At 40.8% G+C, this 144,179-nt stretch overlaps 7 protein-coding genes across 7 annotated transcripts; 3 read left to right on the forward strand and 4 right to left on the reverse strand.

The window, feature by feature from the left end:
* Positions 1-13,888: 13,888 nt before the first annotated feature.
* Positions 13,889-20,662, reverse strand: plag1 (pleiomorphic adenoma gene 1; the record flags this gene model as incomplete). The annotated part of the gene is made up of 2 exons (XM_080543336.1): positions 20,539-20,662; positions 13,889-15,113 (listed from the first exon to the last, which is right to left on the reverse strand). Exon 2 carries the CDS (start codon positions 15,107-15,109, stop codon positions 13,889-13,891), a length of 1,221 nt encoding a protein of 406 aa, XP_080399462.1. The 5' UTR covers positions 15,110-15,113; positions 20,539-20,662.
* An 8,150-nt stretch (positions 20,663-28,812) lies between these two features.
* chchd7 (coiled-coil-helix-coiled-coil-helix domain containing 7) lies at positions 28,813-40,195 on the forward strand. Its single transcript, XM_080543338.1, has 4 exons — positions 28,813-29,069; positions 36,680-36,745; positions 36,898-36,996; positions 39,291-40,195. Exons 2-4 carry the CDS (start codon positions 36,686-36,688, stop codon positions 39,393-39,395), a joined length of 264 nt encoding a protein of 87 aa, XP_080399464.1. The 5' UTR covers positions 28,813-29,069; positions 36,680-36,685; the 3' UTR covers positions 39,396-40,195.
* Positions 40,196-52,586: 12,391 nt separating this feature from the next.
* Positions 52,587-64,344, reverse strand: sdr16c5b (short chain dehydrogenase/reductase family 16C, member 5b). The gene is made up of 7 exons (XM_080543337.1): positions 64,184-64,344; positions 62,710-63,051; positions 61,923-62,054; positions 60,680-60,779; positions 60,238-60,382; positions 56,395-56,520; positions 52,587-53,707 (listed from the first exon to the last, which is right to left on the reverse strand). The coding sequence occupies exons 2-7, from the start codon at positions 63,031-63,033 to the stop codon at positions 53,614-53,616; spliced, it is 921 nt and encodes a 306-aa protein (XP_080399463.1). The 5' UTR covers positions 63,034-63,051; positions 64,184-64,344; the 3' UTR covers positions 52,587-53,613.
* A 10,229-nt stretch (positions 64,345-74,573) lies between these two features.
* On the forward strand, positions 74,574-75,668 carry LOC308168904 (protein FAM110B-like; the record flags this gene model as incomplete). Its single annotated transcript, XM_080543546.1, has 1 exon — positions 74,574-75,668. One exon carries the CDS (start codon positions 74,574-74,576, stop codon positions 75,666-75,668), a length of 1,095 nt encoding a protein of 364 aa, XP_080399672.1.
* Positions 75,669-78,127: 2,459 nt separating this feature from the next.
* Positions 78,128-102,678, forward strand: nsmaf (neutral sphingomyelinase (N-SMase) activation associated factor). The gene is made up of 31 exons (XM_080543335.1): positions 78,128-78,168; positions 79,670-79,759; positions 81,154-81,232; positions 81,371-81,435; positions 81,866-81,902; positions 82,145-82,195; positions 82,426-82,497; positions 83,280-83,327; positions 83,874-83,926; positions 85,724-85,853; positions 87,034-87,105; positions 87,892-88,000; positions 88,357-88,533; positions 89,373-89,452; positions 89,920-90,010; positions 90,145-90,208; positions 90,827-90,878; positions 91,101-91,221; positions 91,844-91,975; positions 92,892-92,934; positions 93,896-94,062; positions 94,700-94,811; positions 95,296-95,354; positions 95,724-95,791; positions 96,801-96,868; positions 98,320-98,443; positions 99,006-99,089; positions 100,075-100,225; positions 100,785-100,887; positions 101,302-101,411; positions 101,861-102,678. Exons 1-31 carry the CDS (start codon positions 78,131-78,133, stop codon positions 101,953-101,955), a joined length of 2,745 nt encoding a protein of 914 aa, XP_080399461.1. The 5' UTR covers positions 78,128-78,130; the 3' UTR covers positions 101,956-102,678.
* Positions 102,679-105,482: 2,804 nt separating this feature from the next.
* sdcbp (syndecan binding protein (syntenin)) lies at positions 105,483-109,033 on the reverse strand (the record flags this gene model as incomplete). Its single annotated transcript, XM_080543340.1, has 6 exons — positions 108,932-109,033; positions 108,347-108,508; positions 107,526-107,701; positions 106,012-106,183; positions 105,694-105,785; positions 105,483-105,537 (listed from the first exon to the last, which is right to left on the reverse strand). The coding sequence occupies exons 1-6, from the start codon at positions 109,001-109,003 to the stop codon at positions 105,483-105,485; spliced, it is 729 nt and encodes a 242-aa protein (XP_080399466.1). The 5' UTR covers positions 109,004-109,033.
* Positions 109,034-130,466: 21,433 nt separating this feature from the next.
* Positions 130,467-141,845, reverse strand: zc2hc1a (zinc finger, C2HC-type containing 1A; the record flags this gene model as incomplete). The annotated part of the gene is made up of 9 exons (XM_080543547.1): positions 130,467-130,602; positions 130,732-130,854; positions 131,747-131,852; positions 132,686-132,788; positions 133,083-133,228; positions 133,925-134,102; positions 138,347-138,463; positions 140,651-140,724; positions 141,830-141,845. 9 exons carry the CDS (start codon positions 141,843-141,845, stop codon positions 130,467-130,469), a joined length of 999 nt encoding a protein of 332 aa, XP_080399673.1.
* Positions 141,846-144,179: the final 2,334 nt, after the last annotated feature.

The following is a 144,179-nucleotide window of genomic DNA, read 5'->3' on the forward strand; positions in this document are numbered from 1 at the left end:
CCAGACCCAGGAGCAGAGACCGGCGGGAACCACCACGTCACCCCAGCACCAACCCCAGGTTCCAACTCAGCGACCCCAAACCCCCTGTTCCGGGCCCCCCCCCCCCAACTCCAGGCCCCCAGCTACAGGCCCAGTCCCCTACCCGCCAACCCCCAACCCCCAGCCCGGAACAAGCTGAGAAGAGCCAGGGAGCTTTTTCCCTGGATAAGCTGTGTACAGGTTTTTCGCCTCTGCTTGCCTGCCATGCGCCGAGCTCTCTGGGCCTCTCCTCAGGGGCCTCCGGTCGGCCTGCGTGCTCGATCTGCTCCGCCGCTGGGGCGCCTGGTCCGGCTAGCCTCGTGAAGGGCTACAGGAGTCTGAGCCTGGTGGGCTGGGCCGGACGCGCCGGTGGTGGGGCGGGTCGGGTGAGTCGGGTGTGTGGGGTCCCTCGGGGGAGGGAGGTGGGGGAGCCACGGCTTTGCACTGGTGGGCAAACTGGATAGTAGTCGCTCTACAACTAGAGGGCTGCAGGGGAATTTTTTTCCCGGATGCACAGCGAACAGGTTTTTTACCCCTGCCTCCTACTGACACTGGAACCTGGACACTGAACACTGAACACTGAACATTACACTACACTGGACAATACACTGAACACTGAGCACTTTAGTTAGTTTAATGTTGGTTGTTGTTGAATGTAATGTCTTAAATGTCTGATTGTTTGATTAATTGATTGTATACACGGTGTTGCGTTTTTATAAAAACCAATAAAAAACACCTTAATGCCAGGTTCATGGCGAAGGATGCTATTGAGTGTGCTTGGGCATACATTCATATTGTGGTATATGGGTCCTAATAAAATCCCTAATCTGGAGGTATCTATAAAAGTTTGCTGACGGTAGACCATATATCTGTTGTAATTGCCTAGAAAGACCCTAGATTTCCCTCGACATACAAGTCCTTTATTGTGACAATATCCTTGCCTGTCCAACTAGAAAAGACTGGGTCAACTAAGGCAGGAAGAAAGGCGTGATTGTGGCATATTGGGTTGACTATGTAGACCTTAGGCAGGTTGAGGAAAGATTGAATTTGTTTCCATATTTTTAAAGACTTAAGTATAATTGGATTGTTGATATTGGTTGGTGTCTTTGTTTTAACACTGGATTATTAAGTAGTGCTGGGAGGAAAGTGCGCCCACATGTGGCCAGTTCAGTCTGAAGCCATGAAGGTCTGACCTCATGGTTGTGGTCAGTCTGAAGCCATGACGGTCTGTCCTCATGGTTGTGGTCAGTCTGAAGGCATGAAGGTCTGACCTCATGGTTGTGGTCAGTCTGAAGGCATGACGGTCTGTCCTCATGGTTGTGGTCAGTCTGAAGGCATGAAGGTCTGACCTCATGGTTGTGGTCAGTCTGAAGCCATGAAGGTCTGTCCTCATGGTTGTGGTCAGTCTGAAGCCATGAAGGTCTGTCCTCATGGTTGTGGTCAGTCTGAAGCCATGACGGTCTGTCCTCATGGTTGTGGTCAGTCTGAAGGCATGAAGGTCTGTCCTCATGGTTGTGGTCAGTCTGAAGGCATGACGGTCTGTCCTCATGGTTGTGGTCAGTCTGAAGCCATGAAGGTCTGACCTCATGGTTGTGGTCAGTCTGAAGGCATGAAGGTCTGTCCTCATGGTTGTGGTCAGTCTGAAGCCATGAAGGTCTGTCCCCATGGTTGTGGTCAGTCTGAAGCCATGAAGGTCTGTCCTCATGGTTGTGGTCAGTCTGAAGCCATCAAGATTCAAGATTCAGATTCAAGATTGCTTTATTGTCTGTCACAGAGTGACAGAAATTCTCCTTTGACAGGCTTTGTGCAGTTCATGAATACGGTGTCCACATTAAAAACACACATAGGTCACATACATACAATAAAAACAGACAGATATAACAGTGTTTATAAAATGTAGTGCCTATTTAAAAAGTCTAGTCATTTAAAAATAATAGTAAGAAAAACAGTATTATGATTTAAACATCTAAAATGCTAAAATGTTGTGGTTTAAAAGAAAAACAGTGTGCTTCCTATTTTAAAATGTTAAGGGCGGTGGTTGCAGTGGGAATGAATGATTTTTTATATGTGTTTTTCCGGGCCAGTGGAGTTCTATAACGGCGGCCTGATGGAAGTGGCTGAAATGATTGGTGGAGGGGGTGAGAGGGGTCCTGTGTGATTTGTGTGGCTTTCCTGATTAGTGACCGGTTGTAGATTTCAGACAGGGGGGTTTGAGGTGAGCCGATGATTTTACTTGCCTGATTGACTATACGGGAGAGTTTGGTTTTGTGTTTGACAGTGAGGGAGTTGTACCAGGATGTGTTATTGAAGGTGAGAATGGATTCAATGAGTGATTTGTAAACCAGGGTTAAAATGTCCTTGCTGACGTTAAAAGCCCTGAGCTTCCTCAGCAGGTGGAGGCGCTGCTGGGCCTTTTTGTAGATTGAGTCAGTATGCTGGGAGAAGGACAGAGAGATGTCAATCTCTGTCCCCAGGTACTTGAAGGACTGTACCTGTTCAACCAGCTGGCCGTTGATGCTGAGGGGTTGGAAGAGGTGGTGACACCATGAAGGTCTGTCCTCATGGTTGTGGTCAGTCGGCAGACAAAGGTTAGTGCAAATTGGCTGCCCAGTAGTACAATTTAAATTCTGCTAGGCGAAAGCCCCCTTCCTCTTTATACTTGCATAGATGTTTTTGGGATATTCTGGCCGTTTTGTTATTCCATATAAAAGATGATATGATAGAGTTCAACTTCTTCAAATAGGAAAGGGGAATAAACATAGGGGTGCATTGAAAAACACACACAAATCTAGGGAGGGCGACCATCTTTATGGCGTTGACGCATCCAACCATAGAAATGGGCAAGGTATTCCAAAAGGCAATATTCTGTTTCAGCTGTTGCATCTTACATTCCCAGTTAGTTTTCACAAGTTTCCCAGGCTCCCGGGTAGCAATAATGCCTAATGTTTTGATTTGGTCTCCTGCAATCTTGAAGGGTGTGGTGCGTAAAAAATGTTGGTCACTAAGGTCACTCTTCTCCCAGTTTATCTTCTAACCTGAAAAGCTACCAAAGGTACCGATTAAGCGTAATAGTGGTGGGATAGATGTTTTGGGGCGCGACAGAAATAATGTTATATCGTCCGCGAATAAAGATAAATTGTGAACTGTATTGTGAATTTGGATTGGGGCAATATCTTGACTCGCTCTAATTTGTCTAGCTAGAACCTAAATAGCTAGATTAAAGAGATATGGAGAACAGGGACGGCCATGTCGAACACCTCTCTGAAGATAGAAGGACTGTGAAATCTCACCGTTAGTGATTATTGAAGCTTGGGGGTGGGCATAAATGATTCCAATCCAGTCAGTAAACTCCCTACCAAAGCCAAAGTGTTTTTAAAGTAGACAATAATATACTTCCATTCAATGTAATCGAAAGCCTTTTTGGCACCCAAGACTATTACCACAGACTCTTCTTAATGTTCATAATACATAATGTTGAAGCGGTGGCGTAGATTAAAGTATATTTGTTGGCCAGGGACGAAACCAGTTTGATCTGGGTGAATTAAATCAGCTATGTATTTGCATTTGTTTGCCAGCACCTTACTCAGCGTTTTCATTTCCATTTGGATGATCGAAACGGGGCGGTAAGATGACATTTCCAATGGGTCCCTGTCTTTTTTCTAAATCAGAGCAATGTTTGCCTGATATAAAGGATGGGGTAGCTCTGAGGTTTCTTTGGAATGATTAAGCATGCGTAAAAGCAGAGGGGCAAGACTTGGTAAGTATGTTTTATAAAATTCAATGATAAAACCATCGGGGCCAGGGGCTTTGTTATTTGGATATTGAGATATAGCTGTTTTAATCTAGTCTAATGTTATATCCACATCCATTGCCTTTGCTCTAAGGTAGGGAGCCGGCAGTTGTGTAAGAATTGGTTCATGACCGGTGGATCTGTGTTTTTGCTCTTGGACTTGTATAACTCCTCATAGAATTGTGCAAAAACATTTGTTTATTTCTACCAGATCTGTTAAATATTTGCCTTTGCTGTCCCTTATTTTATGAATGGCACGAGTGGCCTGAGTGTGTCTTGCAAGTAATCTGTGCGGCTTGTCTCCCAATTCAAAATATTTCTGTTGAGTTTTAGCAAGTAGTAAGTGATCTGAAAGAATAGCATTGTATTCATATTTTAATTTGGTAATTGATTCAAGAGTAGCATCATCAGGTTTGTTCTTGAATAGATTCTCTTGGGTTGAAAGGTCATGTTCTATTTCATTCAGTCTACCATTCTCCCTTTTCCTTTTTTAGAGACATGATATGACCTCTGATGACAGCCTTTAGAGATTCCCATAAAGTGGAATCGTTAACATCTCCTGTGTCATTTTCAATGACAAAGTGGGAGATCTGTTCTTGCAGGTAGTTGGTGAACAGCTTATCAGACAAAAGTGTAGGATCAAAACGCCACTGGTGACCACCTGTTCTAAACTCCCGAATTGTTTGTTCCATGGACAGTATCGAGTGATCAGATATTACAATGGGGTGATATGCTACAGTTTCGACGGTTGTCATCAATTTAGAATCTAGCAAGAAATAATCAATGTGCAAATAAGACTTATGGACTGGAGAGAAACAAAGAGTAGTCTCTGTCAGTAGGATGTGTAAGTCTCCATATATCTACCAAATATAGGTTGTCCATTAGTGTATTCAGACGGGCGGTGGAGTTAGATTGCTGGAGAGATTTCGAAGACTGTTTATCCAAAAGAGGGTCTAGTATACAGTTAAAATCCCCCCCAATTACAAAGTTTGTATCTGAGATATTTGAGATTGTATTAAATCCCTTCTGAAAGAAAAGAGGGTCATCAAAGTTGGGGGCATATACAGTGCTGTGAAAAAGTATTTGCCCCCTTCCCAATTTCGTCAGTTTTTGCATGTTTGTCACACTTAAATGTTTCAGATCATCAATCCAATTTTAATATTACACAAAGATAACCTGAGTAAATAGAAAATGCCGTTTTTAAATTATGATTTCATGTATTAAGGGAAATTATAAAATGCTATCCAACCCTACCTGGCCCTATGTGAAAAAGTAATTGCCCCCCCTTACAAGCAACCAATTAAACACATTTCTTTGAAAGCTGAGTTCAATTTCATAAGCCACACCCAGGCCTGATTACTGCCAGATCTGTTCAATTTAGAAATCATTCACATGAAATCACATTCATGCTTACATAGCGAACTGCAGTAATGTTAAAGGTCCCTTATTATGAAAAACTCACTTTTTTAAGAAACACAGCATCATTGGAATTCAAGATTATTCCCTTCAACTGAATATATACTGTATATATTTACTATCAATAGTTTCTATTTTCAATGCAAAACAGAATCTTCAGAATCTTCAGAATCTGTACCCTCAAAACAATTCCCACTTTGTGTCTGCAAATTATACCTATACCCCAGCCCGCAAGCTTGACATCGGCACTTCAAATCTGAGCTCCATTCCCATTTATACTCACAGTCACACTCACACTTCTAAAGAATTTAATATAATCACAGAGCTTTGCATGAATCCTTCTTTTATGTTTATTGAGCTTTCATTACACTGTGTAATAACACTGGAGTTGAAGACTGCAGCTCTTCTCTCTCCTAGCAGCAAGGTAGTATGAAAACAAAATCAGGTTACTCTGCCAGACAATAAATAATCTGTCTCTTTGGATGATGTCAATGTTAGAAAATTGATCAAAAGCTGCAGCGTTAATTTCTATCTTACACAACTTATACACAAATATATATGAATTATTTGCCTATATTTGTACAAATACAACAGTAGTTTGTAAAATAGATTTAAGTAAAATATACATGATTAGCAACATGAGTCCATCATCACAGGATGGCATTGTTGAAATGCAATGTACAACAAAACCAACATGGCTGGAATGCTGTTTGCCTCTGAAAGAACCAGGTGGATTTACTGAGGGATTTGTTCAGAGATATGTTCGCCTCTTGTGGAGTTATTATCCTTCATCATCATCATCATCATCATCATCATCATCACCATCATCTCAGTCTTATTTTGCAGTGAGATGACATGTGAACACTTCTTCAAGCCCTCCCTGGGAGGTCACCAGGATGTCAAAGGTTCTCCCATACCGCTACACATGAGTGAAGGAGAGAAGCATGTGACATTACAGGCAAAAAAAGACCACAAAAGTCACAGTACAAAAAATATATGTATATGATACAACCAGGCACACACATGCCAACGTTCAGCTCAATTTGATATTTTTGTAAAAACAAAAAAATAAAGAACTAGAAAAAGAGGTCTGTAGCACCTTAAGGAGCTTTAGAAGTATCTGTTAGCAGCTTGATCCAATACCAAAATATTGCAATATTGCAGTGTTCCTTACATACACATTCAACATGGTTCACTGGTACCACTGAAGCTTATAATGAATGACATGAATTGCTAAAGGTCTGTGTCCCCCACTGAGGAACCCCTCTGACATACTGTATCTCAGTTGATCAGGGAGAATTTTAACGGCTCTTGTATCTTCCATCTGGAGTACACTGCACTTCAACTGCTGAATCGTTATCAGAATTAAATATTGAGGACCAAAGGTATGTAAAGATATCAAAGTATCCCAAAGCACTTGAGTTACCATATAGGTATATATAACTACTACTGTAGTTACTGGTATTCAGCACATTTGTTTAATCATGCTGTTTAACAGAAATGATGGTTCAGCAACATTCAAAGCATCACTAAGTGCTATATATTTAACTGTCCTATAGACTTCCATTTCCATTTCTTAAATTAGGGGCTGAAAAGTCATGCAGATTGACATATTTGATATGCATTCTAAGAGATCGGAGGTTTACAGCATTATATGAAAATATCTGACAGATACGCCCCTCAATGCGAGACACAGAACATTTGTGCAAGTAAAGCAAAAATGACACTTTGAAAGTAAAACACTGTAAAAACTGTACCTGTAAAAATAAAACATTTAATATTGTATTTACACATTAACTTTCTCTACAGAGCTAAATATGACATCTACACTTTTTGTAATAAAGGTATTTTAAAAGAAAAAAAGAAACAAAGGCATTCAAATTTCCAAAAGTGCTATGATTAAAAAAATAAAAATAAAATAAAATGCCCTATATAGAGGCTTACCAAACATTACATTTAAAACCACGTCTTCAACATACCTACACTGATTAAGCACTTCTATAATGCTTTTAAACATTTCACAGACATTCAACTTCCCCTTTCAATGACATCAGCCGGCCCTTAATAAAGTGATACGTTTGTTTCTTGTTATGTTACGTTTGAAGGAATAGGGGAATTCAAAGTGGTTTTCATGCCTTAAATTAATGGAACATTGTAGTTCCATTATAGAACATTTCTGCTGGACATGTTGAATAAGAATGAATGAAAGGAAACACTTAATACTAATTGTAGAGTTATACAAGGTTGTTGATGTACACACTAAACAACACCAGCAAGCTTAAAAAATGTGTGTCTTTTTCTGGAGTAAAAAGATCCTAGATTAAACTGTTGAGTGTGATTTGTCCTACGCCTGCTCTTGGTGGTTATGATTGCACATATTGTTTGCTTGTAATCAGCACGACTGAATGAGGTTGAAGGTTGTTTGTAAGGTCCTAATCTTTAGACCTTCTCCCTTTTGAGTGAGGGAAAGACACTTGAACATAGCATACTCAGACTTGGTCTCAAAGTGTGCAAATGACTGTATTAGATATTCAGTTAAAGACAAGTGTCTACTGTCAACTTAAAGGGGAACAACAGAAAAAGGGCATTTGTTATTGTTCTAAAACTCTCTCACTTAGTGGAAGACTATCTGTCAACGATTGCGCCTGTCAGATTGCAACTTCAGTGACAGCCGAGCAAGCCCAAAAACATCAACTTAACAGCAGTCTGCAGCATTATATCAGACTTTGTAGAATGCAGCAAATCGCAGGTCAAAATAGATTAAATTCTATCACGGTGAGTGTATTTGAGAGATTACTGCGTATGAAATATTCTGAAACAGTGACAGAATCTTAAGTGGCTATATCGCTATTGATTCAGCTACCCAAATATATCATTTATTTTGACATTATCCTACATTTGACATTTATTTTCCATTATCCTACTGTACTGTAGTTTTTACACAAAGTGCATCACGATGAGGACTTCCTTCTAGGAAGTAAATCTAAGCTTGGATATCATATTTTGGGACCATGTCAATGGTGGGCGAGAAATACACAAAGGGACATCTTGCAACTTATCTGCCTCCTGTGGCCACAAGGCAAACTGTTTAGAATCTCCATCTCCATCTCCATTAGGCTAACCTACTTTTTTTGTCATGTACTGTATCTTTATATCATTAACAATAGAAAAAAAACCCATGTAATTTAATTGTATGGCCTTGAGAGGGTTCTATGATGGCTATTGATTAAGGACATGTTGTGCTATATACTGTACATGTTTATTTGCAATATACACCTTTAAATGTGTTGTCTCTTGCTCAGCTCTCACTGAAGGGTAGATGGATGATCTTTGACAAACCTCTACTATTCCCAGGGACACCAAATCACTCACTGAGTTTTGAATTTAATTTAACCTGCTCTGGATTTATCACATATTTATCACATATCTGCATTTGGTCATAGAGAGAGGCACAGAGAGAGGATGAACATCTTCACAAATCTGTAAGAACTGCAAGAGTAGAAGTGTTAGCAAATCATTATTTCGGCTTGCTTTTTACTTGCCAGATTAACCAAAAACTATTCTTCAAGAACCCTACACATCATCATTGAAAAAAACATAAATAAAGGTAGACACAGATGCAGATTAAGATTAGTCCTGGACTACATAACATTTCCAATAGAACATATCCACTGAAGATGCATTTTAGTCTAAGGTTGGGCATAATCTGTCTACAGGAAACCAGCACTAAAGGTCCTGGACACAGATTAAGCCTGGAGATTGTCATTTGAAAATGCTTTTTAGTCCAGGAAATAGGCTTGATCTAGGACCTAAGATTCTAGGTGCTGGAAACCAGCCCTATGTTTACAAATGATATTATTTTGACAGTGACCTAAGATGTTGGATTTTAGTATATGGGGTTTCACATTATGGCAGCAATGAATTTTGACCTCCTACTGTGCAGGTTAGGATATGATTTCAGAGTTTTACCAGATGACAATTCACCACCACGTCTTATACGTTGGTGACAATTCACCCACCACGTCTTTGTCTTTTTGCAGTACTAGAGAGAAACGTTTCCACAACACACTAGCTGAAGGATCCTAAATGAAAAACCCTGTTTCTGATTGAAGCCATGAATCAACTATAATGGCAGAAATATAGGCATGTCCATTCATCCATGTTTCACCATTACTGGGATTTTCCTTATCACACGTACTATACCGAATTAATCTTACAAAAGTGATAATGATTTTTAAGATATTAAAAACCAAGTTCCTCAGAACTACAGCCACTAACCTGCCATGGTGTCATATGTTATGTCATGTTATGGTATGCAACATTATTTATTTTAAATACCTCAGCCTGGATTTAATCGATTGCAGATAGCATAGCACTGTGTGCCGGACAGAGGAAATTGACTGTTGATCTCAAAACCGACAGTCCGTTGGCATATATACATGAATACTTCCCGGGCAGGTTCGTCTTCAGAACTAAACAAGTTACACAATGGGACTGTTGACTTCAAAATCAGGTGTCAACTCCCTCCATTCAGGACATCAAACACACATTTTAAAGTGCAGTGTGTAGAGCCAGTGTGTGCAATTGATTGAATCCCTGCCCTCAAGCTGAAATGGCTGCTGTATTGAGGTTGGGATTATTTTAGGCACTGACAAAAGCACATAGATACATCTACATATTGAAACAGCATTTGCAGACAAGCATTTCCTACATTGAACAGCAGATTATCATAATGTTTGGCATTGTCACTTTCTATCGGTACATTTATTATGTGACTGTGACTCCTCTTTATCATTATTATGGCATCACAAGAGTTATGTGAATCTTATCTGGCACCAATATCACATTGACATTTTTTGCCTCTTGATGTAATGATTGGAACAGGTCTTCATCTGACATGGCTTTTGTAGCATGCTTTTCAACAATAAACTGACCTTTTGAACTTTGAACCATACTTCAAGAGATATTCTCTGTAATATTAATACTTTTTCCTAATATATTAACTCAAGGAAGGACCTGGGGTGTAAGAGAATGAACATTGTGTCAACACAATACAAAATTAGCTTTAAGAAAGAAGATTAATTAAATATGCATTCACCATTTAGAAATTAAAACCCTTTTTATACATAATCCCCCTATTTCAGGGCACCAAAAGTTGATTCTAGGCTTTTGGATTTGTCTTTCGAGTCTGCTATTGGTGTCTGTCAATATGAGGACTACAGAGGGGTCAAAGAAAGTCAAGGAAGCCATTATGAGGCTGAATTATCTTAACATAATATATAATAATATATTGACATAGCCAAAACCTTAGACGTACCTAAATTAACAGTTTGTAACATCATTGAAAAAGAAAGAAAGCAAACAGGCTAAATGGGAGAAAAAAGGATCTACACAAAATGTACAGCACACAACCTCATCTGTGAAACATGATGATGGGGAAGCCATGGTTTGGGCATGCATAGTTGCCACAAGAACTGGCTAACTTGTCTTAATTGATGTTACTGCTGACAGCAGCATATTCTGAAGTGTCCAGACATATGTTATTGCTTGAGTACAAGCAAATGCCTCTCAATTCATTGCACTTCATTTTAGGCAAAACTACCTAAAAAACAACAACTGAAGATGACTGCAGTACAGGTCTGGCAGAGCATCCCCAGAGAATATACCTAGCATCTGGTGGTGTCAATGGGTAGGAGTACTAAACATGAGTACTTTTCTTGGACATTATATGATTTTCTTCTAAACATTTTGGAGCCCTGAAATACAGTAGTTGTACTTTATAAATGGTGAACCCAATCTGAAAATCCCCCCTATTGATATTAGAGAATATCTACTTTGACCCAAAAGTAATTGTTTTATTTCAAATACAAACTGTTTTAGAGCTAAAAGAAGAGAAAATGCTTCCTCTTTCCAATACTTATGGAGGGCTCAGTAAGTATTTTGCAATACACTTTTAGTTCATTAAAAAAGTAGTTAACTGAAAGTCTATTGAAGTAATAGAGGATCTTTTCTTAAGTTTAAATATATTGAAGTTTGTAGGTTTATTCAAATTGTATTGACTTTAGACTGAAAACATGCTCTTAACACGCAATTGGTACATGTTAAACATTTCCGGACGGGATCACTATGGCTGGAATTCAATCAAACCTGCTTATCTGCATGTACTACAAAACACTGTAATTTTTCTTTTTAGAACAGCACATTTTAAGTTTAGGGATGACAAAATCAATCCTTGGATAAAGCCGTTTTTTTTCTTGTCTTGACATGACCAATCCACCTACAGTACAAATCACCTAGATAAGTTGTAACAAATGTCCGACAGTCTCTCACTAGCCCTTCAGTGAAGTGATTGTTCTCTCTCTCATGTGTGCACTGGTTCCCTCTCTGTTGGCAGATACACATGTAATACTATTTGATTTGACATGTATCACTTTATCCTTGCCTTTGAACATGATTGGATTATTTGTTCATGGGAATTGGAGTCCCTCAAACTGCAGTAAATCACACCTTGTGTCTGCTAACAATCCAGATAGTTAGTAAGATAGAAGTAAATCTATTAGATATTATTTAGCATTGGGTGCGTACTATGTTGTACAGAATCTACCAGTTGACATTTCTAACTGGATCTTCCACTACCATCGCTACGAATGCAAACTGAAAGATGCTGTCCATAAGTAACTAACGCTAAATAACTACGATAGATTTAAAAACTATCTGGGAGAACTGTACGTCAGTCACAAATGTTTAAAAAAGAGTGAACTATCCCATGAAAGGACTAGATAGGTGGAAGCAATGTGTTGCTCTGCTCTCCTTAGTCCCCTGATAGGCTATACTGGGTTTACGCAATTTGTGACAGGGTCTGGTGAAAAAGTCCCCAAGCACGGCAAGGTCATTATTCCGTTTTTTACAGATTATGAAAGTGCAGATTGTAAGCTTTCAAATGATCAAACGATGATTGCATACAAAACAGACGCATTTGCTACCATCATATTGGTAGCTACCTAGCAGCTAAGAAAGAACATAGCTATGAACATATAACTGCATGTTTAGCACATCACAAAATGCTGATAGAACAAGCCATGTATCACTAACCCAGTAGCCATGAAGCAGGACGGCAGCCTATACAGTGAATCCAATTCACAAATTATTTGTAGTCATCCTAAAACTGTTCACACTTAAACTTTAGTAATATGAAGAAAAAAGAAAACGGAAAACACATTTAAAAAAATAAAAAATAAAAGCTTTTTTGGTCATTTGTGAGACTTGAGAATTGCCGACATGCAGACCTTTCCACCAGACCGTGTCACATTTAGCTCTGTCCTATTCTGTCCATTTCTGTTAATATTTATATGATAATCATATGCTTTATTTGTAAAGCACACGTCTTACAGGCTGACCGTAACTCAAAGTGCAGTACATTAGATTAAGAACAAATCATTATGTTAAGGAGTGAGTGTAGGAAGGGCCAGAGGAGAAAATGAAACCGAAGGGAAGAGGTTTTACCGGTGCCTTAAAAAATATTATTTTGTCACTTCATATGAACCATGGAGAGGAACAAAGTCTATCTCTGTCTCATAGGGGATCAAGGCAACAGCCATGTTTAAAACCATCAGTGACAACTTGACAATAATCTTCCTACCTCCTCAGTTGATATTTGGTTGACTTTGGTTTTGATGAGCAACAGGAATTGATACAGGACAGGCAAGTGGAGGCAGACATCAGAGGACGAGCTCATTGTAATGACATCATTCCTCATTCTATTCCATGCAGTACAATGCGCCCGTCCTTCGTTTTCTACTTCCACCAGCCTCCCCTGAATTGACACTAACTTCACATGGGGCTCTCCTGTACCTTGTGTCTGAAGATGTATGATTGCATTGCTTTTAGTCCTTTACTTAAAAAAACAAAACAAAAAAAACACAACAAAGAAATATAAAACAGTTAGCTGTGATGACATTCAACATCACACAGTTCAAAGTGCTATATGAAATCGACCTACGAAATTCAATCTTTTCCAAGGCACGGGGGTTTAAGAATATAGGTTTAAAAAGACACCACTGCAACCTCATTTCTATTAAGAATAATCTAGGCCTACATAAAACTCTCTAAATCCCAAATGATGTTTGCTTGTGTTGCGTGTGCTTAAAAGGTGTGTGTCAGCAGCATTGTAGTGGTGGAGTTGCACAGTAACCAAATTAAATCTTCAAGACAATGGCAAACATTATCCATGGCTTGAGCAATGTGGTTGAACCAAACCACTTCTATATGTGGAAGTGTACAACCAGTATGTCCTGATGTCAGTGTGGATAAACACATACATCCACTTTGCGTCAGTATCTGTATGTGCTTACAATTTGTTGAACAGAAGTGCTATTATGTTTTTTGTTTTGTTTTGTACAGACACATAAAACAATTTGTTACTGGCATAATTCTTTGCAGAATAGCCTGTGTTTATCAACCTGTATGTGTGTGAGTCAGTATGCACATGTATCTCTGTTTCTGTGTGTGAGTGTGTGTGTGTGTGTGTGTGTGTGTGTGTGTGTATGTGTGAGAGAAAGAGAGAAAGAGAGAATGAGAGAATGAGAGGGAGAGAGTAAGAGAGAGAGAGAGAGAGTAAGAGAGAGAGAGAGAGAGAGAGTAAGAGAGAGATGTATGTGTGTGAGGTCACTGAAAGGCCTGGTGGAAGCGGGGCAGCGTGGTGGCTGTGTTCAGGTTAGAGGTGAACGAGGAAGAGAGACCATGGAGGGGGCTGACACCCCCCCCACTCCCCGCCACATCAGCAGCATCCAGGGGCTGGGGGGGCAACTGGACGAGAGGCAGCACCTCCTCTGGCGGGTAGGGGACTCCTAGACTCCCGCCGGCCGAAGCCTGGCTGTATGGAGGGTTGTTCAAGGGCAGGAAGTTAAAGAGCTGCGAGAAGTCCAGCAAAGACGAGGAGGAGGCGAGTGACTCACCCGCGGCTGCTGCAGCTGCCACTGCCGAGATTTTGGATAGAGAAGCCTCCTCGTGAGCCTCGTCCAACGAGCCCACTTGGGGGTCTAACTCCAGCTTGGAGGCGGAGAGCGGAGTGTCCTCTGCGGAGGAGGATGGCATGCCGCTCTGCAGTTCCATCAGGTACGTCTCCAGTTCTCCCTTTAAATGCTGTTCCCTCTCAGGCATGGAGACGGCGTATGAGGTAAGGTTGGAGCCCAGCTGGTACTTTAAGGAGAAGGGATGCAAGGGGTTGGGGAGGGGTTCTGTGTCCAGGGAGGGCAGGGTGTGGTGCTGGGACAGGGTGGGGACAGGGCCACCGTACAGGTTAAGCTGGAGTTGCCTGGGGGGCAGCATAGGCGGCAGCTCACCCTTGATTCCGCTGGCAAGGTCGCAGGCAAAGGGCTCCAGCAAGTCAGCCGGTTCCATCTTCACCCTCAGCAGCTCCCGGGCGTGGCTCTTCTTCACATGACGTGTCAGGTGGTCCTTCCTGCCGAAGCGCTGGGCACAGTACTGGCACAGGAAGTCCTTGCGGCCCGTGTGCACCACCATGTGGCGCCGCACGTCTTTGCGGGTGTAGAAGCGCCGTTCACAGTGTTCGCACCGATGCTTCTTCTCTTTGGTCCCACCAGAGGACTTGCCTGCGTGCGTCTTCAGGTGTTCCAGAAGCACCCCCGTGCTGGCGAACAGCTGCAGGCACACCTGGCAGGTGAGGTCTCCACTGTTAGCCGCATGAAGGGCCAGGTGGCGCTTGAAGCCCAGCTTGGTGTTGTAACTCTTGCCACACTCCTGGCAGGCGAACGCCTCCTTGTTGGGGTCATGAGTGTGGAGGTGGTTCTTTAAGTGATCCTTACGATGGAACATTTTCTCACAGTATGTACACTTGTGGGTTTTCTCTGGCGAGTGTGTCGCCATATGCCTTTGAACACAGATACATTCTATAAGCATTAGAATTTTCAGCAATTACTCTCTTAAGTATCTAGGCATTGACGACACTCACATACAGTAGGTCAGAGTTCAAGAGATTCATGCTTGAGTGACAGTATTGCAGAGATAACACGACAGTAAACTGGCCTTCTCCACACATTTTATTTTAGGTGTTTCACTTCGGCAATACAACCACAAGCGGGCTTTGTTGAGCAATTCTAATGGACAGGCTTGTTGTGAAACAGTAGCTCATAGCTGTGTCTTCACTTGCCCAATTTGTGAGCTGATATTAATTGTATATTTTAATTTAATTTGTTTTATTGTAATTCCTTTTTTATTTTATTTTATTTAACCCTACTAAATTCGGGAAAACAGTTAATGCTCTGAAGCCTGGAAAGTCTTCCCCCTTCCTACCTAAGCAAGCTTTGTCAGACACTGGCCTCATTACCTATAAAAATGAGATAAGTGATGTCTTTAATCAGCATCTTATCTCGGCAGGCTTTTTATTTGAGAGATGTTTGAGATTTTTTTAATGTTTTGTAATTGTACTGATATTGTGGACAGGGTGCACCTGCAAAAGGCCTCAGTCTCAGTCTGTTTCCCCTCTATAAATAAAGGTTAAAGATTAAATAATGGCGCTTTTCCATTGACCAGACAGGTACGGCTCGGTACGGCACGCATTTGTATCCTACCCGTACCGTACTTTCAGAAACGCTTCTCCATTATACACAACAGATCTGGAGCGAGCCGGGACAGTAGGAGGAGTTAAGTGTCATAAGAGCACTTCGCTTTAATAAGTGGTGCTATACAGCTCAACGGGGGGAAATGCGATAAGAATTATGTCAAAATGCAGCACCATCATGCACAGATCAGCCTTAAAACATGTAACGTTAGATATATAACCAGGGGTGCACATAACTGGTGCGCCAGTGCGCATGCGTCGCCAAAATGCATGCTGCGCGGCAGATCAGCCGCATGAAGGCGCTCTTGCGCACCAACAGCTGGAACCGCTGGGAGAGGAATTTACTTCCTCAAAATCCAACTGCTGACTGCTGCATCACTGCAAGCCCCACTAAGTAACTATTTGCAGTCCCCTCAGCCGAAGGCCCGACGAGTAATCCATCACAACAGTCGACCGACGACGACCACGGCGACTCCCCTCACGAAAACATTCGGAAAGTATCGTAACTCGTACTTTCATTCCGCGTATCGCGTATCGCACGGTTATCACGCCGCCACGTGAAAATTCAGTCCCGAGCGACTCGTCGCTAAAAGGAAAAACAACACCAAGGGACACGTTTCTTTTCTCTGAAGCTTTCAAACGTTCAGACGTTTGTTTTACAGCTTCATTATCGCACCTCAACCCCTGACCCAGGGAATATGGTTGGGAATTCTATTAGAAAAAAAAAGACTTCAAAATAATGAGCTATTTAAAGTGATAGCCTACTACCACATCCTCTACCATGGTTGAAATTGAGGACAGTGATGACAGCAGTCAAGAGAGCAGTGATGATGATGATTAAGCTTGTAGCATAAATAAATGCTTAGGCTGTAACTTTTTGTTGAAAAGTTGATTTCAGTGTTTACAGAACAGAGCAGTGCTTAAAGAGATGTCCGTTTATTTCAGTGTGTTTAAAGAACAGACATTCAGTTAGTGCTTAAAGAGATGTCAGTTGATTTCATTGTGTTTAAAGGAGTCTGACAGACTTTCATGCTTAAAGAGCAGTCATTTGATTTTGCATTTGTTTCTTTTGTTTTGCACACAATCATTTGTTCGTTCATCTTTATTTATGAATAAATGTCGTTTTGCTAATATAAGTTATCCATGTATCCCTTTTTCATCCATCCTGTGGGACGGGTCGTGACTCGCGAGCTCGGGGAGCACCAAGCAGCATCCCTAGGTGCTCGTCTGAGCACTGGCCCCAAAACGTTATGTGCACCCCTGTATATAACGTTAGACAGGGAGCGATGTATTTCTACGGAAAGGCTGTGCTTGACGCTTCCATTGGACTGACGCCGGGGCTCATAACAATCTCCACGTTTGTTATATATACAAGTGCTCCGGTGTCTTGCTGGACCTGGTAGTCAAATATTTTTAGTTATACAGCGTATGGATGTTACGTGCCTGTTACTTGCCGCTTTCAGTTCTTTAGATCTAGTAGTTCTAGTAAATCGCGCAACCAGGGAATCGCCGACGTGTGTGAAAGGGTGCAACACGGAAATCTACCATAATAGCGATTTTTTTGTTATGCTTGTTGTAAATAAAAGTTATATGATGCATTGAAATGACATTAAACTAAGATAATAAGATGGTTGTCATAATTGTTCAAATCTTTATTAATAAGTAATTACAGAAAAAGTAAATGACATTTCAAAATGGCGGTTAGCGGTGAACTCTCTAAACATGGGATGATGATGTTGACGATTTCCATTGACCAATTAACGGTCTGCAGCGTCACACGTCACACACAGCCTGGCCCGAAGGTACCGAAATTACCTAGTCAGGAAGGGTAGCTAAAACGGCCCGGCCCGGACAGCTCGGTACGGCTCGGTTGGCAGTGGAGAAAGCAAAACAAACCGGGCTCACGCGGTACGGCACGGTACAGTACGGTAGTGGAAAAGCGCCATAATACCCTCTAGACCCCACAGCGAGGGAGAGTATAGCAGATCAGCCGTCTGCTGTGATGAGTAAAAAATATTTGTAATGTTGACATGCTATTATTCATATTATTCTGTAGGCTACAGCCTAATATTTCTGTGAATCTGTAAACAAATTATAGGGTTTTCACGTTTTTACAGCCCAGTATCCTACGAGTCATTTGGCGGTGCCTGTCTGTGTTTTTACTGTTCCTTTTCAACCCCGTCCGTTATATCATGTGTCATAGTTGGCTATAAATTAGTAACTTTCATATACCCTCCATAACAGTGGATATGGAGGGTGGATAGTGGATAGTGTACATAGCCTTTATTTATGTAAACCAGCTCCTTCCCTTCTTGTTTTTTTTTTTTTAAAGTTTTTTTCTTTTTTCTTTCCTAACACCAGGGGAGCCACCCCTCCTAAATTTCGTTGTTTGGTACCTGTACTGTAGCAATGACAATAAAGTCCATTCATTCATTCATTCATTCATTCATTCATTCATAAGTATTGGAAAGAGGAAGCATTTTGTCTTCTTTTAGCTATATACTCCAACAGTTTGGATTTGAAATCAAACAAATACTATGAGGTTAAAACATAGATTCTCAGCTTTAATTCAATGTTTTATTTTTTCTTGATTGGCTTCACCCTTTATAAATTACAACCCTTTTTATACATACGTCCTCCTATTTCAGAAAAGCCGTAGTATTGAAAAAGGCTTGTCTGGGGTTTCTGGTACATCAAGTGTGTTCTGTTATCATTTCTATCATCATTTATGCAGGCAAAAGAGAGTTGTCAATCTTTACTATTGATTTTAGGCTTCGCGTTTTCCTTTGCAGTCTGCTATTGGTTTCTGTCAACATGACAAACAAAGACGTGTCAATGAAAGTCAATGAAGTCTTTGTTAAGCTGAAAAAACAATCAGAAACATATCCAAAACCTTAGGCTTGCCAAAATCAACATATTGGAACATCATTAAAAAAAAAAAAACCTGTGAGCTCTGCAATCTGAAATGGGATGGTAGGCCAAGAAAGAAGTCTACAGTAGATCATCGAAGAATGCCTACCATGATTAAGAAAACCCCCAAAACAACTGTCCCACAGATCAGGAACACTCTCCAGGAGGTAGGCGTGAATGTGTCACTAGTTATCCTATGGTCAGATTATAGCTGGCCTAAAAGTACCTAAAAGCCTGCAGTGGTCTGGAAAAAGGTCACCTGAGTGATTACCAGAGTGATTGCAAGTGAAAAGTGATTGCAAGTGAAAAATCACCAGAGTGATTGTACGGTAAGTGGAAAGTTTGGAGAAAAAAGGATTTGCCCAAGATGTACAGCATACCACCTCATCTGTGAAACATGGTAGAATGGGGTGTTATGGTTTGGGCATGTCTGGCTGTCACTAGAACTTTTCTTAATTTAATGATGTTACTGTTGACGACAGCAGCAGAATGTATTCTGAAGTGTACAGAAACGTCTTGTCTGCTTGAGTACAAGCAAATGCCTCCAAATCCATTGGATGGTGCTTCATCAGACAGTTAGACAACGATCCAAAACATACTGCCATACTGTAGCAACTAGGGAGTTTTTCCAGGGTCAAAAAGTGGAAGATTCTTGACTGGCCAAGTTAAATCTTCAGATTTAAATCCAATTGAACATGCATTTAATTTCCTGATAAGATTTTAGGCAAAAAGACCTCAAAACCAACAACAGCTGAAGGTGGCAGCAGTACAGCTGGGTGCATCACCAGAGAACATACCCAGCGTCTGGTGGGGTCAATGGGTCGCAGGCTTCAGTACTAAACGTGACTGCTTTATTTGGACATCATATGCATTTTTTCCAATACTTTTGCCCTGAAATAAGGGGAGTAAGCTTAAACAATTACCTACTTTGTAAATGGTGAAACCAATCAAAAAAAACATAAAAAAAAAACATTGAATCAAAGCTGAGAATCTCTACTTTGACGCCATAGTAATTGTTTGATTTCAAATCCAGGACAAAATGTTTCCTCTTTCCAAACCCTTACTGTTAGCTGGTTTAGGCATCTAGTGATGGTGCATCTCTCTGCTGTTGACAGACGACGGGTCAAAAAATGTATAGAAAATTAAGTTCAACTGTCAATAGTGGATTTGTCAGTTATCACAGACTGGTACACTTTTATTTAATATCACTTACATATTAAACCATGTTACCAATTATGATAGAAAGATGTTTGATTGAGCAATTGACTGGACAAGAGAAGGGCATTGGCTCACTGCTTAAAATGTGGATGTTCGCACCCTATTATGAGAATTTTTTTATATTAACCACTGTGGGCTACTTTTCTATACAGTCTCAATCCCATTGAAACCCCAACTCCTTACTCCTGTCTCACATATACATTGACTCTAACTTTATTCTGTAACCATTAGGCTATGTTGCATTATCAAAGCCGACTCATGCTTATTCAAGTCAGATTGAGTTAAAAGTACAACGTTTTCCCTGCTTCTCAATGTGAGAGAATGTGTGATTTTGCCAATCTATCGGATAAGCTGATATGGCAAACCATTCTCTTTTCAAACATCATTTACAGCTCGTTTGGAAGCACTTCACATGTCTTCATAACTTCAGGTAGACCACAATTGCGATGGCAATACAGTATGAACCTTTTAAACACTGGCCTACTGTACTCTGTGTTCTTAAAACTAGCATTCAAAGATTACTAAAGATAACAACTACATTTTACAATAATTGGTATAACGAGAAGGAATATACTGCAGCCGGCTAGATATGGCTTCTTGTCTGTACCGTAGCAGCTTGTATTTGGAGACGAAGGCCTTGGTGCAGTCCTGATGGGAACACCGGTATGGTCTCTCTCCCGTGTGTGAGTATGAATGAACCTTGAGTTTCTCCACGCTGTTGAAGGCCTTCTCGCACAGCTGGCAGGGGAAGTTCTTCCTGGGTTTGCCCTCTGCTCTCTTGCGCCTCCCTTTTGCTGCAGCGAGCCTGGCTTTATCTGGAACGTGGTCTAGGAGCCCCTGGGTTCCCGTGGCCATGGCACCCTAGGGCAGACCAGCTGGTTGGACAGGGGCGCGGTGCCCAACTAGTGTTGACGCTAGTGCTCTATCCAGTTTTATGTGCTCAACACCGCCAGGACTGAGGGGCCTGTGGAGAGAAAGAGAGAAAGAGAGAGAGAGAGAGAGAGAGAGAGAGAGAGAGAGAGAGAGAGAGAGAGAGAGAGAGAGAGAGAGAGAGAGAGAGAGAGAGAGAGAGAGAGAGAGAGAGAGAGAGAGAGAGGGAGAGACAGATGATTGTTTACATGCAAAAGGGTAAGAGGACCTTTACTGCTTGATATAAACAGAATTTTATTAATCATTATATTTTTACATAGTTTTTGGAGGACCCATGACTACCCCAATGTCATCCACTGTTAGTGAGCATCTAATTGTCTTGAAGATGACTTCATCCACTTAGGCAGCAAAATTCAAAAATACAGTTGACTCCTTAATTGCAACTGTTACAACACAACAGGTCACAGTTTGCTGGAGCAAATGGTGCTGAGCAGAGCAAACAACTCAGGATACTCTACTACAGCATGACTTTTTATTGTACCTTGTCTTTAACAATGTTTCTGAGAAAACGCTAATTATTCCACTCAACCAGTTTTAGTAAACAGTCTGAAAAATGCATTCAAAACTCCCATTGGATTATTTCTCATTGTGTCTATTTGAAATATTACGGTAAAGATGGCTGACTTTGATCCCATTTTATCCATTTGCAAATGCAAATTGGAGCCAAACAACTACAATAGGAACAGTTTTTCAGGCCCAAATAAATAACACGGTTCTAATTCCTTCATATGAATGTAAGCTCTGGTTTAGCGTATGCGGTCATCACAAGCTCATACCAGTTGAATTTATCAGAAGTAGACTGTGGTCAGAATGTTCAATTATAAAAACTGTGTTCAAATGGTTTGCCTCTGTCTCTTGTCAGCTTTAGTACGTACATACTCACTTAAAATCACTGACTGCAGTTTACTGTTTTTTTTGGCAGACAGTTTGGAAAAAAACACAATCTAAATGTAAAATGGATATGCCCTATATTACAATCAATTGGACTTCCCAAATATAGTATGGTCACTATTACAGAACATTTATTTTGACCAGTGATTTTCAGCATGTTGGTCCTAGCCCTGCAGTTGAGAGGAGAGCATGTAACCTTGGTGCATTGAAGGGAGAATTGGATGGGTGCGATCACCTTCCATACAGAGAGTTTTAGGGAACAGTAACAAATTCATTTTTGGTTGTCGTTGTTTCCCTTTAAGCTGTAATGGCAGCAAGGTGAAAATCAATTGCAAATTGAACAATTATTGATTTTGAAAGTTTATTTGATTTTAAATGTTCACAAGAAGACGGAATTGAAATATGGTCTAGACAAAACTAAACAAAATAAATTTCTACATAATAAGTTCCTAAACCTTTCACAGATGAGGTAATTATCTATGCTTTGCAACAACTTCAAGGGCCCAATTAATGAGAATAAGATCTGCAGTATTTACAGGTGCTCCCAGGTAAACTCAAGCATAATATGCTTCAACAGTGCTTTGTACAAAGACTTCTAGCCCAAGACTACAGATAACAACAGAAGAGACGACCAGACAAAGAGACAGCAAATGTGTTTTAATGGTAACAAGTAGGATACACTTTACATTACCAACTAATATATACAACATGGTTTTGTGTAGATCATTTTCCTGCACTTTTCTATTTCAGCTATAGCCCATTATTAGAGGCTTGGTGAAATTGGTCTAACATATTGATTGCTTCAAATGTCACATGCAATACATATTTATTATTTTTGTCCTTTATTTCTAATCCTGCATGGGTAATGACTAACCCTCCTTCAAATCAACTAGTCCTGACTCAAGCCCAGAAAAGCAGAGGTAATCGCAACCGAAGGAAGTGCAACAAAGTACTTATTAAATCTGTCGATGTTAAAACACCTATTCAATCCAGCAAAGGCATAGCTAGTACTCAGGGAAGGCCTGATCTCAACACAGTGACCAACAACTACTACAGTGGTAGATGGAGAGCCTTTCTGTGGAACCAAAGATGGAAAAATAAATTATGTGCATAAGAAGAAGCATGAAAGGAAATGCATGCATGCATATAGTTTTGCCATACATTATGTACACTGCACTGCTAAGGTTTACGACAGAAAGTCACACATTAATAATGACCTAATATTCATGATGTCTGTGAATAAAGTGAAAACATACAGTGGGGAAAATAAGTATTCAACACATCAACAATTGTTTTATTCAACATATTTCCATTGCAGCTCTTCACATGAAATTTAGACCAGACATTAGTATTAACTCAATAAAACTACACAGCTAAAGAAATGCTTACATTCCAATCCATAAAAAGCTATGTGCAATAAAGGGGAATGACACAGAAAGTATTGAACGCTAACTGAAATGTATTTAATACTAGGTGGAAAAGCCTTTGTTTCCAATGACAGCTTCAAGACGCTTCCTGTATGAAAAAACTAATTTCTCACAGTGATCATGTGGGATTTTGGCCCAATCTTCAACACAGACATCTTGAAGATTCCGCTGGGCCGCTGGTGATTCTTGGTCTTCAGTTCCTTCCACAAATGTTCTATTCAATTTAAGTCTGGCGATTGACTAGGTCACTCCAACACCTTTATTTTCTTCGTCTTGAAGCAATTGAGTCTCCTTTGCAGTATGTTTATGATCATTGTCCTACTGGAAGATCCACCCACCGCATCTCTTCCTCATCATCCTGGTGGATGGCAACAGATTCTTCTCAAGAATTTCCCAGTACATGGCTCCATTCCTCTTCCCTTTGATAATTTGGATTCCACCAGTACCATGTGAAGAGAAACAGCCCCATAGCATGATGCTTCCACCTCCAAATTTCACTGTAGGTATGGTAATTTTAGGATTATGGCGTGTCATATTGTTGCTGAAAAGTTCAATTTTTTGTCTCGTTTGACCAGACTACATTCTCCCAGTAATCTACAGATTGTTCTGTAGCAAACTTCAAACGAGCGAATGGAGAATGCGGCGGTGGAGTGCATTGCCTATTGTTTTCTTTGTGACAACTGCTTCCAGGTCTTTCTGGAGCTCTGCTCGAGTGGACTCTTGGGCTAGTCTTCTGACTTTCTGACTGCACGGTCAGAAATCTTGCGAGGAGCTCCTGTGTGTGGCTGGTTGATGGTCGAGTGATGTGCCCTCTCGCTTGCAGATAATGGCCGTTTACCATTTACCATTAATGCCCCAATGATGCTTATAGGAACATTTAGGAGTGGAGAAATCCGTTGGTAACCAGTCCCATTACTATGCTGCTCAGCAATCGTGTTGCAAAGGTCTTGGGAGAGCTCTTTGCCTCTACCCATCATGAGATGTTTCTTGCATGAAAGCTTTGTGACAAATAATTTGTTTGCTTGCATTCAGAGGTGGGAAACCCTTTTTTTTGTAAATTAAGTAATTTTTTCTGAGTGGGGCAGTCCCACTCATATTTTTATTTGACAGATGCAGTGAAGATCTAGACATGAAGGATGGGCGAGAGAGAGAGGAGGGATGACATGCAGGACATGTCCCCAGCTGGATTCGAACCGGGGACCCTGCGGCCACATGGTCGACGCTTAACCCGCTACGCCACCCAAGCGCCCCGGGAAACCCTTTTTCAAAGAGTGGAAGTACTTACCCACCAACATGCACTAACCCAGCTGATTCTAATTAGCACAGGTAAGAGAACTCATTTGTGACATAAGCTGGTTTAGTGCTTTTTCTTACTGTGTTCAATACTTTTTCCCTGTGTCATTCCACTTTATTGCACATAGCATTTTTTCTTTTATTATTGGAATGTTACCATTTCTTTAGCTGTGTAGTTTTATTGAGTTATTGGTCTAAATGTCATGTGAATAGTGGCAATGGAACTATCTTGAATTTAAAAATGTGTTGATATGTTGATCACTTATTCCCCCCACTGTACTATCCTTTACATACATACAGTATACCACTAAATGGGACAACACATAGGTTATGTTACAGAAGGCCTACATAAAAGGAATTTCAATTGTTGAGTGTGTTGTAATATGTGTGTGGTAAAATACTTTTAAGATCAATGCGGGAATATCTTGTTCGTTGTCTTAACATGAACACATGTGTTCATTCAGCTAAGTTTGACCTCAGAGCCCTCTTTTCTAGTAATGATTAAATAAGGAGAAAACATTGTTGGGAGTTCTAAAAAAAAAAATATATATATATCAAAGCTGAAAAGTGTTGTGTTTATTAACCAAAAGCAATATATAAATAGTTGAGACATAATTTGTCACAAGATGCATAAAAACTGGAGGTTTGTAGCCCATAACATACAAAAAGATAATCATGAAACTATCCAGTCAGTGATTGATTGGGTCATTTGTTTTATAAACTAATATTGAAGTAGGTTAACTCCATCAAACAGTCACTGTATCTGAAGATACAAACATTCTGTTTCATAAACTGATATATATTGAAGTAGGTGAACTCCATCAAATAGTAATTGTGTCTGAAGATACAAACATTCTGTGATTAAATAGATCTACTCTCCGTCATCTCCTCTGAGGCTTTCCTGCTTCTACAATGCTTCCACCATGCTTCCACCATGCTTCTAACATGCTTCTAACATGCTTCCACCAAGCTTCTACCATGCTTCTACCATGCTTCCACCATGCTTCCACCATGCTTCTACCATGCTTCTACCATGCTTCTAACATGCTTCTAACATGCTTCTAACATGCTTCCAACATGCTTCCACCATGCTTCCACCATGCTTCTACCATGCTTCTACCATGCTTCTACCATGCTTCTACCATGCTTCTAACATGCTTCCAACATGCTTCCACCATGCTTCTACCATGCTTCTACCAAGCTTCTACCATGCTTCTACCATGCTTCTACCATGCTTCTAACATGCTTCTAACATGCTTCTAACATGCTTCTAACATGCTTCCAACATGCTTCCACCATGCTTCTACCATGCTTCCACCAAGCTTCTACCATGCTTCTTACAAAGAAAACATTACTTTCTAAATGCGACATTAAGACATGCACCTCTTGTTTTCACAATCCTACCACTGTCTGTACAGATTTACAGGCATATTTAGCCTTACAATATTAAATGATGCTGTAGAAGTGAGGATGAAGTCAAATCTTAGAACCAAATAATTGTAAAACTAATGTTATTGCCAGTACTCTCTTGATATTTGCAGAGATGCAGAAAACAAACGTAATGTCTCTCAAAGTCATACAATATCAGAAGAAGTTAGAACAGAAATGTTTCCAATGTCAAAGGACAAGATCATCAACAAAATAGGTCAACATGTTGTTGAAATTAATTTGGTTAACATTTTACATTGTTGTAATTTGTTGACATTTAGTGGGCACTACTAACACCATTTGAATATCACAATTGATTTCAAACAACATTAATTATAATGGTCAAACTAATCAAATAAATATATTGCTTATTACACACAAACCCCATCAACAGACAACACCAGGGGCATCTGCCTTGAAAGAGGCATGTTACAACTCAATCTGTTATAATCACCAAGTAGAATCAAATACAAATCTTGTTTACAGTTGGAGAGAAATAAGATTTTGGAGAGTGCATAGATAAAAAGTCAACATAAAAAGCAACAAGACAATAATATAAGCTTGTGTACTCAAATATACTTTTGATAGTTAATTTTCCACATTCATTGTCCAAACTATGTTTTATAAAGGTTGCAGGAAAACAAGTGTTTAAATTCAGTAGATATATTTTATGTTGGTTACAATTATACATAAAGAGTGACAGAGAGAAGATGTGAGGTTTTATCATTTGGTGCAAAGTTTTCTAAAGACAATGTATTATGTATTATTATCTTTAGTCAAGAGCCAGTAGGCCTAACCTAGGGAAGAATATATTCTATGTCAACAGTAGTAATTTCTCCATATAAATATAGCCTAATCAGGTTATTTATAACAATGGAATAAGTAAAAGTAGCCTGCAATCAAGAATTTGATTGGACCAAAAGTAGGCTCAAAGTATAGGTATGAAATGATTTGCAAACATTTCAGTATATAGTTACATGCCAGAATGTAGGCTATTATATCATGCACAATTAGCATTCAATTAAAGGTTTCAGATGCAAAGGAAGCATGATATGCTTCATATTATGGACACACGAGTAGTATCTGAGAAGCTACATGTCCTGAACCGAGGCACCGGACAGCCTGTCTCTTTAAGATGCAAAACTTCTCGTTCCCATGTGAAACCAACTTGGGAGCAAAGGCATCCACTTCAACTCAACCACGATGCAATCATCCTGCCATTCAACACATAACCTACTGGCCTGTAAATAGGTAATCACCAAGGTTTTGCTATGTTGCCAAAAATGACTAAAACGTCAAATGTTGCAAAAGGCTTGTCATGCATGCAGGCTTCGATGGGGACACCATGCATGATGAACTACAGCTAACAATACCATGGGAATGACTTCTTACACTCAACAGGTCGCCTACAGTAAGGCATAGTCCAACGCTGCTAACCATTATGTGTCATCTAATTATCATAACAAACATCCACAATATTACCCTTTTAATATTCATATATCGAAGTCAACGTGATGTTGTTAAGATAACACACACACACACACACACACACACACACACACACACACAAGGACAGCACGTACCACCATACATGTTAATTAGCATAATAACCCTGCACTAAACATATTGTGCATCATGTGTTCAGGTCTATCAAATGTTTAGCATCGCCTAATTACTTTGCCCGTAGTTCTCCCTCCATTTTGGTTGTTTATGGTATTGACAAGCAACTTCTTCACTTCGATATAGCCTATAGTTGTCTATCAAAAGTAACTCAAAGTTGCATATCATCTCAGATTTTGTGAGAGAGACATGTTCACTGCCTGTAATCAGTATGAACACATGACATGATATATGGTTAATAAAAATCACAATGAATGCACATATGCAATTTCGTGTTTAATGCACTTTCGGAAATGCAAAACACGGTTCAAACGATAATACGATGTTTACAGTGGTTTCTGGTGTACATGTGAGGAAAATTGTAAACTGAATCACCACAGAATGCATTTTAAACATTTTTTTATTTATTATTTCTAAGTGCGCGTGTGTTCCCGTCGGATGTCCTCGCAGCACTGTTGTTATTATATTCAGGAAAAACTTAAACTAACCAAAATGATAGAAGTTTTCACAACTTTTCTCAACTCTACTGTTTCCCATGCTTGTTGACAATTCGTAACATGCAACATGACATGATAAACACAAATGACACTATTTATTTAAATTTTCTTAATATTTATGTCTTCCTTTGGTTTCCTCTGAGGTCCCAAACTGGGTGCTGATTAACACAAACTTTCCCTAGCTCACCCCTCTCTCATAATTTGAATAACCCCGATATTTTAATTCAACAACTCATTTACAATTTATTACATTTACGCCAAACTCACCCCAGGTGACTTAACATCCTTTCCACGTAGTTTTTCTTGACTTTCAACTATTTTCTGAATTTTTAATAATTTTTTTCTCATATTTTTTGCTAGACGCGGCGGGCCTGAAAATTGTTTGCTTTACCCTCTTTCCAGCAGCCATTGTGTATGCGCTGCGATGCAACCAAACATACCTCTAAGCCACGCCCACTCAGCGTCCCGCCCTCTTCTTGTTTTTGATTTGTGTAATGTCCTGTCACTTTAATTTTTCAATGTCATTGGATAGTCCCTTTTAATAATGCTAAATGTTTGCACTCGCTAGTGATACTGTCAATCGCATTGACTTCGATTTAGTTTTATTTATAACAATAATGTGTGCGAAGGATGTCATTACAGTCCTGTCCGATAGGCTTATAGAAGTGTCAGTTCACTGAACAGGCAGCAGGCGTCGTCTCTCCTCATGTCCCGTTGGTCAGCTTTCCTGTCAATCATCCGTAGACGTGTGGCTGATCTTCGTGTGCGATGTTGTTAAATGACGTTCATCTGACATGAGGGAGTCATAGCCATTTGCAACATTCAAGGTAGCTAGATCTTTTAGTGATTAACTCCAAGGATTCAGAAGTAAGTGTGCCTCCCGATGAACTGCAGTCATGAGAAGGGCGTTTTGACTCTAAGCATGACCTTTTCAAACACTCGGATGCTGTTTTGTGAAGAGTAAAACAGCCTGTGCGCGTTAAAATATAGTTACCAAACGATTCAAAACAAGCAAAGTGTTCAGCGTGTATCAGAGTGGAGAAACTGTCAAGGTAAGCCCCCTGCACTGCACGCTCGCGCCGTTAGCTAATCCATTCAATGAATGAATGAAGGTCATTAACATGTCATTGATTAATTCAACAATTAGCTACTTATACTCAACAACTATAACCAAAGCATTTGTGGGAAATTGTATATGCAAGTTAATTTTACGTTTTTATGTTCGAGCTGTTAAAAGTGTAATGTTGGTCCTAGCTATTTCCTCCTGTATGACCCTTGGCTTTAGGCTACAGCTGTTGAATAACAGCTCAAAAGATCTTTGTTAACATTAGATTAGATTCAACTTGATTGTCATCGCAGAGTACAAGTACAATACAACGAAAATGCAGTTTAGCATCCATCCATGATATGAGGGCATGATAAATAGAACAAGAATAGGTAACTATGTAATATACAGTATGTGCAGAATGATGTACTACTGTAAACATCAGTATAAACGTATATACAGACACTTTAGAGGTATATGAGCTATGTACAGTGAGGTAGTTTATGTACAGTATCTTATGTGCAGACGTATAAAAGAAGCTAGGCTATATCAGGAGAATGTACAATATACAGTAAGTTAGTAGGTAGGTAGTAATGTAAACATCAGTAGTGCAAAGGTTATAGAGTGATCACATTAACCAGGGATGAGCAGGGATGAGCAGCCATTGTCAAAGCCAAAGTATTGTCATTGTCATCATAATATTGGCATTTTCATTGTCATATCCATATTATCCCAAGCTGGGGGGGGGGGGGGGTAGTGAGAGTAGGTCAAGTGTGTGTGTGTGTGTGTGGGGGGGGGGATTGTTCAGCGGGGTGTGGAGGGGGGGATTGTTTCTCAGAGTGATACTTCTGTGGAGCCTGCTGGTATGGGACCGGAGGATCCTGTACTTCCTGAGTCTCTTTTAAGGTAGGGGGTCAAATTGGTGGTCGGGGTGGGAGGTGACCTTGCACATACTCTGCAAGTCGCTTATTTTACACAGGGCCTCAGTATGGATAACAAATGAACAAGTTCTGCTTATTATGGAATGCACAGAGTACTCAGTTCCTTGTAATTTCACTAAAATTGGCAAGGCTGTGTGAGGATGGAACAGTAAGAGACAGTAATGACACCAAAGGTGGTCCATCTTACCAGGAGCCAAATCAATATGCCCAAATACTTCTTCAAAATTCCTGATGGCTAGACAAATTAAAACACTTTTAGAATGTGCAACCCTATTGCCTTAAATGAATGAATGAATGAATGAATGAATGAATGAATGAATGAATGGTCTTTATTGTCATTGCTACAGTACAGGTACCAAACAACGACATTTAGGAGGGGTGGCTCCCCTGGTGTTAGGAAAGAAAAAAAGAAAAAACACTTTAAAAAAAAAACACAAGAAGGGAAGGAGCTGGTTTACATAAATAAAGGCTATGTACACTATACTATACTGTACAGATAGACGACTAGGGTTGTCATCATGCACATAGTGTTATTGCACATTTATTTAAAGTGTCGCAGTTTGCAGGAGAAACAACTTTTGTTTAGGCCTATACTTTTCTATTTACAAGCGTTATTTTTGGGTTCACATTTTTTTTAAACATACCCTTCCCCTATTTTAGGGCTCCAAAAATATTGGGGGAAAATAATATAATCCAGTCCAATAATATAATCCAGTCCCTAACCCTAACCCTAGTCCAAATAAACTACACATGTTTAGTATTTGGTTGACAATCCATTGCATGCACAATGCAACAATCCTTTGCAACTGCCTGAAGTCTGCGACCCATTGACGCCACCAGATGCTTGGTCTGGTGATGCTTTGCCATGCCTGTACTGCAGCCGTCTTCAGTTGTTTGTTTTGAGGTCTTTTTGCCTAAAATGTTAAAATTAGGAAATGAAATGCATGGTCAAATGGATTTAAATCTGAAGATAAAAGATTGACTTTATGCTCTATGGCCCTGAAAAACTCCCTAGTTGCTATGTTAGTGTGTTTGGGGTCATTGTCTTACTATACAATGAAGTGCCATCCAATGAATTTTATTTTGGCATTTCGTGAGTTTAGAATGATAAGGTTCTATCTCCGTTTAGAATGATAAGGTTCTATCTCCGTTTAGAATGATAAGGTTCTATCTCCGTTTAGAATGATAAGGTTCTATCTCCGTTTATGATAGTTCAGAGATATCGAGCGTCAAAGTTTTTATATTCCATTAAGTTTTGTGAGATGGAACCTTTGTATTTTATGAATTACTAACTAAAAAATGTCAACATTTTAAAGATAACACCACACAGGCATTAATAAACACCTAATGGATCAGATTATGTAAAAAACTCAATTTTGACAAAAATGGAGATAGAACCTTATAATTCTAACGTCACGATTTGCTTGTACTCAAACAGACAAGATATTCCTGTACACATTATGTTGCTGCTACAATTAAGACAAGTTAGCTAGTTCTTGTGGCAGCTATACATGCCCAAACCACAACACCCCCTTCTACCATGTTTCACTGATGAGGTGGTATGCTGTACATGAATGAATGAATGAATGGTCTTTATTGTCATTGCTATAGTACAGGTACCAAACAACGAAATTTGGGAGGGGGGGCTCCCCTGGTGCTACATCTTGAGCAGATCCTTCTTTCTACAAAACTTGCAATCACATGATAGCTAATATTTGTCTTATCTGTCCAGACCTCTGCAGGCCTTTTAGGTGCTTTTTTAGCAAACTATAACCTACCTGCCAATCCTTTTGATAACTAGTGATTTGCCTTGTAAAGCCTCTGTATTTCAGCTGGTGACGTATTATGCGGATGGTCATCTGACACATTCATGCTTACCTCCTGGAGTTTTTGATCTGTGGGACAGTTGTTTTGGGTTTTTACTTAATCATGGTGAGGATTTTTCAATCATCCATCAATCATCTTTTTTGGCCTACCAGCCTGTTTGCGATTGTTGAGCTCACCAGCACGTTCTTTCTTTTGTAGAAAACTGTTGATTTTGGTCTACAGTTTTGGCTATGTTACAGATTTTCTTTCATATTTCAGCCTCATAATGGGTTCCTTGACTTTGATTGACATCTCTTTGGTTATGTTGACAGACACCAACAGAAAACTTCAAAGACAAATGCAAAGCCTAGAATCTATACTAGACATTGACAGCTCAGTGCACAGATTACATGACAGAACACACCAGACTAATCAAAAATTACCTGTCACAATGACAATGATTCTACCCAAAATTGGCCTTTTTCATTTTTGTGGGATTCATATAATATTCAATAGAATTAAAACCCCAAATCTGATTTGGGCCAAAGTCCTACCCTGAGATTGATCAAGACATAAGGAATCCAAAACAATCCTCAGTCACCCATGAACTCTCCAATCCCCTCCTTTAGAAGATTGTATCAGTCAGTATGGAATATCACTTCTCTTGGTCTGACAAGTAGTATGAAGCTGCTGCTTGTAGTTTTTTCTCTTCATACTGTGACCAGAAATACACACAATCTGGTACTCTGGAGGTTGCGCTGTCCAAAGGGTTTGAAGTTGTGTGTCTAATGTCCCATTATACAGTGTAATTGTACCAGATTATGTCCACTAGGTGGTGCTGTCCTATTAGATGAATAACGTTTTAAAATGTTTTCATGTTCTCAGTGTTAATTCACAACTTGAGATGATTATGATTTATACATACACACATACATACAGTGAAAAGTTAGGACATTTTATTTATGTCACTCTTCAAAACACCATCTGAAAAAAAGAATAAGAAAGCAAACAATGTAGGTAGGGATAGGAATTGATACCGATTCGATTCTTTATCGATTCATCTGTGGGGAAAAAAGGAGGCCTACACAGATTTCACTCTGACTTCAATTTGGCTATGTGACATAACATTCTAGTAGTTGGTTGGATTATTCAGCCCATCTACATTCCATCCTGTGACTGATATTATTTAGCGATGTTGTGTGTATTGTTTGTGACATTGTTTGTTGTGTAATCAGATACAAACACAACAGGTTCGGAACATAAAAAATAAACCAGTGTGGGCCCGTAGATGCCACCGACTAGTCAAGGTGAACTGAACTTGTCTCTGTTTAAATGGAGCAGAGATATTAAACCCCTTTAGTATTCGTTTGAACAAGAAAAGAAAAGGAAACTATCCTGCCTGATTTTATTTTTTTACATATTGTTCTGCATGGATATGTGTATTAAGAGACAGAGAAGAAGATGGACATTTTTACTGCTATTTTTTATGATATCAAAAAAATCCCTCCACGCCTGCGCCCCCCAGTACCTCACTGACCTTCCCTGTCAACACACCCCTTCCCGGAACCTGCGGTCCCTAGGCATGGGCCTACTCTCCACCCCTCGCACCAACCTATGGACCTTCGGGGGCAGAGCTTTCAGTGTGGCACCTCCCACCCTCTGTAACTCTCTCCCCACAGTGATCCGCAATGCCCCTACCCAGGACACTTTCAAATCAGGACTCAAAATCCACCTGTTCTTCAAGGCCTTTGGCCCCTAGTCTAGTTGTCACTCTCGTTGTCTTTGTTTCTTTGCTTTGTTTTTCCGTTCTGTCTGTCTGACTGTCTGTCTATGAATTCTGTTAAGCTTCCTTGGGTTTGAGAAAGGCGCTATATAAATCTAAGCTATTATTATTATTATTATTATGACACTATTGCAGGCCTTGAACTTTATCTGGATGGGTTTGATGCTTCATACCGACTAGATAGAGACTGTGCAACTAGTGGGAAAAAAATACATGGAGGCGGAGTTGGTGCATATATCAACAAAGCTTGAGTTGGACAGCTGTCAGAGAGACTCATTGCTCTGCAGATGTGGAGTTACTGTCATTCAGACCTAAATATCTACCGTGTAAGTTTGGACAGCTCATTTTGACAGCTCATTTTGCCCCGTGTCTATGTTCTAAAACTGTTGTATCTAAAACTGTCAAGCAAACGGATGATGCTGTTGCCACACTGGATGACACTGTAGAGGCAGTAACTGACTATATATTTAGGTGAGGAAGACAGTGTTCCACCAAAGAAGGTGAAGGTGTTCTCAAATAACAAGCCCTGGATAGCAAAGGAGCTCAAAACAACACTAAATAGGAAGAGAGACCCTTCCAATATGGAGAGAGCAGTCATAACAAATCCAGGTCAAGCTGAATAGACAAATGAAGGATGTAAAAACAGCATACAAAGAGAAAGTTGAAAACCTGTTTCAAGGGATGTCAGATGAAAGATACTTAGAAGGAATAAAGACCCTCTCAGCTATAGCAACCACGCAGAATGACTCTGGAGTCTAAGGAACATTGTAGTCTGTTTGTTGATACTTTTAACATCTTTTAAAACAGATTTGATCAACATGATTTTAAAGCAGAAAAGAATTAAATAACATAAGAAGTGTAGGCATTAACTGTGGAGAGCAGTAGTATTGTGCTACAGGTGGAGGATGTTGATGGCTTGCTAAAAGTGGTGAAACTGAATAAAGGCGAAGGCGTTGGTCCAGACAACAAGAGCAATCATGAACTGCAATCCTGTCACAATCAACTGTCTCAAGTCTTCTGTGATTTTATTATCACTCACTCAAGGAGCACACAGTTCCAGCTCTATGGAAGTCATCTATCATCTCCTCTGTGCCAAAGAAGACCAACTCAGCAGGTGTCAATGACGTGTTTTGAGCACCTGGTGCTTCCCCAGATCCAGCAGAGTGTGCAGAGCATAGCTGACCCACTACAGTTCGCCTACCAACAGAACAGAGGAGTCGATGATGCTCTACTGTCGATGCTTCACCTTGCCCAGTCACATCGAGAAACACCAAAATCATACACCAGACTGGTGTTTGTAGATTTATCGCAGTGTGTTCAACACACATCCAACTGCATGTGATGGCCCGGAAACTGCTGATCATGGACCTCAACCCTCAAATCATCCATTATGGGCCCTTCCTGACAGACAGGCCTCAGTAGGTTCGATACAAAGGCAATGTAGTACCACCAAGACCATCTCTCCACTGGCGCACTACAAGGCTTGGTGGTCTCGGCTTTGTTGTTCACACCACAGATGACTGTCGGGGAGCAACTGTCCCCCGTTACAGTCATCAAGTAATGTGTTTGTGGACACCTCCAATGCTGAGGACAAGCTCCAGTTTGTTAAGCATTTCCAACAATGGTGTAATGCACATTTCCTGGACCTGAATGTGGAGAAGGCGAAGGAAGTGGCGCCAAGAAAGATTCGAGAAGTATAAATATCTGGGTACCATCATAGACAATAAACTGGCCTTTGGAGCCAATTGTCAACGTGTGTGTGCAAGTGTCAGTCAAGGTTGTTCCTCCACAAGGGAGGAACGAAGGAAATTGGATGTTAACCAGTAGGTACTGCAAGCGTTTTACACCTGCTTCGTCGCATACATACTGACCTTCTGTCTAACAGCTTGGTTTGGCTGTCTAACAACATCAATAAAGTTGGAGAGGGTGACACTACAGGGGATCAGGATCATTGGAAAACCACGAAGGACCCGAAACATCAGTATGAGTAGTGGACAATGGCTCTTCTCTCAACTCCTTTGACCCACCTGTTTGAAGCCTTGCCATCAGGACGTGGACTGAGGTCCCTTCCTTTTAAAATTATTTTTAAAATGTAAACGATACCACGGCAACCAAAAAAACAAGCAAAGAAAAATAATTTCCTATTAAATAGGAATAAATTCTTATTTTCATCCTTAGCTATCAGACCTATTCGTTGACCTGTCGTGACTTGAACTCCTTTGAGGTTGGGATGCTTATCGGATAGATGCTTGGCTAAATGTAACGTCTTTCCTTCCTTTGACTGCATGGCCTTCTAACATATTTTACAAATATGCTTTGTGATTTCGTCCGACTCACCGTCAACATTCGCTCTAAAAGCAAAGCAATGACAGATCTCACTTCTGGCATCCTTTTTATCAACAAGCTGGGGACGGCCAGCATCAACATTTGCGGCTTCCATCCTTCTCTTTCCTCCTTTTCAATGCTGCATGTGCAATTGTTTAGCGTTGTCTTTCCACACACGCCCACTATGCATGCAGAGCGCACTGCCCCCCACCCCTGTGAGCATATAGACAAATTACTCTTATAAGACAATATTACACACAACTGAAAGTAAATACTGGGTCAGGCATTTATGATCAAAACAAAATTGTCTTAGAAAAGAACCTTTTTAAAAGCAAGGTATCATGATACTTTTTGACTTGAAACATGTCTGTCATTTCATTGCTGGCAACTACTAAAACCGATGATCCCTTCCTGGAAAAAGAAAGTATTTCTATTTCTTATTGGGTGCGCAGTGATGATTTAAAAAAAAATGCACAGAGTAGATTGTATTGGCAGCAAAGTTGTCGCTTCTAGGTTGTAACAGATCATCTAATGTAGCTACCAAGCTAGGCAGTGGAGTAATTTCAGCTAAACATTTTGAATCTAAGTTTCCCTGTAACCCCGCCCCTGCATGACTCATTGAGTAGTCCTTAATGTTTTTCCCTTTACATTTTTTGTTTCCTATTAATTTTCTTTTGGGAGAGACTAAGAACTGTAGTTCAAGAAATGTACTGTATATTTTGTATCAACTTAACTCAAAGGTATGTTATGGATTCTTTTCAGAAACAGATGCAAATGGATAAAACAAAACTCAAACTCCGGAATCAAGATATTAATCCATGCATTGAAGTAAGCTTTTTATTTATTTATTTTATTTATTATTATAGGCCAAATTATGAGATGTGATAAGATACTGTCTTTACTCGCTTTATTTAATGTCTACGATTTTTCCAAATTAATTGTCATTGATATAATACTGATTTGTCATTGCTCTTTTCCAGGAAAGTGATGGCTCTCAGAAATGTTTGGATGCCAATAACTATAACAAGAACATGTGTTCTGCATATTTTCTGAGATACAAAAACTGCAGAAAGTACTGGGTGAGTATTTGTGTAACTGAGTTGTCTGCCTAAGGTGGGATTAAAATAAAACGACATAAGCCGTGTCCGAAAGAGCATGCTGCTATTATTTAGTAGTATTTAGAGCCTATGCTCAGTAAAATGTATGCAGTGCAGTTAAGTGGGGGAAATAAGTATTCAACCCATCAACAGTTTTTTAATTCAATATATTTCCGTTGCAGGTATTCACATGAAATTTAGACCAGACATCGGTATTAACTCAATAAAAGTACTCAGATTAAAACTGTAACATTCCAATCCATAAAAAAGCTATGTGCAATAAAGTGGAATGACACAGGAAAAAAGTATTGAAAAAGAAAACACACAAAACCAGCTTATGCCACTAATGAGTTCTCCTACATGTGTTAATTAGAATCAGCTGGGTTAATGCATGTTGGTGGGTAAGTACTTCCGCTCTTTGAAAAAGGGTTTTCCACCTCTGAATGCAAGTAAACAAAGCATTTGTCACAATGTTTTCCTGAAAGAAACATCTAATGATGGGTAGAGGCAAAGAGTTCTCCTAAGACCTTCGCAACAAGATTGTTGAGCAGCACAGTAATCCACTGGTTACCGATGGGTTTCTCAACTCCTAAATGTTCCTATAAGCACCATTGGGGGCATTATCCCAAAGTGGAAGGAACATCACTCGACCATCGACTGGCCACTCACCGGAGCTCCTCGCAAGATTTCTGATCGGTTAGTCAGAAGAGTAGCCCAAGAGCCAAGGTCCACTCGAGCAGAGCTCCTTTGGAGAAGCCCCCCCCCCCAAAAAAATCTAAACTCCGTCAGGTGTGCTGGTATGTCGTCTGCTAGTCCACCTCCATCAGGTGTGCACATGTCCTCTGTTGGTCCAACCCTTTCGGTTTTCACAGACTCTCCACACCACCTCCACTCTCTCCCAGCTCTCTTACTAAGGATTGAAGCAAACACACAACGTAAATGCCTTCAGTAATTGAATAATTAGCGTCAGCCGACACCCAATTATCTCACCACTCACACTCCACCACAGTCCTGTAGCTCTCTCTACAGGCCAAACATGGCATACTCCCCACACAACTCTTCAGGGATATCACAACTTCTGTGATGCTTCTGTGAACATTCTGTACATTTCAACTTCAATTAAATCTGCTTAACAGAACTGCTGTTATCTGGAGCGGGAAGGATGGTAAGCAGGTAAACTTAATTGGAAAAGAAGAGAACGCACACCGCAGAAAACTTGGGCGAGGTGCTGGCAACGGAACAAAATACTATTAAAAGGAGTAGAAGCACACTCTAGTTCCAGATGCAAAAAAGTGTAGATTTAATATGACAACGGTTTCGGCCTTTGTCAAGTCTTAGGCCTTGTCCACACCAATACGTTTTTTTGATAAACGTGGATTTTTATATTCGTTTTGGGGGGTTCGTCCACACGCAAACAAGTTTTTGCCCCCTGAAAACGAACATTTTTAAAAACTCCGGCCAGCGTGAAGATTTTTAAAAACGCCGTATATTCGCAGTATATTTTTGACGTGTGGACGAGTTTTTTTGTATTCGTCACGTCATCATGCTCGTAGATTTCTATGATCATGCGCACTGCAGCTGTTTGCTGTTCCCTCCAACGTCATATTCTGGCACCAGTAACTACTTTGTTTACAACAGGCAACGGTGGTCGAGGCTACACAAGCGAGGAAAATGGATGTGTACAAAGTGCTTCTAGTTCTTTCACTGTTAACTGGACTTTTAACCTGTTTACAGATAAATGCACAGTTAATGATCGAGAACATTGAGAGACAGAGGCGTCTGATTGGCCAGCGGGGCTATGGGGTTAAAATGATATCGCCGACTACTGGTGTGGAATGCTCAATGACAGCGTTTACATTGCGTTCATGTGTATGCATTGGGTCAGTGTTTAGAATGATTAGGCAAAAATTGTGAAAAGATATCCGCACGGTTTAATAAAAACAAAAAAAACAACAGCTCCATTACTTTGATGCTGTATCAGTGATCCTCCCTTGTGCTTATCAGTGTTTATCGTGTTATAAACAAGCAGTATTTACTCAATTCAGCTGTGATTAAGCGGCATGAGTTGACATCAGATCAGCTACAGTATGGAACAGATGCATCTTGCTGTTGAACTTTAGGTTAACTTAGTTAGTGTTGGAAGTTTTTTCTGAAACACGTCTCCTCTACCTCAAGATATTGTCACCTTTTCTCCCACCACTCATCACATCACTGCTAGGTAGTGGACCTGTTGAGTTAACACTGGTGACGGTTCTTCTTCTTTGTTCTTCTTTCAGCATAACGTCATGGTGCAGAGGAGACAGGACGGCCTGAAGCCTGACATGCCCACCGCTGAGGAGCGTCGGGAGATCCTCGCTGCCATTGGGGGCAAGCCGTACTGAGGCATTAGCAGCACCATACAGAAATGTAATAGGGAGCGGTCATGCATGGACAATGTTCTTGGGCAGACTCTTATTTACAATGATTTTGAGAGACATGTTCCTTATTACTATTCAACTGACCGTGCCCCAAAGAGGTGCCTCTGGGCCTGGCCTTGAAGCAGTAAGTGACAAGACACACTATGGCCTGTACTGACAGTGATGTACTGGATGAAAATGTACATTTCCACTGTCTGAGGTGCAAGAACCACAGCAAGATGGCCTTTGGGGAATCAAGTGTGTTCGTACTCAAGTAAAGGAAATTGGTAACACATTTTTTTTTGCATTGTTTATGATTGTACTTACTCAGTATGTACTATCAATGTGTGTAATGTGTGTGGTAACAAGGGATAATGTCTGGTGACTCCCTGGTACTAAATGGTGCATAGTGGGGTATGGCAATACATCTCATTGGGTAATTACAGTTATACAGAGAATATACAGTATGTGACACATTCTAATGCTTTGGTCATCGGCAACCAATCAAAAATGTTCTGACTTTTCTTTTGAAACACAGAACTATGTTTCAACGTTGTTGAGAATCACAACACAAACTTGCTAGTCAAGCCAAAATACTGCAGCACAATGGATTAGGTGAGTAATCCCTACTGGTACCTAGTTAATTAACTATAACACTACTTTACATTGTTAGCAGGCTCACAAAACAAGCTGTGTTAGTTGACTAGCAATGTGTCATTGTTTTTCAACAACGCAGAAATGTATTCACATAAAAAAAAAAAAATCAGATCATGACATCGGATCCGGATATGAGGACCAAAGCATTAGAACGTGTCACATATGATTGAGTGCTATAGGGAATGCTGAGTATTTCGGCAAACTGTTAAATAATATTTTATTTGAACCCTAATGAATATAAAAACAATTAAATAATGTTAAATTGGAGTAATGTTCTGAGTGTTTCCAGTGAACAGAGTACAGTCTATAAGGTAGTAACTATACAATAAAACACATTTGAAAACATGAAACTATCTGCCTTTTGTGCTCTACTAAACAATCTGGGATTTGAGCTGTAATTAATTTGTGTTTTCCATAAAGTCTAATGCAAAAAACACCGTAATGCACCGTGTTTTGTTTACAGTGCACACATATGTCCATGTCGGCATGGGTTCGAATCCTGGCATGGGTTTCCTGTCTGTCTTCACTATATCTGCCCAACAAAATTAAAAATATGAGTGAGACTGCCCCACTCAGAAAACCAGAAAGAGGTACATTGGACATAATCAGAGTACAGTATTTACATGACTCATAGTTTAATATTGCCTTATTGGGAGTAAGGTATGTATGCATGTAAACATAGACACTGAGGCCAATGGATGTCACAGTAATTTCAAACAACAGGGACAAGAAAAACAGCCACTTGAGAGAAACTCATTGCATTGTTTTGATTTTGAACAGTGGCACCTGGAGGAAAAAGAGATTTGTGGTTCTGAGTGGTACCATCACGTTTGGTCAGAACGTTTAACCCTGATATGACAGTATAAGTAGCTATGTGGGCCACTTGAAAGCAATACTGAATTGGAACAGATGGCATGCTTTTTCATCCTTGTCGGTCAATAGGTTAAATTCTAGTATAACTAGAAAAAGTTCCAGAAGAAACTATGTGGGCTTGCAAAGTTTTATTTTGTAGTGGAAAAGGTTTAAAGATGTGTGATAGCTAGATTTGCTGGGTAGTTGAAAGTGAGATCTTATTATGGTAGCGATTAAGTTGTAGATGGTTTGGTTAGTTGGATGGATAGAATGTTAGATAGATAGATGACTGGATGGATGAATGGATAGATGAGAGGGGAGGTAATGTGGCTTGTAGTGTGTTAGTAGACACACACACACACATCGTCATATTTGGACAAGTAACTTGAGCTCTCGGACAAGTAAAAGAGGTTCACTTGTCTGAAGGAGCTTAATGTCAAGCCCTGCACTGGTTACTAGAAATAGAACAGGAATTTGACTTTGAAAGACTTAAATGTTTTCTCTCTTTTTTTAAATCCCCCCAAAGGAGCAAGCCTGTGGCTGCCACGGCAACAACAAACTCATTTGAGGAAGTGATCTTCTTCGCCATTTCCAGTGTTGCCAATCTTTACCTTCTACTAGAAGAATGTCCACAATGCGTTAGAATGATAAGGTTCTGTCTCCATTTTTGTCAAAATTGAGTTTTCTACATAATCTGACCCATTAGGTGTTTATTAATGCCTGTGTGGTGTTATTTTTAAAATGTTGACATTTGTCAGCTAGTAATTCATAAAATACAAAGGTTCCATCTCACAAAACATAATGGAATGTAAAAACTTTGATGCTCAATATCTCTGAACTGCCCTAAACGGAGATAGAACCTAATAATTCTAAGCTCACGAATGGTCAGGAATAACTCCTAAAAGAATCCCTCATCAGTGTGTGTGTGTCAGCTTCCTGTGGTTGGTGGCAGCATCGGTGCCAGTGAGACATACTAACTTAATCATTTCATAGCCAGACTGGTGACACGGTCAAGTAACAACTGCTGTAGAGAGGTAAACAATGTAAACAAGTTTATTGGCCTGACCGTAGACCCCCCTAAAAAAGCAAGCCAGGAAAAAAAACTTCCCTGAGCACAGCGGCAAGAGAAAAACTCCCTGGTAGGAAGAAACCTTGAGAGGAACCAGGCTTAGTGGGGGGCGTGCCCATCCTCCTCGGACTGGTCGAGTGAAACTGTACTTTTAGTCCGGGAGCCATGGGGATGAACCTTGTTTTTGTCGGGTAAAGTTTTTCTCTCTGCTGTTTCTTGTTGCTTGGGGGTTCCTCTTCAAAACACAGGAGGGTGCCCTGTGATATCCCTTGAGCACTGTCAGCCATTAACCCCTTCATGCCCGACATGCCAAAATCCCTGATCAAGGTTCATCAAAAAAGCAGGCTTTGGCTCCCAGACTATTTTCCAGTTGGCCAAATGTCTTTTTGACTCCTCTGGAGGTAGACTGGAGGTCTTCATTAAGGCCTCTGGATTGGTTGGGTTGGTTGGTTGGGGGGGGCGGGGTTCTTTGATGAGGGGCGGGGTTACTGTGATGGCAGAGAACACTTATATTAGTGTGTACAGCAATTTGGAATAGCTAGTATCCAACACTTTAGGGATAGAGATCACTTTGGATCCCCGACATCTATAAGCTATTTGCACGACTATGTGAGTATGTATGCTATCGTCTCTGTACCTCTCTTTCATAGAAGAGACTATGTGAGTATGTATGCTATCGTCTCTGTACCTCTCTTTCATAGAAGAGTACATAGCCAGTCTGCTCTCTCTTCTGACAGACAGACGCGCCGGTTGTCTCCACGACCTTCATGTCGCTATAGGAGAGCCAGCGGTCCGTCAGGTCCCCAGGGTCACCGTCAGTGTAGACCCCATCACTGACGTAGTGTCCTATAGAATCCCCAGAACACACAGTCAGGATGAGACACACACACATTCATGTACTCAGAGCTCACACAGAGGTGGTCATGACAACAATACGCTCCACATGTCCACACACACGTCACAAACTGCAGAATGGAAACACACCAGAGACACTCGTCATGTTGGGAGGCAGACGTCAGTGTTGTGACTGCTAGCAGAAGGGAGTCAGCGTGGTCGCTAATTAAAGGTAAATACTAATAAATGACTAAAGACAGCTTACCTGCAAGCTTTCAAAAACCTAGAGCCAAATGGGTTTGCTAGCAATCGTAACTGTGAAGTCTGTCTCCAAAAATGAGGAGAATCTCCAGTTATGTTTAGACTTTGTGTGTGTGTTCATCTCACCTGAGGTCGCAGAAGTGCCTAAGTGGCTCAACATTGAGACCATTGAGTACCTAGACTCAGGCTGGGGACAAGATCAATCCAAGCAGTTACACACACACAAACACAGAAACGCAAACACAATTCACAAAAAAAAGTTGACAACTATAGCTTGCTGACTGTCTCTCATCCATCCATCCATTTTTAAATAAAACAACATTTGCTTTCTCTCTCTTTTGCACTCCTTCTCACCATCTGGCTGCTGCCCTCTCTCCCTGCCTCTTTCTCCACTGTGCTCAGAGTGACTGAAGCAAGAAAGGACAGGACACACACACATATATGGACCCTGTTCTATATCAAGTCTCCAGCTCCGACTGTATACTCTATAACCTGGTTTCACAGTTCTGTCCATATCTATTGTCTCTTGGTTCATTCTATCCTAAACTATAATAATAATAATAATAATAACTTTATTTGTATAGCACTTTACATCAAAGTGCTTTACAATAGGTAAGCAGCAATTTAAAACAATTTAAAACAACTATTTCAATTTAAAACACACAATTTCGAAGCACAAATACAATAGGTAAAAACAACAATTTTAAACAATTTAAAAACAACTATTAAAAAAAAAAAAAAAAAAAACGCAGCACAAATATAATAGGTAAAAACAACCAATCTTTAACAATTTAAAAACAACTATTTCAATTTAAAAACACACATAATTACAACAGCACAAATACACAGCCTATGACATGTAGACAACAGAAAACAGGTGGGTCTTTAACTTATTTTTGAACACTTTCACTGATTCTGCCTGTCTGATATCCAGTGGAAGACGGTTCCAGAGAGTTGGTGCACGGAAGGAGAACGCACGCTCACCGATTGTCTAATGGTGTATAGGAGGTGGTGAGAGGAAGACAATGTACCTTTGGCAAGTGGGGGTGTCTGTGGCCCCCGGGCCTGGGTGGCAGGAGGGAGGGCCTGTGGTCCCTGGGTGGGGGGGAGGCCTGCAGTGTCTCCATGGGGGCCGGAGGTCACTATCAGCTCCCTGGAGAGACAGACACGGTCCTCCACCTTGGCCATGGTGAACTGTGGAGTCAGCCTGAACCTTTTCAGGTGGAGGACAAGCGTCCTGCAAACAGCATCAGGGATTATTAACCACTCTATAGTTAGAGCATTTGTTTGGAAAAAAATGGTATCTTAATACATTTGGCAATTTGGCTGCCACTTTTATCCAAAGCGACTGACAGTACAGTGAGTGAATACGATTGTAGTACACATGATGTGTTCCCTGTGGGAAGCACCAGGCTCCACCAGAGCCACACAGGAGGTGAGTCTCATGTAACTGTAAGTGCAGTGCAGACTTATCCAAAGGCCCACAGGCAGCATAGGGGTCACTCACCGAGGCGAGGTCAAGAATGACCACTTCAGGCCAGCCTCGTTACCCCCGCAGTCCTCACACCTGCACTCCAAGTCTGTCTCCTACAGGAGAAGGGAAGTGGAGAATAACACACTTGCCACATCTCATATGTATGACGTTAGAAAATATGAAGACTTGATTATTCAGCTATGGCACTGACCATCTGGTAGAGCTTCAAGCTGTCCTGCACTGAGCCTCCAGGTACCAGATCCAAGGAGAGCTGGGAGAAGTATTCCTGTTTAGAGGACTTCTTACCACAGCTGTGAAAAATAGGAGAAACACACACACACACACACACGCATGCATCATAAAGTCACAAATATACGATTTAGACAGTGTACAGCTGGAAATGCAGTTCTGTGTTTGTTGTGTATGAATATTGCTATTCCTGTGTGTGTGTGTGTGTGTGTGTGTGTGTGTGTGTGTGTGTGTGTGTGTGTGTGTGTGCTTGTGCGTATGTGTGTCACCTGCGGCAGGTTCTGGTGCTTTCCATCTGGAATCTCAGGTGAGTTTCCACGGGGCAGGAATAGGTCTCGCCCCCAGCCAATGCCAGTGCCTGCAGTCCTGGGGCCAGAGCTGAGACCTGCGACACACACGAGCTGACGAACTCGTGGGCGTCCTAGAAACACAGAGAAACACAAACACATACTGTAGCATTAGCAAACAAGACAGAAAGTTCACCAACAATTGGACAACTGTAGAGGATAGGTATATGGTAGCCCTCTGTAGAGGATAGGTATATGGTGCTCTCTCACCTGCTGACCACTCCCCAGGAACTCAGGTGCGTCGTAGGACACTGAACGCTTCAGTGCCTTGAGCAGGGTCATCTTGCGGCTCTTGTTGTTACAATCTCTGGCCACTCGGAGGTCCACTAAGAACCTGCAAAACCAAGTTTTTAGGTAGTAGGAATTATTAATTATTAATTAGCATGTATTGTTTACTGACCAAATTGAGTTACAGCTATTGTTTATGTGGGTGTGGGTGTGTGTGTGTGTGTGTGTGTGTGTGTGTGTGTGTGTGTGTGTGTGTGTACCTGAGGATGTTGGGGGCGGGGTCCAGACGCCACACTCTGTGCTGTCTGCAGATGTCCTGAAAGAAGCTGGTCAGGCTGAACAGACACTGCAGGGTGGCGTTCATGTAGCAAGTCTGCGACAGGTTTGGTAACCTAGGAAACAACGTGTGAGGAGGGAGACAAAGCTCATGAGTTGAGAAAACACATATACTTTGTCTGACCACATACTTTCACTCTGGTGTGTATTATTTAGTTATTATTTTGTATTACATAGTTGATAATAATAATGATAATAATAATACATTAGACTTATATAGCGCTTTTCTAGACACTCAAAGACGCTTTACAAACTGAAAAGATCGAGTAGTAATAATAAAAGAAACCAAAAAGAAATAAAATAAAGTATAGGTGCCTAATTAAGGTAGTGCTGGGGACACATGGGGAGGGGAGGGGAGGGGGAGAGGGTTAACTGGTGATGGCGAGCTTGAATAGGTGGGTTTTGAGGGCCTGTTTAAATGTTGGGAGGGTGTTGGCCTGTCTGATGTGGTTGGGGAGGGCGTTCCAGAGGGACGGGGCTGCGGCTGAAAAGGCCCCATCACCCCAGGTCCAGAGCTTGGTCCTCGTGGTCTTGAGGGTGATTTGGTCGTCAGACCTGAGGCAACAGGAGGGGGTGTGGAGGGGGACGAGGTCGGCAAGGTAAGAGGGGGCCAGATTGTTGATGGCTTTGTAAGGGGTGAGTAGGATTTTGAATTGGATCCTGTATTTGACTGGGAGCCAGTGTAGGTTTTGGAGGACAGGGGTGATGTGGTCATGGCGGCGAGTGGAGGTGAGCAGGCGGGCAGCAGAGTTCTGGACGTATTGGAATTTGTTTAGGATGTTATTAGGCAAACCGTAGAGGATGCTGTGTTCTCCACAGTGTCCGACACACTACTTACCCTAAGCCGACGAGCTGATTGTAGGTGAGACTCCGGGAAGGGGCAAGGGGTCTGTGTCCCTCCTCTGTCTTGCCTCCTGGCACCTTGATGCTGGCCCAGTCCAGCTGAGGCACACTGGTCACCAGCTGGTGCCCAGGGCCCATTGTGGTCCTAAGTTAGGATAGGAGTTTAAAAAAGGATTCACTTAGTGGTGAATTAGGGGAAGAGGAGGACGTGTACTGACAGTTTAAGCATTGTACCTTTTAATCACTCCTGGCACCTTGACGCTGGCCCAGTCCAGCTGAGGCACACTGGTCACCAGCCGGTGCCCAGGGCCCATTGTGGTCCTAAGTTAGGATGGGAGTTTAAAAAAGGATTCACTTAGTGGTGAATTAGGGGAAGAGGAGGACGTGTACTGACAGTTTTAAGCATTGTACCTTTTAATCATCATGGTATGTTATATGTTTAAATAATAGTTCAAGTTAAAAATTAAGTTAAAAGATAACCCTAAGTCCTCAGAAGATGGGGCGTGAAAAAAATCAACAGAAACAAACAACAGTGAAACAAAACAGCTCCACACTCACGTGTCCAGGGAACAGGAGGCCCAGACGTCCCTGGAGAGAGAAGAACCTGGAGGGGAACCAAGAGGAGAGAGACTGGACCACAGATACACCCCATGTATACAACACATGATGACATTGCCTTGTTGTATAGAGAATACTACTACACAGCCTGGCTGGCATTTAAGCAATATGCAACAACACTAATAGTCTATATATACAAGGAGTGTGAGAGAATGCCAAAACAAAAGACAGGAAGAGAGAAAAGGAAGGGAGATGTGCATACCTCTCATGTGGTGGACCTTGGTGAGGGCCACAGCCTCAACCATCGGGGCAGGGGTGGCCTCTCCTACCAGAGCAACGGTAAGCACTTCCTGCTGCTCAGGGGTCCCCTCTTCCACCACAGCAGTGGTGAGCTTCTCAGGGGTGACCTCTTCCACCACAGCAGTGGTGAGCTTCTCAGGGGTGACCTCTTCCACCACAGCAGTGGTGAGCTTCTCAGGGGTGACCTCTTCCACCAGAGCTGTGGTGAGCTTCTCAGGGGTGACCTCTTCCACCAGAGCTGTGGTGAGCTTCTCAGGGGTGACCTCTTCCACCACAGCAGTGGTGAGCTTCTCAGGGGTGACCTCTTCCACCACAGCAGTGGTGAGCTCCTCAGGGGTGACCTCTTCCACCACAGCAGTGGTGAGCTTCTCAGGGGTGACCTCTTCCACCACAGCAGTGGTGAGCTTCTCAGGGGTGACCTCTTCCACCACAGCAGTGGTGAGCTTCTCAGGGGTGACCTCTTCCACCACAGCAGTGGTGAGCTTCTCAGGGGTGACCTCTTCCACCACAGCAGTGGTGAGCTTCTCAGGGGTGACCTCTTCCACCACAGCAGTGGTGAGCTTCTCAGGGGTGACCTCTTCCACCACAGCAGTGGTGAGCTTCTCAGGGGTGACCTCTTCCACCACAGCAGTGGTGAGCTTCTCAGGGGTGACCTCTTCCACCACAGCAGTGGTGAGCTTCTCAGGGGTGACCTCTTCCACCACAGCAGTGGTGAGCTGCTCAGGGGTCCCCTCTTTCACTGTGGTGAGTGTGCTAGGGGGAAATAGTGAGATCATTTAATTCCAGCAAACAAGTGTGTGACAGTGGAGAGTGTACTGCAGTACTGCAACGTTATACATTATCACACAAGCTTCAAATAGTTCCATATAGCTTCCTGGTTAAACTTCATGATTTACACAATATTGGACTAACAACTGGTTGCTCCATTGTCCTCCTGGAGGGTTGGATAGTGGTAAAAACAGACTACAGAGAAAATGGCCAACCACACTACAGACAAAATGGCCGTCCAGACTACAGACAAAATGGCCGACCAGACTACAGACAAAATGGCCGACCAGACTACTGACAAAATGCCCCCCATCCTTCCAGCATCTCCCCTCCTCAGTCCTCCTGGAGGGTTGGATAGTGGTAAAAACAACCTGCTCCATTGGTAAAATGGAAAAGGAACTATTTGGCATTGGCCAATAGAAAATGGACTCCTTCATTGGCGCCCCTCTTCCTTATAGAACCCCCAATGTACTGTGTTTCCTTACATTTCTTTCCCTCTCTTTATATTGGAGTCTTGAGACCATATACAGTATAGTCATATATTATAGCCAGATATAGCCAGATATAAGCCAATACAACATTACAATCAGCTTGGATAGCATTAGAGTTAGCATGATAACTGGGGCTGTTTTACTGGTCTGAACAATAAACATACTCTACTTGACATGGTACTCCATACTAAATGAAAGGCTGTGTATGTGTGCTCTGTGTGCTCTATGCTCATTGCTGAATCATTGCTGACAAAGTATTTCTTACCTCTTTGGTTCCACAGCTACATCCACAGCGTTTAGTGAGTGAACTCGCCGGCTCTGTTTTTCAGGAACAAATTTAGATGGTTGAACAATGTAAAGTAAGATAATTACAGTGATAATTTAGGACCTCTTGATAGAGGCTGTAGCCTGTTCCCATATTGTACAGATGCTTCACTACTCTTCCTATTTTGGCCCCATGCACAAACAAATGGATCACTTTGACTGGAAAAGGAAAGTTAAAGACTTGCTTTAACAGAATAACTTATTTGGAGGACATTACCTCGCAATAAGACTGAGGCTAGTTGAGTACAATTATATTGTTTACTCCCTTTCAGTGAAACATAACCATACATTTTAGAATAGGTTTATATAATAATAATAATAATAATAATAATAATAATAATAATAATAATAACTTTATTTGTATAGGGTTTTTTCCTGCAAACGTTGCAGCTCAAAGTGCTTTAATCATTAGGCCTATATAATCTTAATTTAATTATTTTGTCATTTAAATGCAATATAAATTAATATCCATACAATATGCTCTATAACATTACCTTCCGGCGGAAACATCTGGGGAAACATCTACTCCAATTACAACAAGGCATCTTTCCTTAGCTAGCTGACAGCATAACCTGACAGCACGACACTTTGTGTAGTTATGAACTAGATACTGAGACATACCGGGACATATTACATAGAATGCCCAATGACATAGAATGCCCCATTATGACAGATATTAAAGGCCTAGTACAGCTGGAACCATGGAAACCTTCAGCTGTATGAAAAGAATGTGCCCCATATGACATCACTGATAGCCTGTCACACATCGGTTTGGGCATTTGGATTGTGTGGTAAAATAAACAAGTATGTTTCAGTCCAGGCAGAGTTAAACCGATGGTTTTCATCGTCAATTGTACGTGTCAGGGTGCAGAAAGTGGAAGACATGTTTGGAGTTGATATCGGACTTCTAGCTAGCCTACCACTAATATAACGTTGCTAGACACACTTTAACAAACAATGCCCTGATTGGGTTGACTGTTGCTAGGGTTAGGGTCGTCCAAATCAGTTAAGAAATAAGGAAGTTATGCCAATATTAGTTCAGTAAAAAGAGCATGGTTTTGTCCCCTGTTTTCAATGTAAATGGCCTAAAAACTGTGATCTTAGGTCAGACACCACCCCAGAATACGATTTTTTTTTCTTTACTCCTATCATAATGAAACTTAACATAGTGAAAGCAAACATTTATAGAACATGTTTTTGTATTACAAGTTTTAATTACCATTAAATATGCAAATGAGGTAAATACTCCTTAAGTATGCGCTAATGTGCCTTGGAGAATGTCGGCGATTGGCAATGGCGACTTCTCTGAATACATCAACAAAACCCTATCACCATTTCGACAAATAAAACTGCATTTTATTAACAATCAATGCCAGAAATATAATCATTGTATTTTAAACTTGCTTAACGTAGTCTTAATTTTAAAGAATAGAGCATTAAAAGATCGCTTATGTGACATGAATGACCGGTGAGAATGACTAAATGAGTTTCCTAGTCAAGACAGTCTGACTTCAGACTACTGTGTTGTTCAACCAACAACCTGAGCAGGACGTCGTACTGCTTTGCCATGTTTAGTGACAGTAGCCTAGGTCCCTCGGGAATCAAAAATACTTTCGCATATCCCTAAAATGCATTTATTAGTATTGTTGATGTTCCTCCGGCGATCTGTTGTGTTCCTCTGACCCCATGATGAAGCGCTGCGTGGGGGCGGCTCCAGTCCAGAGGAGAGGGGAGGATCCACAGGAGAGCGGCTACAATGGAACATTATTTGGCACAAACGATTGGATGGAGAAAGAAAACAAATAAAGAAAGAAAGAAAGAAAGAAAAAAAAATCCGAAAAAAATGAAAAAATAGAAAGAAAAATAGCACTTGCTGGAGAAATTAATAAAGAAAAAATATTTCCCTACATTGCTCAAACGAGATATGATAAGTAATTAGAAAGATCAAAACAATGAAGAGGTTAATCATTATGGGTTATAGTGAGTGGCCGGCCCAAGACATAAATGGACTAAGCGGTCGCTTAGGGCCACAACCACTTGAGGGGGCCACACTTTTTTTTATTTTAATGTTTTTTTGGAGGACTGATGTTGGATGGTGGTGAAAGGATGGACAGCTATAGTTTCTACAGTAGCCTGTTGTTTTGTTGTTAATATAGTTAACCATTTTGTAGTGTTCACTTTATTTATTCTGAATATTTTGCACTCATATTGATTATTCATTGATATTTATTTGACTAAATATTTTAGTTTTTCATTGGTTATTATTCATTTGTCATTGTCTTTAGTTATATACCTTGTTATGTGCAAGTTTGTTACTTTTATAGTTGAGAATGTTGACTTTTATTGTTATTTAACTTCTCTCTCTAACTTCTTTAATGGCTATAAGTGGCTATAGAAAGTCAACACACCCCTTCACTTTTTCCACATTTTGTTGTGTTATAGACTCAATTTAAAATATATAAAATGTTTTTTTAAAAAGGGCATCAATCCACACACAATACCCCATAATGCTGTGACACAATATACTGAAATCACCCGTCAATCCACATAAAAAATCTTGCTTAGGGCTACAAAAGTCCTAGGGCCGGCCCTGAGTGAAGCAGTAGTGACTGGTGAGAGGAAGAAAGGATGTTAAAAGGTTAAAAGGTAGTTGAAAGGTTAGATAGATATAAGGTTGGAAAGATTAGATAGATGTTAGAAGGTCATAGATAGATAGATAGATAGATAGATAGATAGATAGATAGATAGATAGATAGATAGATAGATAGATAGATAGATAGATAGATAGATAGGGTGAGCCCGGGGTAGTTCAGTGGAGTGGGTACAGGGTTGATTCGTTGTTGGTTGAGTGGGTGAGAGTGCTAGAGTTGGTTGGTTAAGTGGTTGAGAGTGGTTTCAGTGGAGTAGAACTGGTAGCAAAGAGAGTGCATCGTTGTGTAATGATTATAAGAATGTGTTCTGCAGATCTCCTGTTGTTTGAAAAGTCCATGGCAGTTGCAGTAACAAAGGGGATCACAGAATGTTGGACTAAATCAACATTCCACCATGTTAACTGGATGAGAGGTTTTGGAGTTACAAAAAGCTTAATAGTTAAAACAGTTTTAAACTTAGAGGTCAAAAGGTTTACTAGGTATCAAAACCAAAATTCATAGCAGGAATTAGACTTCTGCACGTTTTACAGTTGGATTGATGTGACTAGCTTAAAAGTTGTAGGAGGAGTAGCAGGTGGAAGAATTTGTATAATAATAATAATAATAATAATAATAATAATGATAATAATAATAATAATAATAATAATAATAATAATAAGTTTAGTAGTTGGACTTGCTGAAGCAAGTAATATTCAGATGTGCTGACCTATAGTTGATGATTACTTTTTTAACTTATTAGTCCCAATTTCCTACCCAATTACAATTTGTTATGAATATTACAAATTCAAATAATAATACATGTTATGGTGTAGTTTATTTTTTCACCAGCAGATGACACAGTTGCATCTGTGTTCCTTTTTCCAAAGCCATCCACACATTAAGCACGTGGCTCTCAACCCAGTCCTCCCCCAGCCATTCCACATTCTATGTATTCTGTTCCACTACCATCTCACTTAATCTAACTAACCCAGGCAGAGGTTAGGAACCAACTCCTTCAATTAAATAATCCCTAGCACACAGCATGTGGGTGCCACATCGTACCTAACCCCACCGCACACAGATTGAAGTGCTGCTATTCATGAGTGAGATAAACAAGACATTTTGTTTATCTGGAACTATGGCTTTATTATACAATTGGACTGACTAAATGCTCAGTGGAATGAAAACGGTGCTACTCATTTTAGGGGCTGGTTCTCATTTTAATTTTACAGAAGCAAGTGTCATAAGAAGCCCTTCATTAAAATCGACATATTTATTTATATACCCTAGAAGTAATACAATGACTATGTGCTTTGTTGCTATGCTATGTTTGTGCCTGTGATTGCCTGTCGATGATACACTGAGTATGTCGATTACTATCAACAGATTAAGACAGAAGAAGATACAGTACAGATACAAAAGATAAATCATTTACATATCATTTCACTCTGTGGTGCCGCAGACTCACTGTTGTCAGGGACACTCTTAAGCCCTGAAAATCTGCCGACAAGCTAGAGTTTCATCAATAGAACATACATGTATTCATAAAGATACAAATGATTCAGTGATATCATAAAGTATTCATAATGTTACCAATGAGTCAGTCATATCGTTATTGTATTCATAAAGTTACAAATGATTCAGTCATATCATTAATCCTTCACAGTTTATAAGTGCACCTGGATCTACAGGAATTGTGTGAGGCAATCATGTCGTCATGGACCAGAATCTCAAAGGAATGTTTCCAACATATTGTGGAATCAATGGTATACAGTGCAGTACAGTAAGTAATGGGACAGTGAAGTGCATTGTTCTTCCTTTAGCTTTGTACTCCAAAACTTTGAATTTGAAATCAAACAATTGTATATGATTGAATTATTCAGCATAGCTTCTTCTAAAATTGTAGTTGAGTCCCACAAGGTAGTAAACGGCAGTGCTTCATGCAATATCTGAATCGAGGGAGTCAGCACTTATTTGATGCTTCAGTCTGCCTTCCCGTGGCCTTTGAATGCGTCCATGAAATTGAATGCCCCCAGGTAGTCTCCCAAGAGTAGGCCCAGCTTAGTGGGTAAAATGCTGTGAGGAGAACAAACATGATACAAACAGGGAGTTAATCATTGAGCCTCACGGCAGCTGTAAATAAATAACCAAATATTTTTCCTTCAATATAGAAAACAAATCAATATGGTGTGGCACCATACATTCCAACTTGCCCCTTATTTCAAACCACACAAACAATTTGTATACCTTGCCGGTACCTCCCATATTATGAGACAGATTTAGGATAAGCACACTCACAGGAAAGCGTAAAATCTGACGCTGATTTTCTGTTTTAATTGTTACATCCCTGTTCCAGTGGTTCCTTATCAATGAGTAGCCTAACTTTGAGACCAGCTCAATGGAAAATAGTTAGTCGTTGATAAGGCATTTCCTTTATCCCTTCTCTCAAGTTTGATATGTTCAAGGTTAAATGTTTAATGTTGGTATGCACATACTGTCAGCCTCATATCTTGTGTATTTACACTTTGCTCATAATTCCTGAAGTAAGCCATGAATGCTTATTAATAATAAGACACTGCCCTGTGGCTTGAGGTGGTCCAGTGGTCTAGAACTGTAGCCTACAGTGCACACACACATACAGTATGCCCATGTTGGTATGGGTTCAAATGTGGCACATCCCCGGGTGTGCCCTCTCCTCCTGTCTTTATCCCCTTTCACACATACGTAGTTCCCTGTAAATTACATGGAATCCCAACCCGGGATCACCAGTTATTTTCGCCGTTCACACATGAGCTAAATGTTGCGCCTTTTCACACATGGCAATGGCATTCCCGGGTTTGCACAAGCTACTTGAATCATGCATTCGACTGGATGCAGAACTGGAACGTAGTAGACATGAATTCGAACGAGACAGGCGCATGAGACTGCCATCTACCACATCTGCCATATATCACACCTCCACTATGATTGGAAATGAAGTAGTATCCAGTTGTGGAATTATATTAAGTAGTAGCGATATTCAGGGTCTGGGGCAGTTCTAATAAGATTATGTCTGATTGGTTCTCAGCTCTTGATTTAAACAGATTTACTATTTAATTCTACAAAGACATGGGACTTCATTCTGAAATCATGGGAACATTATTATTATTGCACTCGGATGGATGTAAAGACCCCTTTTGAGTAACTTGTTGAATAATGTTATTAATTATTTCGGAGTACCACAACAAATGGTGTGATTATTCAGACTTTGAGGCAAGAACATCTGAAAATTGTGGAAGGGGTTTTCAAAGCCCTATTTATATCATTGCTATGTTTGTCTATATGTGCATGTAAATGTTGTGTTGTAAACCTGCCTAACCCCCTGTACTTCATGCTGAAGCCTCTCAACTCTTCGTTACCCTGCCGCCTCACCCAGGCAGCTGTCAGGTCAAGTGTCCTCTATCGTGGTTCTGCATTAGTCACTCAAAGCTTTGGAGACGTCTCTAGTGTTTAGATGAGTGCCTAAACAAACAACATGTTCCACTCCACTTATAATCTCTTGCTCTCACTCCACTTATAATCTCTGTTCTGTAGATACGCTCTAATGGCTCCAGTGTTTATAGCCCTCACCATTTGACACAAAGAAGCTAATCTGCATTAGTTCCAGACCATTCTGCGGACTATGTTCATGCAGTACCTTTTTTTCTACTGCTAACCCTGTGCACAGGTGTCTCATTCAGAGAGTGAGTCTACCTACCACAGGTTTTGCTGTACCTAAGAGCTGATCTGCCCATGGGGAATTTGAAAGGGTATTTTCTATGCTGCTGTATCAATACTGTAATGCTGGTGCAATTGCTTTGAGCCCCTAGATCTTGATCTAGTATTTCAAGAACACATTGCACATCCTCAGGAAACCAGCCACCAACATCACCCGACAAGCCCTAAAGTCCACTGTTCACCTGCCACGTTTCCTGATATCAAGATTTTATTAATGAATAACTGATAACAGGTATGATGCTCCCTTGGAAAATAACTTGTGACACCTTGTTGCCCTCTATTTGGACAATAGTCTACAGGAAGTAGGAGGCACCTGAAGAGAATAACCAATCAATGAGTTTAGGCCCTGTGACAAACCAGACCTTGTATGAAAATGTATTTAACTCTATGTATAAACTCTGGTTTGTTTAACACTTTTTTGTTTACTACATAGGGTAATTTCAAATGTGTTCTTTCATAGTTTTGATGTCTTCAGTATTAATCTACAATGTAGAAAATAATAATCTAAATAAAGAAAAAACATTGAATGAGAAGGTGTGTCCAAATGTTTGACTGGTACTATATATATACAGTATATATACTGTATATATATATATATATATATATATATATATATATATATAAATGTTTTGTGAATCTGCTGTACCGAAAATGTCCCAAACCGATTTTTTTGTGTACCGTTACACCCCTACTAGCAACCCGTGCTCCTACCCTGCCAATCTGCACTCTGCACTTGTTAGAAATGATTCTACTGATTAAGTATGAGTGAGTTGGATTGGTGATCAGAAGGATCATCACCACTGCCCTGGAGTAAGGCACTTTAGCCCTAAATTACTCCAGGGAGACTGTCCCTGTAAATCTCTAATTATAAGTCGCATTGGATAAAAGTGCCGGCTAAATGTAATACAGTTTAATTCCATTACGTTTCATATCTATTCTCCTATTCGTGCAAATCGGTGCAGACTTTTGCTTTAGTGACTGTTGCTACCTTTCTCAAGTTTACTTACTTCTTCATGGCTAGGACGAGGTACAGACTCCGAGGCATATACAGATACACCTGGTCAGTGACGATGGCACGAATGATCTTCTTGGCCACATAGTCAGGTTCCAGGATGGGCATGAGACGGGGCCATCTGTAGGGAACCAACCAGGACAAACCACAAACAGAAAGAGTGGGTGAAATCCAATTAGTTAATTATTAACATATTCAATAGGCTGCTTGAATGCTTATGTGTGGATCTTGTGGAAACAGTCGTGCTTGTGAGTAGGAACAGAACTTTTACCATTATCTTACTATTTAAGCGATGTGGGAATCATTATCAATCATATCTGTTGGAGTCAGATATAATAATGCCAACTTGTGTTAGTTGGTCATGTGACTTAAGTTGTTTATTCTTTTCAAATTCATAGTATTTAGTATTTGTGCACATATTGGTTTCACGATTCAGAAATTACACCTTTTATGCATAGCCCCCCTGTTTCAGGGTACCAAAAATGATGGGACAGATTTATCAAATGTCCAAATGACATGCAATTGCTGAGGTCACCAGTGCTTTTTATTTGATGTTCCAAACTTGATTTAGGCAAGCCTATGGGTTTGGCTATGTTTCTGTTTTGTTCAGATCTTTCAGCCTAATAAAGGCTTCCTTGACTTTCATTGAGGCGTTGGTCTTCATTTTTAAAATGTTTTAGCAATCAATCAATCAAACTTTATTTATATAGCGCCATTTCATTTCGTGCAAACATGCAATACAAGGTGCTTAACAGTGATATGAAAAGATGACGTATATATGAGTACAATTAAATACAGCCTTGTACTGTGGGAACTTGGGAACCATCTAAGGTGCAGATCTTTTGAATCCATGGCCTCCGACTTGTGAGCTTTAAGGGCTCTGCACACAGCGTGCGATTTCTGTTGCGCATCAACGTTCCATTTTGAAGTTTGAATGGAAGTCTATGAGAACATCGCATTTACCCACACACGGCCCCGATTTTAATCGCACGGCGAACATTCGATTCCATTCATTTTGAATGGGACAAAGCACACGGCGTGCGAGTTTTGTCGCACTGCTTTGTCCCATTCAAAATGAATGGAATCGAATGTTCGCCGTGCGATGAAAATCGGGGCCGTGTGTGGGTAAATGCGATGTTCTCATAGACTTCCATTCAAACTTCAAAATGGAACGTTGATGCGCAACAGAAATCGCACGCTGTGTGCAGAGCCCTTTAGAGAGAGGGGGGTGGCTCCTAGCAACCTACTTAATGCAAGCCATTCAAACTGTTTGGATACAGATGTGGAATTTAAAACTAACACAGTAAAACAGCTTTTCACAAAAAATTGCACAAAAATTGCAACACCACCCCCTCTTCCTAACAGATCTAAAGATATTGTAGCCAACAAAGGTTATATTATAATTTAGTACAGATTTGTTTAGTCATGTCTCTGTTCAAATAAAAACATCTGGGTTTGCCTCACAGATCCAAATGTTAATGAAGTCAATTGTGCCGCGTTCTGGTGGGGTTGCGAACACGCAAACGGCAAAGCCTTCAAATCTCTTGTCAAAGTATTTCTGATCAAAAAGTCTTTTTTTTGTTTTGCTAACATGCAAGTTGAAGCTTTGAAGTACCCATTCGTTATTTTTAACAGTTTTACGCAGTTTTTTTTGCTTTGTCCGACGCGCTTGGGGGGTGGGCTGAAATAACATGTATGCTTTCATTTGGGTGTGATTGGCTGTTGAGCTCGCTCAAGGAGGAGGGATACAAAGGGCGCGTGTTTCAATGTTTTGTTGAAACTGTTCTGTGAGTGAGAATGTATGAGTGTGTACATCGATGAACACTGCTTAGCTCAATGAATTGTTCCAGAAACCATGCCCCTTACACTTAAATGCAACAGTGTGAGCCCATGCTGTGATTTGAGATCAGATGGAGTCTCTAAGGCTGGTAACTTCCCACTTGTTTCTATGCTGACTTTGATTGGAATCATTACAAGGTTGTTTAAAGCCACACCATTTGGTCTGTATCTCGAATAAGGGATCAGATTATGGGTAACTGCAGTACAATGATGATGGATTACGCGGCCATAGCACACTCCATAGGCAAACAAAGCCTCGAATCAATACTAGACATTCCCAGCAATCTTATGCTGCACAAATTATGTGACGGAACACACCTGATTTACCAGAAACATTTGTCAAGCCAATTTTCCAATTATATTGTACTTTTGGGTACTATGCATAGAAAGATATTTCAGTTTTATAACTTTAAGTTACATTTCTGAATGGTGAAACCAATAGGCCTATATTCACAAACATCAAAGAAATGCTGATAATCTCTACTTTAACCTCACAGTAAATTGTTTTATTTGAAATCCAAATCCGCTTTTTGGGCTAAAATATAAATTTACACCAGATTGCCCCTTTAATGAGAAAGATAAGCACTGAATAAAGACAGCAAATTAAATGTCTATCATGAGATGCTAACGTGATCAAAGCATCTCTCTAAAATCCTATTAACATGACTAGATCCTATTAACATTGGCAAAAAGTCTTTAGAGGGGTTGTTGTTGATTACGTTTTAGAGAACCATATCATCACTAGCTTTAGAGTGGTTGTAGTTTATTATGTTAGCTGTACTGCACAGAATGGTTTTGAAACAAAATCATGCATTTTTTGTTGGTCAGCAAACCGTTGTTGTTGTTGTTTCTGTAAAGCTACTTTCACATTATACAACATTAATATATTGATTGGATATATCATTATGAACTTCTCTTTGTATAATGTGAACGGCTACCCGACCGTAATAAATTGTGTAGTGTGTAGGCAGCTTAAGAGAAATGTTGCTAGCTAGCAAAAATACTTATAGCCACATTATATTATATAGCTGGGATCACTGTGTCGCTCCGTTTTATCACAACATTCTAAAACTGGGCAGCTTTGTCATCTTGGCTGTTGGATCTGAGCCAGGCTTACAGGCTATTACATTGCCTGACTTTGCCTAGCTTGCCCCTGGTTTGTCATTGTGAAAGGACTGAAAGGTGATGATCTGGACATGCTTAATCATAGCTTGATATTTTTTGTACTTTGATGTTTACATTTGTTTATTACGTTGTTATCAAGCCTAAGACTGTGAAGTGTGACAATAATGATGTCCTTTTAAAAAACGTTAAGTAAATATAGAATACTATGTGCCTTAAGAAGACAACCTCCTCTCTGTGGTGTAGACATGTTTCCTGTTATGCTGTCTGGGCATAAGTGAGACAAACAGGAAGTGAAACCTGGAGGGGGACAAGTGGCTGATGTGACCATGACCATGTGACCACCTATTCACCTAGATGAACATCTGACTATTATATATAGAGATATTTGAGGAATTGTAATGCATGGAATGGAGCCTGTGTTCGATACCATTCCTCATTCCATTCCATGCATTACAATGAGGCCATTTCTACCTCAACCAGCCTCAATGCAGTCAACCTGCATATTATTAATGTGGAGTGGTGTAGTTTTGTCTGGCTGGAACTCACTAGAGTTGACCTTTAACCTGCCTACCACTAGAGTTGACCTTTAACAAACCTACCACTAGAGTTGACCTTTAACCTGCCTACCACTAGAGTTGACCTTTAACCTGCCTACCACTAGAGTTGACCTTTAACAAAACTACCACTAGAGTTGGTCTTTAACAGCATGCTTAGTTGTGCTTCTACTGAAGCAGGAGCATATCCCAGTATGTGAGAACATGCACTCACTCAATGGGTTCATCATCTCTTCGATAATGATTTGCATAACACACCCTTCATCCACTGAAAATAAATGACCGTTTAGCAGCTTATTGTAGCAGAGCAGGAAACCCACTTGGTGCTGGCCCCGTCAAACATCCCTGTGTTGATGAAGAACGGACACACAATGGTGGTCTTCACTCCATCTCTTCCAGTTGCCAGCATCTCCAATGCCACAGACTCAGCAAAGCCCACAGCTGCAAACTTACTGGCACAGTAATCTGAGCACAGAGAGAGAGTGAAGGAATACAAATGCAGTGATCTGAGTACTCACATATTCACAACAATGAATACAGTCATTTGTGCAGACATTTACAACTGATATCCACATGGTCTAATTTTGAAAAGGTTGTGCACGGTATTGCCTGAAACTCATGGCTGTCATACAATTACATGCTTTGTCAGAAAGGCATGATGCAATTGATGGAATCCTGGCCATAGTAAACCAGAACACACGAATGTCAAGTAGGATTGGAATTTCATTTCACAGTGGAGGGATAGTAGTTGATAGTAGTAACCTGCCAAGCCGTTGACTCCAATCAGTCCTGCAGAACTGGCGATGCTCACCAGGTGACCATGGTTACTGGCGATCATTGCCGGGAGAAATGCCTTGTATGTCTGAGGAAAATCAGATCATGGCTGAATATAGTAACAAAACAATTGCTGGTAATAGAGTATAGCTATTATACCTATATATAGAGTACAGCTAAACATAGTTAATCAGTAAGTATAATTATAGGAAAGGATTATATGTGATTTTGTTTTAAAGAGATACTAAAATCAGCTCTCATGAGCCAAAAACGGGACCCCTAATACAATGGGGGAGGGTTTTTTCCAAGAGATTACCTGATTGGACAGAGAGGGGCACAACTCCCCACTACCATGAGCAAAAGCTTATTTTGCTGGCCTTAAACTATGCCTAACCATAACCTGTGTCATCTAATAAGATCAGAAATGTATTAACATTATATCATGAACCATACAACCGACACTTAAGCCTACATTTTATGTAAACATTTAGTGATAACAATCCTGTAGCACCTCTTTAAGTAATAAAAATAGAGAAATGTTCCACTTAAAAACTCGCACTAATTTAACTAAAGTACTCACTTAAAAAGTGAGAAATATTATTATGTTATTTCTATAACAAGCATAAACTTTGATTATTCTAACTGAGAATACTTGATAGTTAAAATAATGTATCTATCCTCACCGTATGAGCACATGCACATGCAGCAGTGGAAATGGACGAGTTGTTGTTATTCTCAGTTTGAATAATATATGTTTAAGATTGTAATAGTGGAAATAACAAAGTGTTTTCATATCAACAGTGTATAGCCCACAAAGACATGAGATGGCTGTAGAATTTCTTGTGGTGATGTTTTCAAGTGGTAATCATACTGAGAGCAGTGTAAATGATAGCCACTAAGCCCAGCCAAGAATGCTCAAGGATGAAAATATGACAGAATAAAGTGGCTGGATGAGCTTAAAAAGCTACATGTTAGTGGACAATTAAACAGCTTCAGTACTTGAAGGGTTATGTGCAATATATATATATATATATATATATATATATATAAATATATATATACCAAATGATGCCATGTCCAGGTGGAAACTGCTGCCAATGTCACTCAATGTTTGCTGCTGTCCTGTTGTTTACTTTGCCTGCTGTATGTTGTATGTATCGTCTCTGTTGCACTTGAAGCATGAAAGTACCATGCCCAAGACAAGTTTCCCCTCGGGGACACTCTTACTCACCCAGAAGTGGGCCATGGAGTTGACCTCCACAGACTTCTCGATCAGGCTGTCCGGAGCATCCATGAACTTCCTCCCTGTCACAATCCCTGCATTGTTTATGAGGATGGTTACATCCCCCACTTCCCTTTTCACCTGTTAAGAGAACAAACAACCTTCTTCAAACACTAACAGTACTGTACTGCCTGGGACCGTCATTTTTCAGATGGAACCAAACATTAAAGTTACAGCAAAAAGGTATTTATATATTTTTTAAAAAGGGTGCCATTGTTGGTATGTCATCTTTTATGCTTTTTCAATTCTCGGGTGATTCTCATGAATTTAGAAAGTGACTTCAATGTCTGCTACAGGAAACGTGTTAAAATGGGAAATGTATACTTAACTTTTCTTTTGACTCTGTACTCCAACAATGTTTTACATTCTCATCTTTAAAAGAGCACACGTGTTTGTGTATTTAATTCAATTGGGCCCTTTCCTATCTCCATGTTTTGTGACACCCTCCATTACATAATTGTATTCTGTTATAAATTAGGATAACCAAAAGATAAAGTCCTCTAAGTTGAGGTATAGAGCTCAGTGACGTAAATATGGAAAGTTACTCTAAACCACATTTGCATGGTTCCCGGAAGGAACCTTATCTTTTACAGGAAGTCAAATGATCACTGTTAATATCACTGTATTAATCTTCAGAAATGCAGGGTGTTATTCAAACTGTAGTGTGAAAGACACATAAAACATGCCTACAGAAGTGTGCTGTGGGACAGTATTGGGACACTGGTGGTAGGCATACCTTGTCAGCGACTCTGTACACCTCAGTCTTGCTGCTGCAGTCACATATGTATGAGTAGACCCTGGAAGAGCCCCTTTCTTTCACCATGCGCTCGGTCTCCTGGTTTCCATCCTGACTGATGTCCCAAAGCACCAACGTGACCCCCCCCATGGAGGCCAACTCGAGGGCCATTAGCCGGCCAATACCGCTCCCCGCCCCTGTGATCAGGACGGTTTCTCCTGTGATGCTCTTCTTCCGTGAAGGGATGAACAGCTTTACTAACGCCTCCAGGTTATAGTACACAGACAGGACCAGCACTTGCAGCGTCTCCAGGACGAAGTTCATCTTGAAGATTCAGTGGACCTAAACAGAGTTGTGGTTTTAAGTCAAGTCAAGTCAAGTCAAGTCAACTTTATTTGTATAGCACTTTACGTACAGCAATGCTGAGCCAAAGTGCTTCACAGTAAAAATAGATAAAATGCAGGAAACAAGCAAGCACAATGCACACAACACAATGCAACACAAAACATGGCAAAATCAAAAGAGAAGACAAAAAGGACCAAAACAATAAGACAATAAGAGCCAGGGACCTACAACAAAAACCACAAAATAATAAAAGCCAGGGACCAATAGCTAGGTGGCTAGGGATAACAGGTGTGTTTTAAGGAGAGATTTAACAATCTCCAGGGTCTGAGCGGCCCGTACGTGGAGGGGGATGTTTTTAAGTTGATTGAGGGAATAATGACACTTTCTCTATAGGCAACTTGAAGCTGTAAAAGCTCACACAAAGAAACCACTTAGCATGTCCACGCCTTAATTCAAATCTATATTATATTACTGATCGATTGTTTGCTCTTATGACTTAAAAGCACTTTCATTGATTTCTGCATGCAGGCCGACCAACGATAGGCTACGTAAAGTCAAGTTGGAGCCAATGAGTCTGTGGTTGAGTCTGTTTTGCTCATGGACCGATGGATTTTAAGCTGTAGCCTGCAACCCATATGAAAAAGGTTTATACACATCTTGTAATAATCTTATAATAGTACTACTACTAGTTGTAGTTAGAGCTATGAAGAGATCATTTTCAGTAGCTGTTTGCGGTATGTTGGCGTACTTTGAGGTTAACGTTTGGGTAAAATAATGCTCAGTAGCCTCGTCTACAGACTAGATTGGTTAGGACTGACAGGTCAGCTGTATGTTACATGCAAACATATTAGGCCTACATTATAAGATAATACACTGGACAATCAGAACTATTGCATGCTAAATGAAATAGGCCCATGTATCAGTAAATATTTTCCATATGGGGTTTACAAAGTTTCATATGACAACAAACATAAACAATAGCAGTTACTGCTTTAGGTCAGTCAGAAAGCTTCATAAGATTAATTCATCATTAGAATTTCAAAAAGAATATAGCCGTCATGATTTTACAAGAGTAGGCTAATCTATTTTAAGCCTGCGCAACATCCACATTTAAAAACGCTCAACTTACCACTTTTTGTTTTCGTAGCCTACAGTCAAAGTTTGAGAAATTGATATTGACCATTAAACGATATTGAGCATTAAACTACAGGCTAATATCGATTACAGTCTTGCACGGGGCTGTAAACGAAGACCCGACCTTTGAGTTACTACGGACAAAGAGCATCCGTGTTTATCTCTAAGCAAAGTTCATTCCTCTATTCCATGAGCTTAACGGTCCACTACGATGCAGAGGGTGCGGTCTGCCCTTAACCATTTAAAACCCGGCATGTCGGTCAAATCGACATGTAGCCTATGTTTTATCCTATTTATGTGTGTTTTAATAGATGGGTAAAACATTCTTCCATATAATCTCAATTATAAACTCTTGGCTCCATCAATACTATTACTAACTTTGATTTAACAGGCACAGCACTTGACGTGTGAGACCCAACCACTCCTTATGCACTATAGGCTATATACATTGAATGGGAAATGCTGTTTTATTTTCTTAAACTGAAAAATTGACTCCTCATAATGTGATGCATTGAAGGATGTGTTCACCTTTTCTGTTGTCAAATGTGATGCACTCCCTGTTCAATCAGTAGCATTACTGTACAAAGTAGAATTGTTGCTTTTCTCTTTCAACATGAGAACTGCGGTAATCAGCTAAGAACGTGCACTGGAGCTTTCTAATTAAATCCATAATAACTAATCTGGAAAATCACAAATCCTGTGTAGATGTTTTTACTAACGCGAAACCCATTTTCCAAAACAAGTTTGACAAGAAAAAAGAGCTTTACATAATATGCGTTAATATTATAATATGCGTTAATATTACTGTCTTTTTCTGTCTACCGTTGCACCATCAGCAAAGTAATTCCTTGAATTTTGCTAAATTAGCTATAGTACTCAGTTTAGACTCAGTTTGGAGGAGTTCATTATTTAGCCTACCCATGCCATGAATAACCTTGCCCATGTCTGACTTGGGTTACATGGTGGGTCCTGTTCCGTTATTAACCAGACTGTATATTGTAACTATAAAGAAGAGACGGGGACATGTATATTCAATGCAAGATGAGTTTACTCTGCAAAACGGAAGTCCCACACTTAACTCCGTACGTGTGCAACTACAACATAGCAGACTCTTATTCCTTATCAGAACACCTCCCCCTTTAAGTAAGAACCCCTCTTAATAAGCAACATTGTATCAACAGATATCAACAACTCAGATCTCTGTAGAGGTAACCTAACCAGTGTTGGGCACGTTACTTTAAAAAAAAGTAATTAGTTATAGTTACTAGTTACTTATCCCCAAAAGTAACTGAGTTAGTAACGGAATTACTTCATTATAAGTAACTAGTTACTAGGGAAAGTGACTATTGCGTTACTTTTTACCACGGTGGAGCGGGCTAAGTTAAGGTCAGTCAGCAATGTGACAAGGAAAAGCTTACCCACTGCCATATTAGAAGATAAATGTGATCTTCACACATTTTTTTTCTGAGCAGGTTTCAGCAGGGAACTTTTCATATTTATTGCACTTCAACAGACCACAACTGGTAGACATATTGTACTTCAAGTATTTTCTTCATTACAAAAGTTGGCACGGTCTGAAGATGTCATGTATGGCGTGTTAGTAGTGTCAGTGTGTTTGAGGTTGTCCCTAGTGGTGTGAGTGTGTGTCAGTGTTACGTGGCTCTGGGGTATCGACAGGTGTCTCTGGTGGTACCTGAAAATGCGGATGACTGATCTCAATATGGAGGGCGGCAGAAAAACTGAGTGGTGGCCCCTTGGCATGGAATCCATGTCCCATTGTTTAATAATGCCAGACTTCTGATTGGTGGCCATCCTATTCAGTTCTCTCTATGGAAAGAGAAAGGTGTCCAAACATTGGGAGACATTTACGGAAACAAGGGTTTACTTACTTTTCAAGAGCTATGCATAACATTTTATTTGCCACTTTCTTCATTTTACTTTTAGTTACAACTGAGAGCTGCTCTGAAGGCTAGTGGAGTCCCTCTGCAAACTCCTCTTACGCCACATCCATTGCACACAGAACACGGATGGCACAAGTGGCCTAGTTTCTAAACTCTACTGTTTTATTTCAAAACACGCTTACAGACTCCTGACATTGGATACTGTTATGTTTGGGGTAAGAAGCACACAACACACAATTGCATAGCGTCAGCGTGTTCTTTACTGAGAATCAACAATAGACAAGAGCAATACATGACAGATATAGACACATCAATTAGGCTACACATCAGTGGAGGCTGGTGACTTCCAGAATTGAGGAGACCAATTTTTTTTCCGCTTGCTCGCTTCACTCGCGATGGAATATTCCCTGTTCTTCTTATCTGTCTTTGTTAAAAATTATTAATTTGTGTTTGGCGGTACTGAAAGGATTGGGACACTCTCAGGATGGTGGATGAAGCAGCTTTTATTGCCTGCACAATGGGTCATCAAATAAACAAAACAATTGGCATGAATCTCTGGTCCGCCTGCAGCAGCTATTGTCCCTTCTGCTCAGGCTCACAACATTCACCACAACATACTACATACAATCAATGACATGTCAAAAGCACTCAAACACTATGTCAATCAGACACACAACATACAATTCAGAACAATACTTCATCCATTTCTAATATTTATCCTGCAGAACAGCACTCATACGCGTGTGGCGGAAAAAGGTACTACACGGAGGCCAGGCCTCCTGTTCCCACCCATTTTCAGTGATTTGGCCAATCACATATTGCCATGAAAAAAATTGCATTACATTGACTTCTATGAGAAACCACTTTCCGACAGGAGGCCTGGCCTCCGTGTAGTACCTTTTCCCGCCACACGCGTGTATGAGTGCTGTTCTGCAGGATAAATATTAGAAATGGATGAAGTATCGTTCTGAATTGTATGTTGTGTGTCTGATAAAAAATATAGTTATTGCTTTTTTAAATCTCTCTCTTCTCTCAAATTATTGGGGAGGCCAGGCCTCCTCCACCTCTATGGAGGAGCCTCCACTGCTACACATACTATGGAGGTACTATGGAGGGCTGACATACATAACAAGGCCTATGGTACTTACATGCATATGGTCTAGGAGTGTTCTCCAGTGGCTAGTTTCTGGGAGATGGTGGCCTCTAACCTCTCTGAGATATTTGAGACTAATGTGCCTTACTCCCCCATTGCACTTATCTTAAATGACCTATCCAATGCGAGGATGCGAGGCTTACTAGCCGGAATTACACCAGCTAAAAAGCTGATGCCACACATTGGAAGCCTCCCCATACACTTTCAAGTAGAATCTGGGTCCTAACATGCCTAGACATAATCTATTTAGAGCTATCAACAGCCCGGATGCACGGGGCGAAACAGTCAATATTGGTGAACTGGAACTCAATTTTGTTGAGCCTCAAAAGTCTGTTCCCACATGTTGCCAGGGTCTCTCTGGCACTGGGGTGGTCAGCAAGGGCTCTCTGTGCTCTGCCCTGTGTTGTGAACATTTGCTACAGTTCTCCACCAGCTGAATGATTTGTGCAGACAGTCCTGGCCATCAGACGGACTGGCAGGCCCTTGCTCTGCACTTGACAATCTCTTGTGTGACCTCTGTGAAGATCTTGGAGGATACCACTTTGTCTCATGCCACTGGGAATCACAATCTTTGGCCTCTGAGCAGCAGCTGTCCAGCCACAGTGAAGTTATCTCTTTCAGGCCAGATCAGCTGATACTTATCAGCATTGCACAGATAGGGTCGGCGTTCTGATTCTCTTGGATTACTTTCACTCTTGCTTCTGTGGCGGGAAGGCTTTGAATGACTGTATCGACAAACACTTTGAGTTTGCATGTGTGCTTCACAGGGACTCTTGATAGTGTGTCTGCTGTTATTAAGCTCTTACCAGGCACATGCACAATGTCGAAAGTGAACTTCAAGAGCCTCAGCCGGAACCTCAGTAGTGGCATTAATGGTTTGTGGTCTGTCTCCAACTTGAACTTCAGTCCCAGGAGATAGGATGACAGATGTTCACACGCCCACGTAGCTGCCAAAGCCTTTTTCTCGATCTGCGCGTAATGTTTTTCTGTCTTGGTCAGACCCCTGGATATGAACACGATTAGCCTCCAATTTCCATCTGTCTGTCGTTGGCTCAAGACGCCCCCAGGGCCAAAGGATGAGGCATCAACTGATACACATGAACACGCGTGATGAACTCAGTTCAGTCTTCAGTTTGTGGAAAGCCTCTTTCTGCAGTGCTTCCCAGCACCATTCATTGTTCTCACTGAGCAGGTCTTTGATCGGGCGGGTGTATGAGGCCAGGTGGGGCAAGAACTTGCCCAGACAGTTGGCCATTCCCATCACTCGCCTCACATCTTCCCCGGTTGGTTCAGCCATCTCCATGATCGCTCTGATTTTGCCTGGAGTAAAAATCCGGTGTCATTCCGTCTTCTGTGACACAGTGACCCAGGAACATGATACTGTCCTTGGCAAACTCACATTTTCCTTCATTCAATGTCAAGCCTTCCTTCAGCCGTTCCAGGACTCAATGCAGATTTTCATCATCATCTTCTCCATACACTAGTATGTCATCAGCATGACACACTTGTCCAGGGCACCCCTCCAGCATCTGCGACATGCGACACTGGAAATGCTCTAGAGCAGACGAGATCCCGCAATTGAATTACATATCGGCCAAATGGGGTAATGAAGGTCATCAGGAGTGAATGAATGAATGAATGGTCTTTATTGTCATTGCTATAGTACAGGTACCAAACAACGAAATTTGGGAGGGGTGGCTCCCCTGGTGCTAGGAAAGAAAAAAACTACAAAAAAAACAAGAAGGGAAAGGAGCTGGTTTACATAAATAAAGGCTATGTACACTATCCACTATACTATACTCTACAGATAAGACGACTAGGGTTGTCATATTGCACATAGTGTTATTGCACATTCATTTAAAGTGTCGCAGTTTGCAGGCTTGAAATGTACACATTTGTGCCTCAGCACTACACCTGATTTTTTCAATCCAGCAGCTGCCATCAATCCGTCCAGACTGTCCAGGGCCCAGAACCTAGGTCTTTGCTGTGTTCAGGGCCTGGATGGCCCTGGGGTAGAAGCTGAGCTTCAGTCTGTTTGTCCTTGCGGCCATGGTCCTATACCGCCTTTTCGAGGGCAGCCGGGCAAAGTGTTCGTACCCAGGGTGGGATGGGTCTCTGGAGATCTTGGAGGCCTTCCTGAGGCAGCGTGTGTTGTACAGCTCTTCCAGAGAGGGGAGGGGGGCGCCGGTGATCTTCTGGGCTGTTCTCACGACTCTCTGTAGCGCATTTCTCTCCACGGTTGTGCAGCTGGAGAACCAGTTGCAGATGCCGTAGGTGAGGATGCTCTCCACTGCGCCGCGGTAGAAGGCCACCAGTATCTCCTGCTTGTTGTGTTCCTTCCTGAGGACTCTCAGGAAGTAGAGCCGCTGTTGTGCCTTCTTGATCTTCTTGAGTGAGCTCTCCTCTGACAGTGGGATTTGCCAGAACCACCTTAGAAATCACCCCCATGTCCTCCATGCGTGTCAGCTCTGCTCGCACCTTGTCACACAATGGCAGGGGTACTTGGCGCGGAGCTGACAGAGCACATGTGATACATTCTAATGCTTTGGTCCTCATGTTGGGATCCGATGTAATGATCAGACTTTTCTTTCTAAAAATGTGAATACATTTCCGCGTTCTTGAAAATCAATGACACATCGCTAGTCAACTAACACAGCTTGTTTTGTGAGCCTGCTAACAATGTAAAGTAGTGTTATAGTTAACTAGGTAGCAGTGGGGATTAGGCCTACTCACCGAATCCATTTTGTTGCAGTATTTTGGCTTGACTAGCGAGTTTGTGTTGTGATTCTCAACAACGTTGAAAAGTAGCATTTTGATTGGTTGCTTTGGTCCATGTGGACCAAATGTGACATGGTTTGATGAAAAGGTCCTCATGTCGGGAATTATGAAACCTGGCAATGAGCCAAACAAGTCTTGTTGTGAAATTCTTTTTGTTTTGTTTTCTGGCTTTGGACGAAAATTTAAGCGATGAAGAACCCACTTGATATCATAACCAACAGTTTTAAATTCACTAAATACCTACACTTTATTAGCAAACTTAATAAATATTTATTTCTTTTTGAGTGGGAGTGTTGCTTTCGCTACTCCCGTCAGACCCACTTCCTCTTAAATAGCCATGTGCGCTTGTCTGTTTGTTGACAAGAAGGACGCTGCCATCAAAAGTTTTGCCGATCAACATACTATTCACGGGACTGTTGTCTGTCAATACACCTTCTCCTTGTTTTTGGGTAAGTGAGTTACATGCGTTGTTTACTATGGCATAGCCAAAATGTGTTCGTTTGTTAACTAGTCTACTTAGTTACATGCTAAGCTGTGTCAGTGTTTACAAGCCTAGCCACACAGGTGTTAGCTTGTTAACTAGTGTACCAAGTTACATGCTAAGCTGTGTCAGTGTTAACTAGTGTACTGAGTTACATGCTAAGCTGTGTCAGTGTTTACTATGGTAGTTAGTTAGTTAGGGTGTTAGCTTGTTAACTAGCTAGCTTTGGTAGAAGCTTGTTTGTTTGTTTGTTTTTGTTAGCTGACTTAGCTGTTTTGTTTGTTGTGTGTGTGTGTGTGTGTGTGTGTGTGTGTGTGTGTGTGTGTGTTTGTTTACTATGCTGGCTGTTAGCTTGTTAGCTAGCTAGCTTTGTTAGAGATATACTGTAATAGATTATAGAAAAGGTAAATGCTTTTGTAATGAATGGTGGAATCAAAAATAATGATTAATTCATTGATTTGTAGATTCTCTGTAGAATAATACTGTGGATTGAAATGATTTCACTAGCCTACTTCTTACAGTACAGGATGACTTCAACAAGTACAGTACACTATGTTCATGAGTCTACACTACACTATAGAAGTGTCCACACCTCTGACCTGAAATGTGTGTTACAGAATGACGAAGGTGAGAGGTTTTGAGAGATGAGATCTTGATGTGAGTCACCAGCACTTAAGGTATTTGTCATTGTATTAGCAAATCTATTTTAACCCAACATAGTAGTATTTCCTAAAAATTGTGTGTTGGTAACAGTGGGCAATCATTTAAAATGTACTGCCTTCTTTTTTTATTACAGCTTTGATGCCCAGATGGGATGGGAAGGAACTACACAAGTCCCACTAGATGCTTTATGGACTATAATGATAAATGCATACACACGGACACAACATAATTATTTTTTACCATTCTATTATTGTATTGCTCAATTGTATCTTGCCTACATTGACATTTTGTTTTCTCTTGCTGCTGCAATGTCGACTGAAACTGAAGCCATAATAATTTTACTCTCTTGTATAATGGGATGTAATAAACGTTTGGCACACATGGCAATAAAAAATCATGAATCTTGAATCATTATTGTTATTATTATTATTTAGCAATTTAAACATGTCAGCCCTGCAAGTTTGTTTCCTGAGGGTTAGCTGACAACCCCACTGACAGATGACAGGTAGATAATGACAGGTAGTGTAATGCAGGAGTGGTTGTCTTGAAGGAGTGGTTGGGGTGGGGATAATAATGCATGTTTGAGAATCTCTAAAGTCCTGGTGAATTTACTTATGAGCAATTATGTTGACCCTTGCCCCATGTCTGTGACAACTCTGTGAACTGTCAAAGGTCAATGGTGAACTGCCAAAGGTTCTTACGCAATACCAGATGAATAACCCCTAAAATAGACCGCAAGCGTCAACCTCAGCAGAGCGTGTGTGTGGGGGAACTGCTGCGGCTTCCACACTGGCTGCATGTCTTCTGTGTTTGCTGATGTCTGTTGAGGTTTTTAAAAAAATACATATTTCTTTAGGTTGTTGTTTCAAGGGTCACATTTCAAACCCATTATAACAGGTTATATTAATTACACTTTTATACATTTTGAACACCGGCATTTTCTATTTTTATACTAGCCACCTGACAGGGAGTTATAACGCTTCCTAATCCTCAGCATGAGATGTACATGCAGCAGATAAATAATATTTGTTTGGCTTTGTTGTGTCAAACGTTCACTTCAGGCCTTTTATTGGCTGGTCCTCCGACGTCAGAAAATGGATGCGATTTCAATGGCCATCCACCTCGAAATGTTTGCAGGGGAAGCTCACTCTTTCATTCACTGTTGCAATGTCAATCATGGAATAGCATTTAGTGTTCCTAGTTCCTACGTAGTAGTAGGAACAGTTATTGTTATTGGTGGTTTACTTATTTTTCTTCTTTTCCTGGCTTTGGTCAAATAGCTCAAAAAGTCCCTGACCAAAAAATGCTATGAATTTGCATGCCACAACTAGAGAGCATCAGTAACTATGGCAGAAAGAATGACCATGATTAGACCATAGGTGGCGCTATAATAACCAAAAGTGAATAATTTATTCAGAATTCTGAATGGCATATGACGCCCGAAATGTAACTAAAGTTCAGCCACGGAGTTGTTACCGCCCGTAATATCAGTGCAGATTGGCAGGATATGAGCACGAGTTGCTAGCCTTCAGAGCACTGCTATTCTGTCATGAACTGGCCTGATAATGAATAATAATAATAATATCTTAGATGTATATAGTGCCTTTCTCAAACCCAAGGACGCTGAACAGATTTCATAGACAATGAAGCATTGTTCTTTTTTATTTGATGACTTGTTTGTGTTAAGAGTTGTGTGATATATGTCCTCAGTTGATATATAATGTGTAATGTGTAATGTTAAGATTGTGCCACAAGAGGCGCTAAGGCGCAGGGTATAGGACGCATGCCTGCGTCATCACGTTGATGTGTGTGTTGATCACCTGTGGGGAACTATGTTAGTTCGAGACTGTCACCGTGAGACTGATGTGTGTACAGCCCGCCAATAAATATGCCAGGCTTGGCTAAAGGTGATCTTCATCGCGTTTCCTCCGAATGCAACGTTAGCTGCACAAGTATAGGATAACTTAACAGTTTGATTGCATGAAACAAATCGCGAGTGTCCATGCTTTTCTATGATACTACTGATGACATGTATCAGGGTCTGGAAGGGTTATCCCATTTCATAGGGGAAGATTTTCAACCACTACCCCTTGTAACTCTGTTACGAGGGGCAAGCCGAAAAGTGAGTGGCACTCCAAAACGAGGGTTAGGGGTAAAAAAAGAGAAATGGGATTGGGCCTTAATCTGGAAAATTGAATTTTCTAGGCCCAGGGCTTGCATATCCAGAAGATATTCTCTCCTCTGGGATGTTCTGCCTTACTGTTACAATAGCTGATCCTCTGGTGTTGTGCCTCCCCCTGGTGATTGGCTGGAGGTAGCGTAGGAACCATTACTGTTTATTGGATCACCCAGGAAGGCACCTTCATCACAGGCAGATTGTCAAGTAAAAGAATCCCGCCTCCAGTCATTTGGACCACCTTCACTTGTACATGCCTAATCTTCCAACATTTAACATTTTGCATGTGTACAATCTCAAATAGTAGATCATTTTGTCCTTTTGTCCTCATTAAATAGCATACCTTTCACTACTCATGTCCAGATATAAACTAATGATATAAGCACATAGCTACAGATTAAAAACAATAACAATAATAAAAGCAATAATAATAGTGAATATAGCAGCAGGAAATTATTAACAGAGGGCTAGAGCAGTGTAAATAGGTACAGTATGAAAATAGATATTTATGTGGCATAAGTGATTATTTGGGAAATATAGGGTGAAATATGTTAAATATGTAATATGTTAAAACTGTGGAAAATCTTATCCAGTAACTCTTTATGAGATATGTTGTACTCTATATTCCCACATGCTGTCACAGAGACACCTTTCCCAACCTTTCCCATAGGTTCTTCATCAACCAATCCAATCTGAGTGCTTGCAGTAACAGCCAACCGTATGTCTCCTTTGTGAGTTCTTCCTGTTGTTGCTAGAACAGTGATGTCAAGTCTCCTATGACATGATTGGTTGCACTGGGTTTCAGGTCACTGCCTGGGCTGAGCACAAAGGACTGGAGGAGAAAACTGCATTGGATGAATCTAGTGGAGGGGGAGACACACTACCACAGGCTCCACTTTCTACCCGTCGATTCATTCTGCTTGTGCCTTCTCAAAGACTGCTCAGACAGTGAAAGAGAGAAATCTTCATGGAGAGGTAAAGAGAAAGATTTTGATTTAGAGAGAGCTGTAGCAGTGACACAGGATAGACAGAGACTTACATACAGTAAACAGGAAGCAAAATATAGCCAGTGCTACCTGCTTGGAGGTGCGATATTATATATTATAGACGTGGTCGTATGCAGGGAACAGTGTGATTTTCTTCCAGCTGAATGTCTGTTAATAGGAGGAAGAGCTGTGAGTGGCGTGCACCACACAATCCAGCATAGCTGCAGAGGGGGAGCAAACCTTGGTCATGCCCATAGAGATGCTTCAAACAGAGGGTGCCAGCAATGCTGCCACTTTACCAGCTCCGCCGTCCTGCCTCGTCCTGCCAGGTGCAGTGCCCTTGCGCATCCTCAACAGGAGGCCGGAGTACTTCCGTCAACAGGCAGAGAACAGCCAACCCAAACGTCTTAGTGCTGTGGAAAGATTGGAGGCTGACAAGGCTAAGTACGTGAAGAGCCAGGAGGTGATTAACGCCAAGCAGGAGCCCATCAAAGCTGCTCCGATTCATGGCCCCAGGAGAGCTGGCAGTAGCCCTGCCCTCAGAGTCTCAAAGAACAACAGCAAATCTGAGGTGGGTGCCAAATGCGTCAACCTCAACTTGGAGATACTCCGTAACCTGCTGAATAGCTCAGAGGGCTGTGGGGGGCGACTGGGGTACGGGGCACGGAGTTGGCTGCCACAGCGCTCACGCTCCAGCGAACTGCGCCGCCGCTCCTTTGCCGAATCGATGTGGGTTTTCCCTCTGCATGGTGCCAACCTGAGCGCTAGCCTCCTGCATGAGCGAACCGCCCAAGGCCCACTGCACCTCTCACTCAGTTCCTCAGACCTGCGCTTGCACCTCTGCTCCAAGCCTGGAATCACCGGCTATGGCCCGCTTCTGCTGCCCTGTCCCCTCTACATGCCCTCAGAGAGCCAAGCCACAGACCTCACCGGCCCTCAGAGACCATCCCTGACCCGCTCAAAATCTGACCTAAGTGAACGCTACACCAGAGCAGGTGCAGACATGGATCGCTTCTTCAACTACTGTGGGTTGGAACCCAAGGATCTTGAGGGCTTGGGCATGGTGGAGAGCTTTACCCGTGCCCACTCGGACATCATTTCCCTCAACTTCCACAGTGCCAGCATGAAAAGTTCAGACTGCGAGCAATCTCTGCACAGCAATGAGAACCTTACAGACGATGGGGTCTCAGCTGAGCACATGCCCTATGGCATATCTGCTGTGGAGCGCAATGCTCGCATCATCAAATGGCTGTATAACATCAAACAAGCACGGGAGTCATCAAATGTCTGTATAGCATCAAACAAGCATGGGAGTCTCAGAAATCCTCTCATGTATGAGTGAAGTCTTCTATGGCAATGATTTACATGAACAAACTACACAGAGGACTCATAACACATTGCATCTACTGTAACAACTATATAGGTCGATATTAAAGCTGATATGATATATTTAACATAGCATCTTATAGTGCATTATGTAAAAATCTCAACTTGAAATAAATGAGTAGTACTACTAATAATCTGAACACAAGAAAAGGAAAGAAAAGAAGAAACGTGTGTTTGCATAGCTGTCTTATTATGGTAATGGAATAAGTTCACATAGTGAGATGTACTGTGTCTTTGTGATGTCTTTAAGATCAATGAAAAGTCAGCTGTTGGTGAACATTAAAACCCATGGTACAGTATTTATGCAAAACTGAATGCTCATAGTTTTGATGGTACTGTATGAAACTGTTGTTGGATAGTTGGTGCCTATCTTTACGGCGAAAACACACTGCAAACGGCGCCCATGTTAATGCTTAGAGCAGCCATACATATATATATATATATATATATATATATATTAAAAAGAATTCTGAGTGGGGCAGTCCCACTCATATTTTTTTTCATTTTATTGACAGATACAGTAGAGATTTAGACAGGAAGGATGGGTGAGAGAGAGAGGAGGGATGACATGCAGGATATGTCCCCGGCCAGAATCGAACCGGGGCCCCTGCGGTTACATGGTCAACGCTTAACCCGCTACGCCACCTAAGCGCCCCCAAATAGGATTTATTAAACATAGAATGGCATCAGATAAGATAAGACGTCTCTTACATATAATTCATGCAGCACCAGACATATAAATGCAGTGTGTGAATTTGCCTATTGAATTTGCCTATCGATGCAGAGAAAGCCTTTGACAGACTTGAATGGTATTATCTTTGACTGTTACAGTATGTTGTGGTAAAGAATTTATGTTGAAGACATTCTACAGTAATCAATAATCAAAGGTACTAACAGGAAATCAGTGTTCATCACAACTTGCCATCACAAGTGGGACACATCAAGGGTGTTGTGCCTCTCTACTGCTATTCACCCTATCAGTGCAGTCTTTGGCTCACATAAAGTAAATCCCAAGAGATACGACAAATAGCTGTGAAGGACACAATCCAAAAATGTTCCCTATATACAGTTGACCTATTAATATATTTGGATGCTGTACCACTTTCCCTGCCAAATGTTTTGAATATTTTTTTTGTGATGTAGCAATGCATCTCTAGCTATAAGATGAATTTGAGTAAATCATCAATACTACTGCTTAATAGATCTTAGATCTCAATCTAGAATCAGAGATAGCTATAGTGACACCTTTTCTAGATTTTCTAGAGAAAATTGTGTTGAAGAACTACAAATCTGGGACATCATCCCAGTCACTATACAAAATTGGTCTTTACAACCAAGTGGCCAAAGGCAATCCCTTAATGAAAAACTAAATCCATTTCACATCCATAATTTGCAATAATTAATTCAAGTGATACAGCAAAGGAAGTGTCTGGAAATGTGCTGGTTTTACTACAAAACATTACGTTTAGTGCACATTCAACACATTCAATGCAGTTTCTGCACCATCCCTTGTGTGAAGAATACTGGTAGCGGCATCATGCTATGGGTGCTTGTCACCAGCAGGGACTGGGGAGTTTGTCAGGATCAAGAGGAAATTTGCTTAGTGAAAAATGAAAAAAAAATGTGCTTAGTGAAATTTGCTTAGTTTGCTTAGTGACAATCTAATCAACAAACTCACTCAATACTAACATAGCTTTTCCATGATTTTTGCTCAAAAAAGCAAACATATTTCATGAGGAAATGTGTATGTGGAATACTATTCTAACCCATGTACCTTTCAAGTTTTTCAAGTTTCAAGTTCAAGTTTTCAAGTTGTATTGTTTCATCACTTTACTACACAAGTGTAAGAGAGTAAAATGAAATCTTAGGCTTCGGTTCCTAAAATTGCAGCATAAGACAATAAGGCAATAGGCATAACTCAAGATTTAAAAAAGTGACAATAGTAGAGGACATATAAGACAGGATACAATTAGCAGTACAAATAAATAAAATAGATAGTAGAAGTAGAATGTCATGGTTATTGCATTCTGTGGCAGACTCTATGTTTTATGTGGACCCCAGGATGTGCAGCATGGTAAACATAATACATAATAATAATAATAATAATAATAATAATAATAATAATAATAATAATAATAATAATAATAATGTTATTTGTATAGCACCTTTCATACAGACTATGCAGCAATAAGTGCTTTGGCAGTTCAGCAAGCACAACCATATCACAATAATGAATAGTTCAGCGCAACCATATCACAACCATATCACAATAATTAATAGAACAACTTTAATAAAAAGAAGTAAAAAGAGTAGGGAAAACCATATCTTGAGAGAGCGCTTTTATTTTGAAGTTTAGCCTAACCGGAAGTTCTCTCATATCTGCCAGCTTCACGCGAGTGAGCGCTGAGAGGAAGGAGGATGGCATTTAAAAAGAAGCAAGAACGATCTAAAGAAAGGTTCGTATGGGAATAATATTATCCTACTGGGGTTGTATTGAACACTTTAGGACGATATCGATGTTGCCTTTCTTTGATATTCATGCCAGGGTGCTGTCAACATCTAACCGGTCTCAGAGGGCTGACTAAATCTAATAGAGATCCTGGTATTTCCTTGTTTTGAAGGCCAGTCTGTTTGGTGACATGAGGGTGAATGTTCTTCTTGTGTGAAATGTGAATGCGTTTATTTCTAAACTATGATACCTTTTTTTAGGCGTGGTCTGTGTAGGATTTCCTAGGACTTTAATGTCCTCGGTGATAGCTTGCTTGTTTTGCTAGTAGCCTAATTGGGCTTCTTGACATAGAACATTAGTTCGAGGGAATGCGTCTATTCTTGCCGAGACGATAGATGGACAAAATTGAGAACAGTCCTGCATATAATATTAGGCTACAACACCATCAAGGCCATAAACCGTTGTATGTTGTTAGTGTTTTAGGGGAGAAAAAAAAAAAATACTATTTTCAACTATTTCCTGTTGTTTCAAAAAAATGTTCCACACTTCAAAATGACAGCACAGTGTTTAGCCTGACCGGCCGCTAGAGGTCGCTGTTGATAATGACTTGTGTGTCTCGTCTAACTAATCATGTCCGACCGCATGTTAAGCCAGTTACCATTCTCCCCTTCAGTTAACAAGTCCCTTAAACATGCTCCATGCACGCTGTGTAGTCGTCGGGTTCCTCCTTATCAATCATGTTGAGTTGTAACTAGTTTAGCATTGTGAAAATAATAAACAATTAAGACACTGTCTTCATAAAGCACAATTGTCGAAGTGGTCTCTATAGACATGAATGAATGAATGACTGGTCTTTATTGTCATTAATACAATACAGGTACCATACAACGACATTTGGGAGGGGGGCTCCCCTGGTGCTAGGTAAAAAATACTAAAAACAAGAAGGGAAAAGAGCTGGTTTACATAAATAAAGGCTATATACACTATCCACTATACTATACTATACAAATAAAACACTGTGCTGTACTCTATGCTATGCTATAAATATCCTAACATGTGGTTGCAGTCCAGCAGAAGTCCCATTGCTGTTCAGTGGGGATCTGTGTGAACAATGCAACACTAGGCAAAGCTATTTTTTTTCTAAGTTAGAAATGCAGACATGGTGTTGCATTATTCACACAGATGCCCATTGAGAAGCAATAGGACTTCTGCAACCGCATGTCGTGACTGTGTGTGTACAAGGCTTAAAGGGATGGTTCCTCATAGGCCAGTAGTGACAGATTCTCTCGTTCTCTGTCATCTACTTTGCCACCACAGCACATTGAAATGACATGCCAAAATCTCCTCAGAGAAACTTCAGACAGTAGTTTAGAGTCAATCCTTTTTTGACTGATAGGTCAAAAGGTCCTGTCTGAATCCCTTGAATAATTACATCACAGCTTAGTTTACACATTGTTTGCATTGTCTCACACTTACATTTTTTTTTATCTTCTGTGGCTGTCCGCTAGGTTTTCTCTTCTGTTGCTGGACCTGGGAGAGTATTATTTTGAACAGCACACAGCATACCATGTGACAACCAGTTCAGCCGGCGGAAAAAGGTAGGCCTAGTGTTACTTATATAGCCTACGTGTGGTAGAGCAATGCACTTGTGGGTTGACTCCTATTGGGAATGTATACAAAAATGTATGCGCTCACTGTAATGTAACTTAGTCACTTTGGATAAAAGCGTCAGCTAAATGCCATATACAGTAGGTCAGGGTTTGAGGCCAGTCAGTAGCTTTGTTGAGACCTTTGTTGTTTCTTAGTTTGGAAGTTGGGGAGTTCTGTGTGCAGGATAGGCTCATCATGTATGGATGGAAGAGCTCAACAACCAGGGTAGTAGTACTACTACTTCTAGTACTACTACGTATTTAAAAAGTTATTTGTTATTTGTCAAAGTTGTGCCAGAAAAAAATGCAGATCTGCAGTGACATGCACAGTCAGTCAGTGAAGTGTACAGTATGTTTCCCCCACAAATGATAGCGCCCCTCCTGTAAATAAAGCAAGATGTTTATTCATACAGTTTTTTTTTACTATGACACTGGTTGTGTCTCGGTTTTAGAGTGTGTTCCTGTTACTTACAAGGAGGGCTTTTCTCTTTGCTTACCTTCTGTGACCAAAGAGAAACATATTTTGTGTTTATTTATTCATTTATTTATTAGCCAGACACAACCAAGGTTGGTGGAATGTGTTTCACAAATCAGGTCAATGTGACCACAACATCCACTTTAGACACTCCAGTCACTAAATCAGTAAGATTCCAAAACGTTTACTGAAGACTTACTGAAGGACCAAAAACCAAGTGGAGTGGTAGATCTTGGTTAGCATCTTTACTCGGAAGGCGATCTTATGCTTGACAAGGTTGGTGACTGCTGGTCTAGTGTGTAGTTAGTAGGGCTGGGCAAACGATCAAAATTCATTTTTCGATAATCGCAAGAATTAACGATCAATTATCGATTAATTGATAAGCTTTTTTTTCATAAAAATAATAATAAATAGGGCAGAAATAACAAGCATGTTTTCCTTGGGAAAAAAACGTTATTTGTGTTGCTATTGTACACATTCATTCATTCACATTCAAACTAGACACTACAGTCAGATAACAATCCTCTTAAACAAGGCAGTGAGTAGCCTAAATTGTTTAACTTAAACACATTTTACGTTATAAATAAAAATATAGAAAATAAGTAACTCACCATAGGAGCAGTAAAAAAAACAGTTACTCACAAATAGGAGGATGACTGAAAACGTTAGTGTCCTTAAAAAAACTAATAAATTAAAAAATCAAATTTATTAATGATTATCGAGCAAAATATTTTGTGATCGACCAAGATCCTTATCGATCAATTATCGATCGTCGATCATTGATGCCCACCCCTAGTAGTTACCAGGGATCAGTTTGTAGTTCAGCATGTTGTGTGCTTCCACTGCAGTGATTGTTTTCTTTTTCCAGAAAAATCCGAGGGTCGTTCAAGGTTTGCTCTAAGTCAGTCCTGTTTGAGCCTGAAGACAATGTGGAACCCATTTTAAAGGTTTGTTCCGGTGCATTTTTACAGTCGTGGGGCACTCATTTTATGGTTGTTTATTCAAACTTTGATGATATACCTGTATGTTGCACATTGTGTTGTAACCGATATTGTTTCATTCAAACTGTTCTTAACCGCCCCTAGATTCCTCTCAGAGACTGCAAAAGGATTGAAGGGGTCAAGGAAAATGACCATGACCTTTTGCATGGGTGAGTGTAATTCTGAGGTGAAGCTAGGCTTCTAACATAAGCCCCATTTCCCCCCTGCACCTCCCTTTGCCTGGCTAATAAACCATACTGTTTAGCTGTTGGTAGTGGGCTACATGGCTAATTAGCCTGAGTCACTTGCTTAGTCAAATGTATCGATTGTAAGTCACTTTGGAATAAGGCGTCTGCTAAATGGCAAAAATGTAAATGTAAAGTAAGTTTGTCTTGGGAAGAGATGGGACTGGGGTGAACCATTATTGGAAGTGGTGCCAGTGGTTGGCAACCAGAAAGTGCAGGGGGTTAGGATTGTAGAAATCAAGTGCTATGCTAAATGCATTTGCTCTATTGATTGTTTTGTCAGAGGCCCTGCTTGCAGAAATCGCTGACAGTGCTTTTAAATAGTAATTTATTTGAATGATGTTGTTTTTTGTAGGAGCAAACCAGCTGGCCTCTCCATTGTATGCAAACAGGTGTGTTTAGTGTATTTTGATACACATTTTCTGTAACCTTCTAGCCAGGGATTTTTTTTTTTTAAGTTATAGGCTATTATGCAAAACCTCCCCATGTAGGCTAGTTTCTCTGAAGAAAACAATATCTTTGGGGGAGGAGGAAATAATTAACTCAAATGTTGTTGATGTTGAATAATTGTGTCTACATTACTATGCATAGCGACTTATGAAGCTAATAAAACTAACCTACATTTTAACTTTAGGTTTACCATATCAAAGAGAACAATGTTGTAGCACCTTACAGAATTGAAAGGGTGAGTACATTAAGTTGTTTCTGTGATGTGGGCTGTCAAACGTATGATTATGAAATGTCAAATTGTACACAGCATGAAATGCCAACTCCCTGTTTTTGTGTAGTGGGAAAATATTTTAAAAAATGATTACTTCATATGTGTACATTATTAAGTGTCTTGGGTAATTGATTGTGTGACTAATCGTATGACTGAAAAAATGATAAACTCAATGTTCTGACAACTTCAAACAGGAGGAAAAAACTTTTTTTTTTCACCTGGAAATTTCAAGTAAAACAGAGGATGTTGTCCACATACTACTTCAGGTATGTGACAGTTCACCCAAACAGTTCACGGCAATTACACATGTGCATCAACTTATGGATGGATGCTTATATACTGGTTTAGGTTAATATAAGCACTATGCTCTGCCATCGGGGTGTTATTATGCGCTTCATACGCGCTACTGCTATTATGCAGGTGTCGCTAGGCGCCCACACATAAGACGTAAGACTCCCGTGCATATATTACTCATTGTGGGAGTGTTCATATGTTAATGAAGTGCGCTAGGCGCCCCTGCTATTATGCGATCTGACTTTGCGCCTAGCGCTAAGAAGTGGTTTGAAAAGTTCTTAGGCGCTAGACTTCATGCACGTTTTGAAACACGAGCGCGCCTCCGCGGTTTGCGCATGCGCGCCGACCGACTTCTTAAGAAGTGGGTCAGCGCGCATGCGCAAACCGCGGAGGCGCGCTCGTGTTTCAAAACGTGCATGAAGTCTAGCGCCTATGAACTGCATAATAGCATAGCGCTTATGACTTAACGCAGCCGGTTCTTAAAGGGAATGGCACCTGGCACGCTGATTGGGTTGATTGAGAAGACGCCCAAAACACACCCATGACTAATTTCTGGGCTTAGCGCCGGGTCTTAGGCGCCCACTACCGCACGCATAATAGCAAAGTCGCCTTGACCACGCCTCCACGTCTTAAGTTTAGATCTACCGCCTCGTCTTATTGCTTAAGACTTATGAAGTGCATAATAGGGCCCGAAGTGTTTATCCTTTTAAATACTGTAGTGTCATCTGACATTTTGCTCTCTCTAAATCTGCAGCTGCATAGGGCATCCTGCCTTGACAAGCTTGGAGACCAGACTGCAATGGTGAGTTGTCTCAGTAGTGTTCAAACATGTATTTGTTATGACCTGTTTACTTCACATGTTGGATTCTTATCTCAATGGTTTGAATAGCCGATTTCAAAATGGAAGCTAACTAGTACTAGAAGACAAGCAAACGGCTCATCGAAACAATAGGCCGATCTGTCTCTTAACTTTTTTATTTAATCCACTGAATCTTTCTTGGCTTCTTCCTTGAGGACTTCTCTATTCCAGAGGTTGTATAGTGGCAGTCCTAGTGCTAAAGTCCACATCTTGGCAAAAGAGTGGTATATCTTTGCTCAGATATTCAATTCAGCCTCCTCAACTCTCCCTGCTTAAATGGAAGCCTGCTACTATGGCTACAGACATAGTGACGTGTGTTTTGCACCATTGCACATCACTCTAACCCTACACTTAACCAATATTTTGCACTACACCCATTTGGCTGTAGGTACTACAGGTCCCTATTATCTCAGCAAGGGAAATGCATATTCAAAAACTGTCTAGGTGAATTAACTACAGTACAACTACTGTATTTTTTATTTTCCATAGATTGCTGCTAATTTGCAATCCAGATTGGCAAGAACCTCATTCGACAAGAACAGGTATGTGTCAAAATAAAGTCCAATAAAGTATCACAGAGACCCTGTGACGGTGCTAAAGCAGGAGCTTGCTCTGGAGAATGTCCAACCTAGTACATTCTGGAGCCCCTCCCCCTCCCCCACACCCTGCCATCATCAGAAGTCGCCATTCTATTCAAATGCTAAATGTGTTTTATTCAAATGCTTGATCATCCTAACGATCTTATTTCTACACGAGAGTAACATTCTTAGGCTTAGGCTTCGACGTTGGCATTGCAGCAGGATACAAAATCAACAATAATAGAATAAAGTAAAATTAGTAGAGTAAAGGTCTTTGCACACTGATTTTTTGTTAGATTGACGTTGCGAAATCTTGCAGAATGGAGTCATCAAGCAGTGAGCATGATCTTGTGCTCCTGTCACTACTTGAGAATAGAAAAAGAAACACCTATAACCATGCTGAATTATGTACCTATATGATGCATTGTCAGTCTGTGACAGTGTGTGCACCTGCCCGGACCCTGCCCTTCTGCCTGAATTTGAGTATGATGCTACCCAAATGAATGTTATTATTTAGTGCCGTACTCAGAAAATCGAACCTGTTCCGAAATATGTATGACAGATGAATATTTCGGATTAGGTGTGCAAGCATGATTGACACAACATGAGTTCTAATGAGTTCTTTTTTTTTAAACGGACATAAAAAACACATCATTGTGCAAAGACCTTAAGTAATTAAGTAGGATAAGGTGATAAAGTGGTGGTAGTCATACTACAACGGGACCTATATGTTATGTTCCTATATGTTATGTTCTTAATATGATATGTTCCTATGCGCAGTGAAGCGGGGGAAATGAACATGCAATCTGACATTAATAAGCATGAGTTGGCTTTTATAATGCAACTTTTCATGCAACATGGAACAAATAAAATGATGTATGTAATGTAATCAAGTTTCAAGTATATTTGTCACATACTCCATCATGTTATATACATGTTATGTAAATATATATATATATATTAGCCTATATGTGCTGAATTAGATTCAGTGAATAAGATTGATATTTGTACCATCACACCAGGATAAGCCTTTGCCGCCATCTTTTTTTTCCCCAAGGCTGCAATGCTCTTCCATATCAGCAGAGGTGAATAAGATTGATATTTTTTTTTAGCATAATATGTTTATAATGTGTTATGATATTATATATATATATAAACACATTATGAAAAATCTATCTTATTCAGTCCTGTGCCCTCTGCTGATATGGAAGAGCATTACAGCCTTGGAAAAAAAGGACATGTCGGCAAAGGCTTATCCTGGTGTGATTTTGAAAATGTAAGGGTACTGGGTGGTAGAACGCACATATCTAGGAAAGGTCATGAAAGGAGGATCCTGAAATTTTATCGAGTGACATTGACGCTCCTAGTGTTAAAAGACTCATTCATGAGAGAAAAATCCTCATCTAAGAGTTTCAAAAATTGTTGTTCTTGTTTAAAGGGATGCTTCACTGTTTTGACACGGATTCGTTTTCTATGCTATTGTCATGAATCTTTTTATGTCCACTTGACGCAACTTCTGTGTAAATCTCCATGTAGTGAAACCAATGATCCCAATAAGTATTTTCCAAACACAAATCCTGCACTCTCAATAATGCTCAGAATTGCCAAAAAAAAGTGCTCCCACTGTATCGAAGAGTTGAGTGAGTGGGCTGCTGGAAAGCATTTGGATTGATCGACGACGGCACAAATATCGAAGCAGTCAAAACAGTGAACCCTCCCTTTAAAGGAAATTCACTAAACAATATTTGGGATTGTTCTCAGCTTTCAGAGTGTTTCAGAAAAACCACACATGGAATGTGAGGCGGAGATGGTCATGCCGCTGGTAACAAATCCTGGCCATGTGTGTATAACTGACCAAAGCATCTACTTCCAGCCACTCAACGGCTATCCTGTGAGTTACCCATATACATTACAGATGGAGCCAAATAGATGGAAATTCCCCGAGACTGCCATACACACAAAGTACAACAAGCGAGAATATTACAGAAAAAAAACGCTGCAAAAATAGGAAATAAAATCTCTTCTCTGCTATATTCTAGGCTACTGAAATAGGAACTGAATGTTCACATTTCAAGTAAAGTACAGTAGGCTGTGGGATACAAACTTGATCAGTGTATTAGTTCTAAGAAACCGACCCAAGCCTAACTAGGGCCGTCTAGCAAAATGTGCTGTCTTACCAAATGTGGTGAGTTTTAGCTTTCCTCAATTTGCTGTGATCCCCTGCAGAGGCACGATTGAAATTGTCTCATGCAATATATTTGACTCCATCTGTATGTTAAAAACAGCATTTCTCTATCTCTTCTTTGAGCCACAGATATTTGTATTCGTAAACTGAGGAGTAGAGCCTGGCAAATGTATTTAACCCTCACCCCCCAAACACACTGACCAACTAATACAAACATTCAACACTTAGTTCAGAGCCAATAGAGCCAGACAAATAAATCTATCTAGCAAGCTCATTAAGCAAGGCTCTGCAGTCACAAACTATACTCTCAAGTTTCGGGATTATTTTGTTACATGGAACATAGCAAATCTGAGCACTGTCAGTCATTTCTACCACAGAAGGATGTATCTTATCAAACATCCTTCACAGCTCTTGCCTCAACCTGGTAGTGGCTCCTTTGTGCAGCCCTTCGTCACCCACTGTCACCTACTGTATGGTTGCTGGCTTGTTCACAAACAAAATGTAAAAATCCAAATGAAATGCACTGCAATTCAGTTACCAAGGCAACAATGTGAACACCAAATACAGTTGCATTTGCCATTGCCAACCCCTCAGTTTACTTGCAGTGATGTTTGGGGGGAAATGCCACTGTCATTGTCATCTAGTATGTTTCACTTAGTGTCCTTTAGAATTTATCAATAGATTCAATCTATGTCCTGTTATCATGTTTCATAGATCCTTCTTACTACTGTCCCTTTTAACCCATGTTAATTTAATTTAACCCTTTTCACCCATGTTAATTTAATTTAACCTTTATTATTCATGTTAATTTAACCCTTTCAACCCATGTTAATTTAACCCTTTCAACCCATGTTAATTTAACCCTTTCAACCCATGTTAATTTCAGGAGCAGGTAATCAAAATCAAGCTCCATAGAGTAAGAAGGATCTACAAGAGAAGGCATGGACTCAGACCGTTGGTGAGTGCCATGGTGGTCTTATGAATGAGTAACATTGGGTAATGGTGGACAGATACACTAATAACATACTGCCTAGACTTGTGTTAGTTAATAGTTAACAAATATATTAATAAATGGTTTATATCACGTCATGTACTTCAATTTATTAACATGGTGATGCCCCCTAACATGACAGGAGTATTGTTTAAAAACGTATCATACTCAATTAAATGTGGCTTATACATGACATCACCATCTTTGTGTGGTAGATTTCAAAGCAGCGTGTTGGCATAGCAGGTAGCTTGCGGGTCTTGTGCAGTCCATTTCCACATGGAGCAAACCTTGCAACTTGGACACTGCTGGCCAAGGAAGTGTCTTCCCAGAAGACATTTGCACTCCAGGCATCTCTCTGACTGCCTCTGGCCGTTTCTTGTTTATTTCTTGTTCAGCTCACCAGTGTTTTCTTTCTTTGTATGATGTTCCATTCTTTGAATGATGTTTTACTTAAGCCTTAGGGTTTGGCTATGTTTCTGATGATAGTTTTTTTTTTCAGCCTCAACATGTACACACATACTCAAATAAATGTTGACAATCTATACTTAAACCTCATCGTAATTGTTTCTCTAGTAATTAGAATAATAGTTAACCTCTTAATCTAATTATAACTTTAACCATTACTCTAACCTCACCGATAACCGTTAAAACTGTAAGTACTATCAAAAACTAAATATGTTTTCCATAGTAAATGGAAATGAACTTACCATTGTAAGGCTCTGTTCACTTACAGAATCACTCTCTCTTTTACAGGGGCTAGAGGTGTTTTGTACCGAAAATGACCTCTCCTCTGACATCTATCTGAAGTTTTACAACACCAGTGACAGAGATGAACTGTACTACTACATCGGCACATTCTTGGGTCAGTTACCGCTCAATAAGTGTAACAGATGATTAACCTGGCTTTGCATTGTGATGTTTCCTTCCTGTGATTTTAAGTACTGTTGCCCCTGCCTCTTTGGCGAAACTGAAAATATAAAAACCCAAGCTAGAGCCTGTTCATGTATAGCAGTTTGGCTGGTACTCCTTTGAGGACCTGATCAAAAAAAGTATGTGAACTTGTCACTGTTTGCCTAATTCTATGTGGATTAGTTATGAAAAATATAAATAATTTATAATTATTATGAATTTCCTATTGCTTGGCTACAGCTAGATCTTTTAGCTTCTTAAGTGGGCAACTGACATTGGTTCCAACTTGACTCTGTCTCCTATACCCAGAAAACCACATGGTTGAACACACTGCAGAGAGTTACATGCTACAGTGGCAACGGGGTCACCTCAGTAACTACCAGTACCTCCTGCACCTCAATAACCTGGCTGACCGTAGCTGCAATGACCTGTCTCAGTATCCTGTCTTCCCATGGGTCATTGCTGACTACACTAGCTCAGAACTTGGTAAGTGATGCGCAAGAGCAAATGCAGGCTTCCATGTACAGTTGGCTTACTTTGACCTTATTTGTAATTGACATTGTGGAACAGTTGTTGCACTGATAATTAAAATATGTGACACGGTCTAGTGAAAAGGTCTGCAGGTCACCAATTCTCAAGTCGCGCAAATGACTGAAAGGTCTATTTATTTATTTTTTATTATATATATAATTTGGATTTCTGATTTTTTTTATATTACAAAAGGTTATTATTATTGTTGAAGAGACCACTCAATGTAACAAACAACAATTTTAGGATTGGATTCACTGTAATGTCTGCCGTCCTGCTTCGTAGGCTACTGGGTTAGTGATACATGGCTTGTAAACAAACTAAAGTTTTAAGACGTGTTCAAAAGGAAGGACTGTGTGATCATCTAATTATGTGTAGTTATGTGTTTTTAGCATGTTGATGTTCTATCAGCATGTTGTAAACATGCAGTTAGATGTTCATAGCGATGTTCTTTCTTAGCTGCTAGCTAGCTACCAACATGATGGTAGCAAATGCGTCTGTTTTGATTCAGAGTAATTTTCTCTGGTATTTGGTTTGAGGGGTACCAATATTAACACATAATTGGAAAGCTTACAATCTGCACTTTCATAATCTGTAAAAACGACCTGCGTGTGCGTGTGTGCGTGCGTGTGTGTGAGAATGGTCCCATACCACACTCTACTACTATCCCCCAAACATGAAAGACACTGGGAAACACCCTTAACACTCAAACATCAGCTCCTTACTGTACTCGACATCTCACTCTGTTGTACTGTAGTTGCCTCAATTCCCTTTCTCCTTTGTCTTCTGTGTCTCAGATTTGATGAACCCTGCAACATTCAGAGACCTGAGCAAGCCTGTGGGAGCCCTAAATAAAGAGAGACTAGAGAGATTGTTGGTGAGACTGCTTTGTAGTGTAATAGGGGAGGGGGAATTGGAGGGGAAAAAGTTAATAAACTGGACAAAATGTAATTTGTCACTGTGGGGCAAATTCACATATACATGTTGAGATTTCCGCGCCTGTTAACAGGAAGTTCCACCTTTTTTTGTTATGTCCTGATCAAAACACAAGACACTCCAAATCAACTAATATTATGACAGATTTGTCCTTCTGAAGACATTTTTGATAAGTCACTTAACTATGCTGAACTATGCTGTAATTCACCTTTGTGTGTTTTGTAACCATGAACATGCTTAAGTGTAACAGTGTAACAACGTTTTTCAGAAAAATCAGAGAGGAAATTTGTCATAATATGAATTGAGCCTCATTTGTTCTTAACAGTCTAACAATGTTAATTATGAGTGGCAAATATCGATTTAGACAATGTTTAAAATGTTTTTAAGGTTCACTCCCCTTTCTTCCAGACTCGGTACAATGACATGCCTGATCCTTGTTTCATGTATGGCAGTCATTACTCCTCTCCAGGCTATGTGCTTTTCTTTTTATTCAGAGTGGGTATGTGTACTCCTTTTATAGTCATTTTACATAGTGTTGCATATTGCCAATGTGGGTTGGTTGCACAAATATAAACCAAAAAACACTCATGTAAGATGAGTTTATATATTTTTTTCTGACCTTTTCCTTTGCAGCCCCAGAACATATGCTGTGTCTTCAAAATGGCCGCTATGACAATGCAGACCGAATGTTTAATAGGTAAGATAGCTCTGCTGCCACAAGGCATACCCCTGAAAGTTCATGTTACCAGTTTGGTCCTCTGAGGCACCAACCTATATTGTTGCACATACTGGGCTCCAATTTGCTTCCGCTCAAAAAAATTGCTCTGTGTTGAGAGTTAAGTTCCTTTGGTGTTTTTCTTTCAGCAAGTTTCAAGAAGTGAAGTGGTGGAGGGCAAGCCTCCCGCAATGAGTGGGTGGGATTATTGAACATGTGCCATGTGCCATTGCCCAATCGGCCAATCAGGATTTCATGGCGAATGTTGGAATGAATAGGGACGTAATGCTTATTCTCCAGCTCTGCTACTCCCTCAACCCCCCATGCAGGTCCTTATAGATGTAGGAAATTAGCATATCATAAATAAAACATTTCAGCTATTATGAATGGCAACATAGGCCAACAACTTTGGCAGCAATAAGCCTGGCGCAAATTCAACCTGCACGCCTATGCTGTTGCAAAGTTTGTGTAGGTCGGAGCTCGGAGCAGACGCACCTAGAAGTGACACGAAAATACCGAAGTAATCTTACACCTAGTTTTTTTGCTGCTCATGGGTTTTTAGTGGAAGCAAATTGGAGCCCATAATTTTTTTTTTTACAGCATTGGGGAAACATGGAAAAATTGCTTAGAAGGTGCAACTGACTTCAAAGAGGTAAATATTTCATCATTTTTTATTTCTATATTTCTTAAATACCTGGACTGGCTATATTTTTGGGGTTGAATACTTTTTATTGCAACTGTATACCTTTTCTGTCAATGCAGGCTTAGATTTCTTTTACAGGATTTTCTTTTCTTTTCTTTTACTATTCAAATGTGTTCTTTTTGACATCATTTCTGTCATTTGTGGATTTATCCATGGAACTGTTTGTTTAAGTTGATTCCAGACTTCTATGGAAATGACTCCAGCTTCCTGGTCAACTGTTTGAATCTGGATTTGGGGAAGAGACAGGGTGGACACATGGTTGGAGATGTGATTCTTCCGCCCTGGGCTGCAGGTAAGTACTACAGCAGATAGTCTTGTTCTTTGCTGAGAAAGAGGGACATCTGTGGCAGAGTACACTTTCCACAGCTGCACACCCAGGCCAAGTCTTTCCTTTAAGATGGGTTGGGGCTGTGCTGCTCGTTGCAGTGCAAGTCTGTCCTTGGGATCAGTTAAGGCTGGCACCACAACCCATTGCAGACACTTTATTAGACACTTTTTTTCCATGTGCCAAAGGGGAACTGGAAACGTCACCCTGTACCAAATGGCTAGCTGTCAATAGAGCCAGTAACAAACTAAATGGAATTGGAGCTTCAGCAACTGTAGTGCCTATGGAAGGGAGAACCCAGGCCCATCGACGTTATGTGATTCTAATTTACCACTGTGTGGGGTTTACATATTCAGAGAGGAGTGGTGCTGCTTGCCAAACCCCACTGAACTGTTTTTAGGGCAAGGAATAGCATCTGATGTTCTGGAAATTGGGCAGAATTACTAGTTTAAGTGAAGCTGTGATCAAATCTGTAATTGACCCAGTTATGGTGACAGAGCTCCAAGTTAACCCAAGTACAGTTGACACATTTAACTCTTGTATGTATTAGTGACTGTGTACATGTTTCTCTGTTGTATGTTTGATGCAGATGCAAGTGAATATCTTCAGAAGAATCAGAAAGCACTGGAGAGTCTGTATGTGTCAGAACACCTGCATGAATGGATCGACCTGGTGTTCGGGTTCAAACAAAGAGGAAGTGACGCTGTGGCAGCCCGCAATGGTATGACTCACCTAGATAATACAGCATCCCTTGATAACTTTTGCCTGTTTTGGTCTCTCAAAAATGAATGAGTTGACAAGGTGTGTGACTTATGGAGAAATATTGAATACGTGCAAATTAAGGCTGAGCAAAAACATTTGCTGTGTCTTGTCAGGAAGTGTCGCTTTAGGATGACACATGAATTTAACTTTTGTAATGCGACTGTGCTTCACACAGCAGGATCGGGGACAAGACGGTAATTGATGGTCTTGAAAGCAGTTTCTGCAGCTCACATGAATAATGATGATATAGGCTAATTTGCTATCAAATTGGAAATACAGTAATGCATTTGGGATCCACCTCTACAATTTTCAGTTATCAGAATTTGAGACTTGTTGAGGCATGCATTAAAGAGGGAGGGTGGTCCATCTGCCATATTGCAAATTGTCATTATGTCATGCTGTAGTATGGTATATCACATCTATTCTATCCATGTATAGCTACTTGTTTGAAAACGGCAATGAAGTTCTCAGAATATGCAATTCCTTGATGATAATGAAACTTTGGCTAGACTTGTAATGTTTGCAGATAGAGTTTTTGTGGTATATCGTGGACATTGGCACAGCTAGCAGGGTGGTTAGACACGACGCGAAGCGGAGTGCCATTACACCCGTATGCTGTGCCAATGTCCACGATATACCACGGCTTCTCGTGGTAGACTTGTAATGGTTGCAGATAGAGTTTTCCACCCTGCACTTGTTTGCATGTTTGATTTGCACAGTAGCATTTCCCTGGAGAAGGTATGTCGGTTTTATTTGGACATTTGCTCACCCTGCTATGCAAAGCAAACACTCCTCTGGAAGTTCAGGGTGGAAAAGCTGCTTGCTACAATGTTTGAATCTGAATAGTAACTGAATAGTACTACTTTTATTTGCAGTGTTCCATCCATTGACATACGAGGGCTGCATTGACTGTGACAGGTAATGAACCCCTCAGTGTTTATTGGGTCTCTGTTTCTGCCAGTGGGTACTGGGTCTCTGTTTCTAGGACCAGATTTAGTGAATGCAATGGTTGGATCATTCTAGTGTCCTGGGGTTTGTAGTCATGAGCTGGGATAGTGTTTGCCATCACTACTTCACAGTCCAATCAAGGTGCATGAATGGAAGATCAAGCCGGATATGTAGGACATAATAAGATATACTCCGAGGCTGTATTGCCTCATCAGCATTACAGTGTGGTCAGCTATTGAATTCACTTGAACATGATTATAAGATGCACTATGACACCATTGAAACGTTAGCTCTCATCTGTAAAATGTGCAGTTTTTCATACACACGGCACAGTAAATATGTACGGTGCATTTGTACCCTATGTATTACAGAATACAGTGAGGAATATACATCGAGACAATAGTCAGGATTTTTGGTTATAGCAAGATTGGGACTGGATTGGAAAAATGTTTTCCTGGATAGAAAACTTTCTAGGAACTATGACATTTCCTGGATAGGATGCTATGCTGCATTTAGTTGTCTGGTACTTGTAATGACAATAACATTTAATCTAATCTAATATAGTATAGTGCCATTACACCCCCTAGCTGTGCCAATATTTGTTTTCTTCTTTCTACAAATATATACAGTATACAAACGATCAACGATAATGAACTACGAGAGCACTTAAATAGCCTCATAGGCAGCGAGGATGAGGCGCGGCTTAGCTTGCTAATACACGTTTCACTATTCAGATCGAAAGGAGGAAGGAGCAGATATTAGCATATATTAATATATGTTGATTCCTTGTTTTTGTTTTGACTTGTCTGTCGTACAACTGCAGGAGAACATCCACTTGTCTGAACATAAAATATTATTGTCCCGGACAAGCAGACAAGCCTTAATATCGAGCCCTGCATAATTATTTCTGCTGTTCTCTCTCTCTCTGAAGTATAGAGGACCCGGATCAGAAGATTGCCATGATGACTCAGATTCTGGAGTTTGGGCAAACCCCAAAGCAACTGTTCACCACCTTGCACCCACAAAGGATAACAGCGAAATTTCTGAGCCCATCACGAACAGCCAGTGGAAGCACATCAAACAATGAGCTTTCTTCAGGTAGGATGAATGGATTTGTCAATTGCAAGCCTACCAATCGATCTTAAAATGAATCAACCGGTCAGACATCATTTATATTATTTATAGTACAATTTATAATAACATTTCTAAAAGTATCTAGAGTGCAGTAATTGCTTCTTTTTATCAAGTCAAAAGTCATGATTAGAGCATAAACAGGAGAGCCTACTCTGTGCAAATGAAAACAAATGTGAAGCAATAATTACATTGCAAAGGAATGCAAGTGTATAAAGAATACAAGAGTAATTTGTTGATTTATATTGGACACAATATGGAGCCCTCTCTCATGCTGTCAGTAGGCTATCCGCATTACAGTCTGTTTGTTAATTTAGTGTCTATTTAGAGTCTTTAGACGATCCCTGTCCTTGTGCTCCTGAGTATGTTTTGGGATGTGCTTGACTTGACGTGTAAAAGGGGCATTCATAGGATGTAGAGGTTGAGCTATGGTCATTGCTGTCAATTGCAGCCTCACTTACTTCCTCCACACAATATACCAAATTTCAAGAATTTTTTGTACGTAAAGGGGGCTAGATTTAACACGAATTACTCAGTGGTATTTTTTGTGCTGTTTTGCCAATGGAAAATGCTATGGTACTATTAATCTACTGTGCTTTTGTAGCCGCTAATAGTGAGGACTTGTCCTTTGAAGACCTGACTGAAGAAAGCAGGAGACTTGCCTGGAGCAACATAGGGAAACTAAAGCTGATGTCTTGCCACAAAATCCATAAAGAGTGAGTAAGGCTCTACCACACCCTGTATATATATTGGATATATATCTGTTAAAATGCCTAATCAGTAACGAGTAACAAGTATTTGGCAAACTCTAGTTGCTGGTTCTAACCGTTATTAGATTATTAAACAAAACAGCCATGTGAATTTCCATCGTTTTTGGAGCAAATGTTGCAAAACAAACCTAAAGGAACATTTGCAGAAAATGATTACTACTACAAGTGAATCATTTCAGAATGCGACTCCTGTCGAAACTAAAAAGCAGTAAACATTCTGCCCAAAAAATATGATAGTATTTATTTTAATAGTCTCATGAGACAATTCCAGGAACTATATCTAAGTTTCCTACTAGGATATATATGAGGTTTGTATGTACACAGTAATTCTATTTTGGGACATCAATGATATATATATATATATATATATATATATAACAATTTGTTCTGTCAGCACATCATTTCTGATTGAACCCACTCTTCAATTCAGGGCTGTGACAGGCATTGCAGTGACTCGGAACCGGTCGGCTGTTTTCACAACATCACAAGGTGTGAAATACCTTTCAACTTATATTATACATTCAAGCTTGCAAGTCCAAATCCATCTCCTGAGAGAGGGTCATCAGGTCCCCCCAATCCATCTGTTTAGTGCTGAGTGAGAAGCGTCACTCGGGTCCCTTTTTTCAGTCTTTGGTATGACTTGAACCCCCAACCTTCAGATTTAAAGGCTGAGATACTAACCACAAGACCACTGAGTCACCACCAGTTTCCACATACAGTATAGCTGCTTTTTGGATATTTCATAGAAGTCAAATTAATTTTAACAATGCATTTGTTCCATTGTTGACATTTTGTTGGTGGCCCTGCATGCAGAATTCACTAACAGTGCTTTTAACAAAGGATTGTTTTCATCCACAGACTCCACGTTAAAGATGTTTTCCCAAGACTCAAAGGGCTTGCAGAGAAGCATGTCCTTCTCCAACATGGTATGAAGTATTATTAAATGGGCTTGCAGAGAAGCATGTCCTTCTCCAACATGGTATTAAGTATTATTAAATGGGCTTGCAGAGAAGCATGTCCTTCTCCAACATGGTATTAAGTATTATTAAATGGGCTTGCAGAGAAGCATGTCCTTCTCCAACATGGTATTAAGTATTATTAAATGGGCTTGCTTCAGCAAGTTCACCTCTAGTTGTTTTGCATATTACTTTATTATTAGGGGTTCAAAAGTAGCAGTGCATGAAAGTTGCACAGAAATAATGTTTTATCTTGTCAGAATTACGAACACCTAAAAAGAATAATTCTGGAATAGAAAAACTATCACATACTAAAGATGTCTGTTGACCAATAGTGCTACCATCTGCAAAGTGCATCATTCCATTGGCTACAGCAGCTTAAAGGGTTACAGTACCATCATTTTGGCTAGACATTTTACATGGATTCTCATTACAGCTATGCTATCAGTTCCAAAGCCGTGGATATATTTTTTTGTTAGTGTGACATCATTATATTTGCAAATGTACTCAGTTGAGATATCAGTTTATCCAATACTAGTGGCTAGACAGATTGTCATGCTTTTGTTTGGTAATGGGACATTTTCAAAGAATGCATATCAAAAAAATCCATTCAAGCGTTAATTAGTTAGTTTTTGGTATATAATGTTAACAATACCTTTTAAACTCTGACCTTCTGTATAATGCCCAGTCATTATTTAATTGGTCACAAATTGGTCCAAATACTCATGAACATAAGATTATTTTGTCAAAGTTTGTAAGCCTAAAGCTAAGCATTTTGTGGGGACACAAGAAATGTATTGATATCATTTGAGAATTATAACCATACATCCGACACAATTTTGAGGTACGCAGTTAGCAATAAACCTTTGTCTTCAAGTCTATTTATCTAATTTCTTATCAGCATTTAATGGTTATAAATGTTCAAATGGTCTTTGAGCATGATATAAAATCCAGAATTTAAATGCTGTTTTTTTTTCAGGCATTATCATCGTGCTTGATGCTACCAGAGGATAAAACCGTAGTCTGCTCTTCGTGGGACAATAATGTGTGAGCATGTTTTTTTAAATGATATTTACCATTATTCCATTAATCATTCACTGTAATTATATGTTATTTTATGTTATTTCATATCATATTTTATAATTCATGATATGGACTATTTTCTTGTTCAGCACATTTTCAATCTCATTCCAAGCAACATTTTACATTAAACTTTCCATTAAGTTTACCCTCACTATTTTAGCGGATGCTACTGAGGGACACTGTATATAATTAACCTGTTTGGTTGTATATGGGGAATTGAGTGTGGGCACTTTAAGGTTGGTCGCAAGATTGTGATGTAGAGGGGTTTTACGTAGCATTTAAGTGCCTGTTGAGTTGATTGTTGTTTTTTGAATTTGAATCGATTTGAACCTCATTTCGATCATGGATTAACTAAAACAAAATCAAATACAATCTGAGGGATTGGGGAACAAAGAAAACAAACATTTGTGGCCAAATCACATCAAAGTAACTTCCAATCAAGTCAGAGTTCTTTGAGGTGATTTGGCCACAAATATTGAAGTTTATTTTTGTTCCCAAATCACTCCCATTGTTTTTGCAAGCAGTGGCTAATATTAGCTGAAGTTAGTAGTAACTTCAACAACTGAATCATGGATTAATCGATGAGCCTAGTTAAGAGTACTTGTGTGGTTTTACTCACAAAAAGCCATTTGTTGCATAATCGTTTTTGTCAATCTTTACAAAAGTTAACCAACATTTGGGGGTTCCATAATGCCTGTAATGAATGAATTCCATTTGACAGGACTTTTGTCGCATGAAATGGCATTGGCACAGCTTAAAGTTGTCAATTTTATGGTTGTGGTCTGTCATCAATGTACAAAGTGGGTGAAAGTCACCTAGCGAAGCACTTTTGCTGCTCTAAAAGTAACCTAGGGTTTTCGTTGAATAACAAGATTAATCAAATATCGGGGGTATTCCACCAAAGTCGCTAAAGGGCAATCCAGGCTTATTTTGATAAATCTCGCAAGATTTATTTTTAAAAATCCAACCTTATTTTGATGAGTCTCGCGAGTCAAAATAAACCTGGATTTTCCTTTAGTGGCGTTGATGGAATACCCCCCTGGTTCGCTAGAAAGCTTTGGGGGAAATTTACGCTAGTATGCATTGCAACCTTAATATTGACTGCACAGGCCTTTGTAAAGAAGTGAACTGGGTGGGACAAGCTATGAGTTGGAGTGGGATCAGCCGATGAAGTTGGCACATGTTCTTTTCCATCCTTTTAAATATGCATGTCGCTACCTATTGACAGGCTGCAGGAAATTGCTAACATTGGCTTTATGTCTGGTCAAAAATGATGACCAGAACATTCACTACATGGTGCTCCCATACTGGCACAGAGGTGATCAAAGGTATTCCCTCTAAGGTTAACTGATGTAGCCTCTCTTGAAATAATACAGAATTTCTCTCTCATTCATACAAATCTGTTTTTTTCCTAGGTATTTTTACTCGATTCCTTATGGCAGGCGGCAGGACACTCTGATGGGACATGATGATGCCATCAGTAAAATGTGCTGGAAGGACAACCAGCTTTATACAGCATCCTGGGACTCCACAGTGAAGGTACAGGGTTTATAACTCACCGCATTTACTCTGACTAGGGCTTGTTTCTGAATGCGGTATTAGTTGTTTGTAGAGTAGTGTTAAAGGAGCTACACATGGTATTAGTTGTTTGTAGAGTAGTGTTAAAGGAGCTACACGTGGAATCTTGCTCCCCTGTATTGGAATTGCGATTCCAATAAGCTGTTGTTTAGAAATGTTCTAGTATTAGCCATTGGTACTAGCTAGCTTCCATCACAAAATCGTCTAGACGATTTAAATAAGATCCAGACTTGTCAGGTGAACAGGTAATGATAAATATTTCCTTTCATAGCCTGCAAACTACGATTTGACAACAGAGCAGGAGAAAGCAATACTAATACAATCTAAACTTTGGTGGAGCGCTATTACTTCAAACACAAACCCTCCCATCATTCCTCCAAATTGGTCCATTGGAATCCTGTCTATTGGAGAGGGTTAGGGTTAGCTCTTAACCTTTCCCAGAGCTGTATATTCAGATTGTTTATCTGTGTTTGACAGTATAACAGTGCATGTATAAAAGCTTATGTTTATGTCTGTATTGAAGGTTTGGCAATGTGTGTCTGCTGATATCGCAAATAATAAGAGGTTGCAGTTTGAGCTGTTGGCCGAGTTGGAACACGAGGCAGGGGTGAGTGCCCATCACTTAAATTATTATTTTAACTGGTCTTTTTGTGCAGCAGCAATGACGTCGACCCCCACTCACCACCCAGAAATCATGTTTCTTTAACCCTTTTCTACAAATCAGATTGTATTCGTTTTACTAGGGCAGGTCAGGTAATGTAATTATGACTTGAGGACTTCCTTCATTTTAGTCCAGGGCAAATCTGCCATGTTGTCGCAAATCTGCCATGTCGTCACAATTCTAGCATGACCTTACCTTACCAAGAATATGCTTGTAAACAAAGTGGTAAAGACGGGGCAATGTGTTGCTGAAACCACCAACCTCACTACATTTGTGCCATTAGAATGAATGAATGAATGAATGAATGAATGAATGAATGAATGGTCTTTATTGTCATTGCTATAGTACAGGTACCAAACAACGACATTTGGGAGGGTTGGCTCCCCTGGTGCTAGGAAAGAAAAAAAAAACTAAAAAAACAAGAAGGGAAAGGAGCTGGTTTACATAAATAAAGGCTATGTACACTATCCACTATACTATACTGTACAGATAAGACGACTAGGGTTGTCATATTAGTTGTCATACATAGTGTTATTGCACATTCATTTAAAACAAACCGCATTAGACAAAACTTCTGACAGTAGCTAAACTGTCTGTTACTTTGGCTGAAGCGAAACGCCATGCTGTTTTACTGATTCTGGATTGCAGCTTTATGGAATGTCTTTTCTTGAGCACTACATATAACATAGAGAACACATGCTATTTGCATGTAATTACAATTAATAAACTACAAGGCTGACTTGAACAGTTCTGTGCCTGCATGGATATTGGTGAATGTGTAACCAGGCCAGCACATTTTAGGTCAGTAGTGTAAACAGGGTGAAAATGTCATTGAATGCTTTTGTTAAATGTTTTATGTTTTGTGTTGGTCCATTCTTTGGTAGTATGCATATCCTGCAGAATGTAACATCAAAATGTGTCATGTTTACAGGTGAACACTATCGACCTGAACTCAGCTGGTACTTTGTTGGTGTCTGGATCCAAGGATGGAACTGTATGCATATGGGACACCAGTAACTCAGTATTACTCAACCAAGTCCACTGCCACTCTGGAACAATCCACGACATAGCATTTAGTTCTGGTAGGTGTGTAATAAATAGGATTGCAAAACAACGTTTTTTAAAGAGGACATTTCATGATTGACATCTTATGAGTAGAAAAAAAGGGCTGCAAGGTGATTTAGATATACAGAAATACACATTTATTCACATGACATTTAGACCAGACATTGATATTAACTCAATAAAGCTACACAGCTGAAGAAATTGTAAGACTCCAGTCCATATTGTTATGGATATACATATAGTTACGTACGATAACGGGGAATGACGCTAACTGAAATTAATGTAATAGTTGGTGGAGAAGCCTTTGTTTCCAATGACAGCTTCAAGACGCTAAAAATGTCATTATTGAAATGATGTTGAGATGAAAAGTTGTTGATGTGTTGAATACTTCCCCCGCTGTATGTTTTATATATGGGTCACTATGGCTATGCTGACTCTGATGAAAATGACTCAAGTATCTTGGTGAGGGAACAAAATACCCCAACACTGCTATTGCTGACTATACAATTATTATTAATTTATTTTGTTTGACTTTGACTGAAGCCCCACAATAAGTTGGCACATGTCTTATCTTAGACAGTCGACACATTCTGAGTGTGGGAGAGGACTCCTGCCTGAAGGTGATGGACGTTCAGACAGGCATGCTGATCTCTTCTGTGCAAGCCGAGGAGGAGCAGCGGTAAGACCACGCATCTTTCCCAAGACCAAGGCTGCATCCAAATGCTCATATTATGACATATTTAGTTGTTTTTTTTGCAGAATTGTGACTCAATTTCTCTTCACATTCCAGTCTGACCTTCCCCCTCATTGTTTTAGCCTAGAGTCGTGGTACAAAACTTATTTGCAGACATTGGATCAACTTTCATACAATCAGAAAACCAAACCACCCTGTTTGTTTTTTTAGAGGACAATGATTGGACCGGTGGGATTTTATGTTTATCAAGGGCTTGTTTCTTTTTTAATGTCCAGATGGACACGTGAAGTGAAATTGAATGTGAACAAAATGGTACAGGATATCTACACTATGTGCTACTTTCTCTCAGGCCAATACTGCCCATCTAGCCTGCCTGACCTTGCCCGTCTGTGTGAACAGGTGTTTCTGCTGGGATGGAAATACTGTCCTTTCGGGAGGGCAATCCGGAGACCTACTGGTCTGGGATCTTCTTAGTAGCAAACTGACTACAAGGATCCCTGGACATTCAGGTACACTCAGTACCATTACTGACAGACTGTATGTCAAATTAGATTAAAACCTCTAAGACTCTAAACCAAATATGCCTGTATCGATGTGTTCGTGTTCTAACTAGTGCTGCAGGATCAAATATGAGAGTAAATGCATCATACAGCACCTTGTTTGAATGATACGACCTAGGAGAATACAGCCAATAATGACAATTACTAATATTAATGCATAAATAATTATGCAGTGCTGTGTTCACTTACTGTGTTCACTAATTGCTTATTCTTTTCACCCCTTTCAGTTGACAATAATGATACATGAGTTAACATCAACAAGTGTAGTAGTCAACCTTAGTTAGCTACATTAACAACATATGACAAGACTCATTTGGAATATTGTCAGTGTGGTATTTACCGTTTTCTGTCCCTTTATTGTAAAGTGATACCTTTTTATTTGTATTTCCCCTGATCAGGTGCTGTCACAGCCATGTGGATGAATGAGCAATGTAGCACTGTGATCACAGGTGGAGAAGACAAGCAGATCATATTTTGGAAACCTGAGTGCTAGCCACAGTGTTCCTGCGCTCCTCTGTCCTCTGCTTCTACCTGTGCACAGGCTCCACCCTCTCACCCAATTCACATGTATTGTCTGGCTCCAGCCAAAGAAACCAACACAGTCAGTCAAGTCAACATTGGCTGGCTGACTGACCCCAAGAGGGTAATAATTATGCAATGCTAACTCAGACCCTGTGCATTCTTGTGAACTGGCCCTGTTTACCGGCGAAACAATCATCCTGAAGTTGGGAGTGCTCAACCAAAACCCAGTCTTGGACATAACATGAACATAATCAATAAACCAATCAATCAAAGCAGCTATCAGTGACTTTCTGAGTAATTGAAAAAATATACCCCTTGATTATGATTTAAGCAAAGCAATATGTATTGCAAAATGTATTGTTTATGTTGTTGCTGACATAGTCGATTTATGATGTGAAGCTTGAAATCATGTTTTGAAAAAATGATGCTGCTTTTATTCCTTGAGCACAACAGATGGGTCATATAAAACTATATGTAAGCACAATGAAATGTCTTTGAAAAGTGTTGATAAGATGCTGTATTTTAGTATTTAGCATGCTAATTTTGCACTGTAATACTTGCTTTTAACTGCTTTTAAGTTAACAAAGGTTGATATTGTTTCCGAGGAATCTTTTTCCACATATTGTTACATTGCACATGTTTTACTTTCTGTGTTGTTTATGCTCTTATATCTGGGGAAAAGTACCTTAAAGTGCCTCACAATAAAATCATGTACAGGTTTGTCTTGTATATAGCCGCTACTGAACTTTGTTTGAAATTCATCTGATGAGATTTTGGCATGTTATACAGACGATGCTATGTGAACAGTTTGGGTACATTGGAGTCCAGTCTGCTAACGGTCAGCCTTACTACAGTAGCAATAGAGAACAGAGAACTGGTAAAGCGTCAATACTGGCCTAAAGCCCAGACTCGAGTTATGTCGCATCGCATAGATGTGAAGTGAGTTTAAGAATATGGCAGGTGGATTGTGCCATAATAAGAAATAAATAAATAAAATAACATCATAGAAACAACAAAGACATCAGCACAACAGAGAGATTCATACGATCCATTGCTAGTGGAATTAGTGACTGCATTGCTGATTACTAATGTGCCATGATTTCACGTGGTTGGAAAATGATCTGTAGGTGGTGCACTTCCTTATGTTTACAGCTAGTTTATTCCAATCATGAGATGCTTTGATTGAGAATGCAGTCTGGCTGAATGTGCTCTTTCTGAATGGGATGGAGCAGTCTCCTCTCACAGTAGCTCTGGTGGTACGAGTTGACAGTGGCAGTGGTGTAATGAAGGCACAGAGTGGAGGAGGTGCAAGGTTGTGTAGAAGACTAAACAGAGATTAGCAAATGTAATGATATTTTCCCAAAGCTTCACAAAGTAAGCATTTCATTGTAGTTTACTACGTGTATCCTGTGCATATAACCAATAGACTTGACTTGACTTGACTACTATACTCTACTCTACTCAGCCTTTAGCATGACACCACAACTCCCAACATGTTTTCTGTTCTTAAAGTTTCAACGGAGCAGAGATGACATGTTGATAATGATGATAATGATCTTTATTGGAGCACTACATTCTTTGCAGGAATTGTTTGAGCAACATCTCATGGTACAGATGTCCACAATCCTTCAGGCACCCAATGATGTTACAGTTGTTTACGATTGCTAAGTCGCAGTGTTCAAAACTTAAGTCACATTGTCAAAACTCTTCATACAGTCAGTGAAACAGTCCATGTGGACAAAACTGTGACTAATTTTTACATTGCTTTCACACAATGACCATGTTCTCCAAAATCCATGAACTCTTCTCTCATTCAAACTCCACCACCTGCATTTTTCCAATGTTAACACACTGTGTTCAAAACTGTGAAGAACACATTCAAAACAGGGTGATTTGGTGCATTTTTGCAGTAATCATGCTGAAATGTCTAGAAAATATTAGCAGAATATATACCGGTACAATGAAATGAAACAGACTAGATGCATTGACAGGGAAGACATTAGATGTGACCAGATGCAGACCAGAGGGTGGACCAAAACCCTCAGGAGTGAGAATTTTTTGTGTGATTGCTATTTTATTGTAGCCCTGGAATTTCTTTTTTGGATGGGGGGGGGGGGGGGGGGGGGTTGAACTTTCCACTTTATTTTCCACTTTTCATTTTGCACATATAAATGTAGTGTACTTTGAAGTAAATACCATAACTTACTTTCTGCAAAGATACTGAAAAAAAAATACACTAAAGGACAGAAGCAAATTGCAGCGTTTCTGATTAATTCTTGTTGCCTAATACTTTACAGTTGTACAGTCAACTATTCTGTCTATGATTACTATAAATCAAACCATTCTTATAATGAAATATTAATTATTGTGAAAATCATTCAAGCTATGTAATGCTCCCTGTTGTTAGTGTTTTGTAGGTCAGAGTGTTATGAATGACTGTGTATGCTTTCTGAGTGAACATTGTTGCCAGTGTATGGTTGAACAAGCTTCTTTTGAGACATGTATGAAGTGTTTGGCCAAGATGCATGTTAGTAATGCAGACTGTATGAAGAGTTTTGACAATGTGACTTCAGTTTTGAACACTGCAACTTATCAATCGTAAAAAAAACTGTAACTTCCTGTATACGGTACGTAGCTATTTTCTTATACAATACAGTATATCACATGAACTGAAAAACAAACAGGAAAAACGTAGAAATGTGTATCATACAAACTAAACTTGATAGTTCAGACATTCTCTTATCTTGTGATGGAGAAATGGGTCTTTCAATTAGGGCCCATTTAAATCAAAACAGGAAACAGAGTTTGTGAGATAAGCAAAAAGGATTTCTATCTGGCAACCTGTATGGACATCTGAAGTAATGTACTTTCTGTTTAGTTTGAACCAAAAAGAAAGATAACTATACACAGCAACTCCCCTTTCTCTTTGCATAGGAAGAGTAGGCAATCTTTTATTTTATATACTATGCCACCAACCTCAATAAATTCAGCACAATTGGTAACTAACTGGTACTTAGTCAGTACTGTACTACTATCTAAAATAAAGTGTGTGCGTGTGTGTGAGATTAAATAAGTGTACATTTGTAAGGAATAAGGATGCCGATATGATAGTGTGGGATCAGAAGCACAACACAGCATTAAGATCAGGGGTTGCACTACTGAGCTGAACTATCGTAATACTTTAAAATAAGGGCACATTAATTTACATGTATGAATGTCCAGTAGGCTGTATAGATCAGTGAAGAAAGAAAATGTTATGTATTTCGAATCCAGGCTCTTGTGCAACACAAGATTAACATTTTGAAAGGGGGGGCAGACTTTCTATATACGGTACTGTAGGCACTGTCAGTACTTTGTTAATGTATTTGTAACTCATTAGAAAATGTGAACTACTACATTACTTTATGTTCATTAATTAACTCTCATTACTGTGTCTTTTCTATATTCACATCACATTATTGCTACACCTCTTCATGTCCTGTGACACTGCTGCCAGCCTTACACCTCAGGGATAGAGTGATCCATTAGGCTCCTCATAATGCTGGAAGACATTCTAGAGAGAAAGAGATGGGCAGCATATTAGTGATTTTGTCTTCTCCAATTTCTCTGAGGATGGTAGTGTCATACATAGCCTCATATTACTCATTCCCCATAGCCATCTCTATATATAATATGGAATATACTGTATATTTCAATGCATTTTACTTACTTTTTCATCATGTGCTCAAATATTATAGTGGGCATAACAGTGAATGTGATCACTCCACCAGAGGAATTCAGAATGTCAGTAATCTGGGGATCCTGAAATAAACAGAATCCAAGGAGTGAAGAATATCAGGACAGGAGAACACAAACAGGCTGTTCATTATGAATACATAATGTATTCAACAAGACAAATATAATAGCTAAGCCTTCACCTTTGTTATTGTTTATATCAACTTCACTAGTTCACTTCACTATCTTTCCATGATTGGTTTCATACACTTTATGTACTGAAACCACAGATGCATCAGGACAACTCAGCTACCTTCATTCCAATAACATTCTGCCCGTTTACTTCACAAATGTGGTGATCTGTAAGGAGACCGTTGCGGGCGGCAGAACTGTCCATCACAATCGAAGTGATTTTCCCCTTCTTGAAGATGAAGCCCAGTTGCCCGTTGATGTCTTTATGCAATGTGATTGTGCGCTCAAATGGTCTGAGGGTGGGAGAGAGATGAAAAGAACAGAGTTATAGCATCTTATAGCTATAGCATCACAATGTATTTCTTCTAGATAAAGTGATTTAGAGCACTGCATCTTCATCTGTTTAAAGGGAACATACTTGGGACCAAAGGGGTATGTCACAAATATTCAATATAATCCAAAGTTAGCGGGCTTCATTTATTGTCATGTTCCAGCTCAGACTTCCACAAAGGCAGATCCTGATACAAGCCCCACAGCTAAATTAGTCTCAGATTTGAACATTAAAGCTTACGTCCCGACACAAAAGCCAGGCATGTAGAACACTGATTTCATGATCTCCATGGAGAGAAAAAAAGAGTCTCAGGCAAAGGAGGGCTTTTATCTTAGAAGAGAAGCATCTCATCATAATGTCTTATGAGGACTACAAAGCCACACAACTGCTGCAGCCAAAGCTCTCAAGGCATGGCTCTTGATTGCTGACTATGTTAAGTACTTATGCGATATAACAATAATACTAAACATTTTAATAGCCTCCGATAACGCTCACATAAAGATGATTAAAGGTCCAGTATGTAGATATCAGCTTGAAAAAGAATCAAGGAAGGTATGCGCATTGCGTGCGACCCAACCATTCAGCGCAAGTCTTGCTATAAATAGCCTACACTTGATAAACCAGCCATTATCATAAAGTTTATTATGCATCAGCTCTTTTTATACAACCTAACTTTACACAGATGAATAACGTATACATGCCATATCTTGGATGCAGACGTAATGTAAATGGAGAGGAGATTGATTGGGAGTTGACAATACTACCGAATGAATGAAGATTTATGAAGTTCTATTATTTTACAGTACTGTCTCAATTACGGTATATTTGAACCATTTTCTGGGTCTACCAGTACGCGCATGCCCGGTGTACCTGAATACGCGGTTCCATGTGGCCAGAGATTCTTTTGCGCGACAATGAGAAAACGCTTGTGTGGCCAGAGATCGAAATTGCGCTTCGTCTGCGTTTTGCCGTCGTGTAGCCTAGGCCTGAATGGAATCTTATTGTGCTTGTCTTGAAAAAACTCTAGCATTAAAAGATTCCCTTTCTATCCAAGCATTGACATCGATGTTCGAGATGTGTCCGATTGGTCAGAAACCAGTGTTACATATGATCACTTGACTTAGTTCCATTGGAACTATGGAGTTCCAACCTGGTTAAGCAGGTTGTCATAGTACTAGTCGTTTGGCTAAAAGGTAGAGCCACCTTTGTGAATATACCCCTCAGTTCAAAGCCTGGCATAAACACATGAATAATTCACTGGTAACTGTAGCCTTGGTTGCATTATGAATGACCAGGGAGCTCACCTGTCCCGCACAACAATGGCTATCCTCTCTGCACCGGCGTTCATCAGAAATTTGTGGGCCTTGTCTGTGCTCCACCCTGCACAAGTCTCCCCATTAATCTGAAGCACCTGGTCTCCGAAGCGCAAGCCTCCTAGTGCTGCGGCAGTGTTCGCCTGTACCAACTGAACAAACACGCCCTGCCAAGAAACACCACAGTCAACAACAAGGTGACATTTGAATATGGTTGAAACACATTGTACAACAAAGAAAACAGGACTGTATGCTCCTCCTGTATGTTTATTACAACAACATTTCAACCCTTTGGTTATCAGGTCTTTTTTCTTTGTGTCATTGGATGTGTGTGTGTGTGTGTCCCTTTTTTTGTTCTATCTAAAATCCATTGTATCCTATTAAAGGGATGCTTCACAGTTTTGTATGTATCTGTGCTGTTCTTGATCGTTCCAGAGTCTTTAAAATTATTCTATGGAACGACAACCTATGGGGATCTACAGTCTCTAGCATTACACAATGATGGTAATATTTAATATATTTAATAGTGACACAGTTCACATTACCATCACCACCCACCATCACCACCCATTATTATGACAATAATAATTAAGAATAGCTGAAAGATTTAACAAACATAAACAAACAAAGTCACCGCATACAAACTATAGGCCCTGGTTTCAGGTTTAAGGTAAAATCGTTTGACCAAGAAACCTGGAACCTGAATACAATATTGGCTACCTGTGAAAATGACCACATACAGGGGTATTACTGTATATCATGGTATCTTACCAGGAAAATATTGCCCAACCCTAGAAGTGTCTGCATCTTACATTGTCCACAGATTTGAGGCGCAGTCCAACCTTGCCCTCGCCGTCCTTGCAAAGCACAACCTCCCTGATGCCCTGATGGATCTCAGCTCTGCGCACACCACAGTTGTTCCCTGTGATAGGAGCGCTCATGTAACTTAGTGAGGATGGCCTGGGAACCACTGCCTGTGCAAATAACACATATCCAATACATCATTATTCATCAATACCCTATCAACTACAAATTGTTTTTGGTAAACTATGGCTACTTGCATGAAAACTGCAAAATGTTGATTCTTCTGAAATGGTCTAGGAGTAACTGCACTGTCTTTGATGCTTGCTTGATGCCAACTGCATGATCAATAACTATACGGTATTGCATAGTCCTTACAGGCATCTCTTGATCTTTGTTTTTATTGTTTGAACTTCTATAACTGTAATGCTTATATAAACCGTATATCTCTTGTATGAAACATGCAAAATAAATAATTTATACTAGAGTAACCTTTACAAAGAGACTGATTATAATATATATAGGCCAACTAATATACTAATTATAGGCCAACTACTTCCCCAGGAAGTGATTCCCTTGGTCAGTAGAGTGATTACCCTAGAATGGTCCCCCACAGGCACTACAGAAAGAGCCTGGCCAATTGCATCTTCACTGAGGTTCAGCCCCATGAATTCTGACAGCGCAGGGTAAAGTTTGGGATAGAGCCCTACAAGATCAATACAAACAGCCGTAGAATCAAATTAGAGACATAATGCAACAAAAAGCAATCAGCACTTCCTATTTGCAATATGAGCAGCATAACAGATACATTTGAGTCCAAAGATGGCAGAGCAAGTGTGAGGAGAATCTTAACAGTGGACAAAATATCAAAGCAAAGGTAAAATGTCACATGATCTATTGCTTGTACAGGGTAGTAAGCCTTTGTTACCCTTCTCATCTTCCACAGGGTTTGGATGGGAAGAGTCTGGCAGGGCATCCATCTTGGTTGGACTAGCTGAATAAGCACTTTGAACCTGGCAGACAGAATAGATTTGAACGTTATAATTATCCATCAAGCAACTGATGTATTTTTGCTGTCACGTTGTCAAAACTCCAGGGGCCTCATTTATAAAACTGTGCATAGGATTGACATGAAAAGGTTGCGTACGTACAAAAGCCAGAACATTTACACACACAAATATTCAGTTTTACAACACAGTGTATACGCACGTCCAACGCCGGTTTCACTTTATAAATCACAATCAACTCAAAATTTAAAGGAAAACAAGAATAGGAACAATGTAATATGCATGCATTCTAATGGTTGTGCTGTGTGTGTGTGTGTGTGTGTGTGTGTGTGTGTGTGTGTGTGTGTGTGTGTGTGTGTGTGTCTGTGTGTGTTCGTGCAGCCACATGTTTATTATGATCAAAGCCATTCCTCCAAATTAATGTTTGAGTGATGGTAAAAAAAACAACAACTTTATTATCACACAAAATGTTGATTTTTGATGGATGAGTAATAATGAGGCTTTCTTAATCACATACAGTATTTTTGTGTCTATGTGCATACATATCAACACACAAGCAAATTGTTACAAATCTAATTTTTAAAATAAATAGTACAATAGTTGTACACTTGAATGTCTGCTTGCCATTATCCTTCCTAGACTTCTGCTTTCAGAGCTTATTAATTAAGTTATTACTGAAACCAATAATAATCAAATTCAGAGGGAATTATGTAATATGGTAAAGAGTAGATTTATATAGGCTTACAGTTACAACCAGCCCACAATGCTGATGTGGCCCGGGATGAAATTATTTGACAACCCTGCCTTAACACTTCTCAATTACAAACTCAAGGCTATATTTGCATTTTGCAGTAATGAAAATCTGAAATTAATTCAAATGCAACTCTTACCTGTATAAATTGATCCACTTTCATGTCCTCCAATGACGGATAAAGTGACATTGTTGTGTTGTACAACTTCTAACGATACAAATGGAAAGGATGCAAACACATCAAAACTGAATGCAATAGGTATCATCAGGTACAACACATCATCACTTAGGCGATAACCCAGGTGACGTTATGTTTGACTTTGACAAGCCTAGGCTACTAAAGCCAAGACGGCACATGTCAAATAAAACTCCTGTTTTACGGAAAACCCAGGATTTAACTTGAATGTTAATGAAAATGGAACTCAAGTAGAGCTACACCGGGAATTGCTTAGGTAAGACCACGAATTTAAAAACGATTATGTTTAGGTACAGAGCCGCAATACGACGCGCTGCAGCTGTTCTTATGCCGCGGTGATAACGGAGATAACCACGTTATAAATATTAATTTTGACTAGATAGTCACGTGAGGTTATGTTTGACTTTGACAAGCCTACTAAAGCCAAGATGGCACCATTTGAGACGACATGTCAAATGAAAAACACAGGTTTTAGTGATAAGGCATCACTTCACATTGATAGTAACGTAAACTAATCCAGGCGTAGTTGCAGCCACATTCTTGCAGAACATTATATTATAATATATTATGTAGGCTACTTAGGACACCGTTGCGGCATTTACTTGCAGACGAATGCACGCATATCCATGTTCACAGGAATTCAGATGGCTATAGTATGCATCCGAGCGAACATATTTTAAATAACAAACAAAACAAAGACCCTGTCTAGTGTCTACTGACCTTGTAACCTCCTATCTCTAAAGACTCTCTTTCAAATGAATGGGTGCAAATCTGTCAATGGTTTCTACCGCTCGTCGAGGGGTCGTTGGCTGTAGGGGACTAAAATACTGTGACAGACAGGGGAAATAAAGAAATGAGCGCAGGTGCAAATGGCCCACCACTATCCTAGTATGCAAGAAGTACCCTCTCCCTCAAATCGATAACGATCATCACCGTCTGGTGACTGTTGTGATGAGAGAACAGATATTATATTATATGGGATGAAAGATCATGAAACCAATTCACCCGAGCGGCGCTTATAAATTCCTGTAAATGATTGTAAAGCGTAGCCTAATGATGTGATGGCCCGAAGTCAGTCTTCCAGCGCTGTTCCAATAGGCTGCATAAACCGACCGAAATATTGCCCGTTTGTTGTCCCCCAAGGTTAAATCTGAGGGGATCGGTCTCTGTCTGTTCGTAGGCTGTCACATACTTATGTTCATTCGTATGCTATAGCCTACACTTTATTTCCGACACCACTGGGGCAATTTTAACGAAAACTTGAAACGTCTTGCCATAGGCCTACTGATGCGGCATTTACGAAAGTAGGCTACTGTTGGCCTTGTTGACTAAGCTTTGGTGAATGGTTCGTAGTGATTTTAGGAGATTCGAGGCGATTCATGTGTAAACGGAGAAATTGATAATTAACAACCTTGAGAAGATTAAGCTATAGCTATTGGTTCCCTCTAGATGGCGCCAAAGTCCACCTTAAGAAGGTGCGTCTGGCCAGTCACCCAAATATCAGAGGAAAGCCGGGTGAGATGACACACTGCAGGGACGGCTGGTATCAATGGGCTAGCAGGGCTAAGCCCCCCCTATCTTTTACAATAAGTTATTAAATTAAAGAAATATAAAAATATATTTATAATAAGAATTCATAGATAACAATTGTTAAACCTTTGATTTTGGTGGAACCTAGAGCAGCAACAGCACCGAATAGTCACAAAAAACTCTGGATATATCTAAATGGGCTGATTTTTACAGCCCAAACTCCTAGCATCATCTTCCAATCATTGTTGTCACATCGTGATTGACAGGTGTGTTGGCGCCGCCTTGATTTCCCGAAAATTTGGGCTAAATTAATTCAGCCCAGGCTGACTTTTGACCAATGACAGGGCGTAGCAGTACAGTAGTGTGGCTAAGTGCTTAAACACTTTCTTTACAACCATAGCCACTAAATTAGTTAACAATCTACCACCCCACTCAGGGCGTTATGGTGTAGAGCACATCCGTGCGTTCTACAATAAACTGGGTGTACGCAAAGATGATTTTAAACTCTCCATGGTGTCAAACGATGAGGTGTTTAAAAAGCTGGGCGCTCTACACTCAGAAAAGGCCACGGGCCATGACAATATTCCAGCCAGATTTCTAAAAGACTCAGCTGCCTCCATTACCCCAATCATCACCCACATAATAAACCTCTCCATCAAACAGGGACACGTCCCCCTTGACTTTAAAATAGCAAGGGTAACCCCACTGTATAAAAAAGGAAGCAAATTAGACCCAGGCAACTACCGACCTGTTTCTATTCTTAATTCCATCTCGAAACTTATGGAAAAAATTGTTTATGAACAGGTTGATAGGTACCTTACCGAAAAAAATCTGATGTATGAATTTCAATCAGGATTCAGAACATCCCATTCCACTGACACATGCCTTCTCTATTTGAACGACCACATCAACCATGAGGTGGACTCGGGCAAGTACTGCGGCATGGTCATGCTGGACCTCCAGAAGGCCTTCGACACAGTAGATCACCACATATTGTTAGATAAACTGAAAGCAATTGGGTTCGATAGAACATCGGTGAGCTGGATGCAATCCTACTTAGAGGGGAGGGAACAGGTGGTTAGTGTGAACGGAACACTGTCCCCCCCCCTCCCAGTGACCTGCGGCGTTCCACAAGGAAGCATATTGGGACCTTTACTGTTCCTAATATATGTGAATGACATGTCATCAGCATGTGATTGCAATTTGTTCCTGTTCGCGGATGACTCGGCTCTGCTGGTCTCTGACAGGGACATATTGCAGGTGGAAAAAGCGCTAAGCACTGAACTGAGTAGAATCTGCATCTGGCTAGCTGACAATAAACTATCAATACACCTAGGTAAAACTGAAACCATCCTATACGGATCCCCATCTAAACTCAGAAAGGCTGAACATTTTAAAATAAAAGTGGGTAACATTAATATCACAAGAAAAGAGGATATTACATACCTGGGCTCCATCTTAGAGGCAAATCTTTCCGGAGATAAAATGGCAGCAAAAGTAATCAAAAAAGTGAACCATAGAACTAGATTCTTGTACAGGATATCCTCACTTGTCAGTAAAAACACACTGAGGACCCTATCAGGAGCTCTCATTCAATGTCACTTCGACTATGCCGTAACATCATGGTACTATAGAACCACAAAGGCCCATAAAACAAGACTCCAGACAGCCCAAAATAAACTGGTTAGGCTTCTGCTAGGCCTCAACCCTAGGACACATCTAACCGCTGCTCATTTTTTGAGCCTTGATTGGCTACGAGTAGTTGACAGAGTGCAGCAGCTTGCACTGGGCCTGGTCTTCAAGATACGCTACACCACAAAGACACCCAAGTACCTGACAACATACTTCCAAAAAGTGAACAACGTCCACACATACAACACCAGAGGAAGCTCCACGAACCACGTTCAACCGCGTTGCACCACAAACAAGGGGTTAAACTCGTTTGCAAACTATGCAGTAAAAATGTGGAACGCCCTTCCTATAATCTTAAAGGAGTGCAAAACACTGCCCACCTTCAAAACCACTCTCAAAAAACATTTACAAGAGGCTGCAATCCGTAACTGGACCCTCTAAATCAAAAATCAGATTAAAAGACCCGAACTACCCACTGTACATACTTTGTGTTTTGTCCCCCGCCCCCACCTGTGGTGTATGTCCCCACCTGTCCTACCCGCTGTACATACCTTATGTTTTGTTGTATTGTTCTTCCCATGATGGATGTATGTTTATCTTGTAGATAGTAATAGTTATTTGTCTGTATTATCTTGTAGATAGTACTAGTTTTTTTTTGTCTGTCTTACATGTAACGATGAATTGAAAATCAAGGACCCCAATTGAAATAAGCCAGTGGCTTTCTTGGGTTTTTATCCTTTTAGTTGACCTTGTATGTAATATGTACTTTCATGTACCTACTTCTGCAAATCTTCTAATAAAGTTTTCAATCAATCAATCAAACAATAGCAGTACAGTCAGTGGCGTACCGCAAAATCCCGAGGCCCACCCGCAAGGTGGCGGCGGGGGCCCTTTCGCAACAGAGGTTAACTCAAACGGATGTAGCGGTACATTTATTTTAAGGCTGCATAAAGCCTACAGCATAGACCCTATGGTTGGCCTGGACAGCTATCAGCTACAGCGCGCTGGCCGTTTGCTCAGAATCATTCTGACACCGTATGTGTGACTGTGTGTGTGACATGTCCATACACAAACGGCAACAAGAACAGACCGACAGGCTACCCACCACCCTGAGTTAATTTGATTCATAGATTAAGGGGCAGAACCATCTCAGCCCCTCCCCTCCCCTTCGCCCAGCCACCCCCCAGCGCAGTGGAGAATGGTTCAGCCCTGCTTTGCATAAGTTTCCTCTGAGTAGATCCATGTGTAGAGGGCCAAGGCTGGGAGAATTAGTCCCCTTTGAACGGGTTGGATGTATGTCTAGGGAGAAAGCTTGTGTGCTGCTGTGCTGTCTTACCCTGAAACAGTACACTTGCTCCGGTCATCAGTGTAATTGCTGAAGCTATCATGTATTGCGCCTATCCTGTCCCTGGAATGGGCAGCAACTCCTTAAGGCTTAATGTATTACTACAACGGGAAATCGGTAAGTTATCTCTGCAGGAGGAGAGTAGAGGGAGTGTGTGTGTGTGTGTGTGTGTGTGTGTGTGTGTGTGTGTGTGTGTGTGTGTGCGCGTGTGTGTGTGCGTGTGCGTGTGTGTGTGTGTGTGTGTGTGTGTGTGTGTGTGTGAGTGTTTGGGAGTTGTAGAATAGTATGGTGTCTGGCTGCACAGCATGGTTCTCAACTCTAGCATTTACCCTGCGCCCTCTCTCTCTCTCCCTCTCCCTCTCTCTCTCTCTCTCTCTCTCTCCCTCTCTCTCTCTCCCTCTCTCTCTCTCTCTCTCTCTCTCTCTCTCTCTCTCTCTCTCCCTCTCTCCCTGCTGGATGGTTTTCCATTGCCTCAGTTACAGCTGTGTGACAGTACCATTTATTTTCACTTGCAGTTCAAATACAGGACTTCATCTCTCTCTGGACATTGATACACATGTTGTAAACCTGTTAGATGACATCACATTTAGACGAGTTCCATTTTTCATGTTAACAAGTGTAGCTTACCATAAATGACACCTGGCTGTACCGTAGCACATACTTTTAGAAACGGTTACTATTGCAGCGTATAAACACAGTTAAATATACAGTATATGCATATGTTTGACTTTGATATATCAAGTTAAACCCTTCCCATGTTGTTCGCTTTCACGTGTTTTAGTTGCAAGACAGACTTCAAGCCTTGTGATAGTCTAGAAATAGAGTTTTTGGAGCATAGCAGAGAATGTATTTTTACTGGCTGGCTGGTTCTGCACTGAGACTGGGTTGATATAATAACAAGTGCAGGGGTGAAAGTGGTTTGAGTTTCTTACAGGAACTATAGGCTACTACCCCAACCTTCATCGTTTCATATTGTTCTCCTCCTGCCCCCAGCTTCATGCATCCCTGAACACACACATCGTGGTGTTGGTGTCGAAATTAGAAACACTTTAGGGCTGCCATGTTTCACCAAAAGTTTGGAGTGAGAGTTTTTGGTGGTGGAGCGACCCAAAACTGTGCACGTTTTGGTAGCGGCGGCCCCTCTCTCCCACACAATTATTTGTGCTAGTTTCCTGCAATTTTAAACCAGCACAAGAAATGAAAATAATTGGAACATTTGATAAAACAAGAGAAATTCAGATAATATATCTTAAGTCTTAATAAACAAATACAGTAGCCTACAGAGTCTAAAACAAAATTGGGCCTCATCAAGTGAACTCAACCCCTTGGTCAGCAGCAGAAAGACCCTTGGTCATCATCTTATATACAGTGCATAGATGGCTATCATGTTATACAGTACATACCAGGGTTTTTCCTGGGTCAAAATCAAGCCTTGGAGGTTGATGTTGTGCACGCGCAGTGCGCCCAAATTTTCTTTGAGGGACCTCCAATTGTTGTATTTGTATTGTAAATTGTAATTATTATTATTAATAATAATAATAATAATAATACGATGCGATTTGAAAGTACCAGTAGGCTACCAGATACGTATGCACATATTTTGCTACCAGGGTTGCCAGATGGAATTGACAATTTCCAGCCCAACCAGTCTACAAGCTGCCGAATCCACCCGTCCAGTGTGACCAAAAGTAGCCCAATCTGGCAACACGGCTTGCTTATGGAAGCATATAGTGGACTAAGTTCAAATGTTAATGCAATTTGAGATTGCATTTGCATGTTCCACTTTTGCATGCATTCTTTCAGACAATATTCAAATTCAAATGCAATTCTAATGAGGGGATGTGTTTCCTAGAACATATAAATGCAATTGCTAATCACATTATTGCATTACAATTTGAATATTGACTCAAATAACGCAGGCAAAAATGGCAAATGAATATGCTATTTTGGGATTGCATAGTCATTTTCACATTAGAATGAAAATTTGAATTTTGTCAGCTACAAAGCGGATGTGTTTACTAGAACATGTAAATGCAATTGCGTATCACATTATTGCATTACAATTTGAATATTGACTCAAATAACGCAGGCAAAAGTGGCAAATGAATATGCTATTTTGGGATTGCATAGTAATTTTTACATTAGAATGAACTTGTCAGTTTTGTCAGTTACAAAGCAGCGCATGACTTTGAAAATTAAATGTCAAATGGCTTTGCATTATCATTTTAATATTGACAGCGAATGTGCACATCAGGTACATGAAAATGAAAATGCAAATCATTAGAATTGCATTTGAATTTGAATATTGTCTGAAAGAATGCATGCAAAAGTGGAACATACAAATGCAATCTCAAATTGCATTAACATTTGAATTAAGTCCACTATATGCTTCCATACGGCGCGACTGTAATCCCGGTCGGACTGTCTCAGTGCCCAGTGCTGCCCACCCAACCACGTCGCGTCGCGTCGGGTCTACTGTAAAGCGGGTTAACATGTCCTTTTCAAAGGTATTAAAATAGACGCAACGAAACATAACGTCAGCCATGTGTTTCCTTGTTGGAAATTATGGATCGTGAATCGTGATTGCTTCTGCACTCTGCAGCAATCGGATTTTGATTGACAGGCAGCTGCATCTCTTCCCCCAACGGCGTTCCGGCACAGAAAGTCTTGCCGGAACGCCGCACCGGACCGTTCCGGCCCACTTTCACCTATGAACAGGGACGCGGGAAGGGGGGTGCTGAGGGTGCTGCAGCACCCCCTAGCGGCAGGCAGAAGGAGCTCCTCCTGCCTGAATTTAAAAAATGAAAATATTATTCAAACAATAATTTAAAACAATATAATAACTATTGTTGCTTTTGGGAATACAAATATATGTGTTTTTTGTAATAAATGTAAAAATGTGTTTGTTAGTTTTAATGTTAGTGATCACATGGTCATATCTTGCTAGGGACTTGACATCCGAGTTAGCTAACTATCAGGTGCAGGTGCAACTTGGCGCAAAAACGAATCTCTGAGTTCAGCCAGAACAATTGAAGTGGAGCTGGAAGAAGATGCTGATGCAGGGGCAGGGCCTTCTTCCACTTTGCCCACAGACCACCACCCTACCCCATCCAGTGTAGCAGCAGGACCTAGCAGGTCTGAGGCTTACGTTAGCCCTAGCCAACACAGACCAGGGGTCCCGCCACCCCCACCCCCAGTGGAAATTACTGTAAATTCCAACACATTGTTGGTAAAATATTTAACGTTACGTCTTTGTAGTGTGTGGGTGTGTGCATGCTTAACTAGTATTGCCCGTGCATTGGGGCCCGTCGTTATGCCACTGTGTGCGTGTGAGCGAACGAGCAAGCAGCGAGAGGGAGGGAGGGAGAGAGAAATCGTTATCATTTTTTCCCCTGTAGCGTATATAGACAGCACCTCAGCACCCCCAGTCAAAATACTTTCCCGCGTGCCTGCCTATGAACAAGTGGGAGTCTGGGAATGATTAAGGCGAAGAGGCAGCCTGTTGAGGTTACACTTTCCTGTTTGCAGATTGAGCTCTGAGCACCAGCGTTGCTGTTATTCCATCTGGTCTTAATCACATCTGCATTCTTCACTCCACGGGGAGCCTAATGTAATTCCTCTACTTCTCAGTAACAGGCTCTTTGATTCTCGTGCTCTTCTGAAAACGTTTTTTGCGTGTGTGTGTGTGTGTGTGTGTGTGTGTGTGTGTGTGCGTGCGTGTGCATGTTTGTGTGCATGCATGAGTGTGTATGTGTGTTATCGTTCTCCCTTCATCTAAGTCAAATTTGGTTTCCTTTGATGTTGTGCTGTAATTGTGTCACAGGTGTGGGTGTGTGTGTGTGTGTGTGTGAGACAGAGAGAGAGGAGAGAGACAGAGAGAGAGAGTGTAGGTCTCCCTGGCACCACTGCTGCATTAGGGGTGAGGAGAGAGATCTCCTAGTCAGCTCCCCTCCACACAGCAAACACACACTCTCTGCTCCATCACAAAAGTCACCTCCAGATTTATGACATAATTACTTTATCTTAACGTTTGTTATGTATTATGCTTAGATCAGTGTTAGTACTTAGGAGGCCCAACACGTCCTCTCCTCCTGGCATTAGTCTGTGCGAAGTCCTTCACTATGTAACATAGTATGTTTGTTAAATCCATTTGACGTGCGCGCTGGCTTTCAATGCTGAGAATCGCTAGTCTGGAGAGTCTGTCCTGGGACATGGTGCTTCTCAGATAGCTTTTGATAATTTTGAGTTTTGAAAACTCGGCCGGGTCAGCCTGCTGCAGTAACACTGACCTCCACAGCGGTGCCACAGGTGCATCCACGACGTCGTCCCTGACCCAGTGCTAATTGCATCCCTACCGCGTCAGTCGCAGAAGCTGCTTTGGGTCGGTTTGTGCGAAAATATGACATTTTGGGAAGTTTCGCTGCATTTGGTTACATTTTATATTGCTCTTGCCGTTTTTGCGCACCACTGAGGTACTTTCGCTTGCTCATTTTTCTGCAGGGTCTTGTGTCTCGCTGCCTAAAAAAAAAAAGGGAAAAAAAGTTTGTATCGTAGTGCCGAGAGACGGGAGTCGGAGGCGGCGTATCAAATGACAAAGCTAAACGATTAATGAAGAACATGAACGATTGTCAACAACACACGTAGAACTGAATAAACAACTCGGGTACCACGCACTTAACTGTCCGTGCGGAACAATACTCCCAACCCACCGTGGGTGAATTATGTCAACCCACCACAGTATCCAATGTTAGGGGACCCCCTAGAGGCTGGGGGCCCCCCCGCGGTGCGTCGCTTGCGGGCCCGTCCCCTACGTCACTGAGTACAGTGAGGGCAGGCCGACTGTAGGGGGGAGAAGAGTAGTGAAGTGAAGCGGCAATTGCGGGTATTAGCATGCTAAACGAAGTGGATTATTTACTTTCTCATCCATTTTCGATCCAGATACAAATCCTCTCTCACTGATGATCACCTGTCAGCTGTCCTTCGCATCTCCACCTCTGACATTCAACCAGACTTCAGTGCACTTGTTCAAGCCCAAGGTAGACTGGACTTTTCTCACTGAACACAAAAAAAGAACTGAAAAATATCAAAAGCTCTTGTTGCTCTTTCTACTCAGATGCTTAGCTCTGTGTGTTGTAACTTTCTAGTTAGTTAGACAGTTAAAATAGATTGATTAATATGTTAATCAATCTACCTGCGCCAGCGGGAGAGGTGGATGGACGAATATGACCCGCGGCCAGTGCCTCGTCGATATATTGAGTCACAGGGTCTCCAGGCGAGAAAGAGAAAACAGACGTCCCTGTGGCGGCAAAGTACCCGGCAGAAGGTCGATTGCGCAGTCATAGGGTCTATGAGGGGGTCATTCCTTGGCCTGAGATTTGCTAAAGACCTCCCCCAGGTCCCAATACATCCAGGGCATGCCTGTTAGGTCGGGACTGGAGGGAGGAGAAGGACCCGAGGACCTAGAGAGGAGGGGTGAGTGGGAGATAGGCGGGGACAGGGACTGCAACGGGAATGGGAGAGTCGTGGGCGAGGAATCACTGTGGACTGTGACTGAGCCTGCTTCCAGAGAGAGCCGACCTGTGGACCAGTCTATACAGGGATTGAGAGAAGATAGCCAGGGGTGACCTAGGACAATAGGGCAATCTGGGGAGGCCACAATAAAAAACTAAATCTGTTCCCAACAGCCCCCCGCTACCTGGGGACGCACTAGCGCAGTGCGCTGAGTGATGGTAACCGACCCCAATAGCCGACTGTCCAGGGCCCGAACAGGAACCGGTTCGTCAAGCTTCTCCAAGGGAACCTCCCACCCCCGGGCCAGTCCCTTATCCATCAGGTTCCGCGCAGCCCACGAATGCACCAGAGCCCGAACCCGACGTGTACAGCGCCCCCACTCTCTGGGCATGCACATACTGGTAGACCCAGAATTGACTTTCTTTTTGAATGAAAAACTTTCTAGCATGTGACAACTTGATTACATTATATACATTTTATATCTATATCTATATCTTTATATAGATATATATCATTTCATTTGTTCCATGTTGTATGAAATTCGTTTTCACCCAACTCACACTTATTCATGTCAGATTTCGCTAATCATTTTCCCTGCTTCATTGCTTCTCTGCGCATAGGAACATAATTTATGCATTTTCATACAAGTAGTGATGAAGAGAATTTTTCTCTTCTTGTAAAGACTAATGTACAAGTGGCGCCATCCAGCGATCATTGTGCGTCAGTACACAGCTTCTCATTGTAAAGAGGGGCGCTAAAAGTAGCTGAAACAGCGTGGCGCTCGCAGTGTAGGCCTAATCCTTTAATAGTTAGCCCTTAATCCAGTTTTTTAATAATGGTAGACTAGAGGACAGCATAGCATCCTATGATAAACATAGAGTTCCTGTTGTGAATACGATGGTCATGTAAGATACTGTGTAGATTTGATCTTAGTTTGTAAAGAATAGGTGGTGTCAGTGGAAGAGAAAGCTCTGGTAAAATAGCCTCTTTGACACCCTCTGACAGGTGCTCCAAAGCACTTAAAAAATATCTCATGGCAGATGACGAGTTAAAGGGAGCATACAGAGGGTGTCCTAGGTTTCCCGTGTTCATGTGTCAAAGAGGTGTTACAGGAAGTCATAAGAGCATATTTTGTCCCTGGGAATTTGATCTATGGGAGTAAGAGTTGGGGCTCCATGATTTTATGTGAATAGTAAAACAAATAAAGCTTAATCAGGCAAATTAGCAGAAATCACATTTGGCAAGTGAGGGAAAGTAAGGTACAAATATGTTGGAAACTGCAGATAGCATTGAGAGAAAGTGAGAAAAAGTATAAAGTAAAGAGAAGGAAGAAATAAAAAAGTAGAAAATAATTGAGGAAGTCTGCAGGCAGCAGATAGGGAGAGGGCATAATGCCAAGGGATTGCACCATTGAAGTATCCTGATCCAACCGCCCTTAAACAGAAGTATAACTTAAACAGTTGGAGGTAGATAAGGAGCAGTGGGGCCCACGGTTCAGTTAACACCTGTTATGAGGACTTCTTTGAGGCATTCATTCAAAATGAATGCCATGCATTTCTACAATTTCTTCACCACCATATGCAAATAATAGTGAGTCCAAAATGTACATTGTAGCACGCCCTTCAACCCAAGATACTATTTTCACCAGCATTCACATACCATAGTATTAAGCAATGACTTTTAAAATCTTTTCAAATGTCTGTTAAAAAAAACACGCATTTCACAAAAATATAAAAAATAAGACTTTAATTATTTATCCTTTTTTTTCTTTTTTCTTATTTCAACAATGATACACAACAATATGTCAACATCAGTGTCACTGTCTTCAAAGTTATTTCCAACTTTCCCTTATGGTACCTTAGGGGGGGGGGGGGGGGGGGGGGCTGAATCATGTGTCTGTGAAAGTCCATTCTTGCAGTGACAGTCCATGCGACGGGAAAGCGAAAGCTATTGGAATGAATGACGGAAGTTCACTTGTCTTTCAGTCCATGTGGGCAAGAACCAAGATCACATAGCCTTATGAATTACCTAGGGAATCACTAAGAAGCCGTACAATTGTGAACAATTACAATTACAACAATTACAAACTTTGAAGCTGCTGTACATTTGTGAGAAGCAATGAAGCCAGTGGGTGTGGCAGTTTTCGGGTTTAGTCCAAGGGGAACATGAACCAAGAATGACAAATGGTAAGTAAATTAGCATGATGTCCGACTGAAGCCAATAATAACCTAAGGAAATGCAATGGCGCATCGAATTAAAGATTTGATAGTCGCGGCATTATACGTGTCGCCAAAAAATAGACCCCATTGTCATAGACTTCACTTCAGTCAAAGGATTACATTCAGTTAGCACAATGTGAGAAAATAAATAAATAGGCTAATGTAGAATATATTGAAATGTCTGAATAAAGTATTTGTAGCCTACCTTCAAATCACCGGGCGGCAGCAGTGTCGGTCCACTATGCACTGGCAGCGCAACTGACGACGTGTTCTCCAGTCGCTCTTTAAATAGGTTTGTTCAGGGGATTCCCAGAGATTAAATGCTTGTTTACAGTGAAAATGAAACTCAGGGATTAACAGGAAAAAGGAACTACCGTGTGCATTTACGGGAATCGGATCCGTAGGAAAGGAAAAGGAACAAGGAAATATTATTGCTGTAATTTATGGATTGTAAGACGCATCAGGTGGGCAAAATTGTCCCATGGCCCTGATGTGCAGACAGGCTCATATGCTGCTAAAATATATTCACACCTCTCCCTCTCTCTATCTTTGTCCCTCTCCCCTTTACACACACACACACACACACACACACACACACACACACACACACACACACACACACACACACACACACACACACACACACACACACACACACACACACACACACACACACACACACACACACAGCCTCTTCTAGGCATATCTGTCTTTTCTTTTATCCAGCTATCTCTGGCTTTCTCCCACGTGAGCTTCAAGAAAGAGATCGATGACTACACGTCTATCATTTTACCACTTCTTCAATACATTGTAAGTAGACTTCCAGGCTGATGAAGGAAAGGAGAAGAGGAGGGGTGTGTGTACATTATTGGAATGCACCATTGCAACATTATGAATCACTCAGTTTGTTTGTCTCGTAGGAGATAAATATTACTGAGTCACTGGAGGGAAAAATCTGCAACATCACTGACTCACCGATATGTGAGGAGGATAACGTGAGTTTTTACAAGTTAACGATGTCACTTTTTATCTGATCTTTCCTTCCTCATTCCTATACATCTTATTTTATTCCTCCATTTCCTCCCTGAGTCGGCCCCAATTCTCCTTCCTTTTCTTATCTGCACTGATCTGACACATAATACGGTAACCTTGATTTGCACCGCACACTCGCACAGCACACATTTATATTGGATGTTGCACCTAAACTGTTAAGGTACAAGTTATCTCTCAGCTTACACTTACCCCTTAATGTTAACCTCAATTTAGGCAGGATGAAGCACAAATGACCAGAGATCAGTGAGCGTAATGGTCTGTTTTGCTCTCTAGGAAACTCTGTCGATCCGTAACATGGTGTGCAAAGGGAACTTTAAAGGCACCAGGGTGAAAAGTCTCAAGAAGGAAATCCTAAGCTCATTGCAGAGCTCCTGTCCCCCCAAACACGTGAGATCAAAGCAGAGTGATGATACTGTTAGGGTGAGAGGCAGTATGCTCTCTTGAAATAAATTACAGCTTTTAAAGGCTTTGTAAAGTCATGCTGAATAAATGTCTGCAAAATGGTTAGGCCACATTTGGCAGAGTACCAATTGCCAGGACCTGTAATAAGATCCTTAGTATATACTGTATAGCATGAATGACTTGTGAGGCATCTATGTAGCATTTATAAGGGGTTTATGAAATGCCTCTGTAAACTTTCACAAATCATAGTTTATTTAGTGTGACCAACAGGGTTGCTGATAGGTTGTGGTCCTCTTGCTCCTCTGCTAATGGCTAGAAACCTGGCTATAGGCTGGGTTGTGGGCTACTTGTAGGGTTCTGGGCTCGTTATAGGGTTGTGGACTACTTTTAGGGTTGTGGGCTACTTTTAGGGTTGTGGGCTACTTGCTGTAAACACCCCCTTGCTTGTGTCTCACAAGAGTTGATTTGTTTTGATTGGACTGTGCCTAGACCTAGACCCTCATACAATTAAAACAAATATATTACATAAACACATGTGTGTGTCCCCAATTCCCAGAGGAAGTCCGAAGGAGAGAGTACACAACATCCGCAACAACTGAGGAAGAGACGAAGACCAGGAGGAGAGATGACAAAGGCCAGAGAGAGGAGGCTGTGCAAGCTTCAGTTGTCCCTGCGTGGCCTGAGGGATTGCTATGCCTCCCTGGTCCAAAAACATGGGGCCTTGACATGAGAGGTTAGGATGGACAGACACTGTAAGCAACAAACGCTAATTGAATTCTAGAACAATCTGACTGTATGAGTCCCCCCCCCCCCACCCACCCACCCTCTCGATAACATAAGGAGAGGAAGCAATCACTTAGCTGACACCATCCGCTCTGAGGGGTATATACACTGGGGTGCAAAAATGTGGTCACCCCTGGTTTAAATGTCTGTTACACTTATGTAAACAAAGTAACATACGCAATCGAAGCAACAGTTGATTGGTCAGAAACATTTAGAGCTTTTTGATTTTTGGTGCCAGATAATGGCAAATCAAGATCAATACGAGCATGAGCGGGAAATAGATCTTCACCACCATTTATAAATAAATAAATAGGCCTACATACAAACAAACAAACAAGTGATGGGCTGTTCTTATGAACGGCAGAGAGTGTCACTCGAAGTCACTCCCGGAGCAAACAACCGACGCATGCTCCGCTTGAAAAGGGTGGTTTCGATTAGAAACGACGCATCCATCACTTTGCTTCGCTTCGCTTTTGGTGAGAACGCTGGGCAACTGGGAAACTAGGATCCCTGGAGATCAGAGTTGTTCTTGCTGCCATCAGTAAAAATATTTCTACTCTTTAATATCTCCCACAGGTGCTAAGGAAGATCATACTTGGTAGGTGTGATCAAGCAAAGAGAGAACATTTATGGATATGTTGTTGTATATGTATGTATGTTGCACTGATATGAAGCACTGTGTAATTAGCACAAACTGAAAATGTAAGGCTCACATGCAACCTTCAAAACATAGTACAATTAAACTCTTCTCTAACTGCAGTGCCATTTTTTCCTCCAATGTTTTGTCTAAATTGTCATTATCAGGTTGACAGCTTAAAAGTTGATTCTGTCACAATTGGTTGAGTTCAACTGAAGCATCCCAGGGACGGTGAAATTCCTGTGAAATGTTTTTGTACAGCACTTGTCTCAATTTCAAGCTTTGTATGGGATGGTTTTGTCAGGCTGAAACACTCATACTAGGCTTTGTATCATACATCATTTTAAAATGATCATGTCTTTATGTAACTGTGAAACAGTACAAATGCTACTTCTACTGCAAAGTGTTCAGCAAGAACGGGCTCATTGTAATCCATGGAACAGAATCAGTAATGGTACCATTCCTCATTCCATTCCATGCATTACAATGAGCCATCCCTCGATTTCTACCACTGCAATAGAAGACTGTTCTATTTATTTATTTTTTAAGGCTGAACACTTTATTAGGAACACCTGTACACTTTCTCATTCATTCAGGTGGTGTAATGGTGTGGGGAATGTTTTCTTAGCACACTTTGGGCCTGTTAATAGCAATCAATCATCGCTTGAGTGCTACAGCCTATTTGACTATTCTTGCTGACCATGTGCATCCCTTCATGATCACAATGTACAATAAAATTATTTAGCGCATGACCGGGCAAGGTCCGTTGTGGAACGCACTAGGCATGTTGAAGGGGAGATGGTGTTGCCGTGACAGCTCCGGAGGGATATAAAGGAAGAATGAAATACAATCATAAACATCAGTTCCCTTTAAATCTTGAATTACTAATTTTCTCGGCTGATAACAACATCCTTAATTTTATTACGAGCCACTAGCATGAATTACAGTAGGCAGTGCGGCTCACATGCCTGTAATAACTCTGCATAACCAGTAGGTAATGTGTGTACGCAAGGGCAATACCTGACGTAGAGCTACGATCGTTTCCACGGTCAAATTGACTCACGTTGAAATTGTATAAATCACTACGTTGACGTGGTTTTCTACGTACGACACGGGTAAGATCAAATTTGATCCAAAGTACTTTCTATAAATGGCGTAATTTTTTCACCTGTGGCCCCCGCTGCTGCTCAGGGACCTGCTGCCCTACGACCTGACCTACCGCCTGCTGGTACACACACACACACACACACACACACACACACACACACACACACACACACACACACACCTGCTGCCCTACGACCTGACCTACCGCCTGCTGGTACACACACACACACACACACACACACACACACACACACACACACACACACACACACACCTGCTGCCCTACGACCTGACCTACCGCCTGCTGGTACACACACACACACACACACACACACACACACACACACACACCTGCTGCCCTACGACCTGACCTACCGCCTGCTGGTACACACACACACACACACACACACACACACACACACACACACACACACACACACACACACCTGCTGCCCTACGACCTGACCTACCGCCTGCTGGTACACACACACACACACACACACACACACACACACACCTGCTGCCCTACGACCTGACCTACCGCCTGCTGGTACACACACACAAACGCACACACACACACACACACACACACACACACGCACACACACACGCACACACACACACACACACACACACACACACACACACACACACTGTAATGCACACAATCAGGGAGAAGTGACACAATACATAAATCCTACACTTTGCATAATTCATAACATCTGCAGCAGCTCTTCCACTGCATCTTGGGAATTTTATATGCATCACAACCCTAATCCACATCTCAGTAAGAGTCCCACAGAACAACAACACCACACACACACACACACACACACACACACACACACACACACACGAAGGAATAGTGTCTGTCAGCATCAAATAACAAGGCAAGACCCCAAATTGCTTCATTGCCTCTTACAGTAAAACTAAACAGAACCTGCTGCTGCAGCATGCTTCACTAAGCATATTAGACCGTAATATGTGACTCTGCCACACATTTTTCTCCTTTAAAATGGCAATACAAATCACCTTTGAATCCAAAACACAAGCCTGTAAAAGAATTGAGCAATTTTTCAATTGACAAGCAATCAAAAGAATGTAGCTATTCTTATCAAGCAGACTTGCTGACTTACCTTGTTGATGATGACACTGTAGGATGATAAACGCAGCTTGTTGCAGTAGCCCCTTTTATACTGTGCCATTGTCCTTGGTGAGAATCCTCCTTCCTTTACATGGGCATGTATTGTTTGAGCTGCACGAACCTGTTGCTCTTGGATAACTCTATTAAGTACAAAGGAGTGCAGTTATATTTAGCACTTGCACACCATAAAATGTCACAAAAAGTCAATAAAGCAGCTGCCATTGTTGTATTCACAAACTCTCTCAACAAAAGAGAGAGCAACTCACACTTGGCATAACATGAACTTTTATGACTGATCACCTCATAGGTTTCTGTTCCAAAACCATGTATACTGTATAGAGGGATGCCATTATTATAAAACACTGACTATATTTCATAGATGAAAAACTTGATGAAGTACTGTAATTATGCAAGCAAAATATTTATTATATAAATCATTCTACTTTGGTATGAAATCTAACTAAGGATACTCTACATCTGTTGTTGCTGAGAAGAAGGCCATTTGAAAAAATTGCCTCAAAGCTATAAATATGACAACTGCCTTGCAGGCACATTAGACACGCTCACTATTCATTCATCTGTATCTAGCAAATTGACTCCAAGAGGTAATGTTACCAGTATCAACATGGTATTGTTGTGTTGGGATCAAACAGATGTCTAAAGGGGATCTGTCTGACAATCTGTCTCCTGAATAGTTGCATGCAGATCATGTAGATCATGTGGGCAAATCTCCTTGTTCCTCTGACCAGGATAGAGGAACAGCAGCTTTTTTAATGACCGCTGTTTCAGTGGATTCAGAAAAGTAACATCATTACAGACACAGACAGGCAGGCAAAAACCTGTTCTCTTATTAAAGGATAGTTGGGACATAGGCTAAATACTGGCATATCAAGCCCCAACCTGGATACAGCTATTTTAACAATAATTACAGTACCTGGTTTGCATAAGAATCAACCAGACTGTGGATCAGATTGTCAGTACAAACTGAACAAATGGAGAGGAACAAAACTGCTCAGGAATGCTACACCGTATAGGGAAACATGCAAACATCTATAAAGTTGAATGGCTGAGAGGAAAAAGCAGTCGATCATCCCGGTCACTCTACAAAATTGGTCTATTTTAGCGTTAGACTACTAGCACCTGTCGTCATGGATGTTTTTGCATGTGTGTGCATGATATGTCCGTCCTACTTGAACTAAATCAATCTTTGTATATTCGTATACTTTGTATATTTATCAAATTAACTAAATCAAATGAACTAAGATCTGTGCAGTCAGATGGACTCATTTCCACTGATTGAGTAAGTTGTTGAAATGTTTGCATTCAAGTAAAATTTAGTGTAATCGCAAACAGAGTGAATATTTGACTGACTCGAGACATTTCAGCTTTTCATTTTTAATTACATTTTAACTTTGACATTGTGGGATATTTTGAGTAGATCAGTGACAACAAATATCTACATTAAATCTATTTTAAAGTCCAGTTGTAACACAACGAAAAAATAACTCTAGGGGGGTGAATACACACTGAAGGCACTGTAATACAACCAACAGCCAACCTTGTATTCATCATGGAGACGTTTTTAGTTGTCTCTGATGCACACACTCAACATATTCTCCAGAAATGTTCATCACACACCACAGATTCTACATAATGTTTATTGATAGTGGATATGTAGTAGGTAGGTGACATTAAATGCGGTACATGTTTTGGCATATCCAGTAAGAATCATCACTCCAGCAAACATTATAGCTTGCATCAGGGATCTGTTATAGTCATTGCAAGTTCTTCAAAATAACACATGAAGATATCAGTTACAGCTTATAGTCTGTCTGAGTACTATCAATACCCATAGAATAACTGTCTCTCCAGTCTCCTTTGACTAAACATGTGATGGAGATTGTGATTTTTCTGAACACATAGGGTAATGCCCTTCACTCCTGGTCCCCTTTCTATTCCAGACCACAAAAGTTCAAACATTTTGGAGGGCAGAGCCAAAAGAAGTATTATTATTTAGTAGGCCAACTCATTAATCATGCTTTCCGAAACAGCGGCCAGGACTAGTTGTGGGGAACACTGAACACAGAAAGAGCAAGCTTGATATGACAAATACAGAAAAACAAGTTGTTACCTGAGCTGTTACTCAGATACCAGTGTTCAATTCAATACTGATTCAAAATAAACACCAGAAAATGAGTGAGTTGTTTCTCATACAGTTAAAATCAAATGAAAAAAGTAATACGAAAATAAATAACACATTTTGTAGTATAAAGTGTGTGGACAGGACTTGCAGGTCCTTGCAAGGAAATGTTAGCCTTAAAACCGTTCTCTAAAGTAAGGTTTACTTTAGAGGACAATTGTTTTTACAATTGTCACTCTCTCATTGCTCTGGGGCTGGCGTGTCGAGAGAAATAAAGTACCACGTTAGCCAATAGGCTTTCGAGAAACAGGATTATTAAACAGCAATGGAATATGTAACCCTGTTGCCAATTTAACATGTTTCAATCAACCTGCTTGTAAAAGTAACACTCATCTATTATCAGTAGTCAATTATATTGCACTTCGAAAACAACATTATGTTAGGATAAGGGGATGGACAGGAGGAGGGAGGGTGTGATGAGAGTACATTAAATATGGTTCTGTTCAGCCTATTGTTCATTGGGAGTGTATACAAATTGATGGTTATAGGGGGAATCATTTCTCTTTTCCCCACTGCCATTTTTCACTCATCTCATCTCCTGTCATAAGCTCTCCCCTTCTCTTGTTTCCCCCTCCCGTTTTCTCTTCTACTTCTCCCTTTTCCCCAGCTCTCTCTCAGATGCACATCCTCTGGACTCCACACTCGCAGCAGAACTTGGCCCCCTCTACAGGGTACCTAGTTCCGCACTCGTGACAGAACTTGGAATTCGTTCCACCGTTGTCCACCTCAATCGCACTTTTGGCATCGTTCCTTTTGGCATCGCAGAGAAAGAGAAAAGAAAATGACAATCATCTTCAGTGTTTGCAGTGGTAATTAATTCTGGTAAATGAAAGTGTTCCCTTACAGCTGAGGTTGAGAACTATGGTACGTAGGCCTTACCTGGAGTTGTAGTTGTCTGCATTGTAGACTTTCCTCTTGTTGAGTCCGGCTCCTGATTGGCTGTTCTTCAAAGAGCCAGAGGAAGAGCCCGAGGAACCTAGTGGCCTAGTCTTTCCTCCAACCCTGATAGGGCGAGGAGAGGAGAGAGTGTGAGAGGAGGAAGGAGAAATCAGTAGGGATGCACCGAAATGAAAATTCTTGGCCGAATACCGAGTGCATACCTGCAGTTTTTCATTTATTGTGCCAATTTTTGTACCAATGCATAAATTAAATAGATTTAGCTTTTTATTCATGCTTGTATGCTTATTCATGTAAAATAATTATTATCAAAAGTATGTGTTTGAAATTATATACTTTATGTTACATAATATTTCCTCATTTCATGAAAGATTAAAAAAAGAAAAATTGTGACAGCGGCTGGTGAAAGGGGGAACAAGTCACCAATCAAAATGATCTGGCTTTTATTTTGAAAACGGAAATACATTTCGACATTGTTGAAAATCACATCACACACTCGCTAGTCAAGCCCAAATAATGCAATGCATTGGATTTGGTGAGTAATACCCACTGCTACCTAGTTAACTATAACACTACTTTACATTGTTAGCAGACTCACAAAACAAGCTGTGTTAGTTGACTAGCGAGTGTGTCAATGATTTTCAACAACGCTTAGCTTGCACTTTTATTTCGATTTTTTAACGACTGGAATGAGGAATGGTAGCAAACCCATGTATGGAACAAACTCACATGTTTGATACCATTCCTCATTCCGTCCCATGCATGACAAGAGCCCCTCCTCCAATGTCGACCTCCTCCAGCCTCCCCTGGTATGTGCATAATATCCCTGATTTCTAGGGATGCACCGAAAGCATGGTCTATCAGACATGTCATGTTTTTTTTCTTCTAAATACGAACATTTTTCTATTAACTATTATTATGAAGTCAACTTTCTAAGTATTAACCGTATGATGGTTTGGAAAACGATTTCCCAGGCTCTGTGGACATGTGTACTCACCCTGATGGAGGACTTGTCAGGCCAGACGGAGAGGTGCGATTGGGAGAGTACCCCGACGAGACACCCCTCACTGCGCCTGCAGAAGGAGCCTTACTAGAGGGGATCCCTACAGAGAGAGAGAGAGAGAGAGAGAGAGAGAGAGAGAGAGAGAGAGAGAGAGAGAGAGAGAGAGAGAGAGAGAGAGCGAGAGAGAGAGAGAGAGAGAGAGGGGGGGGGGGTTAATGCGCAAGTATTGAAACTCTTGAAGTTAGTCATTCATTAAAATGTCAGTGAGACAGAATGTAGGAGTCATCTGTTTCAGTGACACAAATATCTTAAAGAGGAACTGAAGCCAACCAACTTTTCCTGTTGAAACGGTCTATGTGGCCCCAGTCGTAGTCATACGGTATATCTACATATTGTACACATACATTTTAGACCCAAAATTTGTCCATCCGGTGAATTGTGACATCTCGATTCACCCTGAGAAATGATGACGGTTGGGCTTTGGCTGGTACATCAATCCACACCTCCAAGACACAAATCTTGTTCTCAGTTGTATTTATTTTTTTAAACGAGGAGGAGGGAAATCAAGGCAAAGAACCCAGCTAGTGCAGCCCCTCTTTAAAGGGATGGTTCAGCCTATTTTCATAATTCGGTAAAAATGCTGCATCTTACCACAGGTTGTGCACATAGTGGCCAGTAGTGAAATAATTTCTGCTAATCCGTTCCAATTCACAAAATGTCAAACGTATCCTTTCAATACAGCTTATTGGAGAGGGTGCTACTAGCTGTGTGTGACGGAGACAGTATTACAAATAGAGGTCACCCTTGCAGTCACGCAAATATTCTCATCGTCACCTGACTGACTGCAGTACTACAGTATCTGTGTGTGTCCCATTTCTTCTCCATACAACAGAGGTTGAGCTGGATAAGATCAGCTCCTAGATCAGGTCTTACCGGTGGCCTGGCCAGAGGCTGACCTCTGAGGTAAACGGGAGGAGGATGGCGAGACAACCGGGACAGACGGAGGGTTCACTTTCTTAACAACAGGAGACTTCAACTGTGGATGACAACACACAGACGCAGATACAGATACAGACACAGACACACACAATCAGTTGCCAACATTATGGTTAAATGAAATCTTTATGTAATAACCATTAGACCACTATTGCTAGCTAAGCTACTGAAGCAGCTTTTGCAGCAGGACCACTGGGCTGTTTCAGAAGGCAGAAGAACTACCACTCCCAACATCAAAATGAATAAACCAGATCATCAACCAAGATTAAGTAGCCCCCAGAAATAACACTGATTTGACTGATCACAAGTACGTGCACAGTGAATGAAGTGGTACCTGCGTGCGTGCTGGGGGTTTCTTCACGTCTCCAGGGGGCTTGCCTTTGTTGGGGAGGCGGGCTTTCTGCTCCCGGCAGAACTTGATGTGTCTGTCAGCTGCATTCTCACTGAACCTCCTGTCACAGTACGGACACTGGATGTAATCTAGGCATAGGGTTGGGAACAGAAGGTTATGGGAAATATGAGTGCAAAAAAAATGCATGAGATGGAAAACCCGGTCTATGAAAACTACCTACTTAAGTCTGCTGACTGACACCGAAGCCCGGAGTCTTCTCAGAAGATAGAGTCGCTGTGAACATTTCTTGAAAACATACTCTGTGTTTTCAGAGAAGCTCATCTGACAATCTAAGACTGTACCAAAATATTTGAATGTACTCACAGTTTCAACATGTTGCCCATCAAGTGAAACTGGCTCAGTTTTCAGATCTCGCTTGGTACACATGATTAGTTATTTGGTCTTAGCCATTTGGTCTTGTTTTCCAGCTGGCTAATGTTACACCACGATTCAAGAGCCTTAGTGTAGGCCAGGTAGACAGCTTCACCAGAGGGATCTTTTTCCCGCAGGAGGCCAACTAGGGCCATGTCATCAAACAAAAATGTCGGCTCGATAGACTCGGGGTTGCCTGATCTACTTTGAGCCATGTCTCCGTGAAGCAAACAAGGTTGCTCTGTCTGAATTCACAATCATGTGAACATAGCCACTAGCATGTACTAGCACATAGCCACTAGCACGAACATGTGATGTGTTGCTTTCTTTATACGTTCAGCTGTCGGTCACCTGGCGGCCAGATGCCCTTCTCCTTCAAGTGCCCTGAATGAACCTACGTACATTTCATTTACCTGGGTCGTAGGATGGTGGAGGAGGAGGTGGTAAGGGCCCTCCATCCTTCATAACCTGGGTGATGCCTTTAGCAGCTCTGATGGTGTTGATGAAGTCCTCGTGTTTCCTGCGCCAGTTAGATGGCTTCTTAGGGGGCAGTGCCTGTAAGGGGACAACACGGTAATGACTGTAACGGCCAAACTATACCAACACTGTTAAAGCTCCATAACGTCAGGTCCAGTTTAATAACTCACGGTGATCTATGAGACATGCTAGACAGTATGCGAAAGCAGCACGTCTGCGAAGTGAGGCTCGCTTGAAGCAGCGTAGTTTTACGCTTCAAATAAAAAACATTTTAGCTGCGAGAGCATTGTAGAGGCGTAGATGCAGAGAAATTAGCACATAATATCAATCATCCTAAAACTAAATAGGAAAATGCAAAAATCACCCTGCACCCTGAAAGGTATGGTATCGCATTTTAGGCTTGTATTGAAAAAATATGAACAGTGTTGACACAATTGTTGATGCAGCTACAGGCTTACTTCAAATAATTGAAATTACAGATAAGTTACGGTTCCAAGAATATAGCCTCCAGTTATGTGTTGCCGAAATTATTTTCAGATAGCTTCCTTTTCTTTACCACCAAAATGTGTGGTAGTGCATCTCGTCTTGCTCTTAGTGCGGCACCCTGAAAAAACTGTTAACGGAACTATGACGGTACACTCTCGTTTCGGTGTTGGTGTAAGTTTCAGCATAACACTTTAATGACCAGTAAAGAAGTGAGCGAATGAGTCACAGACTGAAATAATGACCCCAGACCCTATTCCTTAACACCATGTAAATCAGAAATAATGGGACTTGGTTCCAGCTCTGTGGCCGAGTCCTCTGGTAGGCTAGATGGGGTCAGTGGATCAATCATGCTGCATACACCTCCACATCCTCCAGATGGCTACTGGGAGGCTATAAGAGAGATGTTGGGGGGGCGGGGGTGTATTTGCTGTCTGAGAGGTGTTGAGGGGGAGGGGCTAGTGGCTGTATGAGAGGTGTTGAGGGGGGAGGGGCTAGTGGCTATATGAGAGGTGTTGAGGGGGGAGGGGCTAGTGGCTGTCTGAGAGGTGTTGAGGGGGGAGGGGCTAGTGGCTGTCTGAGAGGTGTTGAGGGGGGAGGGGCTAGTGGCTGTCTGAGAGGTGTTGAGGGGGGAGGGGCTAGTGGCTGTCTGAGAGGTGTTGAGGGGGGAGGGGCTAGTGGCTGTATGAGAGGTGTTGAGGGGGGAGGGGCTAGTGGCTGTATGAGGTGTTGAGGGGGAGGGGCTAGTGGCAGTATGAGAGGTGTTGAGGGGGGAGGGGCTAGTGGCTGTATGAGAGGTGTTGAGGGGGGAGGGGCTAGTGGCTATATGAGGTGTTGAAGGGGAGGGGCTAGTGGCTGTCTGAGAGGTGTTGAGGGGGGAGGGGCTAGTGGCTATATGAGGTGTTGAGGGGGGAGGGGCTAGTGGCTGTATGAGAGGTGTTGAGGGGGGAGGGGCTAGTGGCTGTCTGAGAGGTGTTGAGGGGGGAGGGGCTAGTGGCTGTCTGAGAGGTGTTGAGGGGGGAGGGGCTAGTGGCTGTATGAGGTGTTGAGGGGGGAGGGGCTAGTGGCTGTCTGAGAGGTGTTGAGGGGGGAGGGGCTAGTGGCTGTATGAGAGGTGTTGAGGGGGGAGGGGCTAGTGGCTGTATGAGAGGTGTTGAGGGGGGAGGGGCTAGTGGCTGTATGAGAGGTGTTGAGGGGGGAGGGGCTAGTGGCTGTATGAGGTGTTGAGGGGGGAGGGGCTAGTGGCTGTATGAGAGGTGTTGAGGGGGGAGGGGCTAGTGGCTGTATGAGAGGTGTTGAGGGGGGAGGGGCTAGTGGCTGTATGGGGTGTTGAGGGGGGAGGGGCTAGTGGCTGTATGAGAGGTGTTGAGGGGGGAGGGGCTAGTGGCTGTATGAGAGGTGTTGAGGGGGGAGGGGCTAGTGGCTGTCTGAGAGGTGTTGAGGGGGGAGGGGCTAGTGGCTGTATGAGAGGTGTTGAGGGGGGAGGGGCTAGTGGCTATATGAGGTGTTGAGGGGGGAGGGGCTAGTGGCAGTAGGGAACTCGGAGCAGCCCCCAAGACAACATGAAGCATTGTTTCCTTTTCTAATGCAATACAAATGCATGTCAGGCAGTGCGATTCAAAAGCAGTGGAGAAGCAGGAGGCATCTTGTCCTCGTCAATCAGTCTATGTGACCTACAGTGGGTGCAAACGTTTGGGCACCCCTGGTTTAAATGTCTGTTACACTTAGGGCCGGTTTCGGAGACAAGGCTTAAGCCTAATCCTAGACTAAAAAACATCTTCAATGGAGATTTTACATTGAAAGTGTGATTTAGTCCAGGACTAGGCTTAAGCCTTGTCTCTGAAACCGGTCCTAAATCTCCTAGGCCCAGTAGTTCAAAACTGCTCCTAAAAGTATCACAACAAAGATTGTCAATCACAAATGTAATTTAGATTAAAGAAAAAATATCTTCAACAAAGAAAAGTCCATCATCTGTCATCACCTTTCAAAAGTAATTGCGGACAATAGCATCTCACATTGCACCACCACTCAGTCTCTCATTTAGAGGGAAATCCAGAGGTGGGCCTAGATCATCAGCAGGTGCAAGGGGCTCTGGAGGATCATGGATGTCAGAGAGGGGGACTCTGCGATGGACAGCGATATTGTGTAGCACAATACAAGCCAGTGTTATGCGGCATGGTCGTTGGGGTTCCACTCTCAGATAGTTGAGGCATGCAAAACGCCTCTTCAGTACTCCATTATGATTTTATGTCCTTTATGTATTTAAAAATATAATTAGACATTATAGATGTCTCTGCAATGTGGTCTCTTGTCTTCCTTGTATTATTTTTCATATCCACTAGATGGAGATCGGTAGGATTAAAGCACTGATATTCAGGATCTAGTAATCTTGAAAAGTCTGAATCTGGATCAGGGTGATCCTATCCTGAATTGCTTTGAAATACTGGGACAAAATCTGGCCGAGTTGTCTGATCCTGGATCCCAAAAAATGGGATTTCAAAATCTGATCGGATCTGATTGAGAATAAAAGTTTTGAACTACTGGGCCCAAGTGATTAAAAGGCATTTTGACTAGGGTTGCCCACATTTTTGCACCCCACTGTTTTAAAAGTTATACGACATCTCTAGTCTGAAACGACCAAGCAAATTATTCTGAATGCAGTGTGATTTTCATATTACCTTTCCAATTAAGACAATGGACTGTATAAAAGTGATCTAAAAAGTATCTGTTAGGGAGAGATTTTGAAGGGATTAGTTCATGCACATACTCTCACAGGTAGACTCTCACAACTTTTATGGGATGAATAATCAATGGACGTTTCCTAATCTGTGTCTAGTTTTTAAACGTATTACACAGTGTTAATGCAAACTACTCCAGCTAAAGTTTGAAAGACAGAAAGATACTTCCAAGCATGTGTGTAGGAAACATTGAAAATGTGGGTTCTCAGGTTCAGATTCAGATAACGTTGATTGCCATTATGCATACATATATAGGAATTTGCTTTGGCATTACAGTAAGTGTGTTTATGCTTTTTTTTCACGTGTATACAAAAACACTCCCCCCGAAATATCTTAACAGATGTCATTTCCTGTATTCTGGTGCCTTTTAACAGGTGGTTTGATAGTTTTATCTGAATATACTAGCATGAGAAAAATTATGGGTACATTTTGTAATTTCATCCAGAGGAAGTGGCTGGCCCCAGATCACATATTATCATATCAAACCAAGAGATCATAAGCCAAAAAATAGACCAAAAATAGAATCTACTCGTCAGTTACAAATATAAACTAGCCTCCCTCCTCCTCTTTTAACTTTCTTGCTAACATTAATCTTAACGTTAGCAAGCGTTAGCTCTTCTTAGCAGTTAGCTAACCAAAGAGCGAGGCTGCTGTCAGTCAGTATAGACTTTGCAACAAAAACAAGAAGGCTATAAGCAACAGGAGTACAAAATACGAACGTTTAATTAAATGCCAAGCTTTGATTTTCCGTAAGTTAACATTTTCCTGAACATTTTGTGGTGACAGTGTGACCCAGCTACCTGGCATGTATACCAAGCTACTGCACCATCTGCCCATTAATTGGAAGACCACTTGGCAATTTGAATTATATCTGCAATCTGTAATATAGTGCACTTATACTTACTTCATAATTAGTACCCCTTTGGTGTTTGCACATACAAAGGAACCAGATAGATGAAAGTAAAATGACTCCCCTGAGCTTGTTGGACGGTTAGAGACATGTCTATAACTTACACCCATCTGATTACCTTTTTAATCACATAGCTTGAGATCAGATATCTTCCCATTTGAGAGCTAAAGCGTTGCAATTTTATTGTATTTTAAGCCAAAACCCCCAGGGTCTGTTCTTCCTCTCACCTTTGGTTTGACGGGTTTGAGAGTGGAGATCTCAGTGCCGTCGGCTCTCTGTCTACTGGAGTCAAACACCTTCCTCTTCTTAGCAGCCGCTTTCTGGCAGATGGGAGTATGCTTCTTCTACAGAGAGATTTCAGACATGAACCGTCAGAATGTAGTTTGTTGAGCTTGTTGAATTTATTTCTGGTTTAAGATGAAAATCACAATTCATGTTTCCCATCTGGATTTTTTCAAACAGCTAATACAGTGAAAGAAATAAGTATTCTTTAACAATTATTTTATTCAACATATTTCCATTGCAGTTATTCACATACAATTTAAACCAGACATTTGTATTAACTCTACACAGCTAAATAAAGTGTTAGGATTAACACTGCTATCCATAAAAAAGCTATGTGCAATAAAGTGGAATGACACAGGAAAAAGAATATTGAACACAGTATGAAGAAAAAGCACAAAACCAGCCACTAATGACTTCTCCTTCCTGTGCTAATTAGAATCAGCTGGGTTTGTGCATGTTGGTGGGTAAGTACTTGCACTCTTTGAAAAAATGGTTTCCCACCTCTGAATGCAAGTAAACAAATCATTTGTTACCAAGCTTTCCTGCAAGAAACACCTCATGATGGGAAGAAGTAAAGAGCTCTCCCAAGACCTTCGCAACAAAATTGCGAAGATCCAAGGACCACTCAAGCAGAGCTCCAGAAAGACCTGGAAGCAGCGGGTGCAGTTGTCACAAAGAAAACAATTGCAATGCACTCCACCGCCACAGTCTCCATTCACAATCCCCCCTGAAGAATCCATTACTGGAGAAAAGGCATGTTTAAGATCATTTGAAGTTTGCTACAGAACATTTGGATAATCCAGTAGATTACTGGGAGAATGTATTCTGGTCAAATTGACCTAAGAGACAAAATAACTGAGAGACCATTACCAGAGCCAAACCAGTAAATCAGAAAAGAAAACGTACAAGAAATTGTACGCCTATGTAACATAACATATGTTATGCTATATTATCTTAATATTATTATATATTATCTCATAATAAATCCCAAATGGGAAAAATGTATTGGATTTCTCATCTTGAACCAGAAGTAAGTTCACAGACTACAGTCTGACAAAATACGTTTTATAATTTAATTTTGCCATTTAGCAGACGCTTTTATCCAAAGCGATTTACAATTACGAATTACAGGGACATTCCCCCTGGAGTAACTGAGGGCTAAGTGCCTTACCCAAGGGCACACTAGTAGTGGTGTGGCTTCAGGCGGGATTTGAACTCACAACCTTCCGATCCCAAGTCCAACTCACTATCCACTAGACCACCACTATCTATTCTTTGCTCAACAATCATGGATTGTTGGATAAAATAGAATGTCTTCTTTTCAGGTTTGAAGTGGTCGGAGGTTTTAAATCTCTCTTTCTCTGTCACCTGCACACGCACACACGTGAGAGAACCATATGGATGTGAATATTGTTGTGTCACATGCATGTGAGGTACGAAATGCATGAATGCCTAAGTGAAGCACGTAGTCCAACGAGCGTTATCTTGTTGCTACGGTGATTGTATTACAGCTGTGTGTATGTCATATTACAGCTCTGTGTGTGTGTGTCTTCATGTCATCAGGCTTCCTGCCATCTAATAATTACTGTGGATAATATAACCAATATAACACATAGGTTACATACATACTGTAGGTGTAATTATTTCATTTCCACCTCCAGGGAATACATACTGTATCTATCTACCTCATACTGTATATGTCAACATAGGCATTAACTTCGCCACTGTTTGTAAAGTTGTAGTTAGACTACACTTGCATGAGGATTATGACATATTACAAAAAGCAGCGGAGCCACATTTTCTATGTACTGTCTTCGCCATAATCATAAAGGAAAAGGAACTAATATGGCAGCCACGCTTTCCAGCTACGGCAAGAGAACATAATTGGGATGCACCGAAGTGAAAATCCTTGGCCGAAGCCAAAACCGAAATTAAGGAAACACTGAGTACCTAACGGCAGTTTTTCGGCTTGGCCGGCTTGTACTCCTTTCACCAGCAGCTGACACATAATACTGTGATCCCATCAGTTTCCAGTGATCACTTAGCTCAGACTTTCATTTTGAAGTCACAAAAACGAAAACAGCATGGGTTAGTTGCACTGATTGATCGCGTCATAAGAAAAAACGTATTGTATTCGGTAAACATTCTGTCTTTTCACACATTTGGCCAAACACCAAATGTGTGATTTTATTGTGTGCGCTATTTTCGGCCAAATAATTTCAGGGGTTGGCTAGCAGTGGACTTACCAGGACTTTAGGGAAGAAGCTCCTTCCACAGATTTTACATGGAGTCAGCTCCTCATTGGGGGGGGACTCGACATCTGTTATGGATTGGATAGAGATTATTAGAGTCCATTGTCATTGTCAAACAATAATATTAGCCACACATTGAAATGGACAATGCACATTTCTTATCACATTAGGATGCCTGAAGTCTCACGTAACAATTTAAGTCATTTTGAAACTGGCACCATTAAATCACTATAAATCATGACTGACTGGTCTGAGTCTGACCCATTTGAATGGTTTCCACCCCTTTGTAAGCTCCTTTCTGTCACCAGCCTGTTCTCAAAGACGTTAGGCCACTTCTAATGTGTCAGATTTAGCCAAAAGGCCATTCATAGTTAGTCCTTCAGAAGATTATAGGGTTGCCTAGGGGTGTATAGGTAATAGGCAGGCCAGGCCTACAAGGAGATGGAGGGAGAGAGGGAGAGAGAGAGAGAGGGGGAGAGAGAGAGAGAGAGAAAGAGAGAGAGAGAGAGAGAGAGAGAGAGAGAGGGAGAGAGAGGGAGAGGGAGAGAGAGAGAGAGAGAGAGAGAGAGAGAGAGAGAGAGAGAGAGAGGGAGAGAGAGAGAGAGAGGGAGAATAGGACACAAGGACAGGATACAAGCCTCGCTCAAGAGGAGATGGAGATTTCGACTGCTCAACATCTTTTTAAACATAGCAGGGCCTATGCTCTGAAAATACATGGATGCAGACTTAGGCATCTTATTGCTTGTTCCTACATTATACGTCTTAATGATGTCTTAGCTATATGTATTCTCTATCGGGAGTTAGTTTATCATGTGAAAAACACAATTGATCACTGACAATAAGACAGACCTTCGCTTCGCGTCTGGCCTACCAAACCAACGCCCTTAAACCATCATGACATTATTTACGATCAAGCACGACCTTATTACTTAATTGCTTAATTAAAACAGCTGATGTTATAAACACGGAACCTTTCCATTGATTAGTCAAACCCTCTACAACAGAAGGCAAAAGCAGCAAGTCGATACGGTACAAAACAAACGCACCACAACAAAGTCAGTTTAGATAGCTTAACTAATCGATCATTTGCTTGGTATTAAATAGCCTTAACAGTACAAACGATTGCGGGTTAATCTGTAAAATCTCCTATTGCATTAAATACTAAATGCTCACCCTCTAATTCCTCCATCACTGTTGTGTGTCGTTGATGCTGCCACTAGCAACTGGCTTGTCTGGGACAAGACAAGACATCCCAACATCCGAGCGTCTCATTGGCCATTCCTGTGCGGCTGGAGTGAGTGCATTGTTTATTTTGACCAGCAGGTGGAGCGTGGGCTAGGCATGGGAGGCAACACTCTGAATGAATGAATGAATGAATTAATTAATTAATGAATGAATGAATTGTCTTTATTGTCATTGATATAGTACAGGTACCATACAACGAAATTTGTGAGGGGGGGCTCCCCTGGTGCTAGGAAAAAAAATACTAAAAACAAGAAGGGAAAAGAGCTGGTTTACATAAATAAAGGCTATATACACTATCCACTATACTATACTATACAAATAAAACACTGTGCTGTACTCTATGCTATGCTATAAATATCCTAACATTCCCTATCTCTGAACCTTATGTGCTCTCTCACTCTTACCGTCTCTGTCTGATTAAGAACATCAAAATCAATCAACTCAAAGCTAAAAGCATTTTCCATGCTTGGCAGTTGTAGGCCTATTCACAGTTTGCTTAAGTCAATACATGATACTGTTACTGTAGATGCAGCATTTGGAGAGAACAACCATAATAACACTCAATTACAGACCCTGTGTTTTCCACACACAGAACAGGCCAAGGAGAACAGATAATCTCTGTTTGTAGTCTATTTAAAAAACAAGAGTGACGAACTCTGTCTCCTCTGTCCGTTGTCAATAGACTTGAGTTGAGCAGCCAAACTGCCACATTGAACACATGTGGCCCTTGAATAGACTCTTTCACATGGTGCCATTAGGCGACAATAAACATGCTGAATCCTGGCTGAGCCCCTTAAACAAGCAGGTCACTATTAGACTAACCGCTTACACACACACACACACACACACACACACACACACACACACACACACACACACACACACACACACACACACACACACACACACACACACACACACACACACACACACACACAGAGAGAGACAGAAGGAGAGAGGAGGGAAACACATAGACAACAACAATGCCTGTGGCCTGTTCTGAGCATTCAGCTTTATTATGTCATTTTGGCAACTGGAAGCACAGCTGGGTGGAACAGAGAACAGATGATCTGAAAGGCTTTGGTCAGATTAATGAATGATGATCTGAAGAATGTGTTAGTTTAGTTTAGTTTAGTTTATTTATTTAGCACACAAGAAATTGTGCAAGGAGGGAACGAAGACCAGAAGGCTTGTACAGAGTTCCACTCCACGTCCATATCATTGTTTCAAATGAAAATCAAGGGACACTTACTGCACGTCAATAGGAGAAAAGAAACCGCAAACAAAATCATATCCATCGGGCAGAAAGGTAGGATAGCACATACAAACACACAAGACAAAAACAAAACAAACAAAAATAACTGAAAATAGATACAAGGATAGTAAGATTAGTAAAAAAATAAACATAGATTTCCATCTAGCCCACCTTTCAACGGGAAAAGCACTACAATATAAAATAAACAGCTTATAACGAGATTAAATATTTTTTCAACTGCTTTTTGAAAGCCGATCGAGGTGTTGATCTCAGTGGCGAGCTCAAGGTGTTCCAGATTTTCGGACCTCTATAACAAATGTTAAATTGGTGGCTAGAAGTTCGACAGAAAGGTAAGTGGAGGTCATTATTGAATCTTGTTGGATAAGAGTGGATGTCAGATGAGAAAATAAAGAAACTATGGAAAGTAGAAGGAAGATCTTGCTTGTTGTTGATGAATTTGTGTATGAATAAGCATGTTTGCAAAATATTCAGTTTATTGATGGGTAATAATGAATATTTCCTAAATAGTGGTGCAGACGGTTCGAATCTGTTAGAGTGAGAGATCATCCTTAGGAACCTCTTCTGGATAACAAGTAATTTGTTGAGGTATGAAGGATAAGTAGCAGCCCAGACTATATTACAGTAGTTGATGTAAGGAAATAAGAAGCTATAGTACAAGGTTAAATGAGCAGAGGAGTGGATCAGGGGGCAGACCCTTCTCATTATACCAAGCATCTTCATGGATGTCTTGCAGACCTGATCGATGTGAATATTCCAGTTTAAACCTTCATCAATAATGACACCTAGGAATTTGGTATGTTGAACTTGAATAATGATGGTTCCATTGATTGATATTTTAGCGTCATCTTTGGAGTAGCACTTGTTTTTGTTGCAAAAGATCATGAAATTACATTTTTTTACATTGAGGGTTAATTTATTCAGTTGGAACCAGTTAGAGGCAATTGATAATTCTTCATTAACACATTCAATCAAAGATTTGAAGTCTTCATGTACAGCTATTAG

The sequence above is a fragment of the Nansenia antarctica genome, assembly GCF_963989245.1.
Source record: "Nansenia antarctica genome assembly, chromosome: 12".
Classification (NCBI taxonomy): domain Eukaryota; kingdom Metazoa; phylum Chordata; class Actinopteri; order Argentiniformes; family Microstomatidae; genus Nansenia; species Nansenia antarctica.

Coding starts and splice junctions, on each gene's coding strand:
- chchd7 (XM_080543338.1), top strand. CDS start 36,686: ATGCAAATGGATAAAACAAAACTCAAACTCCGGAATCAAGATATTAAT. Junction 36,746..36,897: donor ATATTAATCCATGCATTGAA/GTAAGCTTTTTA, acceptor GCTCTTTTCCAG/GAAAGTGATGGCTCTCAGAA. Junction 36,997..39,290: donor AAAACTGCAGAAAGTACTGG/GTGAGTATTTGT, acceptor TTCTTCTTTCAG/CATAACGTCATGGTGCAGAG.
- sdr16c5b (XM_080543337.1), bottom strand. CDS start 63,033: ATGAACTTCGTCCTGGAGACGCTGCAAGTGCTGGTCCTGTCTGTGTAC. Junction 62,055..62,709: donor TGTACAGAGTCGCTGACAAG/GTATGCCTACCA, acceptor TTCTCTTAACAG/GTGAAAAGGGAAGTGGGGGA. Junction 60,383..60,679: donor TGGAGTCAACGGCTTGGCAG/GTTACTACTATC, acceptor CTCTGTGCTCAG/ATTACTGTGCCAGTAAGTTT.
- nsmaf (XM_080543335.1), top strand. CDS start 78,131: ATGGCATTTAAAAAGAAGCAAGAACGATCTAAAGAAAG. Junction 95,355..95,723: donor TGTTTTCACAACATCACAAG/GTGTGAAATACC, acceptor TTTCATCCACAG/ACTCCACGTTAAAGATGTTT. Junction 100,888..101,301: donor CAAGCCGAGGAGGAGCAGCG/GTAAGACCACGC, acceptor CTGTGTGAACAG/GTGTTTCTGCTGGGATGGAA.